This window comes from Neolamprologus brichardi, chromosome 11, assembly GCF_056152115.1.
Source record: "Neolamprologus brichardi isolate AB-2024 chromosome 11, ASM5615211v1, whole genome shotgun sequence".
Lineage (NCBI taxonomy): Eukaryota > Metazoa > Chordata > Actinopteri > Cichliformes > Cichlidae > Neolamprologus > Neolamprologus brichardi.
Genome location: NC_142114.1, coordinates 11,079,257 through 11,221,399, shown reverse-complemented (window position 1 = coordinate 11,221,399; position 142,143 = coordinate 11,079,257). Strand labels below are relative to the sequence as shown.

The 142,143-nt window shown below is 40.9% G+C and overlaps 8 protein-coding genes across 18 annotated transcripts in view; 3 read left to right on the top strand and 5 right to left on the bottom strand.

The window, feature by feature from the left end:
* Window positions 1-5,476: 5,476 nt before the first annotated feature.
* Window positions 5,477-22,255, bottom strand: fbxl4 (F-box and leucine-rich repeat protein 4). Of its 6 annotated transcripts, none has more exons than XM_035909516.2 (9): window positions 21,928-22,019; window positions 19,044-19,487; window positions 17,233-17,566; window positions 15,842-16,086; window positions 15,380-15,593; window positions 13,512-13,583; window positions 10,807-10,931; window positions 10,232-10,419; window positions 5,477-9,501 (listed from the first exon to the last, which is right to left on the bottom strand). In XM_035909516.2, exons 1-9 carry the CDS (start codon window positions 21,978-21,980, stop codon window positions 9,338-9,340), a joined length of 1,839 nt encoding a protein of 612 aa, XP_035765409.2. In that variant the 5' UTR covers window positions 21,981-22,019; the 3' UTR covers window positions 5,477-9,337. The 6 variants fall into 6 exon arrangements, with proteins under 6 accessions (XP_035765409.2, XP_006794868.2, XP_006794867.2 ...); XM_006794805.3 differs by lacking the exon at window positions 21,928-22,019 and adding an exon at window positions 22,026-22,255 and having other exon boundaries at window positions 5,478-9,501; window positions 19,044-19,674; XM_006794804.3 differs by having other exon boundaries at window positions 5,478-9,501; window positions 19,044-19,674; window positions 21,928-22,014.
* Window positions 22,256-48,930: 26,675 nt separating this feature from the next.
* On the bottom strand, window positions 48,931-66,871 carry faxcb (failed axon connections homolog, metaxin like GST domain containing b). Of its 2 annotated transcripts, XM_006794808.3 has the most exons (7): window positions 66,466-66,871; window positions 64,009-64,130; window positions 59,918-60,053; window positions 59,247-59,443; window positions 54,910-55,127; window positions 52,478-52,594; window positions 48,931-52,064 (listed from the first exon to the last, which is right to left on the bottom strand). In XM_006794808.3, the coding sequence occupies exons 1-7, from the start codon at window positions 66,499-66,501 to the stop codon at window positions 51,745-51,747; spliced, it is 1,146 nt and encodes a 381-aa protein (XP_006794871.1). In that variant the 5' UTR covers window positions 66,502-66,871; the 3' UTR covers window positions 48,931-51,744. The 2 variants fall into 2 exon arrangements, with proteins under 2 accessions (XP_006794871.1, XP_006794870.1); XM_006794807.3 differs by lacking the exon at window positions 66,466-66,871 and having other exon boundaries at window positions 64,009-64,490.
* A 151-nt stretch (window positions 66,872-67,022) lies between these two features.
* On the bottom strand, window positions 67,023-76,874 carry coq3 (coenzyme Q3 methyltransferase). The gene is made up of 6 exons (XM_006794809.3): window positions 76,330-76,874; window positions 73,773-73,910; window positions 71,900-71,999; window positions 70,012-70,263; window positions 69,137-69,296; window positions 67,023-68,819 (listed from the first exon to the last, which is right to left on the bottom strand). The coding sequence occupies exons 1-6, from the start codon at window positions 76,521-76,523 to the stop codon at window positions 68,647-68,649; spliced, it is 1,017 nt and encodes a 338-aa protein (XP_006794872.1). The 5' UTR covers window positions 76,524-76,874; the 3' UTR covers window positions 67,023-68,646.
* A 1,689-nt stretch (window positions 76,875-78,563) lies between these two features.
* pnisr (PNN-interacting serine/arginine-rich protein) lies at window positions 78,564-84,814 on the bottom strand. Of its 3 annotated transcripts, none has more exons than XM_006794810.2 (12): window positions 84,727-84,814; window positions 84,136-84,244; window positions 83,837-84,013; window positions 83,495-83,730; window positions 82,970-83,135; window positions 82,462-82,652; window positions 82,204-82,344; window positions 81,855-81,954; window positions 81,202-81,255; window positions 80,595-80,789; window positions 79,424-80,516; window positions 78,564-78,904 (listed from the first exon to the last, which is right to left on the bottom strand). In XM_006794810.2, the coding sequence occupies exons 2-12, from the start codon at window positions 84,221-84,223 to the stop codon at window positions 78,871-78,873; spliced, it is 2,475 nt and encodes an 824-aa protein (XP_006794873.1). In that variant the 5' UTR covers window positions 84,224-84,244; window positions 84,727-84,814; the 3' UTR covers window positions 78,564-78,870. The 3 variants fall into 3 exon arrangements, with proteins under 3 accessions (XP_006794873.1, XP_035765412.1, XP_006794874.1); XM_035909519.2 differs by having other exon boundaries at window positions 80,598-80,789; XM_006794811.2 differs by having other exon boundaries at window positions 79,424-80,513; window positions 80,598-80,789.
* Window positions 84,815-88,357: 3,543 nt separating this feature from the next.
* usp45 (ubiquitin specific peptidase 45) lies at window positions 88,358-122,580 on the bottom strand. 2 transcript variants are annotated; one of them, XM_006794813.3, is made up of 18 exons: window positions 122,282-122,580; window positions 121,067-121,177; window positions 120,692-120,861; window positions 119,511-119,611; window positions 118,209-118,309; window positions 110,269-110,417; window positions 107,466-107,561; window positions 107,124-107,254; window positions 99,305-99,392; window positions 96,115-96,196; window positions 95,564-95,655; window positions 94,793-94,849; window positions 94,439-94,570; window positions 92,588-93,254; window positions 91,969-92,066; window positions 91,773-91,859; window positions 91,459-91,603; window positions 88,358-90,280 (listed from the first exon to the last, which is right to left on the bottom strand). In XM_006794813.3, exons 2-18 carry the CDS (start codon window positions 121,167-121,169, stop codon window positions 90,150-90,152), a joined length of 2,430 nt encoding a protein of 809 aa, XP_006794876.1. In that variant the 5' UTR covers window positions 121,170-121,177; window positions 122,282-122,580; the 3' UTR covers window positions 88,358-90,149. The 2 variants fall into 2 exon arrangements, with proteins under 2 accessions (XP_006794876.1, XP_006794877.1); XM_006794814.3 differs by having other exon boundaries at window positions 110,269-110,414.
* Window positions 122,581-122,823: 243 nt separating this feature from the next.
* Window positions 122,824-125,472, top strand: tstd3 (thiosulfate sulfurtransferase like domain containing 3). Of its 2 annotated transcripts, XM_087847745.1 has the most exons (5): window positions 122,824-123,093; window positions 123,184-123,345; window positions 123,758-123,917; window positions 124,309-124,407; window positions 125,052-125,472. In XM_087847745.1, the coding sequence occupies exons 1-4, from the start codon at window positions 122,955-122,957 to the stop codon at window positions 124,367-124,369; spliced, it is 522 nt and encodes a 173-aa protein (XP_087703871.1). In that variant the 5' UTR covers window positions 122,824-122,954; the 3' UTR covers window positions 124,370-124,407; window positions 125,052-125,472. The 2 variants fall into 2 exon arrangements, with proteins under 2 accessions (XP_087703871.1, XP_087703869.1); XM_087847743.1 differs by lacking the exon at window positions 125,052-125,472 and having other exon boundaries at window positions 124,309-124,840.
* Window positions 125,473-127,930: 2,458 nt separating this feature from the next.
* zgc:172323 (uncharacterized) lies at window positions 127,931-131,939 on the top strand. The gene is made up of 11 exons (XM_006794815.3): window positions 127,931-128,289; window positions 128,435-128,594; window positions 128,739-128,888; window positions 129,288-129,407; window positions 129,509-129,604; window positions 129,699-129,833; window positions 129,920-130,030; window positions 130,113-130,223; window positions 130,369-130,493; window positions 130,574-131,437; window positions 131,616-131,939. The coding sequence occupies exons 1-11, from the start codon at window positions 127,931-127,933 to the stop codon at window positions 131,707-131,709; spliced, it is 2,325 nt and encodes a 774-aa protein (XP_006794878.2). The 3' UTR covers window positions 131,710-131,939.
* A 5,892-nt stretch (window positions 131,940-137,831) lies between these two features.
* The window catches only part of prdm13 (PR domain containing 13), a 6,645-nt gene continuing 2,333 nt past the window's right edge, over window positions 137,832-142,143 (top strand). The window contains exons 1-4 of the mRNA XM_006794816.3: window positions 137,832-138,088; window positions 139,553-139,684; window positions 139,802-139,922; window positions 141,801-142,143. The exon at window positions 141,801-142,143 is cut by the window's right edge and continues 2,333 nt beyond it. Coding sequence (XP_006794879.2) covers window positions 137,921-138,088; window positions 139,553-139,684; window positions 139,802-139,922; window positions 141,801-142,143 — 764 coding nt within the window. The 5' untranslated portion in view covers window positions 137,832-137,920. The remainder of the gene's footprint in view (window positions 138,089-139,552; window positions 139,685-139,801; window positions 139,923-141,800) is intronic.

The following is a 142,143-nucleotide window of genomic DNA, read 5'->3' as shown; positions in this document are numbered from 1 at the left end:
AATATGCAGATATCCTCTGATTCAAGGTGGGTGTCATTTTAATCAACGCTAATGTGCTTAATTTAACCTATACGAGACGATGATGATGTAATACCAGCTTGCCAGAGAGCGCGTCTTCACGCGTTGTTTTGATGTGGGAAGAAACACCATCATCACCACCCCCACTCACCGTTTGACCTGCCATTTGGACGCCTGGTATGAAATGACCTCGGCATTTTAAGCCCCCTCTGCCACTCGCTGATCTCTGAAGTAGACTTTTGTGAAGCCCTGTAATAAAAATAAATAAATAACATTTTTAAAAAGGAAAAAAAGTGCGCCCCTGTGCCCTTCATCCGCTCTCTAGCAGATGCAATTAATAGCGCGTCGCGTTAATTACACCTTCCTTTTTATTTAGGTGACTTGAAATTTCCCATTAGGCTCACAGGCAAGGAGGGAAAGCTGCTGTGCTGATGCTGTGGCGCTGACTGAACCGAGCAGAGGAAGAGAAGCGGCAGGGTTGGGGGGGGGGGGGCACATGGTCGATGCTCTAGCGCCATCTTGCGACACCAGCAGGAGCCTCGGGAGGAGGTCGGGTCAAGTTTTTCTTTCACGACAGAAACGTGGAATAGAAGGCTTCTCTGTTCTTTGGGGATATTATGTTGGGATACTGTTGGGGTATTTTTTTAAGTTCATATTCTTATGCCAATTAATGCAAGGTAAAAATAAATAAATAAAAAAGATTTCACTAAGCTGACAGATGAAAGTCAGGTTCATTGTTCATCCCTTTAACTGTCCGACCAGATGGAAGACATTACTTTTCATTCATAAAAACAAAACAAAAATGGGAAAAATTCAATGTGCAGAAAGGTTAAAAGTTGAAAAGATGTTACAGTTTATTAATTCCATAAAATCAGGCTTTAATGTTAGCGTCCCCCACGAAAGGAGGGAGTTTGTCCAACTACAATTCATAATTACAATTCAATCTAATTAAAAGCGCAGTGGAGCAGTTTTCCACTGGTTATATCTTTGCCATTCATGGCTGGCCAGTCTCTGTGTGGGGTTGACCAAAGTGCAAGTGATTCTTCAAGCCTCCACCAAGCTCCACATTCCTGCCCAGATTCGTGCTCACTGTGGGCCCCCCGCGTTAAAACTACAAGCTGATTGTGAAAGACTCTTTTACACAAGTATGAGTCAGGTTGTCATGTCTCACCTCCATTAGATAAGCCTCGTCTGTATGTAAACTTACCTCGACAGCATTGGAGGGTTTTGTTCTCTTCTAGTGACAGAAGCAGCCAGTGTCTCCAGCGGTGGGTAATAAAGTAGGGGTGTAGAGTGTGAGATTTAAGGAGCATCGCTGACTCAGCACGCTCAGCCCTGCCACTAGATGAGCATGTGTAATTAGTGGTTTTACTAACTTGCTAACTGGGGGGCTGTTAGGTGTAAGTGTGATTCGACAAATGTGGATACTTATCAAAAAAGTGATACACGATCTCACTCAGATCACAGAAATCTAGCTCAACACTGTGTGTGTAACTACGCAATGTTTCAGTGTGAATTTCAGGGGTCTAATTGATTTTGAACACGAAGGTTTTAGCCATCTATCCCCTCCACAGTGATCTTCACTTAATGCGTTTGTACGAAGCATCAAACATCAGGGTCCATCTCTGAGTCCTGTGAGGACCAATCAGCCCAACAATCGCTCACTTATCTGTCAGTCTCTCTTTACTCACACCTCCTCCTCCACGCACACACAGAAACACACACTGATAACAGTGATACAAGCTCACGAGCTGAACATAATTCCACCATTTGACATTGTTGTTGTTTCGGTTTCACTCAGATGCATCGCAGCTAATTACACTTTGCACACTTAAGCACACAAACGCGCGTGTGCGTTCATTTGTAAACGAGTTATTGTTTAATTATAACTTCACATGAACTTTGCTGATCAACGGGGCGAGTCGTGTCTCCCCTTCAGCGCATAATTATTCGGGCTATAATTGCTCGGCCTGTTTGTGAAACATGCTCATCCTTCAGCACGGCCATCGCACACATCCTGTGCCAGACCCGCGCTGTGAAGGCCCGGTGTAAGAACAGGAAGCTTTAGGTGGACAAATAAAGCTTTTATATCCGCTGTAAATGCATCATTGGCCACATAAAAAAAAAATTTAACAGTGCAATTACATTTGTATAATCACAGAATTATTTCCAAAAAAACCCCAAAAATTACGAGGGTCAATATTATTAGTCCCCTTTTTACTGAGCCATAGCACAAACCACTGCTGTGCAATGATGTACTTCACCTCTGTATTGCTCTAAGCAGTAAAAGCAATTTAAAACTGAGGGTTATCTTCCAATTTACACACAATATAAAAACTTCAGTGGAGAAAACATCATGCCAAATACAAAAGACATCTGTTTAGACTTGAGAAAAAGAATTGTGGATGCTCACAAAGCGGGAGATGGATATACAAAGTTATCAAAAAGCCGCCAAGTGTCAAGAACTGGACTGAGATGTATCATCAAGGAATTCAAAGAGAGCCACACAGTACAGAACAAGCCTGGCAGAAATAGGAAGCGAAAAAACTTCAAAGACTCTGTAAAGCAAACTAGTGAGAGATGTGTCTGAAGAACCCAGAACAACTGCCAAGACATGAATGAATTACTTAGCAAAGTCAGGACTGTTGACGTAAAGAAGACCATCACTAGAATTCTGCATATAAGTGGACTGTGACGTGGACAAGAGAAAGAAGATACATTCAAGCCAGACTGATGTACGCCAAGGACAACCTGGAGAAAGATTATGCTTAATGGAACTGTGTCCTTTGGTCAGATGAGACGAAACTAGAGCTCTCTGGACACAGACACGCTGATTATGTTTGGCGACAGAAGGAAAAGACATACAACTCAAAGAACATTGTTCACAGTGAAACATGGTGGTGGGAGTGTTATGCTGTAGGGATGCTTCAATACACCTGGAACTGGGAATCTCATCAAGGTGGAAGGGAGCACGAAGAAGCATATGTGAAGATTTTGAAAAAGAAAACCTCATGCAGGCAGCAGCAAAACTGGTTCTCGATGGATGTCTTGACAATGAGCCAAGACATACATCGCTCCTGCAGAACTACCTCCAGAGGACCAAAGTAAACGTTACTGGCTGGCCTTGGATGTTTTACTTAGAGCTTGTTCCTCTGCTGCCACAATTAGTGCCTCTGTGCTGTCTTTTAGTCCAGCCACTGGTAGTATTTAGACATTTATATTATATTATATTATATTATATTATATTATATTGTAACCTATCCCCACAAACTGCATGTCTTTGGACGGTGGGAGGAAGCCGGAGTACCCAGAGGGAACCCACGCAAACACGGGGAGAACATGCAGTTTGTGGGGATAGGTTAATTGGTTAATCCAAATTGCCCATAGGTGTGAATGCGGGAGTGAATATGAGTGCGAATGGTTGTCTGTTCCTGTGTGTTAGCCCTGCGACAGACTGGCGACCTGTCCAGGGTGTACCCCGCCTCTCGCCCTATGACAGCTGGGATAGGCTCCAGCGCTCCCCGTGACCCTGAAAAGGATAAGCGGAAGCGAATGGATGGATATTATATTATATTATTATTTTATTTAATAAAGACAGATACTCACACAGGAACAGTCTAAAATTAAAGTAAGTGGATTACAGTTGTAGTTCAAAACTGAAAATATTGAAAGAGTAAGACTAAACTGTCTACTCTCTAAATTCACACACACTTTGACTTCTTTCTCTGTTTATTGTGGGGAAAACAAAAAAAAAAAAGCCGTGACTAAGGCCAGCATTTGCAGGCAACCCTCTGTTTTAATAATGTAGATGTCACTTTAATACATTTCTAATCATCTGTGCCACCAGGTCAAAGTTGGTGTGAAATCTGCAGGATGGCTGTTTGGTTCAAAACAAGAAAAACTGTGTTGTTCATTTCGAACGAGGAGACCCGAGATAATGCTGATGGGTCACACTATGATTAGAGGGATAAGAAGGGAAAAAAACACTTCAGGCTCCTAAAAATTCTTCAAAGGAAACAATCTCAGCAAGGAAATTCTCTCCTTGTAACTCACGTCCAACACTGAGGCCATAGCCTGCGATGAGAGGCCAGATTTCTTTATTTTATTTTAGTCCTAGAAAATCAATTTTCTGAAAGGAGACCAAAAAAAAAAAAAAGAGGGACTTGATGTAACAGGATTGAGTGAGTTCATTTTGAGAAACAAGCACCGCATCTCTTCAGCCAACATCAGATCGGATCTCTGAAGAGTCACTGTGTGGTGGCACTTTGTTTACAATAATTAGGGCGAGGTATCACAGTTTGGCAACATGTACAAATAAAAACAGCTATCCTCGTGGATGCACAGACGGCTAAAGAAACAGTGTACCCCTGTAGCTTCAAAACACCACCCTGTTGAGTTTAGTGCTTGGAATAGATTTAAGAAACTGAGTGCTGACATTCAATATCCTTAAAAACATAACAAAAGTAATAAGCTTCAGACACAACGGTGAGGACTGCCAGGGATGTCTTTATTATTAGAGTCCAAGGAGGGAAACTAGAGAAGCAGCACCAAGCCACATAATGATGGGTATCACGGTGAGGTCTCCCTCAGGCAGGTCTGAGGCCTGTCGAATCCCAGCCTGAGGAGGGCTCAGAGGAGGTAGACCACAGAGAAGACTGTTTCTGCTGTCAGCTTTGTCCAGGTATGCTCTTGTGTCACTCACACCATCTGGAGATAAGGGGGAGGGGGGGGGGCAAAAAGGCACAGAGAGACCTTGTGACACCACTCCCTAACCCCCCTCCCATTTACTTTTTAAACGCTGGATTTATTATTCAGGAACAATATTTCCATCCATATATTCCCCCTGCAGATTCATCAAGCTATGTCTGTAGGCACTTGAAAGACAAATAAAAAGCTGAACTAATTGCTGTGGAACCCCCCCTGGATATATCAGGCTCGTAGAGGAGCGTGACAGCAAGAAATCAAGCTGTAGTGCAGAGCGGAAAGCCTCCATGAATCACGTTTGCATCCACGCTCGCGCGCAACACGCACGGCGGCGGCGGCGACGATGTTAGTGGCTGAGGAATAATCATTGGGGAGGCAGTCCAAATTAATACTTCAGCCGAGGCCGCCTCGTTCTCCGTCATTAGGGCACATTACAGGGCCACAATATACATCATTAAACTAGGCATAAACAATTCATTAAAAGGCCGTTAAGAAGACAAGCTAATGTCACTTCTCCCTGTGGTATTAATAGACTGTAAAATGGCAGAGGGTTAAGGCAAAAAGGATCATTCCGCAACGACTATCCAGTCACTCATCCTGACTAATGGCTCTGCTAGTTGTTGTGGATTCAGTAGACGAGCCTACTCCCCCCCCCCCCCACGCCTCCAACCCCAAATCACACTTAGACGACTCTCTCCTTAAGAAGCCCCAACATGATACAGCGGCGCAATTTCCATTTGTTTCGGCGGCAGTGGCGTGCTGTTCAATGAAGCTGAAGAATAAGAGAAAATAGAATATGAGCGAGTTAATGCCTTCGCAGCCACTTTGTTCTACAGTCAGACTGCTTACATCTCTGCTCCTACAGGATCAAAAATGAGCCACACACACTCAGTCATCAGCCTTCGGTTTATTTAAAACCTGGTGAAAGTGAAGCACCGCATTTCATCGCGACAGAGACACACAATCTCTTTACACAACAGTGGCTTTCACGCTGCAGCGGAGGGAGCGCCGCTGCAGGTCCTCCCAGTTCATGGCACAAAGGTTGATCACATATCCAGAGTGGGAGAAGAGAGACTGCATATTCATTAGAGGAAGAAAAAAAGAAGCATAGGGCCACCTCAGAAAAATACACCAAACTGCATCACTGGTCAAACAGTGATGATCTGAGAGTGGTGCTCACTTTTTAAATAGTTTTGCCTTTGCAAATTAATGCTGTTGCAGATAGTTGCTGTACAAAGTATAACAGTGACAGTGTTTTTATTGTGGTGCAGTAGTTATTACTGACATAATTACATAATTACATGATAGCAGGTCTTCGAAATGAGAGCTTTACCTGGATAAATAACAATTTAAAAAAACATCAAAATGTATTAAAAATGTGGGTGGGCCAGGCAAAACTGATGCATTAGTGAAAGGGCTGGTGTGCCATACTGTTACCACACCTGTTTAAAACAAAACTGGGAATAAACCAAGTATTAATTTCCAACTCTTATGCAGCAATTTAACCATACCCACACCAATAACAAGACTGGAAGATCGATATGTGATTGACTTCTGCGCAGCCAGGACTGCTCTGGGTTTAGCCTAGCTCAGCACAGAGACTGAAAGCACTAACAGTGTAGGAAGTCATTTTTAAGGTGTTTAGAAAGGTAATGACTGTAGCTGCAGAACGGAAATGTCGCTGCCATATTTATTTCTTAAAGCTTAAACAACTGGCAGATGGGAAAATATGTACATTCTCTAACATCGATCACTGAGCAAATCTAAATTTCAGTCTTTTTTACGTTTCTGGAGTATTTTGGGTTACCGGGGGCAGGTTGCTGATTGGTCTGTAGGCCCGCACGATTTGAGGTTTAGTGGACTAGCATTGCACAAACTAAGGTAAACTAAACTAAGGTAAAGACGTGCATTCACTCTTACTGCTAAGTCAGGCTAAAGGCATGTTTTCAGTCTTTATGCTGAGCCAGGCTAAAAACACATTTCCACTTCATGTTAGGCTAGGGTAAAGGCATACTTTCAATCTTAGTGCTAAGCTAGGCAAAATACCAAAAAGCCCAAGAAACAGTTTCCCAAATTGTATATTACCATTTAAACATCCACCAATAATGAGTATAAATAACATTTTCATTGCCCAGGGAAATATAAGTAAAACAATTTTTGCATATATAGCTCTATATTTTGCAATAATTAACATGGCTGATATAAAGTATATGGCACAGAAACTGGTCAAATATAGGTGTGAGACTGATGATGACCAGATTAATGTGTTATTACTTTGGTTGAAGGGCATTAAAAAAAAAAAAAAAAGCGAAGCACTTCACCACAATCTAAACCACTTGGACACAACATTCAAACAGGAGCATAAGGCACAAATATTGACGAGTAGCATGTGCTTCAACTAAAAATTCAAGTTTGTTTCAAACACAAAAATGCTCTTCAAGCACTTCTCCCACACTGCAGCCTTGGCTTCATATATTACAAAAAATAAATAATCAGCAGCAGTACATTTTTCATACAATTACTGCAACATTCAACACTCAATAAGCTCTGATTAACGTCTCTGTTACGCCAGCGCAAACTGACGATTTGTGTCACGTGTGTTTGTTGTGAGCAACACCAAAGCCCGGTAACCTTAAAGCTAACTGAAGTCTGGTGTTACTTTCTGTAAAGATGTCCTTTGTGCTGGTTTCTGGAGTAAAACATGTTTTTAAAAAAGTGACATTTAATGAACATGAGATTATATATAGCCCCTGAGTTTGAGGACAAATACTGAGGTCACATATCGTACTAACACTTGTTACACGTTAACATTATGTCCTCGGCTTAATTTACAGCACTCCTTCTCAGCGGTGGAATTTGATCGGAGTGGGTTATGTAGTCGGCTGTAGTCAGACAGCAGTGACAGAACTCAACAGGAACGACAACAGAAACAGCACTAACATTATGACACTGCAGAGAGCCTATCTTGCACTTTCAAAGAAGGTGTTCTGCATTTGCAGCTAATTTTAATGCCTGGGCCCAGCTCTCCAAGTTTCATGAAACTCTGCTTGTGTAAACTTGCTGACAGAAAAACAGCACTGAAAACACTCCTCCACCTGAGCTCTCACCTCGGCAGAGGAGCCAGTGACTTTTAAACTTGGGGAAACAAAACTTTAGCCTAAAGGCCCCAATTTGCCTACGCTAAAATGTTTACACAACCTATGAGGTCTGAACAAAAGCAATTATCAAGCAGCCTGATTATTAACACTTTCTATTTCATTTAGTCCACTGAATTGTCTGATGTACTGTATACAGCCAAACACATTAAGCTGCTTCAGCTGCAGATGACTTTCTCTACAGTATTCCAACAAAGGCCTCTAGTTCCACACATGCATATAGCATAAATTTAGTTAATAACTACCCCTGTATTTCTTACTTGTTAACACTCGGACTTAATATAGAATATTACTACATTCATCTGAAGTGTCTGATATGTGGTGACACATTAACAGCTGCGCAGGCAATACAGTTGGAAATTCTTTCATATTATCCTAGTGAAAATATTAACTGCTGGACCAAAAGCGCCTAACTGAGAGTTGGAGAGGAAAAGATTTTTAGATTTGTTTCATGTCATCTTAAATAACATCTTCATTACTTCTCTGCGTTTTTATTTCAAAAGAGTCAGTGTGCATATCTTTTGAATTTGATGCCTTTAGGTGTTTTCTGTACTCCTGCAATTTTAGAGCATGTGGAAATGAAAACAATTTTTTTCCCCCATTGATGGAAACACGCCATCGCTAAATCTCTAGTGCATGTACATTTAATGATGAGATCCTTGTATATGATCCTGCGGTTTGTAGCAACACATATTAACTTGTGATAGTCTCATTAAAGTAAAAAAATAAAAGAATAACACTAACCACAGTGCATTGCATCTAGTGCAGCTGTTTTCACCTTTAAAGCCCCTTTGAACACAACACCATCCACTATGATTCAATGAAAGTGAGTGAATGGTGATAAACACCACCGGAAAGACCTTCATGTACAAACCAGCCCGTTCATATTCCACAATCAAACAAGGCACTGACCAAGGCCCTGATATGTAGCTAATATTATTATGTGAAGTCCAGTAATAGGTATGAATGCTTTGTGGTCCATTTGTTTTCCTAAAAAGATGCTTAAAAGAAGTTTTCTCTCAAATGTTGCTTTTTTCATGTGTGATTTCTAGTGGTAAGGCATATTTCCTTGCCGTGTGTTATCTGGCAATACATACTGTAAGTGCTGATTCATATTGTGGGAACATGTGGCAGCTTCACTGCAACAACCCTGATTTAAAAAACAAACAAAACCCCCACCCAAAAATACAAGTGTCTTATGTTGTATAATCCTGCTCCTACAAATCTGTAGTCATTTAGGTTCACTAAATCAGTAAAGCCAGTAAAATCCTCCTCACCCAGTCCCACCACTTTTTATACTGACCGCTAAAAGAAGATCTCGTCCGTGATACAAGCAGAGGCAGGTCTGCAATCTCCTCCGCATCTGACCTGCCTCTGAATCACTCTGGGGCAGTATGTGCTGACCAGTACCTCCCTCCACTTGCTACATCTCAGTAGTGGGAAATGAGCCAATGCTGGGGTCACTGAGTGAAGCTTTTCTTGATGGCCACATTGGGGAAGAGGCCAGAGAGCTCCTGGACAATTCGCATGTCTATCTGTGAGCAGAAGGAGACGTCCAGGAGGACAAGCTGAGGACACGACTGGAGGAGTTTCTTCAGCGAGGCGGCGCTCACTGACCGTGTACCTGTCCGGCAGACGTATCACAACAGGGACACGCAGAAAATGAAAAACGCTTCACAAAAAACGCATAAAAAATAAAACAAAACACAGAGCTGTGAAATAAAAACAATTATATTTTTATGTCTGGCTATTTCTTAAAAAGGAAACTGTGTGTGTATTTTCTTTGTAAATGAAGTAAAAGTTCCTCTCTGCCTGTTCACACAGATCATAGAGTCCAGACCAAAATCATTTGCACACCTTCCAGCAAGTCAACCACTGAAGCACATCTGAAATAACTAAAGAACTGACACATCAGCATAGCCTGAATAACACTGAAGCTACTGTGCTGTCAAAAACACCAACTTATGCAACTGGAACTAGAGTGTTACTGCTATGGTGTGCTGCTGTAACTTTGCTTACTGAGCATTACTGTATAGCAATATTAAGCTGATTATTTGAGTTTGTGTTCGAGGTTAACTTGAAGGTTTTTTTTCACGCCTCAAATGCTATACTGGGAGCTGCTGTGAATATGATAAGTGAACGATGAGCTAAATCAAAAATGCAGTTGCCCAACTGACAAAGTCTCTTATAAAAAAAAAAAAGTTAAGTTGTGGCTATGCTGCTCTGATGGGGAGCTTTATACACCAATGTGATGAAACATAAGTCATGACCGAATAACCACAAACTTGACACTCATTAACAAATGATTAATAAGGCAAACGTTTGTTTCCACATATGTGTGAGAGAGATCTTACCCAGAATGTCGAGATGCCTCAGACAGGGGCAGCTGGCTGCCAGCTCCTCTATGTCTGAGTCGCAGACGGTGCGGTTGGCAGTGAGGAAGAGCTTGCGCAGGCGTGGAAGGCTGCGGGCGAGGTGTTGGAAACATCCCGTACTGCTCTGCAGCGTGGGACACCAGCCCAGGTCCAGTTCCTCCAACATCCTGAGCAACAACAGAGCCAACAAGTAAACTGGGGTGACGTAAGAACAAATTTGGATATTCACAGAGAAACCATGCAGTGTCTCTAACGTGTTAGTGATTTAACAAAAACAAAGCAATCACAGAGGAAACTAACACCATTTCATGTCCTGGACAATTTTACAACCAAAGATGTTATATGAGAAGAATCCTGAACTGAAAGCTATGAAAACTCCCCACCAAGCAAAAAGATGGTGGCAGGAGCAAAGAGGGGGGAGGAGCTTCCTGAAATCTTATTTTGGGGCGAAATTAGCACTTAAAAAAAAAAAAAAAAAAGCTGTTATGAATGGTTATTTTGCACATGCCTTGAGTCCGCAGGTGTTATAAACAACAGTAGCTTCAAGTGACTACCTGCACCCTGAGACGAGCTCAGTCAGGCCTCGATCGGTCAGGTTTCTGCAACGCCACAGGTCCAGAGAGCACAGCGAGCGACAGCGAGTGGCCAGCATACTGGCTACAACATCATAGTCTTCGATCTGCAAGTGAGACAGGAGCATTTACTCTCTATACAATATGCAGCATTTGCAGCTCACAAGCAAGTTCCCAGAGGGACATTTGGACGATTCAGACCCGCTTTAATGTGCAACACCACCCTCGTCGTATGCTGCAGTCGATTCAGATGTTATGATTTGTACACGTCGGTGTGAGCGATGTACGGGCAGAGGTTCTGTGATCTGTGCTCATCTACAACACTGTCACAGTCCCAGGCTTTTAAAAATGTGCCTTTAGGATATCGTAAAGGAAGATGATTCTGTCAGGATGAGCCAGTCAATAGTCTATCTTAATATATTCTGAACAAACTTTTGAAATGCTGCGATAATAAAAAGCTGATTAGCGGCATCACCCGGCTTGTGGCTCGTAACCTCGCTTCCTCGAGAGAGCAAAAGAACAAAGCACTAACGCGGAATACTTTCACCGTAAAAAACAAAAACAAAATAGTCTTTCAGGATCTGATTTATGTTTGCGAGGCTGTTATTGTTCTTTGGTGTCAGGTAATTCTGGCCATATTTCATTGTTTCATCCAAAGATGAAAGCAAAGAAATGCAATTTAACAACTAAAAACAGCCCGAGCAGATACCTCAGCTACAAAAATGACAGCAAGAACATTTCTCAGAGTTAGCAGTGATGGATATTTAAACTCTGGCAGAGAGAGTCACTGCCTTTATGCATTTCTCTTGCCAAATGTTGCATAACTTTCTGATGATGACAGTTATGCCTTGAGAAAGACCACAAGAGGATTTTCTCATGTATTATATCAATATTTCCATCAAAGTCATTCAACTTTTTTTAGGGAGTTAAACACACACAGATGCCCCATCATTATCATCATAATACACTAAACATTTATTAAAATGCCTCATTAATAATTCTAAATGATGTTAACAATAAAACATATTGTACTTTAATATCATCACACATATCTGTCCACAACAGTTGCTGTATACCATTCCCCTCATATTCAATGAGCCAAACCTCATTAAAGGAGTAACAGGAGAATGACACCTCTCTCGCAGAAGTCTACAACTACCAACCAATTATCTTATCTTAGCACAGTAAGCACACTGTAAACAGCTGCAATTGATTCCAATATTTAGGCCCCTGCACAAAGATTAGCCAATGACCCAATGCCAACCACCGGCTGTTAGTGAAAAATGTGTATTCCCAGACGGTTTTCAAGTGGTTGTTGGCGTTTGCTCCCACTGGGTGAAATTGGTTCTAAAGAGGTACACGGTGCTGCACTGAAAACTTCTTTGGCCTCCAGCAAGTTGCCATGGTTGCCTGTAGTTTGCACAGACAAAGCTTAATGTCACTCCTGTCTAACCATGGAGCAGTAGTGAAACTTGGTTTTGGTCTTAAGGCCTCGCACGTTTTTCCAGATCTCATTACCGTTCTATGATTAGCGTTTGCAAATGGGTGTCTTCCATGCAAACACTAAGGTGAGCAATCGCAAGGAGTGCATGGTGCAGCACCCCCTTTGCATCTGAATTCACTTGGCAACAGCCAGAAACCTCCAGTAATCACTCACTAACCAGTCAGGGTATACATATTTATCACTAGCCACTAGAGTATCCCAAATGGTGTCTAGGCCTGTGTGACTACAGCATTATGCAACAGTCACACTAAGAAAAACAGTGGTTGGGGTATGACCAAAATTATTGTGACCTTGTGCAATGACCTTGCAATCCTGTCACAGACAGGGACCAGGTCTTGACCACTCCCAGTCAGTTGCCATCTTCAAAGAGACTTTGGCGTGGCAAGACGGTGATAAGAGTGATTTGCCTATCAGTCTGTCAGCTTACTACTGAACTGGGTCAAGTTGGCAATTACATGCAATCATTTTGTGTTAATACAGTGATTAACTTGTGACAAACTGTCAACAATTGCAAATGTGTTGCAGTGTACATACACAGAAATCAATATTAACTACTTACAGAGTCGAGCGAGAATCTCGGAAATTCAACAGAAGCAATTCCTCCAAAAATAGAGACCTTGCTGCTTCAGGACAGCGATTTAACTGCAACGTGATATACTGTAGGTGCTTAGCAACCTTGACTTTAGGAATATAACCAGAACTCAAACAATTGGCCACCAGCTGAATTGATTCATTATAGCAAATTGGCATGTTACAGATGAGTTGCGCTTATCTGCACAGACTGGCTCACACGCTGACTGCATTTTCAAACTGTTTGCGTTTATAAATTAAACATAATTTACTTGAAAGTGAGTTTGAATCAGGCCACCATTGTTTGCAGACAGGATGCCTTCCACCAGACAACCTGTGCGATCACACAAGTGGGTACTGCAACTACTTGTAATCAGTTTCTAATGCAAAAAAACATTAAATTCAAAAATTCAATTATATAAGCACAGATTTTTCCCAGTTACGATAAGATTGCTGTCCTACTTTTACTCCAGTGTGACTAAGCCATTTGCCAGGGATCACAGGGCTCTCTTTCATCTTCCTATCTGGCATCTTTTAGACAAGCTTCCAAAATGAAAGGTAATAGTTAAGATTGTAGCTTTCTTTGAAACTTCATATGTGTGCACATTCTCACCCTCACACAGCTCCCCAGGTTGAGGTGTCTTAGCTCTATGCAGAAAGTCAGAATGCTTAAGATGGCTGTTTGCTGTGGAGGAAAGGAGAGACAGAGACAGAGGTGCACAGGTGAAAACCAGGTAGGTAGAAAGAGCAAAAGAGATTTAAAACACCGATAGCATCTTACCTGAGTGTAAATCTATATATAAGATAATTTAAAACAACATAGGTTTTAGTAGCGGTAACAAATCCAGTCATGTCACCTAAAGTTCCCGTTTAAGTAACTTCCTGTCTGTTACCTGGCACACCCAGCACTTTCAGGATTAAAAGGTTTTTAATAAAGCACAGGAGACAATTTTTCCATCTCCTTGTGGAGCGAAAAAAGTGAAAACGGAGCCTCTCGAGCAGCACTACAACTAGTATATGGAGATATCAGAATTCAGTGCTGCAACTGCCAACACATGCACCTCAGCGGTAGGAGAATGTGTCAGACATGAAAGTGAAAGCCTCTTGTCTGCGTGTGCGCGCGTGTGCTCGACTCGGTGTAAGGCATTTTTATAAGTGCCTCTCTCCCGTAAGCTAGCCATTTAATTAGAGCAGTGACAAGGTAATGACAGCTGAGATGTCAGGGCCTCAAACAGACACACGGCTCGCTCTGTCTGTCCGGGTGTAAACAACCTGCAGCACGCTGCCTGGCTCCACCGCAGAAACTCTACACCGTCTGTTGCCCACAACGTCACTCTGAAACATGACAAACACTAGAGAAACGCTGAGGTGCACCACCAAAACAAGGCACAGTGATATTACACATCAGACATGCCTGAGCTTGAATACATGCGATCTATATTCAACACCCTGTAGAATCAGAGTTTACTCAGTTCATCTTAAATCTTTCTTAAGGAGAAATCATTCGTTTTTTCATTAAATGCACATTTTTGGGAAGTTTTGTTCAAACTTATACTATATGCATGTTTCAAGTGAAACAAAGGAGGTCATCAGATGATTAACTAAACACAAAAAAATAAGATTAAAACATCTTTAAAACAAAATGATCATTTTTTTTATATTAGTTCAGTTACACAGGTGGACCTCAGACTTTATAAATGAGGAAAATGTGGTTTTAATTGCTTACAGATCCCCTATCACAGAAAAGTCATAAGTCATCAGTATGTTAACGCTGTAAAACCTGAGTTTCTGAAGGGGGGGGGGGAGGCCAGTGGAGGCCCTTGGTAACAGTTCATGTAGCCTAGCAATGAAAGAGGTTATGACATGAGCTAAATCGGTTTGCACCAAGGCTTAGTGTAAGATAAAGGATTCATTTGAACTGTGAATCATGCAAAACTACTCTAATACAGTCCAAGAATAAAAGTACAGAGTTGGCGATGAGCAGGTCCCCTTTAAGAAGATAAAAGCTGCCTCTGGCTGCTCTTTTATCTCAAGGGGTGGTCACAGTGGGCAGCTCCTCATGTTTGATTTGCCAGACGCCCTTTCTGATGCAAACCCAAAAGTGATTTTCTGCTTTATTAGATACAATTGATCAAATTCTGTTGCTTAAATATCAGAAAAGTGACTAAATTCTCTGACCTTTCCACCGTGTGGAATCCACCTCTTGAAAATCTCTGACATTCTATATATTCAAAATACGAAAGATAATTCATTTTTTAAAAATCTTTTTGTAATTTTTTTGTAACAGCTCAGTATCAATGGTGAATAAAACATTTTATACATTTAGAAAAAGGAGCAGTCTGCAAATTATAAACAGCCAGGGTATCGGATATATCATTAACCAAACAACAATTTGACCTGCTCTATATTTAAACAAGACAGATCGAAGTCCACACGAATCACTCTGATTAGTTTCGCAGAGACACTGTTTGCAGCGCATACCTCTATCTTTGTTCGGTAAAGCACCAGCCTGCGGAGGCGTGTAAGTTTTGAGATGTGCGTGAAGGCCTGTGGGGGGAGACGATCACAGGAGGACAGGTTGAGCTCCTGGAGTCCAGGACAAGTCTGGGAGATGACCTCGAGACAGGCTTCGTTCAGGAAGTGGCAGCATGACATTTCCAGGCAGACCAGGCTGAGACCACAGGCCTTCATGAAACTAAGGCAGGAGATTGAGAGAAATGAGTGACAAGAGGCCAAAAACAAAAACGAACAAAAAAGCCATCAATTCCCCAGTAGTCCTTCATCCTCTTCTTAATTTATTTTTCAATCAGTTACAGAAGAATGTGTAAACTGATTTTCTTTGTTTCAGTTTGCTCCTCCTTGAAAAAGTGCTTTTACTTCTATTGCTATTTTCCAAGGTCATTTCCCTGTTTGCTGCCATTCGTGGCCCGCTGATAGTCTGACCTGCTGAAGCCCGTCAGGGTAAGGGCTCCACGGTTGCCGGTCCAGGACAGGTTGAGCCTCTGGAGGAGGGTGCAGCGGCTCTGCAGGTGTCCCAGGGAGGCGTCACTCAGCCGGGCCCAGTAAGGCTGCAGACTCAGCTGGGTGTACTGTAGCGGGTCACAGCAGTGCTGGTGCAGCAGCTTACAGCTCTGGGCCAGACGGCAGAGGTCTGGCAGGGTCAGGTGGCTCAGTATCAGCTGGATGAGCTGTGGACGGGAGTCAGGGGAGAGGGGTTAAGTTGGGAGACGAGGAGAGGAGAGGAGAAATGGTAAGATACGAGGAGGGTGAGAGACAAGACATGTTTGGTCTTGTAAGAAAACATAAGCAGAAAATAACACATAATAGAGAACATTAAAGAATAGTGGAACCTAGCAGAGAAGAGAAAATAGTTCAGTGTAGAGTGGAGAATGTTAATTGCGTCCCCTCTGTCAGGCAGATCTAAATAGTGGTTATCTGGGAGACACAGCACCGATAGCAGGATCAGCGGTGAGCCGGCTTGTTTTGCACCGCATTCGTGTGTCTCTCAAAGAGAAAGAATGGTTGTGCGTGTGTGTGTCACAGTGGATTAACAATACACTGTGTTCAAGCTGGTATCAGCTGACAGATAATAGCTATATTGTGTTTCTGAAACAAACACACAGCGGTTGTGAAGACTGCTGTTAATGGCAGTGGTTTGGATAGGAGATAAGAGAACAACTATCAAGAATACTGCTGGTGTTTTGAAGCTCGCCTCAGACAACGTGATACATCTGTATGGCATGAAAATGACTGTCTGTGAGTGCGAGATCAAGAAAGTGCCAGAATGGTTCAACCCGCAGTGTTCGTGTGTGACACGTTTTTTTTTATTTTTAAATACAACAACAACAAAAAAGTGCACGTGTGCACACATGCTGAGCACATATAATAAGGAAAAAACTTGATGTGCATAAAGAAAGCTTTAAATCACTTCAAATAATCAGCGTTGCAAATGTTTTGTGTGCAGAGAAATGACTGCAGCACCTTCAACCTATATGTAAGACTCCTGCATGCTACTGGAACATCTTCAAAAAAGAAATTTTACATATTGCAACTTTCAGGCAGTAATTGTACAAGTAATAAGGGCGGCAGCTGAGGAGTCAGGTTGGATCTCTGTGCTTGTCAAAATAGGAAGAGTGTGATAGGAAATGGTTAAACCTAATATTTATTAAAGAGGTACTGATCGAAAATACTCCTGTCTGTACCATTAAGCAAACAGGATCACATCTGAAAAATAAAATTAAAAATGCAGTTTTATTTCACTGTGCGTATCTAAACTTTCAACCCAGGCTTGGATGATGCAAGCCTTCTGATTTGTTATTAAGGACTGTAATCACCTCATATGGCAGTTTGTCAAAGTAGCCATTTCCTGTCCTCTGATGCTTGCCATCTCCTTGCCTGAAAGGACCTCCCACATCAGACAGCTCCTCTTCGCTGTCGCTCAGGTCACTGATGTCGATGATGGGCATTTTATAGAGAGCCAGCATGGGCCTCTCTTTTACCCCACGCAGGATAACAGCATCCAGTTCAGTGTAATAGTCCAGCAAAGAGCTGTTCACCTCTAGACGCAACAGGTTGGTTGGGAAACCGATATGCTTTATTTTAGGGGAAAACTGGCGAGCCTGTGGAGTCAGCACCTTGGTGGGCTCACCAGACCACAACACCTCCCACCTGGACAACACAAAACATGCGCAAATATAAAAATAACATTCTTTAACCTATATAATGCTATTAAGACTACTTTGCGCTACTCTAGGTACTCGTTGAAAGCAGCAGGAAAATACAGTCCTAACAATGTTCTTAAGCCTGTGTGTGGCATTGTGCACAACAGTGTTTGCCTCTTTATCTTAACATATTTCTAATAAGCAGAGACAGACGGATTTGACCATATATGTTGTTGGATATGCCCCCATATGAAAACTGTCTTTATTACAGTCATTTTTTTTTTTTAAGCTGTGCAGTGTAACTTGTAAATGATGTTTTTACATAGCTTATCAAGCATAGCAGTTTTCCCTCTGTTGTTTGCAGTACTATCAGTACTTTATGTAACACATGTTCACAGGTTGTGAAACACATTGGAAAGTTACTAAATAACAACTCCATCACTGTCTGTTTTCAATATAAATCAAACATACAAATCAGGCATATATAGTATTATAAAGACTAATGATATAGTGATATCAAAACTTTACACTCTCTAAAAATCTGTATCAGGTCCAAAACTCCAGTGTTGATCATGCACTCTTAAATAATGGGACTACTTTGAATGGCTTTTAGCAGCTGACCACATCCATAATCCATCAGAATTGTAAACCCTGACTTCTGTCTCACTTCTTTTTTTGCTGGCTCCCTGTGTGTCTCAGTGGACATACAAATAATCCTTACAAGCCAGAGGTTGAGGCTTCAGAGTAAAAGCTGATACGCTCTCTATGGTGTCAATGACAATGTACCCCATTTAGTAATCTTTGCTCTACACGTTTTTAAAAAAATGTTTTCAATGAAAGGGGCAGCCAATCAGAGAAAAGCAGGCTTGTGGAGGAGGGGATTCTATGACTGGTTTCGGACAGTAATGAACTGAGAGACTTTACCAAGAGCAGGACCAAGCCAACATAAGGCAACACCTAACACGAGGCAATAAACACCAAGCAAAAGCTACTGTAAAAAGTGAATAAAGATCCAGGCAAATCTTAAGACTTTATACAATTTTATCAGTTTAGTTTTTTCTAATCAAGGTAGCCTAAATCATTTATCTGCAAGCAAACATGGCTAAATATGATTCAGTGCTCTCCTATACATAATACTGCATCTTCAAGTCGGAACTAAGAAATTAAAAAAGCTCAGTCTCTGCATATATGCAACTCCACTGTGCAGTGTGATTCCCTTGACAATTAGCAGTTAGTGCTATAGCAGGTAGATTGTTGAAGAAATCATCTAATCTTTGTGATAACGAATTGTAATAAGCTAATCCCATTGCATCCTCTGCCAGGTTTCTGGTAGTTTTCTGGTGGAAATTCTGGCCAAGCAGTACTTTACTCCATGAAATGCCAACTGGATTTTATCTGAAGCCTTGTTATGTAATCGAAAACTGTGCAATTTACTGGTATTGTAAAGTTTTAGAAATGGCATAGTGTGGAGGAACTATTGTTACCTGACATCAGTAGGCGGGTTCTGGGTGAAAGGATTATGAGAGCAGGCCAGGATCTGGACGATGGCTCCAGGGTAATAGGTCTCAAACACCTCCACTGCTGTCGGGTAGACAGGCTCCTCAAAGCCTAGCTCAATGTAATCCTTACTGTAGAAGCCTTTAGGAGTGCGACGAAAAGGCAGCGGAGCACTGGCACACTGTTCCCACCACGTCCCATAAGTTCTGAATACAGCTGTCTGGGTGAAGTCCCCTGAGCTAGGGTAGACGTTAGGCACCCCTGCCAGGTTCCACATGGTGTAAGACATGCTATTCTCACTGCCATAGTGGGAGCTGAAGTCCAAAACCTCTTTGGCGTACTGCTCCACCTCCACACTGACTGGCAGTACCGCTCTCTGGCCAGATTCCACAGCCCGTCGACTGGTCAGAGCCTCGCCTCGAGTTCCACTCCTGGAGCGCCGCCGCAGACAGATATAGTAAAACATGCTCAACAGGGTTAACATAGGGAACTCTGGGACTGATGGGGGCAGTGGGGAGAAACGGAGTAGGAGGATAACCCTCCACCTACGGGTAGAACATTATCTCAAGCGCTGGGGATGAACAAAGCGCAGGCTAGAAGGCTGGCTGCATGCATGACCTGTGGGTTAGGCAGAGACAAACAAGAGTGAGAAGAGCAAGACAGCAGGTCTAAGACACCACAGAGGGACCAATTTCTGCTTGGTCCCGATATAAACTTGATCATTTTGGATATCTGAATCCTAAATTTAAATGAAAATAGCAAGAAGCAATAATACATTTTTGGCTGAATATAAATTGAAGGATTGTAAAACCAAAACAAAACGAAAAAACGTTCCATGTGGAGAAAGTTCTACTTTATGTTGTGCGTGATTATACTAATAAATAATCAATACATTCAATACATTTCTTTAGGGTTGTCATAAAAAAGACCTGCTTTCAACACAAGGTTTTTACATAACAGGACAAAAGATAAAATCATCCACCCTGTAGCGGGTCTTAAAATCAGATAAATGCAAGGTCAGAAGAACAACATCACATGACATATGACACATCCCTATTCATTTAACAAAAATTAAGCCAAAAACACAGAAGCAGTGTGTGAAAGACTAAGCACATGCCCGGTTTCAGCAGCTTTTAGAGCCCTAATCATCACCCATCCACCGCCATGCATTACGGGCAAATATCTCCATATTAGCTCGTCTGTTTAAAGGACACTGTTCTAGAAGTCTTGTGCTTTGTTCAGATGTAACTTTGCAAATCTAAGCTGAGCTGCCATGTGTTGTTTTTTTTAGAAAGAAGAGATTTTCTCCTGAAATCCTTCTAAACAAGCCATACTTGTACCGTCTCCAAGCACAGCCTGACCTTGGGATGCATCTGCTGGGAGATACACTCCAGGGAAAATTGGCAAATTGTTCAAATTCAAATTGTTTGGAAATGGTCTTTTAACCCTTCCCAGATTGATGGACAGCAACAGTTGTTTCTCCAAGCTCACTGCTGATGTCTTTCCTCTCTAGCATTGTGTTAACACACACCTGGCTTGTCTGTAACAGTAACCTCCCAGAGCTTCTGCTTTTTCATTTGTTAAACAAATAATGATGCTGTGCAATATGTAAAATGTTGTTGGTTATCTGAGGTTATATTTGTTTAAAAGGTAAGACTTACTTCTTCTTATCATGACTGTACATGTATATACTTATTTTTACATTTTGATGCTTTCTTGTAGACAAATGATTCAAGTTTTACACATTGACAAATTACAGCAAGAAGCTGGATCTAATTTCTAGCGGTTTCTTCACTATTTTAACCACTTTGACACTTTCTGAGAAGAAGACTTGCTTATTTAATGAATACTTATTCTGCAAACAAACCAAGCACTTCTGCAGCTGCCAATCTTCGAAAGGTAGCCTTGTACCGCTGCTTGCGTGTGGCATTTCTTCATAACTACATGCGGTAGTTTGTGGTTAAATGAAACACGGCAAGACATTTATCAAAGCAAAATGCAAACTGTAGAGGTTAAATCCATGTTAACGCTTGACACCATCAGAAATCTCTAGCACTGACTACAATATTCAGGCTTCAAGACATCCTGGTACTTAATGGTGCCTGGTAGCCACAAATCAAGAGTGGCTACATGATACCAGAAACTTCTGGGTCTGGTGCCTGACACTCCTGCCTCACAGGTTTTCAGTATCACAGATTGACCCAGCTGTAGGCTGCAGTGAGCAGTACACGTTTGCCAGGGACATCCTGTGCTTATGTGTAAACAAACAAGTAGTCCTACAAGCAATAACAGGACACGAGTCCCTACCAACCCTATATTAACCGCCTTTAACATTAAAAAACAATTACATAAAAGCCAGTGATGTTTAGACATAACAACCACGTTTTGATAAAACTAAAACATTAGCTTTAACTGTACACATGAAATACTAATACTACTGTAAAAATAATACAGTTCTGACAATAATGTGGCCTTATTAATACTGTACGGGAAGAGAAAAGGAAGTGTAGCGTTTTCTGTCTTGCAAATGTAACATTTGATATTTCATTATGCATTTGAAGCTAGCTAAACTAGCCCTCCAACCTTGCTACCTTTGAAGGCATTTCGACATTACATTAGGTAAACGAATTCTGACATACATAAGCGTACTTTAAGCCAGCTGCCACGAAGAAACTGTCTTTTCCCAAGTCCTTGTTCAATAAACTGAGCAGTCTCCCACAGCTAGTGCTGTCAGTGTTAGCTAACGATAAATAGTTAGTGTTAGGTAGGCAGCTAGCTAGCAGACACAGGCTAAGCTGTCAAAACATGAACTGTTAGCGTCCGTAATGGTTGCTGTGCAAAAACCGAGCGATCAAAGAGGACAAAATTTACAGTGAACGTAGATCAATGAATCCACTGACGAGGAAAAACTCTCTTCCTTCCATAGCCGTTCACAAAGATTTCAACAATCAAACATTCTTGACGTTTACCTTGTGTTGCCTTCAAGTAACAGTCGGCCAATACATTAACTCAGAAAGCGCACAGCACAGTCAGCAACATAATCTGGGTAACCCTTCATCTTTGTGTGTTTTAAGTATTAGAGAAGTGTCAGTATTATTACTACCACTACACGAGTTATTTCTACAAAACACAATGCACTGGGGCGAGGCTCTAGGGGGAAAGTAATGCATTTTGGAAGACCGCTGCTTTTTTCTCTCTATCATTGCACCAGTGCGGCACTAAATAACTGACTGTGTTCGTGAACAAATGCGAAACATGGCCAATTTTGGCTGTTTTTGTCAAAACGTGTGATTAAACAGGACGCGGAAACCTAAAAGTTAGAAGTTACGTATGAACTTTAAATGTCACACTTTAAATGTACAACAAATTATCAACATCCGGTCGGCTTCTTTTAAAGCAAAGGATTATGGGAAAAGTAGTTCTTTGGTTCAAAACAGACGCTCAAAACATTCACCCCAGTTTCATGGTTTTTAATACATTTATAGATAATCCAGCTTAATGTGTATTAAAACATACCATTAAAACAATGGAGGAGTGTAATAAGATTTCATTCAAGGCCATTCACAAACAACATAGATGTACACTATATACACACACCCAAAAATAAAAGGTAGAGTTCGGTCAGCAATGGTGAAAATAATTCTTCAGCTTAGTCAACCTCGGAGATAAAAAACAATTAAAACAACTGAAAATTATTATTTTTTTAAATAAAACACACACCAAAGGAGAACCAGTCATGTAAACAAAGAAAGATATATGGTATAAGGTAAGAGCTAATTAAAAAACAAGGATCAAGATAAAAATGTATTCAACTTTTTAGACATATTTCAGCGTCCTAAAATACTAGCGTAATGTAAGAAAACAGTCAAAGAGGGAGTACAGCCTTTCGCTCAAACACAAGCAAACACAAGCAAACGTGAATAATAACTCTTTCTCGTTGAAGGACCCATTTATTAGCAGGTGCTTGAGCAAAGGGGGTCAGAGGAGTTTAGGGAACACTGCTTGTTGCTCTGCTGCATCCAGAATATTGTTCCGCCATTGGCGTGTGGCATTGGTGGCAAGGGGTTCAGTACTGGGAATGAGGTCACCCTGTACTGTCCTATTGACAGCAGGAAGTGGTGCAGCACCACGGCAAAGAATGCGGTGTCTCTGCACGCTGACTCTTCTCCTGGTCCCGTCAGGATGTGATTCAAGCCTCTTTGGGCAGTGATGTTTCCAAGAAGTTCATTACTCTTGGCAGTATTAGTGCTTAGAGAGTAATGGAGCAGATTGATTTCTGATTTGCTCCATTAGAGCAGAAATGAGCTTAGTCATTTCTGCTCTGATGGAGCATGTGAAAATAGCACTGGAGAGCTGGTCTGCTTTAGCTAGGACTACTTAGAAAGCCATTTTACTGAACTGCTTGGGGAGAAGTGCTTAAAGGTGGCAACCAGGAACCTTCATCATCACTATCATCACCACCAAAAATCTCCTGCTGGTGCTTTATCTTTCTCCTGGAGCACTCTTGATCCTGCCGGGTGGTCTTGTAATTTAAAAGCACTTGAAAGCACCCGTGAAACTTTTAAAAATAAATAAATTAAAGGTACGGGAAAACATTTCTATACACCAGATAAACCTTTAAACATTTTGCCAATTTTCTCACATCTTCTCTTGGTTTTGTAATGCCACTTTATTTTTTAACAAGTAGCTGATAATGTAGACATAGTGTACTCAAAAGGAAACAAAAAATAAAAAGCTAGCATGCCCACTGCATTTTCAAGAGTCGTAACTCTAATGAATGTACGCTACAATTTGCACAAATACTGAATATTATATTTTGGGGCTGCCAGTCAAACTGAATGTTTTTCACATGCTAAAAGTCTCTTGTCTACAAAAGAGAAGTCTATCCTCCACCATCTCCTCATCACTCTTCAACCATAACAGACAGCAAACTTCAGCTGCACAGTTTGTTATACGACAAAACACATCAAGTGATCACACAAAAAGAAAGAAAACTCAGTGTTTGCTGCTTGGTGTAGCGTCCTCATGGCAGTAAGTTCTTGGACTGCTTCAAGTGAAGTGTCCAGGAAGGACGAGTGATTTTCAAAAAAAAAAAAAAAAGACATGGTGCATGAGATGATGAAAGCGTCGTCTCGAAGAAAAAGATGAAAATGTTTTCGCATTGCTTGGCAAACACTCCAAAGGCTATAAATACAAAGAAGAGTGAAGTCACAGTGGTGCTCTACAAAGGTTAAAGCAATTTGTGCTGAGCTACTGGTGGTTTAAGAAGTGTTTTATTTTCCCTGGGCACAACAGCACACAGATCACACGTTTCATAAATCTGAAACTCAGCCATCTTCTTCAACTCGTGAAGCCCTCCTGCTGTAGATCGTTTGCTGGTTTTAAAACCAGCAGAGTAACTAGACAAACAGTGATGTTGAAGGAAAAAAGCAAAAACAAAACATATTCACAGTTTGAAGACTCTCGATGGAAATCTGTAACAGACATTAAGGTTGAAATTATTGCTTCGTTATTGCATTAATATTAACTGTGGGGAAATACATTACATAAAACCTAAAATAAATGTAGGTGCAACATTTTATGTTTGGTTTATGTAAGCGGACAGACACTTAAAATTAGTTGCTTCTGATGTTCTTTCCTTCCCTACCTTCTATGTTATCCTATGCATTGCTTTGAAGAGTTACTTTCCTCCTGTATATTTGCTTCCTTTGTTTTCACTCATTGGTTTCACCAGTGGTCTTTCTGCAAGTGCCTTGCTTTACTGCAAATTCTGATATCAATCCAATAACAAGGGTCACTATTGCAGATTCCAATACCAATACTTATACTATAGAGGCAGCTTATACAGGAGACAGCAGCATGATTTATGAGCTGAGTCAACATCAATTTGCAAATTATGAACACATTTTAATGACCACTAAATCACTGTGATTTTTACTTTGCACAATAATTAGTTGATAAAAACAAATCACATATTTCAGCTTTTCGTGTATTTAGAAACTGGGTCTTTTGGAGAGCTGGAATGCAAATGTGTTCATCTCTAAAGCACTTTGGGTCAGCTTCTGTTGTTTAAATGTGCTATAGGCTATAAATAAAAAAAACACGGCAGTCACACAAAGGTTCAGTTCACCTCTACATTCTATCCTGTGTGTACATGGTCTGCCTGTGTCTCCACGTCTGTAGTGGGATCATCTCTTTGCTCTTCATTTGGCTACCTCTCAGTTCTTGTGCTGCTTTTGGGAACTCTCTTTTGGACTTTGGGTACAATGTTTTTTGGGTCACCCCCAAAAAACATTTTAATTTATTGTCTCTGCTTGTCCCTGCTTCCTGCATTTGATTGCTCTCTTGTACATTGCTTCCTTGATATTGCACATAAGAGAACATGTATTAATCATATTGAGACCATGACACAATTCAGTGTTTGGCATCACCTCTCATGAAACTTTAGTGATATTCCAAAATACATGCACACTCTCCAGCCTGTATCCCCTGATAACTAAGAGCCTAATAGATCTTGCGTATGATGGCGGTCGCACTTTGGCTGGCATTTTGCATCGTTGAATGACTTGTCCAGTTGCTCAGTCTCTGCAGCACACCGAGGCTCTATTGTCAAAACCAAAAGACCAGAGTCCCTCAACACACCCGCAGGCGACCAATCATGAGTCCAGCTCTCATTAGCAGGCATCCATTGTGGGTGACAAGAGGAGATAATTACCTTTGACCACAAGAGCTCTCTTGTTCTCTCCCTCTGTCATAGAGACTGTGTCATAGAGTGTTATGGAGACTTTACAGATAAAAATATACCCCATCCTGCTAAATCTGTCACTTTTTTGTAAAAATAGGAGACTTGTCTATGGCTTGCAAGAAAGGTCCTTTGATTGTGATACTAATAGTTCTTGACCGTGATGAACAGTTTCACTTTGACATCACTGCATTATATCTGCTGATGCTTGGACATGTTACTACAAGATCAGATTAACTTTCACAGCATGACATGTTTCTTAGCAAATCCTGTACTGGGTTTTCATCACTTTATCTTGATTGATCTCTGTCTAAAAGAAGACTGTAACACAGAAGCACATCAGAGACAAGGATGCACCCCCCCCCCCCCCCCCCCACACACACACACACACACACATACATATAAAGACTACCCAGCCAGATTTAGAGTTAACAAGAAAGGATGATGTGAATAGGGGGCTACTGGGCATGCTCTGTGATTGACAGGCCAAGCTGCTGTCAGCTCCTCCAGGCAAGCATCAGCGAGCAGCAGTCCTGCTACTGTCAGAGCTCTGTTCTGGTCCACTGTGCCACACATACATATGCACATGGCCGAGCACCCACAAATGCAAATCAGGTTGGACACACACATGTACACACACACACACACACACAATCTATTATTTTCCCTTGTGTCACTCACACGCACATCCATGCACTGATACACTTTCTGTCCCTCTGCTGTGCCCCAGCTGTCAAAAGCCAGTTAAATAACGAGAGTGCTGCTCTCTTGCCTCTTTGCATAGAAGCAGAGAAGCTGGTTATTGCTTGTATGGAACAGAGTATGTGTGTGTTTCTTCCCAGCTGCAGTGTGGTCACCCCACATGGGGAACAGTCTCATGAGGCTGTAAGAGTAACCGAGCATGCCTGCTCATCCCTGTTTAGATTGGATACAGGGAGAAGCGGTCTTGCACTGTGACTAGCCTCTTATTTTTAATTCACTTCCCTGGAATGAAATGTAATATTGTGCACTCTGGGACTAATCCTAGAGTAAGGCAGACGTAGAAGAAGATTTATAAACGGATCACAAGTTACAGCATCATTTGCATCAGAAAGATCTGTTTTTGTGCCATGAGCTCTAGATGGCTGGACATGTATCACTTATATATATTTAATCGACAGGTCAACATGTTTCAGGCATTACAGCCGGTAAAATGGTGTGGCTGAAGGACTGTGGAAACTGAGAAGCTGTATAGGATTGACAAGAGAAAGCAGGTTAGTGTGAAAGGTGCAGTGCAGTCGTTAGCAGGTTAAGATTTACATTGCTGTTAGTTGATATAGAGGTGGTGGCAGATTTGAGCGCAAACTAAACATGGAAATACCAGAAATAAAAAAAAAGCGTCTTCCACTTTATATTGCAGTAGCTGGCCACAATGTTGCTCTGAATGAAAAACTAATGTGAGCATGTTAACAGGTTAATGAGGTGTGGTTTAATGTGTGCAACTAATCTGATGATGGTTCTAGATGAATAGTTAAACACAGTTTATCCTGCTACTCACATGGTTGTGTGTGTCATGGCAGTCCAAGATGGATGTAGCCACCAGGACATCACCCACTGGTGAATGTGATTGGTGGTTCTTACAGAAGAAATTCCAGGGACGCTACAGTCTCATGTGGCGTGACTTGTCAGTCACAATGTTGGCCAGCTTTACTGTTCTTTTGATTCTAATATGGACCATAATTAACAACATGGACATGAATGTTTAATTCATTAGGACTTGAGTTTGCATAGAGCCTATGGTCTATTTTACTCTATTTTACTTATTACTATTGAATTAAATGGAATTTCAATGCATTTTATCTGAAATTACAATTAAATTATATTTACTTACAAATGCTTATCCATAGATACTCAATAATAGTAGAAGTAATAATAATAATGTAGTAATAAGCACATTTACAGCATAAATGTATAAATAAATAAATCTTCTTCCTTGTAAAGTATCTTACGTTACACACTACTTACCATTTTTACAGTGTAGTCTGTTTCTTCGGTCCTCTAAAATACCTGACATTACTTAAAGTAGCATAAAGTATAATTATTTCTTCTTTGTTGTTAAAATGTGAAATTATTACACCTTTGCTGAGAGCCATAAAGTGCTACCAAATGATAAATAGTTTACAGTGTCGTTAAAATACATTGAAATTTGCAATGCATTTTTTTGTTTGTTTTTAATTCTTTTCCTGTGCTTAAGTTTTAATCTGGTAAAAAAAAATTATAACACCTTCTGTTAAGTATTTATAACTGATTGACATTAACAGTAATTACATGAAATTTTAACTGTGTTTTATTTATACATGACATGATAAAGCTTCAAGCATACTAAAGTATATTTAATAACAATTTAGTCAACTCCATTAAGAGTCCATTATGACAAAAAACTCAGAGAAATCTATATCTATGTCACAGGATGTAACTGTATGATTTGAGATTTTAGACGATATTAATCATCAGTCACTCCGCCCCTCACTCTTCACACAGCTACACCCATAGATTTTTCTGTTGCCTCGAGGCCACACACAGGTATAAAACTCCAAGACATATCTAATTTCCCTGTTACACTCATTAGATGAAATATTTTAATATATTCTATCCACCTTGGTTTTCTTGTTACTTATCCGGACTTTCATCCTACAAGAGAGTGCAGTTTCTGAATAATCATACTGATATTTCATTCAGTAAGCACCAACGCTGTGTGTGAGTTAGGCTCTGAGTTGATGAAACCCACTTAACAGCCTGTCAAACCTGATTGTGGGATCCATTCACCCTCGCTGCCCTTGTCACCACCATCCACTGGAGCAAACCAGTTTATTAAGTTTCCTTTCTTCCTTTTAGACACTAAAACGCGCGTGAGCATCAGTATATACCAAAACTATCTGTCATTATGATTTTAAATCTTACAGCATTCCCATCATTCACTTACTGTTCTCTTCATTTAACTTTTCGCACAGCTCTGACCTCCAATCATAGTCTGTCACATGACATTCAGCTAAACTCTGATAACTTTGCCTACCAAGATGCTTTGAACATTTTCCACTGATTGCAAAACTTCTCTTAATGACAAAATCTGCAAATATAATTACTGCTGCAAGAAAACCCAGCCAGAGATAGCGGACAGAAGCTGTCATCTGCTATTGTTTTCTAGTCCTTGTCCTCCAACTGAACTTCACCGACCGACAGTTTAATTGGTTTCAGGGAATCGAGTGTGAAGAGGAGTCATGACCTTGATCTTTCTCCCCGATAAATGACTTTTTCTTTTTCTTTTTTACGAACTATACATGCAAATATGCAGAGTATGTGTGTTAGAGAGTTGAGAGGGAAGTAAACAGATACATATTGTCTCATTTTATTGTGTGTTTAGTGGCTGATTAGAGGCCTAATTAAATACAGTGTTAGTGAGCTCAGAGGCAAACAGAGGAGACACTGACCCTGCGACTTCTAATGCACCCTGGGGATCAGCTGAACAAAGAGAGTAGATGCACATGGGAGGACAGAGAACATGCATTCAGAGACTTTGAACAAACAAGCATCACCAGACCTTTATCACCTGAACCTGTCCTTAATTCACTCTTCAACCCGCACCATAAATATTAATAGGAGGGCAGCAGGAAAGGAAGCAGAACTAAACATTAGATCATGGTGATGTTGTTTGCTTCAGTTCAGACCTGAGGGGTACAAAAGCACAATATTCAATATATAGGCACGAGGACCAATGTCACAACCTTGACATATACCCACAACTGACAACGCACCTGCACTGATTTAAAAACAGTGTGAGATTTAGCAGAAATATCTGTAACGCTATCAGCAGCCAATCTCACTATCAGTTTCTTTCCATCTGATGCACTGATACAGCAAATGTTCACTTCAGAATAATATGATTATGTGAAAACGCTGCACGTTCTTCGCCCTTTGGTTGAACAACCCTGTGTTGTATACATTTTACATATATGTACTGTTTGGAAAACATACAAAACAGCACAATCAGATGACTTACACAATCCAAACCTGTTGTTTGTTTCTGTTATTTAGTTTATTATTTAAGTTTATTTATTTATTTCATTTTAAAAGTTATATCTCAGGTAAGCCTGAAAACTGCAAATTGGATTATTTATAATATTGCAATTCTCACTAGTTGACAATAAGATTATTATATGTTACTGCATTTCTTTTTTCTTTTTCTTTTCTTTTTTTGCTGGATGTAATTTGGTTTGTCTGTTTGTCATTGTAAACCGAATTACATAAAAAGTTATGAATGAATTCATATACAAATTTCAGGAAACCAGAAATCCAGGATTCACAAGGTAGGATTTTTTTAATGTTGCAAGATGGGGGGGGGGGGGGGGGGGGGGGGGGGTGGCAGGGGGGAATTGGACCCTTTCCATTATATTTTCATGAATATATATCAGATTGAAATAGGAAAACACAGAGAGACATCTTGACGTTCTCTAGAAAATGATCCAAACTAATAGAGATCCATGTATTCTTTTCATTATAGGAATTCAGTTCATACATAACGTTTAATGATTTTTTCCCATTTCTCTGAGGTATGTATTTGAGGATCTAGGAAATGCACTTCCAAAAACAATGCTCAGAACTGAAGGAACATGTGGAGGCCAATATAATCAAGACTACATTTCCCACAGTGCAATTCAATACCACATTTTCACTGACTTACCTGCTACTGGTAAGATCTCTTTCTTTTCTTTTCTTTTTTTTATTCTTTCCTCCTGATTTTAGTTTGATCTTAATGCAATTAAACAACCCCAGTTACATCATTAAAGCTGCTTTCTAAAACTTCAGACAGTTCTTTAAGGAGTCACATGAGACATGGTCATATCCACAGGCTTAGTGCTGTGAAGGTTTTTTTTTTTTAATTATTATTTTTGTTGAAAAACATGTTTCATTAATTTTTGGGACTAAAAATATCTGGTTCTCTGGATTAACACTTAATAGGTGCAAGGCTTGGTATGTAAACCTTTTCAAATGCGAGATTAGCTACACCTTCTACAAACACAATCAAAGAGCATTACAATTTGTCCCAACAGGTGCTAAAGCTTGGCTAAAGGGTTTCACTTTAAAGCATTTGAATCTTCATACGGTTCATCGCTGTTGATAAGCCTAGGCTAACAGACTATGTCATGTTTTTTGTCAATGTTTGCATCAAAGAGTACTTGAACTTATTTCCAAAACATCATTTTGCTTTTCTCCAAAGGATTCAAGTCCTGTTTTTGAAGAGAATCCAGCAGCTTGGGGTCTGCATTTTGTAACATCGGAGCAGAGGTGGTCAAAGCTTGTAGGCACTGCAGAATTTTCCTGCGCTCTGCTAAAACGACTGACAAAACAGTATCTCTCAGCAGAAATAAATAGATAAGAAGAGAACATACATGTGTCAATTTTTGCCAAGGTAGTTTTTCTTATGTGCTGCTGTTGAGCAACATAACAGAAAATAAGAATCATTCCTCAAGTTAACTGATGATAATGCTAGTTGGAGCTGCAGGACAATGTTATGTGCATTAACATTTTTTCCAGTATGCGCCCAGTCACTTTTGCTTGTTTTTTTTTCAGTGAATACAGACTAGCTTTAACAAACTTGTGACCATTTAGTTAACTGATTGTACCAACAATGTTTTACTAGTTTGCTTTTTTTTTGGGGGGGGGGGGGGGGGGGGGGGTCCTTGAAGTGCCACTTAAGGCGCTTGACTTGGTGCATGACAGCTATGAAGGGCTTGCATAGTCATTAGCAGCAGAGAAAGTGTATGGGGCAGTGAACGTAATGTACTAGTAACATAACATATGACACTTCTTGTGGAGAAAGTTTAACAGCTTACACTATGTTAAACACACACACAAAACCCCAACAATTTATTTAACTGTGATGTATAGAGAGAGTGAGAGGAGGGGGTAAAGAGAGAAAAAACATAGGATATAAATATGTAAAATTTATTTATTTCTGTACAGATATATGGTGCTTATCCCTTCTCTAGTGCTGTTTTGTTGTGGTATTACAGACCTTATGTTTGGGGGGTTTACTTTTTTTTCTTTTACATGCATTAGGAATATGTGTTGAGTTCACAGTTGAGCACCTCTCCATGCTCTGACGGTATTCTGCTTCTTTGCAATGATATTTCGCTTCAGAAATGCATGACCTCTTTGAGCATTCTCAGGACTCATAGGATTAGGATTGATTACACACCTAATCACACACCTAATGTGTTTCTCAGTAAATGTTAACATTTTGGGGAATAGCTACACAATTAGATAATTAAAAGTAAATTTGGTATAACGTTTTTTTGACCAGAGTTCTGTTGAATTTAATTTTAGGAATCTACATTATCCAGGCCACAGATGAAGCCATTATCCAACGATCTATTGAGGAAACAACCATGGGAATCTACGTCATAAAGTCGAGAGATGCCAGTGACAGCCCTGAGGACACTGGGATAGTCCTTGAAGGCCAGAGAGTCTTGCAGAATTTAGATAACTATGCCCTAGCAGCTGCAATGCTGTTTGGACTAATGTTCACTTTGAATCTAACCTACCCACCGGAACTTACAGTGGCTTGCAAAAGTATTCGGCCCCCTTGAACTTTCCCACATTACAGCCACAATCATGAATCAATTTTATTGGAATTCCATGTGAAAGACCAACACAAAGTGGTGTACACGTGAGAAGTGGAACGAAAATCATACATGATTTTTTACAAATAAATAACTGAAAAGTGGGGTGTGCGTAATTATTCAGCCCCCTTTGGTCTGAGTGCAGTCAATTGCCCATAGACACTGCCTGATGAGTGCTAATGACTAAATAGAGTGCACCTGTGTGTAATCTAATGTCAGTACAAATACAGCTGCTCTGTGACGGCCTCAGAGGTTGTCTAAGAGAATATTGGGAGCAACAACACCATGAAGTCCAAAGAACATACCAGACAGGTCAGGGATAAAGTTATTGAGAAATTTAAAGCAGGCTTAGGCTACAAAAAGATTTCCCAAGCCATGAACATCCTACGGAGCACTGTTCAAGTGATCATTCAGAAATAGAAGGAGTATGGCACAACTGTAAACCTACCAAGACAAGGCCGTCCACCTAAACTCACAGGCCCAACAAGGAGAGCGCTGATCAGAAATGCAGCCAAGAGGCCCATGGTGACTCTGGACGAGCTGCAGAGATCTACAGCTCAGGTGGGGGAACTATTAGTCGTGCACTGCACAAAGTTGGCCTTTATGGAAGAGTGGCAAGAAGAAAGCCATTGTTAACAGAAAACCATAAGAAGTCCCATTTGCAGTTTGCCACAAGCCATGTGGGGGACACAGCAAACATGTGGAAGAAGGTGCTCTGGTCAGATGAGACCAAAATGGAACTTTTTGGCCAAAATGCAAAACGCTATGTGTGGCGTAAAACTAACACTGCACATCACTCTGAACACACCATCCCCACTGTCAAATATGGTGGTGGCAGCATCATGCCCTGGGGGTGCTTCTCTTCAGCAGGGACAGGGAAGCTGGTCAGAGTTGATGGGAAGATGGATGGAGCCAAATACAGGGCAATCTTGGAAGAAAACCTCTTGGAGTCTGCAAAAGACTTGAGACTGGGGCGGAGGTTCACCTTCCAGCAGGACAACGACCCTAAACATAAAGCCAGGGCAACAAGAGAGTAGTTTAAAACAAAACATATCCATGTGTTAGAATGGCCCAGTCAAAGTCCAGATCTAAATCCAATCGAGAATCTGTGGCAAGATCTGAAAACTGCTGTTCACAAACACTGTCCATCTAATCTGACTGAGCTGGAGCTGTTTTGCAAAGAAGAATGGGCAAGACTTTCAGTCTCTAGATGTGCAAAGCTGGTAGAGACATACCCTAAAAGACTGGCATCTGTAATTGCAGCAAAAGGTGGTTCTACAAAGTATTGACTCAGGGGGTGAATAATTACGCACACCCCACTTTTCAGTTATTTATTTGTAAAAAATGTTTGGAATCATGTATGATTCCAAACATTTTTGGAGCGGGACAGACGGAACAACTGACGGAAAAAGTGTGTGCAGTTTTTAAATTGTGTTGATAGGCCACGTAAAACCAGAGTTATGATAAAATTATATGCAATGTTTGGTTTTCTTCCTGAATACTGTCTTGTTTATATTTACTGCGGGAAGAAACGGTAAAAATGGCGTTTTATAAGGAAAACGCTTGAAAGCGCTCTCCGCCTGTGAGCAAAAACAAAACCAAATAAAACCCCACACTTTCCTATTGGTGGAAAAATGTACCATGTCGACCAATCAAAAAATGATATGGCAACATGGCATTTAGTTGTTTAGGAAGGGGGAAGTTTTAGGAGTGACGGAGGTGTTTTGAGATGTGAGAGATTTGCGACGTTTAGCACAAATCTTGTGTAGTTAGTGTGTAGTGTAGTCAATAGTTTTGTTGTGTGTGTCAGAACTAAATGTTACAGGAGTGATACATCTCCTGTTGTCAGGCCTGCAGGTATCAGGCTGTTGTTCTCCTTTATCTCATAGTGGACAGAAATTATTTTTTGGAGTGGCACAAATAATTTGTGTGGCATCAAATTTCATGCAGAACAGCTGATTGTTCTGTAAATAGTTTGAAATGTTTATTTAAAAAAACGCCTTGGCTGCATTTTTAGGTAAACAGCAGCAAAAAAAATTTCATTGTTTGCAAAACTCAGTTACTTTTTTGAAGAAGTAACTATATAATTAATTGCCCAACACTGGTAATCATATACTGTATTTTGCAGACAGAGTTACAGGACTCTCTCCCAGACCACAGACTCATACTCATAATACAAGTCAGAGCTTTATTTATTTTTTATTTAAAAAAAAAAAAGATAGTTGTGTTTTCAAAATTGGAGTTCAAGTTATTTTTACTTCCAATAGTGTTAACATACTACACAGGTCATGAACAAGATTTTTATTTTTAAATTTTCATTGTAAGTGGGCTAAAGCAGTTAATTAAAAGTAGCCTAACATAAATGTAAATGCTGTAATTTGATTATTTTAATAAACCATGTAACTTGGATGGATTCGATGCTGGTTTGACTACAGTGCACATGTCTGCTGTTGCTTACAGTGCTCAGGGACTTTGTGTGTTTGCTCAGACATATGAAAAATTAGAGGGAACATTGATCCAGAGTGATCTGCCAATCTTCAGGCATGTTGTCATCAACCTTCGGGACTGTCTTGTCGGAAATTGACAGTCTCCCGCTCCTTTGTTTGAAGTGATTTTCAGTACGACTGGCCGCAAACTCTCTACACCGCTTGCGAACATTTTTGACATCCATGCACAACTGTCCATACACGTCTCTCAACTGGCAACAAATTTTCAAGTGGTCCTTTTGCATTCAAAAACAGAATAACTGCGCGCGCTTCGCACTTGGCAGTAGCGTTCAATGGGAGCTCCATTTTCATAGGGCTGCCAAGCCAAGATTGAGCATCCCAGCGAAGCCGCGCATGCTTGTTTGGGAATGGAGGAAGCACCAATCACAACAGTGTGGCCAACAGCCGTACGAACAGTTTCTATACGTCCATACACTGGTTTGGACGCTTTGGGAGACCTTACTTTTGGGATTGCCCTCATATATAAAATAAACTTAGCAGAGAATATTCTTGTTAATCTAACCTTTACATTTTACATAAACAGTTAGTGGCCAATAAACAAGTGGTTTCTATAAATATTTGACAGAAATGAAAAGCATAACCACAACATAAAAAATCATGTTCATTGCAAAATAAATTGTGTGTAGTTACAATAACATAAAAAAGACTATGGTTGACAAAGTATAACTTAATTGCGTGCAACCGATGTACATATTTTTTTAATGTTAATCCAACAGGTTATTTTTTTCAGTGTAGATGGGCCCTATAGTTTCTGTTTTACATTAACATGCAACATGCAGACCGCTGCACACGCATGATGTCCTAGACACCTTATCAAAACAGATGAGATTAAACTTTCATTTTACCTGAGGGTGCCTTTGTAGATACAATCAGAGATGTGGTAATACATGTAACATACTAACAATGTCAAGTGGGAATGATATAAATATTTAGCTAAAACCAGAGGTTTAATTATAAATGAGGAAGGACATTTGAGAGAAAACAGTATGGATTATGCAGCCTGAGGATGTGTGAAGGAACAACCACAAAACACCAATATTGTACATGGCAGGTGAAACGAATGGGAAGCTGTGGTAAAATAACCGTTTAAAGCCAAAGCTGTACAGATTGCAGCTCACTGCACTCTAACAGGTGTAATGAGGATACAGAAGGTATGAAAAGACCTAGGTACTGTACACAATGCACATGTCAATCTGGTGAAAATAAAGTACATGTAGAGGAAAGGCGATCAGTACCACACAGTCCACAGAAGCAGTGAGAGTGCAAAGTATATCGGCACTGTCACCTACTGACGCGGTCATTATCACTAATCTGAGGGAGGAAATCGTCTAAAATAAGCTAAAATATCACTCCATTGGCCACACCTTTGATTTCCATTTAGCTCATGTTGCTCCTGAGGCCCTTGAAGGCTATTTTTCATGCAGACCCCCTCCTTTGGTGCTCCCCCCCCCCACCCCCACACCACCCCTTTTTTATTCCCCAGCCCTCTCATCCCCTCTCCACCCCATTGCCGCCAACAATACCCCTCTCACCACACCGCCCCACTCTCAACAGGCTTCTGTGGAATTTATTCAAATATTTTGACATTTCGCCTCCCCTCACTTCCCGAGCAGAAATGATTTGTGACAGCTGGAGATGGGTTCGGTCGGAGGAGCTTCCTCTAACACCCTGCCTTCTTTTTTTTTTTCCTTCTCTGTCCTTCTTTGTAGAAGGGCAGATTTTTCTCTTTCGACTCCCCATCTTTTTTTCCCCTTCTTTATTCACCACTGCTCCTGTTAGCTGGCACAGGCCTTGAAAGCCTCTCACCCAGTTTTTTTTTTTCATGTGACTTCATAGCGTGATAGACAAACTGGGTGATATTCCTCTATTTGTTGACATTTTGTGTTTGCTGTCTCTTTTTGTGCCTTTTGCTCAGTGCCCACCTACTGTTTGATCCTGGGCTGACACCATGTATTGGTAACATGGAGGGTAATCCTTCTATGAAACGCCTTTCATCTGACTCCTCTGACGATCGAGTGCTACAAAATCCTCGCTTGTGTTGCCTATAAACAAATATAAATAACACAATTTTTCTATAGTGTGATCACCTGCATGGTGTTGCGCAAGCTGGACAGTAAGGGAATGACACCAGCACTTTCAAGGTGCCTTATTTTCCCACATGCATTTCAATAGCTGATAAACTGATAGAACATCAACATGAGGAAGCGGTGCATCAGGCAGTGCTGCCTGTGACAGCAGAGTGCGGACTACAGCACGGTGCACTGACAACAAAGACTCCATTTGAATAATGCTGCTCATTAGCTGGGGGACAGGGCCTTTTTCTGTTGGCGCCTGTCCCTGGTCACTTTGCACCACTGCGATAGACAAACACGCACACACACTCAACACCAAGGCTGTCATCCATCACCACGCTGGGAGAAAGGTAGGCGACGCTCAAGACAAATGCATTTTTCGTTTTTTTGTTGTTTTTTTTCCTCTGCAATGATTAGACATTTTCTCTTGTGGAGCATCACAGCATCCACACAGAGTGAAGAAAGTGATGCCAGCTCTCTTGTACTGTACATGGCGCAGACTGAAGGAAGCTATTGAAGAAAGATCTGAGATTCCAGCGGAGACTCGAGCTGTTGGAAATCCTTTATCAGCTCCAGTGTCAGACTACTGAAGAATAATAAACTTCCTGACTGACCACATACAAAAAAACCCAACAACGAATCGTCATTATAATCTGGCATCTGCATAAAATTAATAAGTTTCTGTCTAAATTATACTAAATTAAGTAGTTTTTCTGTGTTTCGTTAATCTGTACATGTCCTAAAATTTTACCTCCATCTACTACAATCTACCGCCCCCAAAAAAATAAAAATAAAAAATTGCCATGAATGAGAATCAAAGTCCAGTATCCAGGACTAAAGTTGGATATGCTTTTGCAAAGCAAGTGAAAACATGAAGCTAGCGTCAAAGACACGTCAATCCCCACAGACTCAAGTGAAAATGCCTAGAGCAAAAATAAACATATTTGGTTTCTGTATGATAGGAGCTTATTGTTATTCATTATGAACAGCTTGGCTAATTTGACTGACAAGTGGATGCTGTTTGGGGTTTTTTTGTTGTTGTTGTTGTTGTTTTTTAAAGTAGTGAATTACTGATGGACCTTGCTGAAAAGCTAGCTCGCAACCACCATTAGCATTTATGGTTAACACCCTAAGCTAGCTCTGCCTGTACTGGGGTTAAGCTATCTTAAACTGCCAGCTTAAATAAGACAAAATCTTTAAAAAAAAAAATAAACAAAAGAAAGCACAAAAGCAGGAAGCCAAAAAGAAAAGAAAAAAAAAAGCAAAATAGTGTTAATAATGAGTGATTATTTTCGTCATTAGCTAATGCTAGCTGCATTTATAAACCATACCAGAAACTCTGTAAACATGGTTGAGGGGTCCAATCTAATAACACCAGTTAGTAAAGGTGAGGCTCAGCGGACAGCTGTGTGGGCGTAATGAGTTATAAAAAAAAACCCCAAAACATCAATCTACCATACAGTTGTTATGAAGTTAAATGGATTCATACTCATTTAGTGCTTTTCTACTCTGAGCATTCATGCATTTTCTGCTGCAAGCCTCATTCACCCAATCACACACACACACACACATTCATACAAGTGTTTTTTTTTCTCTACCTAAGGGCCTTGTGTAACATTCGCACACAGACTAAAGCTGATGGATGCATTGGGGGCAATTAGAGATTCAGTATCTAGCCCAAGGATACTTGGACATACAGACGGGAGTAGCCGGGGACCTGATCCACCAAATGTCCGCTTAGTAGATAACCCGCTCTACCTACCCACTTTCTGCCCAAAGGTGGAAACAATCCAAAGATAAACAAAGCATATTTTTGTACCAGGCTGTAACCATCTATGTCTTGGAGTCAGCCTGAAATTGCCATTCCAGGAACTGTAGTTTCACCGTTTGATTAATTTTACAACCCTGGAGGTTGTTGCTTGCTCCAAATGCTGACTTTGTGGTTCTTTTTACAAGGAAACACTCCCTTTTGTTTTTATAAGAGCACTTGTATCAGTCATTTCAAAAAGTAGCACCAGACAGCTGATATCAATGTTTAGCTGCTCTTTTTAGGACATCTTTATTTGGACAGAGCCAGGCTGGACTAAGCTAACTGCCTGCTGGTGGTGGATTCATAACAGCATTTTCCTCATTATGATATGTTTTTCTTTAACTTGACCTTTTTGAATGATTGCACTACCTCAGATGAAAATATATACAGCATGCACCATAGGCATCAACTGAGTATCGGGAAATCCATCTTCAAGTACGAGCACATCTCTGGTAGAATTTAATTAGACAGTGGTTTATCCTTTATGCAAATAAAAAAAGATGAAACCAAAGTAATTTGACTTTTAAAAAAAGAATATTGTGATTGTTTGAACAGACCTGTGGAAAATCCAACTGTAGCTCTATAAAAGAAAAAGAATCAGTCATCTGCCAAGGACAGCCGGAGCTAATAAGTGTGTAACATGATAGAAAAGAAAATTAGTTCATAGCTGTCATCTTCTTGATGAAGAGGCAATCAAAATCAAAGTGAATCACTCTGTGAGGAGGATTGTGTTTTGGAATTCAAACGGGCAATGCTTCAATATGACAAATCAGCCGGTGTGGTGCATGTTGATTGATTCCGTCCATGAAAACCTAATAGATTTAGCCCTCTGTGAATTTGGCTCTCATTAACCTCGCAGCGTTTTCATACGAGAATGTATTGGAGCCATTTTATCCACCACTCAAAGGCAATTCAGTGGGTGATAAATCCTTTGGCTTATCTGGCTGCAGGTGACAGCACAGCAGAGCACTGAGGCTGACGGGGGCACAAACACACTCTCACAGAAATGCATTCGCACATATTCACACTCCACAGACACACGCAAACACACATTCTGTTGTGACGCACACACATTTTCTCATAGGGGTCGCCATGGTGACCCATGTGCGGAAAAACCCTGTGATCCAACCGGAACCGAAGACATGCTCCTCAACCCGAGCGGCCAGCCGCAGCACAAAAATCTTCCTCTCAGCTCCCAGAAAAGAAGAGGAGGAGGAGGAGGAAGAAGAAGAAGGGTACAAAAAAAAAACTGAATTCAATTACACAGTCGAAACCCACTCCTTGCCCTCCGGGAGTGATATCAGCACCATTTAAAAGTCTGATTACTCACAAAACCAATAACATTTTGACTCCTTGGTAATGGACCAGTAGATTAGAAAATTTAGATTACATTTAACTGCCTGTAGATTCTCATTAAAACGCCACCAACTAGTTAGAAACAATAGGTAATTAAGAGTGTAATGAAGCGCAGTAGCGTTAGCGCACGTCTGCACGTATGCTACTCTTGTGGGACCCAGCCTTACTTTGCACTTATCCTGCAGCAAAGCCATACGAGCGTCTCATTTGGGCAATACGACATATTTAATTAGATTAATGAATTTCGGTGCTGTCTCCATGGGGTTGGTTGCGCTCCTTGCAGTGACAGTATAACAACGCATTATATATTGGGGGAGGCTTGCAAGCTGCAGGCAGGCCGGTTTTAGGTTGGTCCCCTGACAGAGGCGCAGTTTGTGACAGTTTGGGTGGAACCTGTCTCAGGTTTACTCCTGCAAAATTGTCAAATGCAAATAATCATAAGCAAATGTGCTGCAAGATTAAGCACAAACTCTTATCCAAAACTCCAGATTTGATTTAGTAAAGTGAGGCGTATTGAATTAAACATGATTGATTGCAACAAAAACAGAAGAAAAACTGAAAAACACAGGCAAGAGAACTAAGGGTGATAAATGGGTTAGTGTTTGGCTTAAAGCTAGTCTCTGTTGCTCTGGCCAGTCAAAAGTAAATGCTTCGACACAAAGTAAAGACTAAAGGAAATGAAACGGGCCGTGGGTCTCTGAGGCTGCAGCCTTGTTTGAAATACTTGGAGACTGTTTTCAGCCTGCTGTTACAGTCAGTTGAAGAAAGTTTTTTATTTTATAATGAAATGGTAAATAACTCGGAAATACATTTAGCACGAAGTTCATAGCACCAATGTGATACTACCTTAATGTGTTAGCTTAAACAGTGTTCCAATTGGGCTTACAGGCAGTTTTTAGGCTGAGATAATTTGCTACAAGAAGATGAGAAAAGGTTTTGCTGAGTGTAACATGAATAGGTGTTACTGGAGTTGAACTCACCTCTTACGACACTGCTGCTATGACACTTCTCTCTTCCACGTCAGCATTTCTGTGCCTGTGTTGAGTGTCTTACCTCGCACAAACCTTTTGGGTGGCAGCGACAGTCGATAACTCTGTTTTAACAAGCAGCTTATCTCACTGAACGTCGCCTGTTTTTGAGCATATAGTCTGCTTTAGTGATTATTGGCGTAAACGGGGCCTTTTAATAGCTCTGCTGTGTTGAGATATATTTAATTAATGAATCATCCTGACTGTGCTGTTTACAAAAGTTGATTTACTTATTGATTACTGAAAAAACTCATCATTCGTAAGTCATTTTTCTTATTAGGTTACATGTTGTGAATTTTTATGTAATTACTTACACACACACACACACACACACACACACACACACACACACACACACACAGACATACTGTATGTGTAATAATGAATATATACCGATCATGATTTTATTGTGTTTGTGTTTTATTGTAAATTTGTATGCTTTGGCAGTGTGATTATGTAAAGTTTAATGTCAAAACACCACAGATACTAGTAATAAGAGAGGTTACAATCCATGTGAACAATAATACAGTGAGCAATATCATAAAATCTGACTTAAAATTTAAGGGGAAAAGCAAACAAAAAAGGCAAAAATTGCATTGTTGATTTCAATAAACAGATTAGACTTTTGTTGAAAAAAATGCACATGTCCAGATGGGGTTGATAGAATTGACTGCAAATAAAGGACAGCCACTGGAACTAATCACCTTTCTCAGTTTTAGAAAAGTTAAATGTAGTCTACTACAAGGCCCTGATTGATCCACTCTGTGGGAGGAATAATTGCTAGTTATTAAGTTACTGATGCTGGCTACTCTGGACAGAGTATGATAGTTATTCAGAAAAAGAATGGATCAATAGAAGTTACAGCTGTTTACAGCTGTCGTTTAATAGCTGTTGCACCATCAATCCAGCCGTACTATACCAGCTGTGACAGTGCAGTATGCGCTGTTGCCCCATGGGCTGGCAAATTAATAACAAGGAGTTAGTAGTTTATAGTAAATATTTTTATCAAACTAAGTATTAGCTATAACTGTGTTTTAGGTTAAGGAGCTCTGGTTTCTGATTTTTCTTTAGCTGTAACTTTAGCTTTGACTATTTGCATTATTTTTGTTTGATTCAGTTTTTAGAACATTACAAACATTTTAACTGGCACTATGAAGAAGTCACATATTACTCCAGTTTTGGATTCTCTTCATTGGTTACCAGGAAATTTTAGGTTCCATTTTAAAATCTTAGTTTTAACTTTTAGAAGTCTATGTGGTGAAGCTCCCCAGTATATCTCTGACCTGTTGAAACCTCATGCTTCTTCCCGAGCACTTCCCGAGGTCTTCAGGTCAGAGGTTTCTGTTGGTCCCACGCACTAGGTTCAAAACATGTGGGGATCAAACTTTTCAGGCACTGGCAAGGCAACACTCTTCTGTCGTCTTTACACTCCATTGACTCTTTTAAAAAGACATGTCTATACACTTTGTGAAGACAATGTAGACCTGTATGGACCATAGACTGTAATGGGGCTTAGTAACCGTGATATTATCTATTGGTTAGGGAAGTTTCTGAAACCTGGAACTGAGCGTTTTCCCTGTGGGTATCTTGCTGTTTTAAAATTAAATGTGATCTATGATAGTAACCATTAGGAGTCTCCCTCTGCTGGCTATTATCAGAATAAGCACATGTTTAAAGCACTTTCACTTCACTGCATGGCTGCAGCCATCTTTAAGATACAGTCCCTGTTTGCACAGCATCACACTGAACCATAAAAACACAATTCATAACTGATGAATAGATAGCATTCAAAGCTTTAACCTATTTAGTCAAATGTGTCCTCATCAGAGCCAAACAACACAGTTTATATTAACTGTACACTTTTGCACCTTTGCCTATGGACTGCGAAGCCATGCTTGCTATCATTTTTCTTTTGTAGTATTGCACTGCCCTCTATGGGACTGCATCCAAACTGCACACAGTTTTGTGTGTTTCGGGCATATCTCCTGCCCAACTGTTTTCAGCACATTATGGATCTATATTTCAGCACAGAGGGCATTACATTTTGCCGAGAAGCTTTTAATAACAATTTCTCGAGCTCAGCTTTATTCAGTGTCTACTGTAAATGGCTTGCTGTATTTTAACTTTTTGCGCTGATTTTAGAGACAGGCACAGATGTTCCACTCTCTATGTGTATAGACACAGCTTGTATGTGAATCACTAGGGGAATATGTCTAGAAAGCGCATACGCATTTGCACACCTCCAACCTGGTAGAGTGTTTGTGCTTGTAAGTACTTGAATAATTGAGCCAGATTCAAACACACCATCTCTCTGAAAGGAGTCATGGAGGAGGAGGAGGAGGAAGAAGAGAGAAGGAGAGCAGATGGCCCAGTGCAGATAGACTCAGAGACTGGGAGCGAGGAGTGTTCTCTGAAGGACAAGGTCTTGTATTGTTGTGGCTGCGAGGGCAGCTCTGTCACACGTCGTACCAGGGGTCCCCAAAGAGCCAGGGTCTTATGGTGTCAGTGTCCCCCCAGTCCTCATCCCCCAGCCCTGGCCTATTGTGATTCTTGTTTTTTAATTTCTCAAACGCAATCAAGTGTGACACAAACTGTTTACCTAGCGTGTCTGCCACAACCAAGAAGAGAAAAGGAGAGGAGAGAGAGAGAAAAAACAGGCACACAAGCCAGGATCTCGGCACAAAAATAATCCTCCATAATACCAGAGAGTTTAAAGAGGCTTTGCCAACACCTCCCTGAATCCCCCCCTCCACCTCTCTTTGCTCTTATGAAAAAAGGAGGGGGGAGATAAAAAGAAAAAGGCAAGGAAAAAAAACACATCAGAAGAAAGCTGTTAAATTCGCCCCTCAGTCTCGTTTGGGATTGCTAATTATTGTTTTTAGAGCACAACAATTGGGGTATTAGGGCATAAGCGGCTGGAGATAACATCCAGAGGAAGGCGAGGGGAGGGAAAGGGGAGAAAAGGGAAGAGGTGCACGGGGGGAGACAGATAATGGCTCGACAGAAGGGGAGCTATGATAGGGTCTGGTCCATGGCAGTGTCTCTCTGTACTGCGACACACCACAATATCGGGGGACTCGCTGACTCGCTCTGTCTCCAAGGATCTTGAAAAGTGAAGAAAACTTGGCAAGGAAAAGTTTCCAATGTTTGACAGATTATGAATTTGGCTGAGATCAGAAGAAAGGGAATGAGAACAAAGTCACCTCATCACACCACAACAAACAATGTTAATATAACCAAAATATTCAGGAAAAGAAATGTAAAAATACTGCTATAACAGATATGCCTTAAGAAATATATAAAACCCCTTGTGGAATTATCATCAAACACAACATTTATCATCATCTTTATGGGAATTTTGTGACTTTTAGCTCTTTGTTTCAGTTTCTGGCCCAAATGTGACGCAACCAATGAACAGCAGAGTGGTACATTTAACAGATAAAAAGACATATTTTTCTCTTAGAGGACTAAGAAAGCACAATCTAAAGCAAAGGAGAGACAAAAGATTTTGAAAGTCAGCTGTGGACTTTTATCGTCTTTCCATGACTTTTGGTGAAAAAAAAAACCCTCGCAGTTTCTGTCATGTGTTACATTTTCATGTTACGAATGGGTCAGTTTTGGTGTTGGAGGTCTGCAAATGAAAAACTAGCAGATTTTGTGACATCACCACCAATATATAAGAGAAGAATCTAATTTTTAAAGCAATGATAACTTTAAATTAGAGGTGATCCAAACACCGATCCTTGTGGAACATCAAACATGAAATTATAGACAGAGGGGACATGGTATGGCAACATAATATGTTTAATGATGTTGTTTATATTACATGACTTGACTTGATTCAGGTTTGTTTAGGAGTGAGTGGTTTGTGGTGCTTAACTGCTGACACTGATGGGCAAAGATAGATGGCACACTATCGTATTACAAAATAATTTTATTTCAATGAAGAAAAGAAACTTTAGAGTACCAAAAAATTACCTGGAGATGGCGTATGCCCCAGAGGAGAGAGAAAAAAACTGGACAACACATTCATACACACGCACACACACACACACACACACGCACACACACACACACACACACACACACACGCACACACACACACACACACACACACACGCACACACACACACATACGCACACACACACACACACACACACTTTGGCTTTTATCCTGTGAATGAGCAGGCCAGCCAAAGTCATCTGGAAGCCTGCACATGCCAATGAATAAATAAAGCCGTAATTAGTAAAGAAAACAGCGCCACCTGTTGGTGTCCCACCCCTGTGAACTCGGACCATTATAGGGAGCTGTGGGAAACACCTGAGCCTACAAAGGCTGTGTGTTAAAGAGTTGGCACACGCTCAGAACGTGCGTGGGCGTATCAGAGGAAGTTTTTTTTCATGTGGGCCACCCGTGTAACCATGTGTGTTTCAGGCCTTCCATTTGTAAAGAGGCTTACTGAGCATATGTGTTGGTATTGTGAGAGAGTGCATGTGTTTGTGTGTTCACTTGTGCTCGCTTGCGTATGTGAAGGGGTCCAACTGCATGTCCTGGGGCCCACCTGGCAGCATTGTGCAGATTCCGGGGCCTGAGCAGCTGGCCTGGGGGCTGGTGGGGGTGTTCGGTGCGGGAGCAGTAGAGGAGGTTTAAGAGGGGCGTGGGGAGGTCTTCCATGGCCCTTCTCCCACCAGACCCAGGCAGTAGCAGGCAGATGGGCAGGCCACAGTCACTGCCAGAGGGCCAGAGGGGCCACGGGGCCAAGGGACAGGGCCAGCCAAGCCCAACAGAGCTCACACGCATGGAAAAAACATCTAAAAGACCCCCTCACAACAAATAAAAAACAGAACAAAAACAGCTAACCTACAATAACAGACTTAATACATGTAAATTGGAAGACTTAATTTATTAATGGATCCACATCCATGAGCAAATAGTAAATTTGTACTAGTTAGTTTTTATATATAACTATATAAGCAAAGTACTAGATAATGATCACCATAGTTATTGCAGTCTATCCTAAGAAAATACAGCAAATGTGTCAGAAATTCAACCAGTCATTGTTTTCAGAACCTGTCTGGAGCTAAAAGGGTGAATGACCAAAAACTGATCATTTATCATTATTGACCATCAGAGAAAATGTTGCTCTCTTCCATACTTTTAATGTTGCTCAAATGAGGCTGCTGTAAGTGTACACGTCTTACACACCGATGTTCATAAAGACTATTATGAAGTCTCTTTTAAACCTTCCACAGCTGCTTCAACACATGCTGAAGACAAAAACCAAGCCTAAACCAGCACAATGCAGAGGACGGTTTTAAACATGGGGCCGGGTGATTTCAAAGGCTATCCTGTGTGAGTGTGTTTGTGTGGGACTGATACGCAGATTGTAGTGAACTTGTACTATAGGTTGATTCTGGTGGTGGTGGTGTGGTAGGTAGCCACCGGCTCTGGTAGTCCAGAGAGCCACAGATGCTCCACTGTTTGTGTGTTGACTCTCTGTAATTTGTTTGCTCTAATTTGTTTTGCTGTGCCAAGGGAGTTCCGATTTTAATTTTGCTCTGTGTGTGTTTACCCCTCTTTGTGGATCGCTGATCTGTTAAGCACAGAGCGAGGGAGAGACAGTCAGTGCGGAGGGTGGGCTGTTCGCAGAGCCAAATTAAAAAAGGAGCAGTGCAGATTGTTTTAAGCTCTGGCAGCCCCTTCAGGCCCAAAGGCCTCGCTCGCAGCCTGCACCTGCTCCGTCCCCGGGGAACTTGGTTCCTGATCCGTGGCCCTAGCTTCTCCTCCCCGGGCCCCTAGCCCAGCCGCCTCATCCCCTCCTTTTCTCTCCTCTCCACTCCACTCTGACTTCTTGCTTTCTTTCTCTCTCCTCTCCTTCTACCCCTGTCTTTTCCAATTTTTCCCCTCCAAAAAAAAACAAAAAACAAAAACAAAACTCCTGATGCTACTTTTCTCTTTCCTCCTCCTTCTCCTCCCCAGTGACTTCCCACTATCCCTTCACTCCTCAGTCCTGGCCTCTTCACCTCTTCTCTCCTCTCCACCACCTGCTCCTCTAGTTCTTTCTCATTCCTCCTTTCCCTTTACTTGCTCCTGGTTACTTCCTCTTCGCCCTGGCTCAACTCTCTCTTTTCACCTAATGATCTTTTTTTCCCTCCTCCTGCTCCTCTCCTCTCGTCTTGCCTACAGAGTCATGGCACACTCTTAATCAGCCCCCCTCTGCACATGAGTGATTGTGGCTGGTTTAGCATGATTGAAAACACACCACCACACACACGATATGCAGTCAGGGATACGACAGCCACGCACATTAATGCACAGTGTGCGTGTCAATAAAGCTGCGTCATGACTTCGGCCCCTTCCCGTTAAGCTGAGATGCACAAGGAAGCAGAGTGAACACGAAACCAGGGTGTGGTTAAAATTGTCACAGCTAGTCTTTATTGAAATCATCCAGTCACTCCAGTTTGTATGACTGCCACAGGTAGTTTGATCAGTCAGTCAGCTCTACATACAGTATGATACACTTTGTCACACATACAATATTTACATGACACCAGCAGCAAACGCTATGACGTGGTTCCAATAACAAGACATCTAGTTTTAATATGGCTTGATTAATGCAGTCCAACTGTACTGTAATATCATGCCCAGACTGGATGAGGCGACTGAGAAGCACACAACCAAGACCGGTGCGGATCAGGTCGGAATGCAAACCACAGGACGACATGATTGAAGAAGGTTGTTTGTACAACCTGAGTCTCAGTTCATCTCTGGCCTTTGGGCAGCTACCCAGGATTGTTCTCCCAAAACAATAAAAAACAAAACAAAACATAAAAGTCATCTCCTCAGATGATACATAGACATGCAGACAGTTTTGGTTTTCCCTGGCCAGGTTTTGAGATATCCACTTTTACTTCGTAAGGATGGAAATGGATGGATTTTTTTCTTTATTTAAAGTGAACTGCCGCTCTCACTTCCACTTCATAGTTTTAAAAATAAACCTTGTGTATCTTCTACAGTGCCTCCCTCAGTCCGGCCTCTGTCTGAAACAAGCTCTTTTACCTCTCACACATTAAAAACAAATTTCTTCTGATTGGGTGCCTCTCACAAACAACAGGTTTGAACAGCTGGTGGGTCGGCTTCTGTTCCCACTGCCAAAGCTATTAGGGATAACCCCTCATTGATCGCAGTGAGAGCCAAGAGTGGAAAAAATGTCTAAAACGGAGCATTAAGAGCAGTCTGAACTTTGAGCTTTTGGCTCACAGAGATTACCGACATAAACTCATTATTAGAAAGGTGGACGTTTAATATTAATCCAGTAAGCTAACAGTATATTATATATATCTCTATACACTTGCTCATTAGAGAGATTTAGAGCATTGTTGTTCAACTGGCATTCCTGGCTGTCTGATTTAACTACAGTACTCACTCAAATTTATCAGTGGTTTGGTCTCCAACTTCTGAAGGAAATTTTAGCTCTTTACTTGCTAAATAAGCTCAATTATGATCACCAGCAAGTTACCGTCATTATTAGTGTCATATGGTGCTAAGCAGTTTGTCTAGAGCTAAAAAGCTGCCAGCTGCTTCTAAGAATGACACTAATGAGAGCAGTGAGACTTAGCAAAAAGCAGTTAAGTTGCAGCCTGCGCAACCAAAACAATCACCAGAGAGGTGCTGTGTCTCTTTGTAGATCTGAGGGAAAAATGCAACACGACTCTGTTTGCATTAGAAAAATAAATGGATCCTATTCTGAAAAAAAAAAAAAAAAGAAGAAGTTACCAAGAGCTTTAAATAATTCTGCAGAAATGTCTGATAGTTGCTCAAAAAAAAAAAAAAAGACTCAATTTTTTGGTGACAGGTAAAATATGTTCAAAAATGTTTCGAAAACATGCAAAATTCAAAGGTCATCTTATTAGCTTTAGTATTTAACATTAAAAGAAGATTAATTTGAATGATTTACAAGTCAATTGATTTTTGTGACAGACATCCGAAGGCTGGGTTCACACTCCAAGCTCCTATGCAGAAATTCTGGTTAATTCCTCCGATGAGTTTGTTTGGCACTTTTTTTTTTTGCATTCTTCTCTTAGCCAATATCAGAAAAACAGTGAGACACATGTGTAACAGTGTCCCGTGCATCGTACTTTTACACAGAAGCGACAAGAGGCCGAAAAAATCCATTTACCATTTCACTTTTAAGTTGATGTGCAGAAGAAGCCGGCTAATCAGAGAGGACAAAGAGAAAGATCGTGGCTTTTTGTGGTACAGTAACTCCTAGCTTCATATAGAGGCGTGGAGGCAGTGTTGGAGCCCGGAGTGGTTGGATTCTGATTTTCACTGAATAAAAAACTCTGTATTTCAGGGCTCCATATGAAAGAATTGAAAAAAAGAAAGCAGATTTCTGTGATTTGTGCTTTTGTGAAGAAACACGAGTGGTATTTAAGCAAAGGAATCTGATTTGGGCCTTTTTTGCCAGCATGTGAATATAACCTATGAAACCTGTTTGCACTGTAAGATTCTAGGCTAATAAGTGTTTAAGTTAACCATCTCATATCTCATATTTTGTTCCTTTACTTTTTATTTATTCCACTTTTTGTCACATAAAAACTAATTAATCTGACAACTCTGACCATCTATCCAGCAAATTGAATGAAGATTTTTTTTAATAAGTGGAGTGAAATAAGAAAAGAGACATCTCCGAGCCTGGAGAATTCAAAACAAAACTATCTGCACGGTTTAGTGCCACTCGTGAGGAGAAAAAAAAGTTTATAATCAGGGTTTGTAGACCCTTTAATGCAAGTCACACTTACTTTTTATGTACCATAGTCAGTTTTTAAAGCCATCACATTTTCATTACGAGCACTTCCAGCGAGCTTAACGTGACAGACAAAAACGAACGCTCCCCCCGGCCCAGACACTTTGGTCCACATTTTAATCAAGATTTTCCACCAAGCTATAGTCGCTTCCTTTTCATTTGGTATTCTGACTCAGTCCAGTCTGCAAACACTTTATCAGCTGCTTCACTGATGACATTCACACCCGGTAACATTCGCATATGCGCAGCCGACATGAGCAGCACAGTCCACTGCAGCTTGATCTTTATCAGCGTCATTCAGTCTCCATTCTGTGCCTTCACAGCTGACTCCTCCGACTGAAATGAGGTGAAAATTAAATTTCCACTAGTGCAAATTAAGATCTCTCTTTGAGAGCAATAAGAAAAAGAAATAACATTAAATATATGTATATATTTAACAAAAAATAAATTACTGTAGAAAGAATAATATCAAGTGGCACTGATAATAAATTATATCATAACAAAAAAATGTCGCAAAGGAGTTTCACCCATTTGTTTCAATGTTCTGAGCGCTGAGGGTGAGTTGTTGCTGCGCTAAGTTGTAGTATGCAGTATCTTTCTCTCTCTCACACACACACACACACGCACACACACACAAGCGCGCGCTACGTATGAATGGGAGATTTAGCAAAGAAGTGGAAATTTCTTGTGTTAAATGTACTGCACGTCCTTAGGCTGGAGTGACCTTGATGTAGAAGGCAACAGGCGGACTGCTGACTCCATCTAGTGGTCAAATACAAGAACGGCAGCTCTTCGATAAGACCACAAGAAGTTTAGAAGAAACTACAAAAAAACAAACAAATAAAAAAAAAAAAAAACCCGACAACAACAACAACAACAACAAAAAAAAAAAAAACAACTCTCCAAGTTCAAGAATAACAAAGTGCAGGCAGATAATTACTTACTGGGCAGAAAATAAGATGAAGCTTGCAGAAGAAACAGGCACAAATCTTACTTCCTGATTTCTGTTCAACAGGCCTATACAGTAAGTGTATCTGGGGTTTTAGACAAAATAATTGAATTACTTTTTTTTCACCACATACAGAAGCAAGAGGGAGCATGAGGAAAATGACTTTAGGGTCAACTTAATGCACGGACTGATGCTCAATGTCATCTGTGTTTACTCCTCAGCACACGGATGGCTAACAGCAGAGACATGGCAGCTGTTCCTTTTTCAATCTCCACCTGTTTCAGTGGTTTTGTGCGTTATGACACACGGCAGAGTGGTGATTAGTTGCATCATTTCATAGCAAGTGAAGTGCCACCTGTCATGTCTGTAGCACTCTTCTGTTGCCAACGCGCTCTTCATGAGATGGTTCCTTTGTGTTTTAACCTTTCGCGCTAGCTTCTGCATCTTAGGATGAGACAAATAAGGCAAAGAGGAACTGTCACAGGGACAGTTCTGACGTAACGGGAGGGAACTGACTGTACAGTTGCATGTTTTGTAAGGTTTATTTTGCATCGTCTGCATACAAACGCCCAGTCTGCCCATTGGAAAGTTGTAACATGCTGGGCATTACAGGTGGAGGAGCTGGAATAGTTCTTTCAGCTGTGTGTGAGCTGCTGCTTGGACACATCGTTCCAGCCAGATTTATTTAAGCAAAACCACACAGCAGCCTGTAGCACCGACTGTTCCAGCCTTCGGTCAGTCTCAGTCTGCCTAGGTCAAACTTCCAGGTCTGGCATTGACTCCTCTTTAAACTGAGCATCATTGTCAGACCCTGTGCCCACGTCCGAATCAAAAAGCGAGCGGTCAGAGTCGGGGGAATGTGTGTGCGTGCGTCCGGCTGAGTGGCTGCTGCCATCGCTGTCGTCCAGCGTGTCAGTCCTGGAGAAGAGGCCGAAGTCCAGCAGGCCCGTGGGGGTGCCCCCGCTGCTGCTCTCGCTGTCTCCGTCGTAGTAAAAATCCTCCACCTCAACAAACCACTCGGGCCAGAACCTCCTCCGCATCCGCTCGCAGAACATAGCCAAGTTGATCAGCTCTCCTGTGGAGACATGTAAATCTTTTTGAAGACAGAGAAGAAACCAGCAGGTGGTATCACAGATGCTTACTGCCTTTGTTAGTCTTTTTTTGGGGTCAGGTTTTGTTCCCACAATCACCTTGATCACAAATTATGGATTAAAACACAGAATCAAGCTCTGATGCTGTTCCCTGAAAAGATAAAAAGACTTCAGTGTTCCCTGTGTGAGACTTTAAAGCTGCTCTCTGAGCTTGTGTAAGCAGCACTGCACTGCAGCAGAACAGCACTGCCATCTAGTGGACTACACATAAAAATGCACCAGTGAAAACATCTCACAAGTATGCTTAAATATTGCAAGGACAAGGTAATATACAAAAACTTGTGATAAAATACAGCATGTATGTGTTGATTTGCAATTACTGAATAGATCATCTGACCTTTGATAAGTTGCTCTGGTCGTGTTCCAGGTAAAGTCCACATGGCTTGAGCTAGATGCCCAAACACTGTAGCATCTAATGTTGACATCTTAGACCCCATGAAGTATTTCTTATCTCCTGCAAGACAGAAAACAAACAGCAATTTCAAGCAACGATAAAGGGAATATACGAGAACTTCCACAGCACTGTGCAGCTAAAGATGGTTAAATTAAAACTATTAGTAACATTAATAAGCAGCGATGAAGCAACAAGTTGGCCAGCTGATACTGTCCCTGTTCACCAGTACTGGCATGTTGGCTGTTAGTCATCTGCTGTGGCATGTTAATGCAGAGCTGAGAAGACTTTAACAAATCAGATTTTACAGTGATGATTTACCTGCTGCTAATCAATAACAGAAACAAAGTAACCAAACACACACACACACACACAATAGATATCAAAAACCAAATTAAAGTTCTCCTTTTTCAACTCTGCAACTCATTCCATCTGTGTTGTTGAAAGGTTTCTTGCTACAGATGATTTTCATTCCACTTGTACTGGCAGAAGGTGTTTGTAAACCAACGGTTTTTGCTTTACTTTGAGCTTTTTTGATGCACTAACTCTTCACGAACTACCTTTAGCTCACTTTTTGAGATGTTTATCATTAAGACCTTTGCACACTGAGCGTGCTGGGAAAAAAATGTTATAAAAATGTTATATTCCGAATTCTTGGGATATGAGCTGGTCATGTAATGTTTATACATATAGGATGTCATTGGGGCAGTTTAAGCTCTTGTTAGCAGAGTCAGTATCACATCTGAGGAGACAGAGAAATCATTTCAAAGAGCCAGAGCAGTGTCTAGCTGTGTGCCTGAGGTAAAATAGTATTATTTTACCAAGTCAATATCCATCTTAATGTATGAAATATCAGTACAAATTTGATGCATCAGGTGTGTGAAGGGCTTTATTTTAAGATTACAATACAAAATGATCTATCACTAGCACTAAATCTTAGTTCACGGTTGTTTTTGGATAGTTTTTTTTCCCCACCTAAACACATTTCGCGAGCACATTTTGAACTGCTGCAGAGAGAGTGCTAACACTGACTAGAAAGACAGAGCATATTTCTCCCATACTGCCTTCTCTTCATCGGCTCCTTGTTAAATCCAGAAACAAATTTAAAAACCTCCTCACGTACAAGGTGTTGACACCCTCGATTATTACAACATTCCTTTGTGATAAAGCTTATAGTCCTCCCCTAGTTACACTGCGATAGGCCTGAACTTCAGACTTCCCATGATGCACTTGGTGTTTCTTCTTCACTCACCTCCTTCCTTTAGACTCTGTATGTTTATACACCACTCTGCATTTAGCCATCAGTTATTATTCATCTCTGCCTCTCTTCCACAGTGTGTCTTTTGTCTTGTCTCCCTCCCCTCACCCCTAACTTGTCCTGGTTCTGCTGGATGTTTTTTCCCCCCAACTCTGCCAAGTGCTTGCTCAAAAGGGGTTGTCTGATTGTTGGGGTTTTCTCTTTATTATCGTTGGGTCTTTACTTTAATATAAAACGCCTTGAAACTTGTGATTTAGTGTTATATAAATAAAACTGAAATGAACTTGTTTTTACTTTTGTTTTTAAATTTGTTCAATTTATTCATACATTTTTCAAATAAGTGGAAATACTCTGTGATCTTTGAGTACCCCGGGCAGCTGCTGAGATCTCTCCTGGTTGGGAATCCCTGCTCTTATACACATCATCATCAATGCCATTAGAGATGTTTTTAATGTAACCTGTAAACACTTCCAGTAATGCAGAGGGAAACCAAAACACTACAGGAAGGCTGGTTAATGAAAGGTTGCTAAGTATTTGTGTGCTTTTCTTGCCCTTCAGAGAGCAAACTTCAAAGTAAACTCATTTCATTTTGAAGTTGGGAAATCAGCTCTTCTGGTTAAAATGCCAGATTTTAGATGAACACTTCTGGTACTTGTGCGTAACAAACATTAAAAGACGGAAGCCAGATGGTTGTGGAGTGTACCAATGTTTTCACTCGGGAATGACTTTTCCATTTTATACAAGCTGTTGTTCGCTGTAATGACACAAGCAGATCGATGCAAAGCACTATTCTAAACACACTTATATTGCATCCCTCCCGCTAACATCCAGAGCTTTCTCTATTTTCATTTATTACTGTCTGTACCTCAATAAAATTCAAGTGCAAAAACGCAGATAAATGACATTTTGTTCTGATAAATATAAACCAATTAAGAGGAGCTCTTGAATATTTTGAGAAATATCAGCTAACAGTAAAAAATTCATGTATTTTCATTACAGCCAATGGAAAAAAGAAATAACACTAGCTCCATTATCAGCTTGCATAACAGCATTAGCGTATCGCTCTATAACCACAGTCCTGATGAGGTTAGTCTTAGTTCTACTGAACAGGCATCCGTACCCAGTAGAGTGGCCAGTGTCCTCATGTCCTTCTCCATCAGTGTGTAGACCTCCTCCTTGGAGAAGCGTCCGATGCCGTGGCCGTACATCTCCCGCCGCACCATGCCACCATTCAGGTGGCTCAGCATCCATTTCAGCGTGTCACTCAGAGGCCCACTCATCGCCAGCAGCTTCTGTGTTTCCTCCAGGTTATCCACCCACTGGCAGTAAGCTATTGTCCTGAAGGAAAACACAATGTAGACAACACTGTGTTACGATTACACTGGCTGGCAAAAAGCTACTCCTCTAAATCAAAAGTGAGCCTCGGCTACACCTACAGTCTGTCAGTTTCTTACACTCTTCCTGTACTTACTTAGCTCAAGATCAAAAAGTTTTCCAAATGTTGGTCTTAAATCATCGTGGTCTTTTCAAAAAAGAACAAACTGCATTTTAAACTGAGTCTTTGAGCCATCGGTTCATTTGTATCATTTATAGTTGAACATACAAAATGATTTCTACACAGCCAAAAAACCTTATCCCACTCAGCATACAATCCATGTACCAAGAACATGCTAGAACAGTGGTCCCCAACCCCCGGGCCTCGGACCGGTACCGGTCCGTGAGTCGTTTGGTACCAGGCCGCGAGAGTTGAGGCTCAGGTGTGAAATGTATGGTTTTCAGGAGTTTTATCGGTTTTCAGCGTTATTTTGTTATCGTTTTTATCATTAACTCAGTTTTCCTGGGTCTTTTCATGTGTGTTATGAATAAATCTTCTTTTTTTTTTTCAGTACCGGTACTAGTTTTATTTTGTTGTATTTATCCGTGACACCTTAAAGGCCGGTCCGTGAAAATATTGTCGGGCATAAACCGGTCCGTGGCGCAAAAAAGGTTGGGGACTGCTGTGCCAAAAGGTATAACACCATCAATATTAGCACACATGTTTAAACATAAAATTATCACATACAAAAGGTTAGGGATATAACAGTTCTCCAAAAGCATGTTTTTGTTCATACTGCTGTTTTTAAAGGGGATAAATAAAGGAAAAACAAGAAAAACAGCTTTAATGCCTTAATGCTTAAATCTTATTTAGTTAGTTCACTGACTGCATGTCTGTGTTCACTTTGGCATTTTCCCCCTGCTTTGCAGAAACATTGTCATGTTGTGTTGTATTAAAGATCTATAAATCATTAGATCAGTTTCAAATAAAACCAAAAACTACACTAATGCAAGAAAGAAGAGCCATGTTTATTCATCTCTCCAGTCTAATGCTGTATTTTTAAAACTGAATATGGTGGCAAACCAGAATTTTACAAAGGACCAACAGTAATATTTTACTCTATGATGCTGAGTCAAAGTGAATTAGAGTGGGATTCCAATAAAAGTGTTTACTGAAAGGTTCGGCCACTGCATCGTAAAGCTTTATGTCTAATGACAATTAGCCTCAACTTAATCAATAAAAGTGCTCCACCCATTCACTTGCTGCCAGAACACAACATCATATATTCAGCCCTTCAAACTGTCGGCCTGAGGGTTGAAAGAAATGCCTGGAATCCGTTCCTGTCGCTCATGATAAAATATAGACGCCTACTGCTGCAAAGCATCGGCAATTTACAGTTACTCATGAAAAGAAAGCAATGCTGCAGAAATGGCAGCATACAGTGTATCTCTATATTAAGATTTTTCTCACACTGTGGTCCAACAATTCCTGTTTATTTACAAGCAAACAAGCCCAACTCAAACCCTCAAAATCCTTTGTGAAACCACTAAAGGACAAATGTTTCACATGAATTCACTCCATAAAACAAAGACAATAAAAAACAGCAACTCTGGTATTTCATACATTTGTTGCTTCTGTTCTGCATAAGTTGTCTGTGTATCCAGATACTACGATTAAGCTGTTACATTCTTACACACTTGGACTTTTCACACTGTAGGACTTTTTTGGGGTAACCCATCTGTTTATGATCTGAAAAGAGTCTGAAGAAGTGAAGAAATTGTGCTTGGTGCTTTTTTTTGGCTCAACAACAGAGCTTTTACCCCTCAGTTCATCTAAAGGCCAGCGCCTGGCCTCTGTCATTTTTCTGCTGTATGTGACTGGTTGCTCAATAGAAACTGAATTAAAGAATCTGGGACTATCCATTGGCCAAATGCTACTTCCTGTTATATTATCTGATGTCCAAAGTGTCTGGATTCTTTAAAAAAACAAACAAACAAACAAACAAATCAGAAGAGGAGCAAGCATAAATACAGTAATGTTTTTTTAATCCCCAGGTAATTTCAAATGCAACCTTTGCAAATGTTTCTGTGCAGTTTGCCACAAAATGCATTTTCAAGATAAAGCTGCAGTTGCAGTATTTCCCAGGGAGAGAAAAAAATGCTAATGGTGATCCTGACAGATGGAGAAGGATGCAAGAAAGAGTGGAAGATGGATTGATGAAGGATGACTGTTTTCAAAAGTTCTGGCTGCTCAATACAAGAAATTTTTCATATAGGAAATTGAAATCTTACATGTAATGTCCTCATTCATTTTAGAGTTTTATAATCAGATACATGTCTGATGCTGTACTAAATTACATTTTTTTGAAACCTCTTGTCAAACAAACTGAGTGTTATTCAAGGGTTGCATGGGAATACCTGGCAGTTTAGTGCAGGCTAAACAGTACACGGACTGGTTACACCGAGGGTAGCAGGGATCATTTTGGTATATTTAAGGTAATGATGCCGATTAGATTCACTCTGTGAACTATGGCTTTTATACTAGCTTTATAGTGTCTAGGAGTTGGGGCCATTTAGCCATAAAGCTTATGAAACATCTACTTATACAGTATTTTAGTGAACTTTGCTGGCTAAATTCACAAAGAGCAGTGAATATCAGAGCAGCAGCCCAAGTCAGCCAATCACAGTCTGCACACAAAGAAAAGTCCAATGCAGCTCACGAAACAAATCATTTTACTGCGTGACTTATTTCTAACTCATTCTTTTCACCATAGATGTGTTACAGCCCATCTTAGAGTTCCTCCTCCTGCCGAATCCCCCTTTAATCCGCAGTTATACCTGCTGTGTTTGCAAACAGTTGGACATTTAAATATCCAGCATAAGGTTAATCTCAAGTTAAAGTTGTATTTATGCCCAGTTTTTACTCTTGAAATTCCTCTTTGACATTCACTGGATCACAGCTGCTAACACTAGTTGTCTGAGTATGTCTACTTTAAAGTATAGTTGAGTGATCCTTTTCTGGTATTACAGAGTTATTAGAAGATTTGTATTTTTAAAAAGCACAGCAAAATAAATGAGTATATAATAGTATAACCAGCTTTGAGAACATTTTCTGCTCTATAACCATGCCACTATGAATCAGGAAGGCAACTCTGTGTGTGCACGATCTAACCAAATCTATCTCTAGGCTGTGTCTCAGTACACAAAGAGCAGCACGCTGTCATGCTGCCCTTCCCTGAAATAAATAATTCAATCAATAGGTCTATATGTGGGTCCAAACCTGGTGCAGGGTGCATGGAGAAGCAGAGGAAGAGGAGCAGGGAGGTGACACAAGGAGACAAGACGGGAGGGAGCGTGAATGTGGATTACATGAATGACCTCTGCTGCTTTTAGAGAAATTGAGCAGATTCAGTTTATAACACAAAGCCAGCAAATTGTTCCATCCTTTGTTCCTTTTTTATAAGTGAACTAAAACCAATGAGTAGTTCAAATTGTGTTCTAAAATTATTATATAGAGAGCAATAGGCCATACCACATGGATCAAACCGAGTTAGTGTGTGTATGTGTGTGCGCCTTTTTGAGGGGGATGGATAGAGAAAGAGAGATAGAGCTTTTAGGTAATGGAAAACACTCGTCTTGGTGTAGATGGAGTGTGGAAAACGATTTCCTAGCAGCATGTCTCTACCCCAGTGATCCTGGAGTGACTCACTGCTGCAAAGGATGGCAGATATCACAGCCTGGGCTGAAAAGATGCACAACCAATGCACAAATAATCTTACTTTTTTGTTTTTTGAATAAATCCACAGTGTGTCTTTTTTCTCTTGCTGCTAAAATAAATTGGACCTTTTTTCCCGGGAGGATCAGTGTAGGTGGTTCCTCATATGGTTTAGCACTGAGCACATTAAAGTGTGCATTTAAATATGAATATGAATGCATGCACACAAAATTACATAATCAACTCAGCACCACATAATTTCACCCCTCAAGTGCAATAATTAAATCAAACTGTAGAAACAGAGAACTGCTTTCTGTCTTTAAAATGATCTGAAAGTGGCTTTTCCATTTAAAGTGCCTGAAGTCATAGCTCTTAAAAGCCTTTCAAAGGCACGGCTACAGCACTGTATACCTATACGACTTACTTACCAGTAGAGGTGTTCCTCAACCATTTTGGTGACAGCGCGGGACACAGCTATCTCCTGCGGGGTGAGGTTCTTGTTGAGGTTCACACCCAGCTTCTCCTCCAGGAAGTCCACTATAAACTCTGACCCCGACACCTGTTCGTGGTTGTACTCGATCCAGGGCATCTTACCTTGCGGAGATAGCCTCCCATCAAAGTAGTTCTGCAAAGGGAAACAACTTTGCATATAATTTCCTGAGCTGTGTGTACATTTTATTAACAAAACAAAGAGACTGTAGACCTATGTGAAAATGGAGACTTATTTGTGACATGAAACCACACAATCATTGACTAACAAGCTGTAAATCACAAGTCATCATCCATAATAAGCATGTGGTCTTCCTCATTGCATCCATTTTTTGCAACCAAGATGGTCATTAACAACTAAAATCTTAAGATCTTCAACTCTGTCACGTCCAACAGCTACAACAGCTTTCATTGTTTTTGTCCTTATATGGAAGCTGTTGACAAATGGGACCCCATTTCTAAGCTGCCATTAGCTTGTGCTGCCCAGTGTTGATGCTGATGGAAGAGAGGCATTAAGGCTGTGCAACAGAAGTAGCTATTAATGGCTGAAGAGAAAAACAACTTAAACTCTTCAGAGGCAGAAACACCCCCCTCCCCTCTCTGTTATCACCTGGTAGGGCAGATCCGCCATCCGCAGGTACGTCTCTATTTTGAGGCAGAAGGGCGAGAGGCTGGGCACACCATTCTTTGGCCTGGAAAACTGATGGAGGATGATGGCGTCTTTGGAGTCCAACTCCTGCTCCTTCCTACATAGAAACCAAAGATGGAGAAAACTCAATGAATAAATGTTGTAACTGTAAATATTATACCTCTTTAAAGACCATTCTTAAACTCGCTAACATACATTGTCTCATTTTGTACATTTTGTTCCAGTGTTAACGTTAACAGCATACTTTCATCCATTCTGTGTGGATGAAAGTATGCTTTGGTGTCTCGAGCCTTGCCAACTATGCATAGATACCAAGAGGAAAAACTGCCTAAAAATGTTTAATTTTAAGCCAGCGAAGCCGAAATCAACCGGTTTTTCCACCTGTTTTCAGAGTCGATTGGTGCAGTGGGGCCAGTGAGATAAATTCCAAACAAAACTCAGCATCTGAACAGAAAACAGGACTTTGACTTCAGCTTCAGGCTCTGGCCGACCTCCCTGTGAGGAGTAGGTCACACCTGCAGTTTTTTTTCTAGCACGGTGACACACTATTCGTGCCGAGTTCTGTTTTCTTTGCGAGTTTTAAAAATTTTTTTATTATTATGTTAAACAATTCCAACGAATTCCAATCCAACTTTATTTATAGAGCACTTCAGAAAAACAACATAGCTGACCAAAGTGATTTCCTGTTAAAAGACAACATCAAGATTTAAACAAACATATTAAACAAAAAGGAAAAAATAATATAAATCACAGTAAAACATGGAAAACTATAAATAAAATAAACAATAACATATACAAGAAATAAAACTAACAATAAATGAAAATAAGTATTAAAAGGAACCAAAAAAAACACTTTCTTTATTCACACTGAGGTCACTAACTTTTACATAATGAGTCTGTACTTCAAGTGACTTTAAGTGTTTTGAGATATACTGGCATCACTAGCTGTTATTATACTCCATTAAAACTCTTTAAGTGATTGTCAAGACTAGAAATTTTATTTCCACTTTGATAGATCGTTCTGTGAAACAAGGAGCAGCTGAGCTACCGAAGGTTTAAAATCCACAAAGTTGTATTTCTGCTCCACTGTATTAGCTGAGGGGTAATAAGAGCTTCGGTTATAAGTCAGAATATTGACTAAATGAGTCATCTCTCCTCCCACTGTACTGTAGGCCTGCTGTCTAAAGACACTTAAGATAATAATAAGCTAGAATGCAATTGTGCAGGGAGGATGTTGGTGGTATTCCTACACTGCTATTACCGTGCTAAAATTGTAGTTGAGGAGTGTCTCAATGCTATCTAATATGGCAATTTGAGTTAAGACCTTTTTTGCAACCAGAGAAATAAAACTACACCTAACACATCAGCACAGGGAAAAAAACTAAATCTAATCTAATTTTACTACACCGCTTTCCTAATCACGTTACACATTCATCTGGGCATCTATTTCTATTCCTGAAGAAGCTTTTAGGCATCATCTCAGGTACACACACACAGACCCCATCTGCTCCGTTTAGCATCTCTTTTATCACTGACCACTGCTCCCTATATTTGAATAAATTTATGTAACTGCAAAGCGGTCTGACAACACTTACTCCACTTTTAACTATCCTTTTTTAGAGTTAGGTTTGTGGAAATTATATTATAGATTATGGTTGCTTTTGTTTTGAGTTCTATCCTATTTTACAATCACATTACAACATGATGTCATTTTTTTAATTATTCGGAGGGGGGGACTTATTTCTGTACATTAAGACAAAAATAAGTAAAAAAAATTTTTTACCCAGGCCACTTTTAGAGTGACAGAAAAAAATGATAAAGCAATATTTTGCATGGCACTATTGTATCAATAAAGGGACACCAAATATTTATATTTTATTAAATAAATTAAAATACTCTGGAAAGACTACAATAAGAGAGCTCATATCATGTAGCACCAGCATTAGATAAGGTTAGCGGAGCAAATTCACATGAAATCAGCTGAACTTTTGCAATATAAAACAACTCAATAAATACATCGTTAAAAAACAAAACAAAAAACCATCCAATACTGGACACAGTTAGCTTGACGATGCTACCTCCTACTTCAAAGCAAGCGAATCACTCAGTCACATGAATTCATTTGTAACAACAGATATTTGACTGTGAACAATTTATCACTGTAACAATTGATCACAGTTAATTGCCGTATTATCAGAAACAGATTCCATGTAATTGGCAACTTGACCCCATTCCAGGCTGGATGTTATCTAAACAAAAACTAAATAAAAATCTGTTTTTACAGGATAGTACACAGTTTATATTTTATTATATTCTAAAAAAATAATATGTTCATTTCTAATTTAATATCAGCAACATGTTTCAAAAACCCCAAGTCAACAAAAGATTGTTTTAAACAACAACAACACACAGCTGGCTGAGTGTTTCACAACTTATGAGATTAAACTGTCATTGATGCTCCATCCTAAAATATAAAGAAAAGGGCAATCCCTCAATCTACTATCAGTCCATATTTCAGTGCCAGCATCTGTGGTTGTGTGCATTGTGTGCTTTGAGGCAACATATGCTGCCATCCAAACAAGCTTTTTATTTTCTTTCAAGGAAGGCCTTGCTTATTTTCAGTAAACCACATTCTGCAGAAAATATAAATTCATGTTTGCATGACGACAAATTCTTATTTTTTTCATAACGTTTGTAGTTAGGGCTTAGTTATGCAGGCATAGGCTAAGGCTGCAGTGGGGACTTCCCATGATGCACTAAACACATCTACTACACTCACCTTTTTTCACTCCCCATGTTTTTGTTTTTTTTAAATAAATCTAGTGCATGCCATTAACTTTTGTCTAGTCTCTCCCATAGCTTGTGGTTTGACCTGTCTGCAGCTGAGATCACAGCAAATATTTTTGATTTTCCTAAGCTTTGTTCTGCTGGAGATTCCTTCCTGTTTAAAGGGAGCTCTTCCTCTCTATTGTCACAGTGGTGGCTAGGAGTTATTGTTTACATGGTTGTCACAATATGGGTGTTGTGATGCTAAATAAATAAACTTGAGCTGACTGTGGTGCTGAAACCTCGCAGGTCTCACTGGTAGCTGTCCACAGTTACATGGTGCTGAAAATATTCTAAATCTGCAGAGAAACTGATATCATATTATTACGTCTGATCTACGCATGCCGTCCTTCTTCCATGCACATTGTGGTGCTTCGTCTCTCAGAGGAACCACTTAAAGAACCTCTCAAAGATCTCTCAGCTGGGAAAAGGAGAACAAAAGCCGACTAGTCGTAGCAGCAGCTCTGCCAACAATACATCACATGGCACGGACATCTGACGCCGGCAGGCTGCGGGACCAGCCTCAGCGGCCTGCACGTGATTCAGAGTTTCTGCACGAAATGTACGGTTCACGCAGCTTGTGGATCGAGGAGGGGGGAGTGAAAGCAGAAACTACCAGGCCACTGTAACAGGATGTGCTTACTTCCTGGCACTGGCCTGGCCGAAAAATAAATAAATAATCCATCCATTCACAGCCAGGCGGTCTGTGCTCTGACAATAGTCCCGTGTTAATCTCTCTTACAGTGACCGCTTACTGATCACCAGCTTTCATTGTAGAAAACAACTGTAAATGATGCGGACAGCTGCTGTGTCTCAGCTCATTAAAGGTCAGGGTGATTCCGCAGCGTCCGAGGAGCGCTTCGTTTAGACACGCTCAGGTGCCGATGTGTTCTGCACGGGAACTGGCACACGAGCGGACGCGTGACTCGCTTATTAATTATTTTTTTTAAGTCTCCACCTAGTGTCGTGTCCTTTGAAGGAGAAAACGAGGGACGGCAACCTCAGCAAGAGCCTCTTCCCGCGAGAGCTGCAGAGGAACCACATCCCCGTGTACACACTCCTGTATCCATAATGCTTTATGCGGTGTCACTCATCAGTCACTGTCAGCGGGGGTGGGTGCGATCAAAACGTGAGCCCCGGGAGGCAAAAGAAATACTAAACAAACAAACAAACAGAAACCTGGTGATAAGGATGATAAAGAGCGCAGGAATGTTGTGCGTCCCTACCTGATGGCGAGCAGCTCATGCAGTAGGTAGGCTGCAGCAGCCAGCAGGGCCCCCCCGGTGATGTACAGGGTCTTCTTCCACCAGGAGTCCGAGCCCAAAACCGACATGATGCCTCCGTAATCCTGCAGAGGAAAGGCGATGATATAGCCATACAACGACTGCTGCTGCTCGGAGCCGCACAGCCCGATGGGCAGGCTGTGATTCCGCCCCAGTTCAACAACACACGGCCGGGAAGAGGCGAAACCAGCAGCCCAGTACATCCTCTTCCCTCGGTTACAGCCGCCCCGCGTCCTCCCTACTGCAGTCCCCGTTAGGCTTCATCGAGACCCCCGGCGCTGTGTCTACGGCATGGCGGCGGTGTGGCTAACATTGATCCAGGAAAGCGGAAAAGGTAAATATCTGGAACATCACTCCCTGAGATGAGGCTCAGCAGCCAGCTCGCTTTCCTTCGCAGGATCTGCACAGCATTATCGCGCGAATAACAATGGCAACACCGCGACTTCCGGTCCCTAATTTCAAAATAAATGTCAGTGTCCACACTGTTCCAATTACATTTTTTGCACCTAATATTTTACTTGCAAAATAACCTTTTCTGCTCTTAATAACCGTACACAGTGGCTGTTAGTTATTGCTAGTTTTCCATCACATATCATGTGAATGAAATTCTATCGTAAATCTGAACATGATATAAACTAAATTATTCATTTTTGTTCATGAAATGTTTTTGTGATGGCATGCCACACATGGTAAGCTCCACACCTCACCACCAGTTGATTCACCTTAGTTTAATTTACAGTCACTACTTTAAAATATTCTACTTATTGTTCAATATTGTTTCTTTATTAAATGTATTTATTTTTCCATCACACCTTCCAATGTTTATATGGCGTGCACACATATTAACCTTGCAAGGTCAAAGTTCTATTTTATGTTATATTAATACATCTTTCTTTGTTTGAGTTACCTGGGGGTTGGCTTCTCCTCCTGTCGGGCAAAAGGTGTGGCAAAGGGCTGGGAGACCTGAAGTACCACTGACAGCCTAATTGGATAGCACCACATGCTTAGTTGCCTGGGGGGTGTTTCATGTTTGTTTAATTGTTTTGTATTAGTTGGTTATATGGCAGCCATCTTGTTTTCCCCCGTGTGTGTCATTTGGTTTAGCTAAACCAGTATTTAAGTTCCCCCGTGTGTCCTTTCAGCAGGTCAGTTTATCTTATGTTTGTTTGAGGCCTTGTTAATTATTATCTTGAGTTTAGTCTATTGAGTTGACCTCTTTTATTGGTCTGTCTGTTTAAGTTTTGGCTTTGTTAAATATATTTTCATATTTTTGGGTCAATAAAACCCCTTTTTTGAATTAAACCACCTGTGTCCTTTATGCTTTACTGCTTGGTCCCTGACAGTTTTAATATTTTAAAAGTAGTCAAATCATTATCTGATTTGTCTGACCAAATAAATAGATTTAATTTATTATTAGCAAAAACAAATTAAAGTAGCTGGGACCAAAGATTATTTGGCTGTTTTGCTTCCAAATAATGGCAAAAGCTTAAAGCAGGCCCATCATGTATTCCCTTATTTTCTGTTTATATGGCAGATCCTCATATGACCAAAGTTTCGAAGAACTAATGGGTGCTTCCTTTTTTCTTAAGGGACAGACTAAGATAAACATGAATTAATCTGAACTGTGAATTGTGCAAAGCTACATCTACATGTCTATATTCTATGCAGTTTAGATCAAGGTGGAGGGCTGTTCCAGTTTTTTTTGCATCTCTCAAAGAGCTTTAGTCAGATACACTTGGTTTGCAAAAAGATGTTGTCCAATCCCCACCATAGAAACAAGAGTTTATGAGAAAGAGAAGCAATTGATCTAATTAAGTTCTGCATAGAGCTGGTAAAAAAAGTTATGTGATTAACATCTGTAGAACTTAATAACTTTCACAGTATATATTACGTGTGGTGGAGTGTACATTTTGATCATCAGATCAAGGTAAACAGAGGGCTAGAAACGCAAAAAAAAAAATTACCCAGTCCTTTTATTTTTGTGGCAAAGTTGGGCAACTTCCGTTGTTGTCTAATCAAATGCTGGTTACTTCATGCAGCCGGCCTATTGTCTTTCTCCGGTGGAGGATCGGAGCCACCCCGCCCTGACGAGCCCCCTGCGTTCACTGAACGCAGAGACTCACTGACCACCACAAAAACAAACTATTGGCCAACAGCAGCCAAACATGATGATAAGCCCTTCTGCTCCGCTTCAGCTACTACAGACTGCTGATTCCATGAAGTGCAGTGTGTTTGTGCAATCACACTGAAGCACATTACGCAAACGAGAAAAGTAAGACACGGATTGCAAATCCACTATGCCACCTGTGCTGTGACCGCGGTGTGCTGTCGGTATAGACTCTACTTACGGTCTAACTGTATAACTTGGTGGTAAATGCACTAATAGGAAGGAGTACTCACTCTGGAGCAACTTTGGAAGTGGAAGAAGACGTTCATCCTGACGCTTTAATCCAGCAGGTGAGTTGGAGATCTGTTTGTCGAGCATGCCGAGAACAGGATGTAGACAACTTGGACAAAAGAACATCCAGTAGTTACGTGTCCGCCGGTATCATCCTGGTGCCAATTACCTGCCTGCTGCTGTCTGACCCCGTCAGGTCAGTGAAGGAGGGTGAGTGCTTACCGCAGCCATGGCTACGGCAAGTTAAACGCGCGGCCTCGTGGCTCTCGGGAGCGCGCATTACAGCAGGAGCGTGTATTGGTGTTTACTGCTGAACCAGCCTGGGAATATGACACAGCAGGCACTGCTGGAGCAAGGCATTTAGTAAACACACACATAGATATACTGTCGGCAGATAGAGGAAACGACTTTGACATCAGGAAGCATCTTTATGACACTTTTTTTAATGGCACTTTTGGCCAGATCGCTCTTGAAAAAGACATTTTTGATGTTAATGACACTCTTTACCTAGATAAATATAGGACACATAAAAGTCACTTTGCCAAAAACCGACTGCAGCTTCTTACCTTGTGACAGGACTGTTTTATTTCTGGCTCAAAATGGCTTGATAGCATTCTTAAGAGATATGCTTGTCATGGGTTTGACAGATTGTGGGTTGACAAGTCATTTAAAACAGTTTAAATATAGACAATCATTTTGGGGCAAATTCCTGAAATCATTTTTCTGGCACAACACAGACTTAAAGCACAGCGCAGAGTCTCTAACACAGCAGCACAAGAACAGACTCTAGGCATCAGATAGAGGGTTGAGTCTACAAAGGGAACAAAGTTGAACAGTGTGCAAAGGTGCCCCAGAGACTATCCAACATATAGTAATAGGATGTAAGAAGCAAGCTGGAACTGCATAGATGTAGAGGCACAACCAAGTGGCTGTGATAGTGTACAGGAACATCTGTGCTGCATATGGACTAGAAGTCCCCAAGTCCTCAATCACAAAAGGTGGTTGAGAACAACAGGAGTAAGGTCATGTGGGACTTCCACTTCCACATAGAAGCTGCTGGCAAACCAAACAGTATTGTAGTGGTTGTTGACAAGGAACAGAAGACCGCAGTTGTCATAGATGTTGTAATCCTACCGGACAGCAACATTGGGAAAAAGGAGCACAAGAAAATGGAGAACCAGGTGCTGAAGAAACATCTGGAGCAGATGTGGAAGGTAAAGTCCAAAGTGGTCCTAGTGGTAATAGAAGCATAAAGGAGCTGGAAAATTAGTTTGAGCAGATTCCAGGCACAACATCAAAGGTCTCCATCCAGGAGAGTGCAGTCCAAGGACCAGCTAAGATACTGCACAGAGCACTCTAACTTTCAGGCCTCTGGTAGAGGACCTGAACATGAGGAGCACACACATACCACCCCCCCAGAGGGTGAGTTCTTTTTAAAATATGTATATACAAAGAGCTTTTTTTTTTTTAAACCAGTGAAATGTCAACATATCTGAAATTGAAATAGGTGTAGTGTTCAGTCCTCACAGTGTGCTCTTTTAGCTTCTGCACATGTTCTACAGTCATATTTCTGGTCTCTTTAAGACCATCATGCAAGCATGACTTATTCTCTGCACGAGGGAGATCTGTATTATGTAATACTTCCACATGAGACCAGACCCCTTATAATCCCACAGGAAATGGTTGCCCCTCCCCTCTGTGGACACAAAATATAAATTAATATTAACATCTAAAAACCTGAAATCATGTTTGTTTGTTTTTTGTTAGCATTCAAAATAAATCACATTTTTCACTCTCATGCTTTCATTCTTGAGAAATCAAACTGATGTGATGTCAGTTTTAATGGAGGATGTTGCAAACCTTTAACTATTCACCCTCAAACACTACAATGACGCAGGACAGCATATGCTGAAAATGATTACACAATTAAAGGATGCACCGTTGCTTTACACAGCTTATCAAACACTAGACATGTATTCAGCACTCATGCAGCACAGCACAGCATCAATGGGTCTGCCAAATGCAGCACATCTCTAATTCTATCTGCAGGCAGTTTGTCCCTTTCCTTGAATAAACTCAGTCTCATGTGCTGCGTCACAGCTGGCCGACAGGATGTCAGGGCCGCTCGCGTCTGAGTTATTATTTCTCATTTTTGGATTTCTTCTCAAGTGGCGTGGCGTGGCTCAGCTGCTACTTTCTATGGTGTGGTCCTCTGGGTGGAGGCTGCTGTCCTCAGCCTGTTTTCTCAGTTTGACGGCATGGAGGGCGTAGTTGATGGCAGTGCTGTCGGTCCAGCTCCAGGCTCCCGACAGGGGGTTGTACAGCATTCCTTTGACAGACTGCACCGAGAAACCATCTAACAAAGAAGGAAGACACTGATGTCAACACAAAAGGCAAAATTAGATTTTTAATTTTGCACTACTTCTGAACACGAATTATAAAATGAGCTTTGCAGACAATTTATGGACACAGAAATCCTCAAAATTTACTGCTGTTTAAAAAAAACTTTTACATCTTGCAGCGACCTTTTGTAATATGGTATATTTACTTAGTTCCACATTTGCCCACTTAATTATTTAAAAATAAAAAAAAATTTAAAAAAACAACTGCATTTTTAGTCTGTTTTCTATGATCAGTGGGAGCTTCTTTTTTTCTCCCTCCAAAGGGACTTACGAGACTCCAGGAGGCGTTCCAGGTCTACTGGGCTGACAAACTTCTCCCAGTCGTGGGTCCCGTCGGGCACGATGCGCAGCAGCTGCTCCGCTACAACAATGCCCAGCACGTAGGACAGGTTGGTTTTATTTATAGTCGTGATGAAGAGTGAGCCACCTGGCTGCACACAGGGAGCAAAAATGGAAAGGTTTGATTCATGAAATATAAATTAAATAGACTGCGTTACTTCTGGAAACACATTTCATGACACCTCTGCAGGTGATATACAAGGGAGGAGCTCTTCTACGAGAGGCAGCAGGGTATTTATAGAATGGATTTAAGGCTTTCAGAGGACAAAATCCAGCGCGCGCAACATGGAAGGATGCCAAACCTCAAAGTTCAACGAGCCCAAGAAAATAGGTTGAACAGGAGGGGAGAGAAAAAATAAATAAAAGCATGAGCATCAAAAAAATATATGTATGCGTGGTCAAGAAAAGTACATATAAATGTTTGTTTTTTTTAATGAAAGTGCAGAAGAAAGATTTAGACCAGAGAGAGAGAGAAAGAAGTCCAGTCATGACTTAACCACCTGCATTAAGCTTTTTCCCCCCCTGTCAGCTACTTTTGGCCCACTAAACTAGGAGATTCTGACCCCCAGGCTGCAGTATGGACCACAGCTTTCACTAAATCTCTTCAATGATAAGTACAAGGCACACACAGAAAAACACAGCAGGCCATCCACAGACCCCGGTCCGGCCCGGTGCTGACTCAGTCACCCATAACTGTCTAATTCAAAGAGTGGGAACCTCTACCTGATATGCAAACACAAGTGCAGTATTAATACACAAATATCTAAGTCAAGGTATTAAAAAACAAAACAAAACAACAAACAGCACCTTTAGCACTTGGCAGCAGCAGAAGGCGAACGTTTCCAGGTCAGCCAGATGTTCTACAACCTCAGACGCCACCACGGCGTCAAAGTGTCCCGCTCCTTCATCCTCTCCTCCTGAGAGCTCTTCCAGGGTGCACACCTGGTAGGACACCCGCTCACATAGGTCCGGGTCAAAGGACGAATGCAGCTGGGCGGTGCCAATGCTGTTTTCCACTGGATCTATACCCAAAACTTTAGCTCCCAGACGACCCAGGGGCTGGAGGAGGATGAGGAGCAGAGAACTGCACGTCAAACTTTTTTTTAATTTTTTTTTTTAAGCAGAGCCAAATACGATTCACTTAAAAGAAGAACAGACAGTACAAAACCATATTAAAAATGATAAAAGTAGACAAAGCACACATTTTAAATGAATAATATATTAGTTGCATTAGCTTTGAGGAATAAGAATACGATTTTTCATTGTCCTCTTTGGATGACAAATACAACATTATACATCAATCATATTAACCATGCTAAATACTTCAAAAATAGGTCACTGTTCAACCACAACAGCTAACAATATGAGCAACATTTGTCTTGCATTATAAAAATATATATATCTGTATCACAATAACTCATATATTTTACTTAGTCTTAGTAGAAAAACTTGACTCTTACACACAAATAATGTTGCACTAACAAACTTGAAATGTTACTGCTTTGTTATCTAACCTGTCTTCTTCAGGATGCTGTGCTCATTTGACTGTGAAGTCACTGATTATGTGTTGGAACTCACATTTCAACACGCCTTATGTTTATCTACAGTAATATATTCACTGGGGGGTAATAGGCACAGATTTGCATGAACTATTAAATTGTGGAATACAAAATTTAATGAGAGAAAGAAAATTTCCTGACTTCCATCATTCACTTCATCCACACTCACCCATAACCTGTCCATCTTCATATGAAGAAGAACTAGTAAATGGGGACTGTTGTTTTACATGCAGGTAAATACAGCACAGTGTAGGTCGAATGAGAGTTATTTGAATTCAATGTTAGGCTTTTATAATATATCTAAAACATGTCAATTAATACAAGAGATTTTGTGGTTGTTGAGTAATAAATAAATAAACAACTCATGAAATTTAAAACAATATCAATCATGGCAGCAATGCATCATTTCATCTCCACAAGACGCTGTGCTGGCACTGTAAAGAGAGTGGGAAAAAACAGCAGCGATATGCAGGAACATGCACTAAATAAGGGTTTGGTGTGAATGGTGCCCTCCTGTGGACAAAAGCTAAACATCCAAGTCTGACTGAAGAGCTTTTTTGCCCAGGGGCCTGATATCCATCCTTCCGCCGCTGATCCCGTGTGATGGTAGGACTGTTAGCTAAGAGACGGTCAGACACACAATAACAGTCACAGCCTTAACAGGCGCTCTTATCATGTGTGTCTGTGTCTCAATAAGACAACCTGTGTGACAGAGCTGTATAAGAACAGGACCTGATTTTGTCTTCAGAGATCACACAGCACAGCTGGTGAGTCCTCAGCTCACATCAACGCTTCGTCCCGGTCATGCAGCTATCAGCGCTAACAAACAGATAAACAACTGTAAACGACCGACTGTCCGATCCACCACGCCGTGACCAGTCAGATCAAAGCAGAACGAGCACCGGGCTGACGTTGAAATGTTTATCCGGGCTCTGCTGCGTATGCATGTGAGAAGCCTGGCACTGAAGCACATCGAAGGCACATATTTACGCTGCACGAGGGAAGAAAAGACTCAATGTGACGTGAAAGGTAGCAATTGAAACAATTGCGCCCAGACAGATAATATGTAGCAGGAAAGACGCTTTTCTTTGGCGCTGTTGTTTGCTCTGAGTCTGCAGCTTTCGGACGCTTTTTACCTCTGTGAGCAGGCCTCCTCCACAACCGACGTCCAGGATCTTCAGTCCTGCGAGTGGCTTCCCGGGATGGCGCGCTCTGTGCACATTCAGCAGGTTATCCCTGTGCAAGGTAAAAATATATAAAAATATATCCCGTTCCCAAGTCTTCAAGATATTTCAGAATACTCTACAACAGACCTAACGCTTAAAAGTAAAAGAACAGTGGGCACATATGAAATTGTGAACCTCCAAAGTCTATGAGAAGCCGCTTAGCATGAGGAAGTGTAGGGGTAGCTCCATGCTGTATTACACCATCTTCTCTCAAATCGCTCCGAGCAACAGTGTCAGCCAGCAAACAAGCATCCTCACTTCCTTCCTTAATATGCAGTCCGACAGCCTCCTGCCTGAGGCCCGAAACATGGGAATAGGCTGAGACCTGACTGCACATCATGCTCGTCATTAAAGCTCTGCTAAGGTGCCAAAATATACTTACATCCATCTAACTACCTCCTCGCACTACCACCACCCAGACAGAGCCAGACAAAAGCTACTGCTGAACTATCAGCACATGATAAACCATTACTGTTAGCATGAACTCAGTGATTATTTTCATAAAATTTACTTTGACTTAATGAACCAAAAACCTCAAAAAGAAATTCAGTCTCAAACCTGAAGTATTTCTGAGTGTTTTCCAACTTTATATTTTAGAAACTGTGGGTAAACATTTTGTCAAACAGGTAAATTTGCATACACAATGAATAAAAAGTCAAATAATGACCTCTACATTTTTTCCCCTATCATACTGTGTTCCCTCACTTTGGTGATGCTGGTAGAGTAAGCCATCTATCACATGGATCCAAATATCTCCGTGTTCAACTTCGTTGAGATCAGCTGACTGTGAAAACTGTAGCATATGGTTCGCATCATTTTCATAATAATCAAACCTTTCAGTGACCCACTCATGTCCTACAGAAGGTTACAACTGCCATCTTGGAAAAGACCACTCCCATCAGGACATAAATCTGTTTCTTCATTGTAATGATTTCCAGTGACCCCATCCTTTGATAAGAGGACAAGTATGATGGAAACTCGGAATTCCTCACAATAAAGGGCAGATTTTTTTTCCTTTAATTTGTCACCATTGCATGTATAGTTATGATTCACTGTATTGCTGTCAGTGTAACATTTTGAGGACAAAATAGAAGTAGACCATTTTGCTAATAACTAAGGCAAATCAAACACTAAACCCTGTTTTGTTAAAGACATTGCATTTGGTTACTACGCGGGGTATCTGCACAGATCCTGAGTCTGTGTACAACACCATGTATTACAGAACTAAAGCACACACTGAAACAATGAAGAAAATAAGGCACCATGGCAGGATGAACTATCAGTCGCAGAGCTCCAGCAGCAACAGTGGCAGCACTGCTGCTGTCTCTCATTTCAACTTGCCCTGAGGGTAAAATGTTATTGGGCAAATCATCCCCACTCAGACATCACTGACACTAGATCTGTCATACTGTCACCATAAGCACACATCATCATCACCACCACCACCACCACCAAGAAGATCCCAGGGTGGGGGAGGGGAACACAGCACTGGGCTCTTGGCTGGATGGCTGTCATGATTACAGCGAAGGGTCCCGAACAACAGATCTTATCAATCAAAACAGCCCCAGCCGACCCCCAAAACATGCACACGTGTAGAGCCAAAGCAGCTGAAACACTATTGGCTGAAAATGTACTGATCTTTGGAAGAACCCTGTCACTTTCAATTTCTCTTATTTTTTCTTGTATCCTGATACCACGAGGCCGCCCGGCTTTCCTTTGGGTTATTTTACGTTGACACCATCTGTTGGCGCCTCTGATGATGATTGACGGGCGGATTGTGTACCGTATAAAAGGCACCCTCAGGTCGTTCATGGCGTGAAGAGCTGCAAATTCTCCCTGTTCATCCCACCACTTGTTTGCCAACGACTGGAACTTCCTCAGTTCATCAGGGTCCACGGTGCTGTGAGAGGCTGACCGAACGCTGCATGTGGAAAAAAAACAAAAAACAGGCATTAAAGTGGAAACAACCAAGCCAAATAAACAAGGAACCAATAAAAGACTGTTATATAGTGTAAATAATAAATAATAAAAATCTCACTATACTTTTTGATTCAAAATTCTTCTCCAGAACCTGCAGCTGAGTAGCCCGACAGCTGTGTTGAGTGTGTGGAGTCGAGCTGTTTGCACACATATTCCAAAAAGTATACACAGCGCTTCACTTGTTCCACATTTTGTCATGTTAAAGCCTTATTCCAACATGGACTCGATTTTCACTTCATAATGAGTAAAAAGGTTTGCTTGAAATTCTTGCAATTTTATTAAAAATAGAAAAGAAATATGCCATGTAAGTATTCAAAGTCTTTGCTCAGTTTAATGCTACACGCTTTGCACACCTATCTTTGGGCAGTTTCTCTCATTCTTCTTTGCAGAAACTCTCAAGCTCCATCAGGTTGGACAGAGTGGGAGTTGGTACACAGCCATTTTCAGATCTCAAACTTCAATCATGTTCAAGTCCGGGCTCTGGCTAAAGTCACTCCTTTGTTATTTTGGCTGTGTGCTTAGTGTTGTTGTCCTGTTGGAAGATGAACCTTCGCCCCAGTCTGAGATCCACACTAAGGCTGACTAGTCTCCCAGTTCCTGCTGCCAAAAAACATCTCCCAGCATGATTCTACCACCACCAAGCTTCACTGTAGGGATGGTATTGGCCAGGTGATGAGCGATATCTTGTTTCCACCAGACATGATGTTTAGCATTCAGGTCAAAGAGCTCAATCTTTGTTTCAATTTCAAGAACTTTGTTTCTCATGGTCTGAGAGTCCTTCAAGTGACTTTTGGTAAACTCCAGGTGGGCTGTCTTGTGCCTTTTATTGAGAATTGGCTTCTGTCTGACCCTCTCCCATACAGGCCTGATTGGCGTAATGCTGGAGAAATGATTATCCTTCTGGAAGTTTCTCCTCTCTCCACGCTAGAGCTCTGTCAGACTGACAATCGCTTTCTTGGTCATCTGCCTGACTCAGGTAGAACTTCTCCTATTTACACTTGATGGTGATACTTTTGATGAAGAGTAATATTTCTGTAACCTTCTCCAGATTTGTGCCTCAATAAAATCCTGTGTCAGAGGTCTGCAGACAATTCTTTGCTTTGTTTGTGCTCCAACATGCACTGTTAACTATGGGGCCTTATTTAGACAGGTGGACTCCAATCAAGTTATAGAATCATCTGTCAGATGACCAGTGGAACCAGGATGTACATGATTTTGAGTGTCATAGCGGGGGCTTTGAATACATATATAAACATATTTGTTTGCTATTTTTAGTAAATTTAAAAGAATTTAAAGCAAACCTTTTATTAACCGTGTCATTATGGGCTATTGTGTGTATTTTTTAGGTAAATAATGAATTTAATCATTTTGGAATGAGGATGTAACATGATGAAACACCAGCAGTCGTGTACTTTCTGGATGCACTGTGTTGGGCTATGTACCAATATCAATATCATTGTGAGCTTGCTGCTTTTCTTATCCTATCCAGTATTTTGCGTTCTGCTGTGCTCATCATACTTTGGACATACTGAGTGCAGTAAAACTGAAAAAAATGAGTTAATCTAACAAGCAAAATACGTCCTTTTGTTACTGACATCAAACATATAGCTTCTGAAGATGCAAATTGCAAATTCTAAAAAAAAAGGTACTTGTGCTGGCATTTGACCCTCAGTACTCATTTCATTCAGTTCATCTTGCTAAAACCAAGTAAAGACGTGTAAAAAAAACCGTGTAAAACGGTTCGGTAATGATGCAGTCTCTGGTGACGTGCAAATTTTTACAAATGCTGAATTGTGCCGAATTTTGTTTTTTAGTTCATGCATAAGTCACACGCTCAAAATGCTATCGCTTGAGTAAAAGAAAAACGCAGCATTTTTAGTGTTCTAAAACATTTGGTGAAAGTGTTCAGCCACAGGACACATGAAGACACTGAAAATCGTGTCTGTAAGCAATGAATCGGTTTGTGCAGAGATAATCTGCTTGGAAGCCTTTCTAATATGTTATCATCCACAAAGATACTCAACTTTAAGATACTTTGACTATAAGGCAGTGCATTGGAGGAGCATCACACATTTCAAGAATCAGTCCAGTTCATTTAACAAAATGACAAACCTGACTATCTTTCTGGATGCAAAATGATGCTTGTATTAAATTTCAGAGTAATAATTAGAATTATTTCCATAACATATTTAGTCTAAGCAGTAGCTGTATGCTGCTAAATTTCACTGGGTTTTACAGTTTTGTTTTGTTTTTTAAACTTGAATACTGATTTCTAGCCCTGCTTCCGGCCCCCTAAATATTCTTATACAATGTGGCACTGTAAAGGAAGGTGTCACCACACGAGTGTGTCTGCTAAATACCAGTTATGACGGAACACAGCACGTCGCTCTATCTCCCGACAGGCGCTCCTCTGCAGCCACAGTGTCCGCTGTTTACACACCGCAGTCCAGCCGAACCCGCTTCGACCTGCGGCCCTCTGGGCCAGGCCGCAAACAGCGGTCGTTTTAAGGCAGTGCAGCCCTAACATGAGGCGGCGAAACTTGTTGGAGTACATGTCATAAAACCATCGAGGTACTAGCTGTGAAGTTCATAATAAACAGTCTTCTTCGTCTTTGGAGTTCAGCGTCGCTGGTTTTCCTTCTTCTTCTACGCTGAGATTTAAGCGCAGCTCTCACCGTCGCCGTTGCACTGCTGCCCTCCTCTGCCTTTGGAGATGAGCCCACTTCTCCACTCTAGTTTCTCGGGCCTCTCAGGTAAAACCAGCGAGATGCTCCCCTGTAAAGCCTGCTTCCAGATTACAGTTACTATTTTCAGTTTCGTCATCATTGACGTTGACTATCTTTTTCAATTATTCCCCACTTCCTCTTGAGCTGCTAAGGACCCAGTGCCTCTGCCACTCTTCATTTATTTATATTTTATATATTTAATTTTATGCTATGCCAGTTTTCTTTTTTGACTGCTTGTGTCTGCTCTATGGTATTCGAAAAAAATAAATATGAGCAGTGATGCCAAGTTCTTCCTTAATTGTTTAAAAATTAAAAAGTCCCAGTTGAGACCTGACCAACTGGACAATGTAGAGTCTAATGACTTTGGTTAAGTTTCATTTGTCCAATACACTTTTTTACCCAGTAATCACTTGCTGGTTAATAGGATCCATCAGTAAAGAAATCGGATATTGCAAATCACTCACTAAAAATCAGTGTTTGCACAGTAGGAAATGGAAGTTCGACAGCTTTCTGTTTGTTCCCAGTTTTTTAATTTATGTTTTAAAATGGATTTGTGGGAGTCATACTCTCAGTTGTAATGCCTGATCAAACATTTAACTATAGTTTCATTTTTTTTTAAAAAGTGCCAATCATCTCTGTACAAACAGAAAAAAAGTTTACTCATTGCGGAAAAACCAAAACTGATAACTTCACTGGCCAATCATATGTTACTGATGACTATTTTTTTACTACTAGGGTGTAATTTGTGATAACTTGTATTATGTTCACATGTGGAACAAAACAGTAAGATCACCTATGACAAGAGCGTTTCTGGCACAGTGGAAACAGCTGAATGGTTTGAGGGACGTGAGATGAAGATTTTTGTGTTGACTGTTGTCTCCAAATTCTAAATGTGATTAAGCATTTAACCTGCACAGGCTTCCAGTACTCATGTGGTACAGTAACCTGTGCTCCCCATTTGTCAGCACTTGGACTCAGTGTTGGGATGCATTACATTGAGTTTTTTTTTTTTCCAAGGCCAAATCCAAGCATCACCTTTCAGAAAACTGTCTGGATATGCTCATGTTATATTTTTATGTTCCAGGATTAAACAAAAAAAAAAAAAAGGATGAAAAAAAGATCAGAAACAATGGTGTACCAAACACTGGGCATGATTTTCAGGCTGACCTGCAGCTGAGAGCCTTTAACGATGTGTTATGTAAGAAGTGAAACTACTGAAGTGTTAATATTATTTTATATTGAATAACTGTTTTTCAGTATGAACAAACAAGCAATTCGATGCTTTAAACAGAAACCATTATCCTAACTACAGCATCAAAAATATTTTTTTCCTAAAGTAAAAGTTCTTATACAAAACAACCTTTTAGATTTTTAAGAGTTACAGTTTGATGTTGTAGATCTAAATTGATTTGATTAAAATAACTTATTTAATCACTTAAATATTGCTGCATTGCTTTATCTATAACAAAACAGCAATAAACATGTAGATTTAGTTTAAAAAGTGACACTCTAAAACGTATATAAAATATGGTAAGGAATACAAAGTGCACCATTAGCAGTACCTAGTGGAACAGAAGTAGCATAACTTGTAAATACTTATGGACAAAGCAACCGTTCTTCAGAAAACTGAGAAAATGTTTTAAGTTACGTTCTACCATTCATTCTATCAATGCACAGTTTTTGCATCACATGATTAACACTACTTCCATGCAGCAGCACTGACAGCTGAACACATGCAGCCTTAAAGTGGAAATTATTGTAATCTCAGGGAAATAGCAGGATCCTGCTTTGTATGGTTAAGTTTAATGCAATTGTAACGCGCATCATTAAATACTGTGTTAGTAAATACTGAATTAAGGTCAGAGAGGTAGTGAGGCAAGACAAGAAACAGTTTATTAGACATCTTACAATAATTGGAGAAAAAGTTAATCTTTTTTTAAAATATACACAGTTTCACTTGAGTTTTTTAGTGTGTAATTAAACTGTGCATGATAATGGAAACTCCTACCATTCAAACTTGTTCTTCAGGCACACTTTAAAAAGAACATATTTACAGTAAAAGAAAAGTATGAGGGGGTTTTCACCTACACAACTGCCTCTATAATGAGACAAGCCTGTTCAACTCATGGAATTTAAAATGGCAAAGTGCACAGATCAGGGCAGTGACTGTGCTCCTCAGCGTCTGCTACGACGGGAGGGAGACGTCGACCTGAAAGAAAGTTATGAACACGACATTATTCCTGCACTAATGACACTGATTGCAGTGCACAACAGAACAAAACACGTTTCACCAAAAATACTGTCAAGACTATAAATACGTCAGAAAACTTCCATAAAAACTAATGTTATACAAATTCTACAGATGCAAATTAAACTGCAGAACATGGCGAAAAGACAAATTTGTTTGTTTGGCTCAATTTGACATTTTCGCCGTCTATTTTGGCCAGGAACCAGACAAATCAGGCAGATGTTCTAGGGAAGCGGTACTTGCTAGTATTCAGTAATGGCATATTTGCATTTGACATAGAAAACCGTTGTGAAAGATTTAAGCCTTTAATTCATGAGACCTGACTTTACACAGTCAGGCACGTGTAGCTGTATTAAACATTAAATTTTCATAACAGCCAACATTTTCCTCTCAGCTACTAAAACAGATCAAAGACTCGAGAGAAATCACAATGAAAACAGTATTATACAGTATTTTGAAAGAGAAAAAAACGAATACTACCTTGATCGCGACTTAGACTTGTGTTTGCGGCTTGCCTTCTTACCAGACTTGTGAGATTTTTCCGTCGATCTTGAGCGACTACGTTTGGATTTCTTATATTTTTTTTCCTTGCTAACTTCAGGGGAGGGGGATCTACTTGAGTCAGAGTCTGAGTGCCTCTTGCTAGCTTTGGCCGAGCCCTTCTTGCTGGCTTTACTATCATGTCGCGAGTGCTTGTCAGTTTGAGAATCGGTTCCTAACTCGCTCTCTTTCCTTTTCTTCGATTTGCCATTCTCTTCACTAACTACAGAGCTCCCTTTTTCCTTCTCCTTTTCCTTCTCTTTGGTCTTTGGCTTTTCCTTCTTTTTATCCACCTCTTTGTCTCTATCTTTATCCTTCTTTTTCTTGTCTTTCTCATGACTACGACTCCTTTCCCTCCTCCTCTCTCTGTCTTTGCTAGAGGCCTTTTGTTTATGTTTGCTGCTGCGACTATGACTGCTGTCCCTGTGTTCCCGGCTCCTTTTCCTCTCTCTATCCCTGTCCCTGCTGCGACTGCGACTTCCTCTGGCCCTCTCTCTGGCCCTGTCTCTGGACCTAGATCTACTCCTTCGACTCCTGCGCTCCCTGGAATCACTGCGATCTTTCTTGTGGCGGCCTGATCGCTCTGCACTGCTCCTCCTCCTGTCCCTGCCCTTCTCACTGCGATCACTACGATGCCTGTGTGAGCTGTGGCTGCGGCTGCGCTGCCGGGTTTTGTGGGATGAGGAGCGACTACGTCTCCTTTTCCTTCGCGGGGAGGAAGATCGAGAGGAGCTACGGGAAGATGCTGAGGAAGATGAGGAGGAGGAGGAAGATCGACTGCTGCTGTGGCTGGAGGTGGAGCGGGAGCTGCTGCTGTGACCATTGGCGGGAGAATCGCTGCCGCCTCTCCCTGAGCGTTCCTTCCCTCTGCCTGAATGCTTTCCCTCACTACCCTCCCTCTCACTACGGGACCTGCGCCTGTCTGCCAAGGGCTCTGCCTCCCTCTCTTTCATGTCCTGTTTGTGTGGATATTCTGACTGACTCTCATCATATTCCCCCCTTTCTTTACTTAATCTCTCCTTTGCCATCTCTTCTGTACAAACAGAAAACAAAGACTCAGGTTAAAAGTGAACTAGTAACACACATTGCACAAATGTCATTTAATATTTACCACGTGCTAGCAGCGCCTCCTGAGCTTGTTTCTCTTGCAGCAGCTGCATCTCCCGCTCTTTGCGGCGGAACGCGTCCTGCTTCTCCCGGATGCGGTGACGTAATTCTTCCTCATCTGTGTCTGAGGATTCGGATCCTCGGACGCTACGGCCATCCTCATCCTCGCTCTCATCTGAACCATAGTCACCGAGCCCGCCTGCCACAACAGAGCCCCCAGGTTGTTGAGTGTTGGAAACTGTTAAGATCCGCTCTCAAATCAGGTTCCACTTATGAAACCACTCAATCCAAACTCAAGGTCCCCATGAAAGGCACTTAATCTTGTTTAACTTTATACTTCACACCAGTAAACCTCTTATTAACAAAGAGTATACATACAGCTCTTAAACACGTTCAACAGTCTGTAATGTCTTTGAGAGCATGCTTCTAATTTCAAAGCACAGATCTAAAAAGCAAGTCAGATGCCACTTTTGCCTTAAATAGTAGCAGTGAAATATTGGGTGTCACGCTTTGTGCCAACAGCTTTTCCCACGTTCCGACTAATAACCCCGACTATAAACCAAAGAAATTTCCCTTCCCTCCCCACCAGTGACAGAAAAAGGGATACTCACTGAGACCGGTCAGAGAAGCCAGTGCACTTGACTGTGCCAGCTGTTTTGCAGGAGCTTTGATTCACATCAACAACAGGAACAACATGTTAAAACACATACTGCCATTTTCTCAAAGGCAAGAGTCGCTAGAGAAAGGGATGGGGGCCACAGATAAAGCACTATTCACAAGAGCTGCCATTGGTAACAAGAGAAAAAAAATATAAAATAAAACAAAAGAAATGGAGAAAAGAGAGAGGGTTAACAAACAAACTTCTGTCACACATCCAAGTCAAACAGTCGGACAGGAGCGAAAGAACCAATCTGTACTAATGCACAGTCACTTCACTGGAGGAAGTCTCTTGTATCTACAGGTGAGTCAGCGCTGAGACTTTATTCAGTCTTACAGCCATTCAGCAGCACCTCCAATACCATGACAGGTTTTCAAATACTGTCGGTGACAAACACTGCTCTGCTGTGTCCTGATGCATTAGCAGAGAATGGTTGGAAATGCATATCAGACAGACATACTCTGATGTATGCTGCTCAGTCACCCTCACTTACAGGGTGTTACGGAGTAATTTTAAGAGGCACGTAACGAATTCTGTCCAGATTTAAACATAATGTTTTTGTGACAAGCAGAGATAATGCAAAAAGAGGAAAATATAAGACCAGACCTCGAGTGGCTTTCCTGTGAGTATCTCTAGCCACATGCAGGATCTCTTCATTTGTGACCTCAAGAAGGATCTCTGTCAGGAGTGTTTTTGTCATCACCATCTAAAACAAGGAAAAATTAACAAACATCTCAATATTTTATCAATTTCAACAATTAGATTAAAATCAAGCGCTCAAAAAGGAGTCAACTGGACATTTTTGGTTTGTAAACACATTTCACCTCTACACATCAGAAAAGAAGTCCAGTTGCCTCCGTTTTGAACACTAAAAACTGCCATGACCCGGACTGAGAACCTACACAATCACACTCAAATCCGACAACTTGAATGTAATTTGAAAGTTCAAACTGACCAGCTGGAATTCCTTTTCCTCCTCAGTCATTTCAGGTTCACTGTCTTCTGCAGGGGGCGAGGGACTCCGCGCAGAAAATGCTTTCTTTAGTGAAATCTTTTCTTCGTTGTCATTATCATCATTGCCCTCATCATCACTGTCCTGATGCAAACAGAAGAGAAGAATGAGTTTCAATCAAGAAAACATAGCCAATCATTGTTACAGATAAAGAGGGAAAACAAAACTATTTGCAGTATGGGTCTTAAACGAGTTCCTTACAAATTTACTCTTGCGGGGCAGACGTGGGCCATCACCACCCTCATCGGCCTCATGGCCTTTAACGTCATCTTTTGCCATTTCTGCACGCTCCTTCTCCATCCGCTCACGCTCCAGCTTCTTTTGCTTCTCCCTGTCCATCTTTTCAAGACCTTCTCTGATCCATGCAGGTAGTGTGCGTCTCTTTACAGCATCTGGAGATCAAACGCGTTATCCACATATATTTTACAAACGATTAAACTATTCCAGTACAAATCCATGTACACAAAGAAGATGTTGTATTGATATGGTGCATCGGTTTCTACAGCTATCACCTATTTAAATTTGACTCTTTTTTTTTAAACAAACAATGAAACCAACACAGGTGGAATAAGGACTTCGATTATTTAAACATATAGTCATCTACTGATATTTATCTCATAACCTCAATACCATTTTCTTGAAATGTTTCTAGAAAGTTCAGGAATTTAAATAGATAACTAAAAAAAAAAATTCAGACATCAGGACTCACCTAATGGTGCTGCTGGGGCCTCAGGTTTGACAGGGAGCTGGATAGGGGATCTTGGCCTGTCTCGAAACCCAGGCGGTCTGGCATCTCGTCTGTTCTGAGGAGGACCCTGCCAGTATGGGGAGTGGAAGCCTGCTGGTGTCGGAGCAAATGATGAGGCAGCTCCATGCTGTTGAGAGACAGCACAAACTCAAAATTAAAGTCAGTTCTAAGTACTAAAGGTCCTCTGTTTTGGCAGTCACTAGGTGTGGGGTTGCTGTTGTCTTTCCCCACTCCTTACTGAGCTAAAGGGTATACTTGGGTTAAAAGGGGAAAAGAAAAAAAAACTCAACAAATAAAGTAATAACAAACCATGCTGGATCCTCAACAAGCCAACACTTCCTCTGCACAGCATCAAGAAAGCAAACGACTGATACGCCTAGATGCTCGGACCCGGCAGAGTGTCTATGGATTGCTCCTTCTCGTGCTACTTGGCTGTCACACTAAAACCAAAACGCTTCAACAGTTTCTACCGTAGCATCTGCATACCTGATAATCAAACTGGTTCATGGCCATGGGGGCCATGGCGTAGCTGTCGGGCTGTGCCCCATACCCATGGCTGTTCTGGGGGTAAACCCCATGGTGGGCTTCAGAGTTGAATTCCACGCTGTCCTGGCTGTTGCTGTCCTCGCTGGGGTTCACCACATCCATTGGTCCTGACCCTGGAGGGATCCAGGCCTGGTCAGGGGGTGGAGGAGGAGGGGGCTGGCCATGCATTCCCCATTCTGTTAAACACAAAATACTTAAACAAGCCACAAGAGAAATCTCCACAGTTTTTTGTTTTGGTTTTTTCCAGGGGGAGCACCATGGCTCAAAGGCTTAATTGTGTACCTGGTTGCCACATTCTGCCAAATGCTGGGTCACCCTGAAAGTTGCTGTGATTATTCTGTCCAACAGATTCAAGGCCTGGGATGTCCTGACCATTGGGCTGGATGTTCTGCTGCTCTCCTCCTGTAGACTCTTTTTGGGCTATCCATGCTTGCGCCAGGGCTGCCCAGTCCACTTGACCTGGAAAAAGTGCATTAAGACTAGTTGCCAGTACAGTTTTTGAATCCATTGTAAAATATTTAGATTTTTTTTATTGAGGGAGCAAAAATGCCATTTGTGGTGCATGAGCATCACTCACTAACCTGGATCATGCTGATGCTGAAAAGATTGCATCCACTGCTGCTGGCTAAGAGGCCATTGCGGCCAGGGCTGTCCTCCCTGGTCCCACATTGCTCCTTTCACGATTTACACCTGAAACACCCAGATCAGCTACATTTAATTGTATTGTGCACCCTCAACATGGAGAGGTGTGTCAGTGTAGAATTACACTTGCCAAATGACAATGGAATTGCAAGCTGCAATAAAGTGCTAACGCTACTTCAAACTGACCGGCTAGCTGTACGTTGGGAGACACCTCCCTCTTAACGTTAGGATGCTACCTAATGTGAGACATTGTGTCGTTACTTACATACGATACTGAAATTAATTCGGGAATTGTGCTTTGGTTCTTTTTTGTTTTTTTAATTTTTTTTTTTTTTTTAGCTAAGAAAGCTTAGCCATGCTAACGTGAGCTAATATTAGCTAGGCTAGGCTGAGTCTGAAAACCAGCAGTTAGCACCACATTTTTTTCAACGACCAAGCAAAGGTTCACTCATTTAAATTAGGCCATAATGGGAAAGAAGAGTGGATGAAATTTACACTGAAGCTGTGCTTTGAGTTTACAGAATTCCCACCTTTGCCTGACGGGTTCGTTCCGGCGATGCGGTCGCAAATCAAAATGGCTGTACATGCGAGCTGCTCGGAGGAAGTACGAAAGAAGAACTGCTGCCTTCAAACTAAATAGGAAAGTTACAAATCATTCAGTATCCATGGTTAGTATAAGTTTGCTGGAAGATTATTTGAAAAGTCGAAGAGATACTCAATCTAGTCTCTGACTGTATGTGCAATACAGTGCTTGTGAACTTAGTGCGTGTTAGGACATTCATTTGTCCTATGTCAAAAAAGTTGAATTTGTTGTTCTAATTTGAGCTATTAAATACATTTAATGAATTTTAATTTTTTGTAGCTATAATGGGTGCATTTCCTAACCTCAAATAATAATTTTGTTGTCTAAACTTGAATAAATGGGATTAAACTGAAAATGAAACGGAAGAAAAAAGTCTTTCCACTTGAAAGCTTTTCTGTACGAGCAGCAAGTGAAGGCAGCACGCCAAAGGCTTCAGATGGTGATGTCAGTGTGATTTTAGCACCCATTTATAGCTTGGGTAGTTTTCATGTAACTGGAATGCCGAGATGCCTTTCAACGTACACCGTCATAGAGGGTATAGAGAATGTGCCGCAATGTGCATTCAGAAACACAGCCATTTGGATTTGAAACAACAAATCTACCCAGGGCCTTCCTGTTTGTAGGGACCCTTCTAAGCATGTAATGAATCGCCGTTTTTTTTGTTTTCGACTGCTCGTTTCTCTGCAGTTCTTCTTCTTCTTGTTATTATCAAGCTCCCTGACAAAACTCAGCTGAGTGAGCGAACTTCCAAAATTAGAATAGAAAAAAATAAAACAGCCTATAATAAAAATAAAGAAAGGGAATTGAAAGAAAGCAAACTGTGTGACGTCAATAGTTAATTTTCTTTCAAAAGAAAGGTGGGAAGAGCACAACTAACAGATTAAGGATGGTTTAGATATCAGCAGTTGTTATAGATAGTGTAAGTAGTTCATAGTGATGGATGTGTTCATGTATCTTTTTCTCCTTGTACCATGTACACCAGCACCTGTTTTTATTACTAAATAACCCAACATATCTGAACGACCATCACGGTTCGTTATTCATTTTGATAATATGAAGTCAAACACTCAAACATATCAGATCATCTCTATTATTTACAATCATTATGGTGACTTTGGTGATCTGGTTGGATCTTTGATGTGCCTCAGCACCAAAACGGCTGGAAAACAGTATAAGGCTGTAAGCAGGTTAGCCTAATATCAGTCCTGTATGCTTCATTCCTGTGGAGGTTATGTCTGTGTAGCAGCTCATGAGGCTTAGAGGTAATCTGACAAAGACTAGAACTGAAGATGTTTCTTGCACATTTATATTTTAATAGTTTCCAAAGTATAGATCATCAGTTATTATTATCATTTTAACTAGTTTTTAAAAAAACTGCAGAAAATAATTCATTTGTAATGAATGAATATTTTGCACAAAAAGCAGCCACAGCCATTTAACATCAGAGGCTTCTTAGCTTGAAATTTCCCCCCCAATAACACATTTAAAATGAAACGCTTCATTGTCAAACACTTGATTTGTATGCAGCCACAGATTGTGCATGTCACATTTCAATATTTTATTATTGTTCAACATGCTGGGTCGAAATTTGGTTCTTCCTAATTTGTGTTCTCTTTTTGAGTATTTTTCACCTTTATTACTTCTTAAGTACAGGAGATACCCACATTAAATTTGCACAGCTGTAAAACGCTGTTACAAATGGCAAGCAAATCAATTTTACACCCAAACCAAGTGGCAGAGGTTTTGTTTCACAAAGCTTTTTAATAACCAACTTTTAGCATCAGTATCATGGGGAGTATCATAGGTTTAATAGCAAACAGCACCAGTTGAAGGTTTATAATATTGAGTAACATAAGAATGAAGCAATGTTGGTGTTCACATAAAAAAAAAATAACTCAGACATATTTATATTCTGAAAATTCTTCCATTCATTTTCTCCTGCTTAACCATTTCAAGGTCACAGTTGGGCTGGAACCTATCCCAGCTACACACCCAGACAGATCCAGCCCATGACTGGTCTGATGCAGAGCAGAGACAGCCATTCAAGCTCACACCTACAGCCAAGTTAGAATCACCTGTTAACCCCAATCATGTCTTTGGACTGTGGGAGGAAGTTTGAGCACCTGGTGAGAACCCAGGCATTAAATGGAGAGCATGCAGACTCCACACAGGAGATTCAAACCCATGACCTTGTTGATGTGATGTTATGGTGCCATCAAATTCACCAGTTTTTCCAAAATTCCCACAATTGGAGCACACACAGGATGCTTAGTTCTTTCCATAAAGTCTCAGTTGGATTCAGGTCAGGTGATTGGCTGCGTCATTGAGTTTCCCTGATGGTGTGTTTGGGATCATCATCTTGCTACCCCCCCTTTGAAACACTTGCTGATTCAGTTTTTTCTGTACCTTTCTTTGCATTCAATACTTTTTCCCCTGTGTGAATTGTTACCAACATCTGGTAAGACTTTCATGTCAATAGTACCTTTAGAAATGTTTTTTCTTTTTAACTAAAATCGGTGATGCTTTCAATACTTATTTTACCTGCTGTGTCCATTTGGGAATCCAGCCATTTGCTGAGCATAAACAGGTGCTCGTGTCATTCTGGAGGTTCAAGCTGCATAATTTAGACTTATTTATTGGCATGAATAAATTAAGCCATAATCAGCAGGACTCCAGCATTACACAGACTGGATGGAGCCCACTTTTTTTCCTAAAACAGAACTGAAGCACTTTATGAGAACATGTCGTGTGTTCGAAGAGGTCATGTGCAGGTGTTATTTAATACTATCGTGTACTCTGTTGGTATAGGTTGATGCATTTGTCCTGTGAAGAACAAAGCCTGAGGCGTGTGCAGTCCAAGTGTGTGAATGCTTCCATGTGAAAACGTGTTGAGCGTGTTATACATTAGCGAGTGCATGTGCAGCGTGGTGTGCAGCTGGGCCAGGCTGACAGTGAGAGCAGTAAAAGTTTAACCTCCACTGCTGGTAGACGAGCTCCACAGCAGCACCTTATTAGTTTCTTAAAACTGTCTCATGCAGAGGGAGGGCGCTTTTCATTACACGAGATTAAATCACATCAAATGCCTCAGCAGCATGTCCTCCAGCCAAAAGCCCCCCTTTAAAAATAGACAAACGCACTTCAGAAAAGATTTACTCGTCTTGTTTGGTGGCGGTTTGACAACATGTTCTATGTTCCAGCCGCACGGCCGGGATGTCACAGCGTGTGGGAGTGAGAGAACGCGCGGGGCGAATGTCTTTGGACGTTGCCCTTTTTCCTGATTCCACACCCACCTCCTTTTCACCAGCTCCCGACATGTTCTGAAGCAGTGCTGCTTTGCACCCGTCACGGCCGATAACGGGCGAAGACTGGCTGAACGTGGCACCGTGGGATCCGCAGTGACAGCCGAGATAGGAAGAGGGAGACTGTCGACGACATCTTGCTTGGAGTAAAAAAAAAAAAAAACAACCCAAAAAACAAAACCCAGCATGACACCAATTTAGCAGCAGAAAACATTAAATCTATTGTGATTTCTTTTCTACTACTAGAGCTGTTGCACAAGAAAAGCTTAAAGAAACAAAAAAGAATATCGTTGAATATACTGTTCATAAATTAGGTTTATTTTTTATACATTATGTTTTATGTTCATTCCATAAGCAAATTTAAATATTTTTCTGGGAGCAAGAATTTGACTTGAGGAGGATAACCCTGCACGCCTGGAGCACCATGAGTTTTGTATTGTCTTATATGTACAATTACATACACTCAGTATTGTTTTTGCTTACAGTAAGCAATACTGTACATAAATAACCCACGCATATCCCTCTTTATATGATTGCAAGTTGTCTTCTCACCATGCACGGGTTTCTTAACCGTGAAGAGAGGCACAGATTTTGTATTTTTTCTGTCGCAGGCGAACATAATTTATAAACTCGGATGCATACGTTGATCTCTTTTCTGTCTAATCGTTTGGCAAAGCAGGAGAAATAAAAGTAGTTGAATCTAAAATATTTTCATAGAAAAACAAAAAACAGGTCATTTGTCATGGACATTTGAAGAATAGGCAATACATTCATTAGAACATCAACCCATGCACATTACAGAAAGAAGTTTTTCTTATTAGCCTTTTTTTAAGCCTTTAAACTGTTTTCTAACATGTTTCTCTCATTTTTTTTCTTCTTTTATGCTCAAGCTTATTCATGGCATTAGAGAATGAAGAGCAAGTCTGTTGTGGTGCTGACTGTTTGTCTGACACTTTCGTGTGTTCGGGTGGAGCTGAAATACAATGAAGGCAGAAGAAGTGCTTTGTTGATGCGATAAACATCAAGTGCGCCTGCCTGCGGGGGGAGAACTACACCGATGACCTTGAGGGAGAGTATGTTAAAGAAACTCGGCTCAAACTTGCCGCAGAAATAAAAAAACCAAACTTGTCTTTGGCAAATTCAATTCACTGATAGTCAGACATTTATACATTCTGATTTTAAGAAAACAATCCTTTTGAAAAAGGCCGAAGTAGAATAATGTTGTGCTACTTCTTTAAAGGTGCTGTGTGGCAACTTCAGTCAGTATGTTAAGCCAGTGTGTATCCTGCATCAACAGAGCCAAGGCTGATTTTTCAGACTGGATGTCTCAAATGTACAAACACAGATTCCAGCGAACTCCACAGAATGCTGCTTCTCGGCTCCTCCTCGTCTATATTCGTCTTTACTGTCACAAATGATCACGCTCTCACTGAAGCCATTGCCTCACAATTCAAATATTTTGTGCGGAGCATTTACATTCATAACACAACCAGACTACCAAGTCTGATTTAAGCTGGCGATCATTTACTGATGTGAAAATGGTACACAGCACCTTCAAACTACATTCACCGGTCTCTCGCTCACTCACCCACACAAATACACGCAACTGACACCAACTCATAGGCGCCGGGTACAGGTTAGCATGCAGTAAAATCCTGCCACTTCCAGTTAGTTATAGTAGTAAACTATCATGCATTTTACATCTCAGGCACGTGACTGTGGCTGAGACAGACCGTAACATTTGAACAGCTCAGGTTCAATAACACTCTGGTTTTCACCTAGCCTCTTTTTAAAGAGCAGGCTTTTCATAGTAATGATGATATTAATAATAATAAAAAACAGAACATGAATGAAAATCTCTAAGCCACAAAATAAAATCCTTTTATCCTTTATACATCTACAATATTTAAAGGTGCCAATTTAAGTAATACAAAGGTGTATACAGTGAAATCCTTCCCTTTTCTTGCCTCCAAAACACCCAAAGATACAGTAAGAGGAGTTTACAGGCTTCTGCAAAAACAACACAAAGCAAAAGGAGGTTTTCTAGAGATAAATACTTTCTTCTGTCATGTTAGAGGATTTCCTCATAGAAGAGCAGATATGCCTGAGAGTTGAGTACCCTTGACTCTGGTACCATCTGAACTGTGGTATCGCTGACATACACCCACTGGCCCTGGGAGCTGCTGCAGGTGTCCCTGGCACCTGGGAAAAAACAAAAACAAAACCCACAGTGTCAACATCGTGAGGCACAAAGGCTCCTCCTGGAGTCGGGGGGTGGAAATACAAGGAGATACTGGGTTACTGGGAGTAAATATTGGGACAAGCTGTCACTTCATGCTTCCATAGCAACAAAGCTAAAATAATGCTAGCCAGTCAGGAGTGCTGAAACTAGCTCAAAGTGGACTCATTGTGCTCTTCTTATTTTCTATATGTTACAATGGATGAAACTTTATATAACCCTCAAAATGTCACAAGGGGCATTTTAAACTCTGTTCTGAGAGCTTACAACACTCGATTTATGGTAACTAAGTGACCAGTGCCATCAAGTAAGCAGACAGAAAGCCTCAAATAACAAGGTCACAGATTACAACAGGCTAAGTCACTGCTGTTACCTGCGTGTTATAGCAGCAAGACTGCATAAATATAAAAAACCTGAATACTTTTTAAAGTCTTTAATTAAAACACATTTTTAAAAATTTTTAAAAATAATGTCTGTTGCCAGACATTATTGCCAACATGTCTGGCAATCTTATTGCCAGACATGTTGGCAATAAGATTAATTTTTTTACCAACTACTCTCACAAGAAAAAAAGCAAAGCATGATTATATATACAAAATAATACTTTCAAGCTTAGCTGAGTTAAAATGAAATTATTGTAGTAAGTTACTTTAATACTTTTACATTGAGCAGCTAGAGCAGAAAGAAGAAATGTTGAGGAAGACAAAACTTTCATTTAATAGAGATGTCACAAGGCCTTAAGATAAGAAATTGCTCGATTCACCAGTCTGTCAGCATTCATTGTAAAGATGTGAGACCTGTGTGTCATCGCCAACTAAAAGCTCCTATTGTAAAACATCATTTCTTAACAAAATATTTTGGAAGCAGCAAGGAAAACTTCTTCCTTGAGGTTTTCAGCTATTTTTCAGCTTTTCTGCAAACCTGGACACAATATAAAAAGAGAATGAAAGAGGGAAAGAGAAAAACATGGCTCCAAAGGACACAAAAAACTTCCATTCAACCTGCTCTTTGTGGAGGACATCTTTGAGGTTACAGGGGAGTCAGGGTTTTATTGCCAAAACACTGACTAAGCTTACAAAAACACAGAAACAAAATAACAGATAGAAGGTCTTGAAAGAGCTCAGGAGAGCTGGCCCCTGACCTGACAGGTTCTTGTGCTGTTGTTCTGTTTTCCTCTGTGGAGCGCGCACTTTTACATATGCAGTGTAGTGGCCTCCACGCATTGAGCCACTGTGTTCGACAATCCCGTACAGGCTGTAGAGGACACGCTCACCGGCTGCCAGGTTCTAGTGGAAAAAAAAGAAAGAAAGGTTAGCAAAAAGTAAAACTGAACTTTAAAAAAAAAAACTACTACCAACCAAGGACTTTCATTACAAGCGGAACCAATAAAGTGATGTAGTCACGGAAAAAATCTGAAGGTGCAGGAAAGTTTTCAGAAAATTTCAACTGTAAAACCTTGCAGGACGCAGAGCAGAAAGGAGCCAGATCCAGGATCAGAGGAAAGTCAACATGGCGGTTCACCTTACGGAGGTTCATCCCTGCCTTAAAGGAGAGAAAAAACAAACAAAAACACACACATACACACCAATCAACAATTGCTCTCAAACTTACTGATGATTTTGCTGAAGAAAACAGAGTTATGGCTGCCTACCTGGTGGAAGCGTTTAAGGTGCAATGTGATGACAGGAGGCAGTGAGGATATGAGCATCTGCTTCCTAGCGCTGGTGTAAACCTTCTCCACTTTCTTATCTATGCAAACACAAAAACACAGTAATGTCAGCTTCAACTATTAACTACTTGAGTAATTTAGACAAACACAGAAGCAAGCCAAAATAATATCAGCCACTCAGTATGGGCAGTATGGATTCCTGGACGTCTGTTCAAACTTGAGCGGTCGTTTTAGAGCAGCAGTCTGATATGTGAAGACATGCAGCCTCTCATGAGAGTGAGGCCTCAGATCCAAGGCCTGAGATTTTAGCTCTGTGTATGTTATGACTCACACTACAAAGAAGTGGACCGCTACAGGATTGGACTGACAATTTTCTGTGTATGTTTTTATTCTTTTCCCCCCACAACGACAAAAATACCAACTCCACACAACCAACTGTAAAGAATGTGAAGAATACTCCGATGGAAGATTTTGCATGTAGCGTATAGACAACCTGTGGTCTGGGATTCAAATGTACAATAATCTGGAAATAATTTAAAATATGCTGGTTCCTCATCCTCAAAGCATTGTACTCTGCTTCCAGATGTTTGTCTTCTTTTACCTGCTGAGCTGCTCTTGCGCAGCTGCTTCATCCTACGTTCAGTGCAGCTCTCACAGAGCAGCCTGTTGTTGCCCATCAACAGCTCCACAGAGGTGAACTGGTGAAGGCAGGACTGGATGGAGCACTCCTTGGAACTGGGTGTGTAACTGTGGGACAGAGCCTGGAAGGCCCCCTGGTGGTGCTGATGGTGGAGATTGTCTCGGCTCTGTGTTTCTCCGTGCTCCTCTGGAGAACAGTGTGCAGATGGAGAGCAGTCCCCAGAGCTGAAGCTCAGGTTGACTTTAGAGACGGCGCTAACTAGCTGTTCCACAGCGCCGCCTTGCCTTGTGGAAGACGATGAAGAAGGAGATGAGGCGGAGACAGGTGTAGGGGACGGAGTGAGGGTGGAGGTGGATGATGGGGTAGACATGTGCCTGTGGCTGTGGCTCTGGTTGGAGGAACGTGGCGTCCACTCGCTCTCAGAGGCCTCGCTGTCGGCGTCATTGCTGCTGTCTTGAGCACCCGAGTCTCTCTCGCTGCCGTCCGACAGGCTGCCGGCAGCCGCCATCTTACAAACTGAGACGCAGTGGCTTGATCCACCTGCAACGCCTTCATCCTCTGGTCGGTCCCCACTAAAGCCTGCTCCTTTCTCCTCCACAGAGCTGGAAGACCTCCTGCTCTGTTGCTTCTGTGGAAAGTGAGAACATGTACATTATCATTATCATGCACACTGAAGACTGATCTTTCTGCAGGATACTGCATTTTTATTTTAAATTCTCATTCATTTAAATTTTCTCATATCTGTACACAAGCATTCTAAGAGTCTTTCTAAAGGAACTCCCACAAAAGCCAAAAACCACAACACCTTCCCATGAATACTGAAGGCAAGTCCATCTAATGCATAATCATGCATTAGAAAAACAGAAACCAATGTCAGAGAAACCAAATACCTACAGTAGTTTTCATATAAAGGAAAGAGAAAAAACAGGAAAGAAAAAAGATCATAACAAGGACAACCAGAAGCACTCTGAGAGAGAACACCTCAGCCAAGGCAGCTCACTCTCTGGGCAGTATTTACTTTTCAGAGAACAGTATTGCATTTTCTTTATATTCAGTTTGTTCCCTTTGTTCTTTTTAAAGGTACTTTGAGAAGTTTGTAGTTTGGTTTTGTTATTTATCCTGGTGAACCCCATTTTAATATACTTGATGATGAGTACAATTATTCTTTAGTTTTCTTTATTTATGTGGACATTGTTTCAATCTTTACTTAGAAAAAAAAAACTTTATTATTTTCTTTTCCTAAAAAAACAAAACAAACAAAAAACCCAAAACAATTAATGCCGTGTATTTGAATTGTTATAACTGTTACTGTAATGCATATAAGGTCAGAAGAAAATCAACTATACTCAAAATGTATTAAATAGCTGTAGCTCTTTAAATAGCATTATTAATCACTTTGACCCTGAGATCAATTTATTGACCTTGAAGGAGGTCAATAAATTGTAATATTTTTATAGTACTTTCTATATGTTGACAATACACACCATACTTGTAAGAATCATAGTTCCTAAGTTCTACAGCTTTTTGTCAATTTGCAGATAATAAATCAATAAGTTGGTCTTGCAGATCTTGGTGGTTGCCATTCATGGTCAAATTTCAATGGATTGTTAACACGTATCTACACCCAGGAAAAGTTTTAGGAGAATTCATTCAAAACTGTCCATACGATTGCATTTGTAGACAGAACAACATGCACACAAACACTACCAAAAACATAGCCTTCTTGGCAGCGGTAGGATTTATAATAATAATAATAATAATAATGATGATGCTCAAGAAAAGGAGCAGAATAGACCTGTACAACAGTCTCACCTGTCCGCTCAGCTTCCTGGTATTTCTGTTGACAGAGTGTGTTGCAGAAGGAACCTGCTCACTGTGAGCTGTGTGGCTCTCCTGCTCCCGGGGGCCCTTCCCCAGCCTACCAGGGTTGGAAGGTTTTGATATCTGAGCACAACAAAAACATGGAGGTGCAAAGAAAAAAAAAGTTTCAACAAGGACATTGAACTGATTTCAGCAGATGAGGTTGGCCATTAAAAAAGACATAAAACAGAGAAAATGCACCACTAACCCAGCAATCTGTGAGATAACTACCAGCTCAAACTGTCTCAGAGAGTTAATTTGTATCCTTTAAATTATCCACAATGAATGTAATTTACAGCAGCTCACCCTCTCCTCTATAATGGGCAAAGAGATGTCAATGAAGGCTTCCTTTACTGTGGATATCTGAAAGAGAAATAACTGCAAGTCAGTGTCATGATATAAACTTTTAATCTCTTCAACAGTTAAAATCATAGTTCTGCTGCAGTCTAAGAGAAGATGACTGAAAATGCTTTCATTTCTTCTCCTCTTTCTTAGCTCCACACCTGCCGCTCTCCATCTTCAATGATACTCTTTAGTTTGCATAGAGGCATGTGCTTTGTTAACCACCCTAAGCTTCCACAATTTACTGTAAATGCCTGCTGTAAACCGTTGGTATTCGAGCTGGTCCTTGAAATGATTTATGTTTGTTTTTCCACTGACTTCCATTTGTTTCCTCTCGTTAATTCTGGAATGTTTCCTGGACGTCACAGCTGGTAAAGAAATCTTGTTGCTTAGTTTTGTTGTCTTTTCATTTCTGGTTAGAGATATTGATCTGGTTAGATCTGCCAATTTCTGACTAACTGAAAAATACCAGTGCTGCTTCTGTGACAATCATTCAAAGCAAAAAAAATCAAATAATTAAGGCATGAAATGTCTCACAATGAGTCCTAACTAGGTTACACAGCTATTAAAAAGCGACTCGTGTCGGAGCTGGTTGGTTTAAGAAATGCCAGCTTGTCAACCCTCATGTGCTTCATACGTTCTATTTCTACAGAGGGGGAAAAAAAACCCTACAGAGCAGTGTCTGATTGGTTCTTCCCGACTATTCAGGTCCTTTGCTTTATTTCACTTGCTTACGTGCTCGCACTCTTCGCACATGATTGTGTTTGTGAGCTCGCCGACAAAGATGCGGTCGACAAAGTTCATCTTCACACCTTCTTTCCCGTATGCTGATGGAGAAAAAGACAAAAGGTTTTCTTTTATTAGTTATGCATGAAAATTGTGATTATTGCCGTTACATGATTACCTTCAAAATTTTCAACACTATAATTTCCATTTTAAACACTATTAAGCATCACAATTTACAATCACTACTGAGAATTAATGAGATCAAAAAGTGCAAATAAAGGACTACTTTAACTGCTGAGACAAAGGAAGAACATGGGTCAAAAAAAAAACAAGTGACACAGATCATAATTAACTATTTAAATTTATTAGCTGCTGTATAAATAACTGATTATACACAATAAATTTTGGATACACAACTAGAAGGGTGAGCTAAAACATGAGCATGTTTATTCTTCTCTTCATGAAACTGTCCTCTGCTTCAGGAGTAAATTAACTGCATTTCCACCAAATGCCACAAGATGGAACTATTGATCTCTGCCGTGTGCCGCCTCCATACGAACCTTTGACTTGGCGTTTGGTCTCCTCGTCTGCTGTCTTCTCTGTAGGATTGTTGAACGCCTTTAAAATGCCCGCTTTCACCCTCTGCATATAACAAAACCAGAAAAATACTAGAAGTCACATTCGAGGTAATATTCATAAATCAAATTAATTATATAAATGATGCAAATAAAATGCATTTTTGGGGGATATTTCTTGAATTCTCTTTATTACATCCATTAGTGACATATCACAATCTCGCCTGCAGCTGAGCCTGACAGGTATACCCATTATAAGCATCATTAGTGTAAAATAATTATTGTGCTTGTCCAAAAATGTTATCATGTAAATCACTTAATTAAATGTGCATGTTTGTGTGTGTGTGTGTGTGTGTTGTTGTCTTATTGGAGGTGACATGGTCAGTGAGTGTGTTGTGAGAGAGCTGTGAAGAGGCACAGCCACAGTAAAGCACCAATCAATAGATAATTGGCCATGGTCCATGTCTGAGTCGAGACCAGTCGGCCCCCATTGTCCTGGGACCCACACACTGCACTGGCTATTTAGGTCAAAAAACCCTGTTAATCCCAGCCTGGCCAGTCTGCACCTCATTCAGAGAGCGTGGTCAAACCAGGATGTGGCTCTCCTACTAATTAATTACCAGCAACCCCCATGCCTCTCTATCTCTCTCCCCCAAAAGTAACAGCATGCACTGTCTCACACAGGATGGGCCAAAGGGAGGGGAATCTGGTCGGGAGGCGTGAAGAGAGTTGCTGGTACAAGTGTGCAGGGGTGGAAACTAAAATGAAGACAGGGCAAAGAAGGACAGTCCATGCCCTGGGAGGGTAATACCTCCCATCTCAGCTAATTGGTGATAATTGACTGGGTCTAAATTAGCATATTCAGATCTCTGATACTAATGGCCATTAAACACAAACACTTAGGGCCTCTAAAAGGTTGGCTACACACAGTGAACACAATATCGTGGCTCTCCCGCTCTCTTATACACACACACACACACAATGATGTGGATGTACTATCACTAATATTACATTTGTGTGTTCACACAAATAAGAAACAAATGGGTTTATTCCAGTTATGAATGAATCAATGTTTCATGAATTGATGTGTGCATCCTGTTTTTCTGTTTGAGAACACGCGATAATAATAATGCTTTGATTTTTACAAGAAACATTAGTAACTGGTATGACTTATGAGTTTTAAAAAAGGCATTCGCTAATGTAGGCCTAAAATGCCACTGAATCCCTGAATGTGCTGCATAAATGAGTTTCTGAGTCAATGAATAGCGGAGGCCATACCCCCCCCTCCCTCTTTACCTCCTTGATTGGATTGGGAGACGGGCTGATGAGTGTGTGTGCATGTGTGTTTGGGAGGAGGCTGTGGGCGACCCTCAAGCACAATGGGACGGCCCTGGAGCTCATTCAGCAGCTGTGGGTTTCCCAAGATCACACAATGATGCCGGTTATGCCACTTGCAAGTCCCCTAAGTGGCACAACTGTTACTGTTCACAAGTTTGAATGGGAACAGGGGAGCCGAGCCCGTGGCCCTTTCCTGGGCCCGGGGCTGACCACTAAACACACCCGCTAACTTCTCCTCCTTGGTTTCACACAGCCACTGGTGGGATCACAGGGGCCAGCTAAGCCCTCCAATGGGCTGTTGTGGGGTCTCCTAATTGCCCCATGAAGGGTTGTGGGGGCAGGGGTTCTCTGTGCTTGCCAAAAACATGGCACCATAAGGTTTGAACACAACTGCTGGCTAAAGACGACATGGGTTTATGTGAGCGAACAAAGCCACCCACAAAAACACAGATGAATGTCTTATGGTGATAGCCATCTAGGATAAGTTTTAAGATCTTTACTGAATTACAGCATAATGCATATGTGGAGCAATTGGTAGGACTAACAACAAGTAAGACAATGATTAGCTCCTCATGGCTTTTGAAATAAACACAGTGGCAATACCGCTGGAGCTAAAAATCAACCATCTGAATTATTCCGATGCATTTTTTAACTTAATTATTAGCATGTGAGATTGAACTATCATCACCAATTTACTAATGTGTATTTTTTTAAAGCAATCGAGCTGAATGTTTGAGCAAACCTCTGTGAGGTTGTACTTTGTGTTATCCATCCAATTTAGGTTTGGATATTTATATGTTGACATGAGGTGTGATCATGTTTGTCACTCTGCTCATACAAAAAATAAGTCAATACATAAAATCCATTAAATTTGTCTACTTTCCCCTTCAAGGTCGACTCCCTGATCACCACCTTTAGCTGTGCGGTTTGTTTTCAGTCATGGAAGTCCTATTCTGATCATTTCCACAAGTAAATATCAACTTCTGTTTCTAACTGACCTGATGTTTTTTCTCACTGGCAATAAGAGCTGAGTCTGTGGCCATGACCCAGAGACCAAACAGCACTCTTCACTGAAAGAGTCTGCAGCATCCAAGACTGAAGGCAGCAGCAGCATGACCAGAAGCAAGCTTATGTTTTTTTGTTTTTTTTTCTGACATTAAAAGGGTGTACCATAAATTCATCCAGCAGAGTCAGACAGAGCTTCCTTTGTAAGACTTTGATGTTTTTGAGACAAGAGTTTGGTGAAAACTTGAACCGCAGTGCCAGCAACTTTGATCCAGCACACACAAGTTTTGTGTGGCAAAAAGAACAAAATTCTCACTTCCCCAGAATTTAAATTTAGGTTAAAAGGTAAATTTTTGGACACACTGCAGGTGATTCAACACCCATCACAAAGCATAAATGTAAGAGGACAGAAAGGGACTTCCACAAAGTGAGCTAAAAACAGCAGATAATCTCGAAACAGAGGAGGCTGAAGGAATCTACGGGGCAGACGGAAATTAAATCTTGTTTTTGTATCACATATTTCCTAGTCAGCACAAAACTAACACTACCTAAGCACATTGAAACTAAAACACATAAATCTATTGCCTTAATGTTTGCTATAACCTTAATATGTATTCATGTTGTTCATATTTTCTGCAAATTTGTCTCATACAAAATGTTCTAAATGCACCTGAATGAAGACGACAAAAATAAACCACAAACACTTTGTGCTTGATTGAAGAACATAATGTAACAATAATAATAGTAATAATCGCCCAATTCTTATTCTGGGCTTAGAAAAATCATATGGATTATTGAAATACATGAAAGCCTATTATGTATGAAGGCGTACTTTAGTTTCTTCTACTCGTATGGAGTCCAGTAAGTAGTGCAGAAGCTCCTGGCTGTCTTGTTGTTGGTAGCCCTTGAAGCATGGAGCTCTGGAGAAAAACAGAAACATATTTTTTTTTAGAAAAAAAAAACACAACAAAAAAAACAAAAACAAAATAAACAAACGACAACAACAAAAAACCACCCAGAAAACAAAGTTAATACTAACTGAAGGATGGATGTTTGTGAAAACAGTGACAACATCAAACATGGGAGTGAATCTGACTCAAAAGATTCTGTTGTTTGTGCACAAAAACTGAACACGTTATCGAGTCTAGAAGAAAACCACTGAACACAAAGCAATTAGAATCCATGGCAAAACACGCAAAAAGAAGAAACCGTGCGTCAAGGTCTCTCAAGAGTTTTCACTGCTGGATCTGTGAAATCCTATCTGCCACTATAACTCCTCCTTTCACAATCCAGGTGGACGCAGTATAAAGCTTATACACTTAAAGGACCAACAAACAATTTGTTAAAGTTATTTTGGTGGACAGAATATTTTCTTCATACAGTCATGTTAGCAGAAACCCAAACAAGACATTTTGAATTGTCCCTAGATATGATTTAAAACCAGAACATCAATGACAGAGTAGCTCATTAGGCTCATGACCCAAGACAAATCACAGATTTTAAATGTTTGTGCAGAGCAGAAAGAAAACTGCAAGTCCACTTGTCGTTGGTTGGCTCTAATGCGCAATATAATGAGAATTAAAATCCACCGAGAAGTCGAGGACGCTTGCAAACAGTCATATCCAGGATCTTAGGTTAACAACTTCACTAAATGGCCTGAATAGAATATTGTTCAGTACATCATAATTGGGTGCTCATAAAACCACAAAAACAACCTTGAGCTTGAGCACAGGTTGGGTGAACTCACACACAGTGATCACATGTTTGATTATATTCTGACCAAAACTGTAGGAGGAGCAATTTTAGTGAATGTGAACAGACCACCAGATGAGCTCTAGCTCCATCTGAGTAACCCCATTACCAGGATGAACACCTATTTGCTACTAGCAAATAAACTGTGTGAAAGCAGGTCCCCCTCAGATAAAATTAAACATCTTCTTTTTGTGAAAGCAGTTGCTTATTACACTGAACTTCAATAAATTATAAATGCATTATACTTTATTATAAAAAAATTATACTGGATGGAAAAAAAAGATTTAAATAAGTCTTCTTAAATACCATTCTTCCATCCATAAAAAAGTAAAAAATAAATACAATGAAGCTCTCCAAGCAATATAAGAAGAGGTTCATAGGCAAGTCACCACTCCTCTATGTTGGATACTTCCACAAAATCAACTTTCTGCTGTGCACAAACCTTCTTGGTAAAGCGAATGGACACCATTAGAGTGGTTAGAGGGGAGGCTCTCCTTGGCTCCGACCCCTGGCTGTCCACGGTGAAGCAGATGTGAGGACAGATGCCAGGGGCAGATGGGTAGCCAAGGTTGGAGCTACTGCAACCTGTTGGGCCGAGGCAACCACATAACCAAAGGACAGGTTGGTTCAACAGGGATAACACATACTGAGAGGCCAGATTCCTGATTAGACAACATTAAGGGTGGTCAGAGGTGGGCAGTGCGTAGTAGTGGGTTAACTCCTTTCAGGCCATTGTGGATCTTTTGCTATGCTATGATCTTTGTATGTTAAGTTTCTTTGCTTGCCAAAATGTTGTGAATAGGAATGCTGCACACCTGTTCCTGTCTGATGAAAGCAGTTAATCCTATTATAACTATTAAAAAGGAATGCAGTGTGTCAAATATAAATTCTGACCAATACATTCCCCTAATGACATTCCTAATCCTACTTATGTGGGAAGATCACTCAGACCAAAACAGCTTTTTACACCCTTGCCACATTGCCCTGAACAAATGGATGTCCATAGCTAGGAGAGGAATGGCCAAGCACCTCTCTTCAACACAGGTCAGAACCTGTAAATCTGGAGGAGATCAAAGTTGCCCCACATACTCGCATCTTATCCTAATCTCTGTCTTTCATGCCTCTTTTTGTGCAAACAGAAGGCAACGTGCAGGGGTGAAGATGGTACAGAGAACATATGTTATTTACTGGCGAGCCTCCAAGAAGAGCAGCAAGTAAAGGAATGCCTCCATCTAGCTTTGTCAAATGAATTTGTTGATAAACTAAAAGAGAGAAATATGAAGACAAAACAGAGGGGAGAATGCGTGAGACAGAAAAAAAAAAAAGGGGGAAAAGAGAGAGGCAGTGAAAAAGAAAAAAATGAATGCGCATGGTTGGTATCAGTGGGAATGAGGAGGTCTGGAAGTTCATCCCAGTGGAGACAAAGCAGAAGGGCCCTGTAGCCCTGCTCTCAATCTGGCCAATACAAACAGCTGCGGTGCTAACACAATTAATAGCCGGATGAGTTAGTACCAGACACAAGGCCACACAAGCTCCCCCCAAGTCAAACACACACACACACACACACACACAACATGTTTAATATTATTAATCCTTTACTCTTAGACGGCTTTAAAACATTGCAGTTAAAAATAATAAACATTTGTTGTCACTCTGAGAACATTGTTACTTTAACTACTGACTTCACTAATGTGAAATTGAGAGACAAACCCCCCAAAAACATTCATTCTGACTACATGGATTGGTCTGCACCCTCACTGATGCTGACATACTAGTGCTGTATAAGAGAAAGAAAACTCATATATCATGACACAGTAACGTATTTAAAGGTTGATTCGTCAATGAGAAATGGCACAATGTTTGAAACTGTAACATAAAAAGATTTTATGCCTATTGAAACATTCCATAAAAACGCACAAAAATTCTAGTGCAAAAGAAAAAAAAAAAAAAAATCACTGAACCGCCATCAAAGATTGGCTTTGTACTTTTAATTCGTATTTTTCTGGTTTTGATCATGAAGCTCTCAACATCATTATTCGAAGGTGTCCTGTGTTCACAAACCAGATAGAGAGCAGCAGAGCAGAGGGAAAGGATGTAAAGTTTCAATGCCAGCTCTGAATATGTGCACATGTCAAAATTATTATTCTTATTTTTATACCAACTCTGAATCTGTCTCTCTTCTTTTAATGTGCTGTGTGCTGTATGTGCATGTGACCTGGATGCCAGCACTAGATGGAATCCATTGTTGTCATGTGCTATTTCTATCAGGGATGAAAGGCTTCTCACAAGGCTTATTTATGAACAATTTTTGAAAGATGTGAGTATGTGGACACAGTACACGGACAGAGAAGAGAGCCAGCATACTTTTCATTTTTTTGCACCACAAGAGTGTCCAGTGGCTGCCCTGAAAATGGAATCAGTCCTTGAAAGAAGCAGGTGTTGATGAATGCGCTCTGTGTGGCCTTTTTGTCCATATTGTGCATTACACATGTGTAGAGAATGTATCCAGATAAAGTGATGGACATTAATGATGAAAATTCTCAAAAAATTGTCATTTTTAATACGTAAGACATTTCAAGTCCAGGTCCAAAAAAAAAAAAAAACAGTTGTGTCTGTAATTATTTTTTTCCCCGGTTGTGCCACTGACTGGCTTTGTAGTACACTGGGTACAAGCTGGGACCCTCACTGGCACCAGATACAGAGTGTGGTGCTGGCCGTCCGACACACACTGCTTGGCACTGGTCTGAGCACAGACCAGACCCCGTGCTGTTGGCAGGAGGATGAGGAAGCAAGCTGTGGGGTACTCAGCTGGTTAAGGTCAAATCCATGTGAACACACGCACATTTAACACAAAAATGGGCTCGACTGTAGGATGAGCTGAGTAGAGTAGGTTGACTCATATGGCTGCTTCAGACTGTGTTTGTCATTATAATTCAGAAGATTAGTGCTGTTTATTCCAACCTTACTTTCAAAGCACAACAGCTCCAGCCTGCCTAAATCGAAGTCTGCTCTGCGTGGGAATACTGTAAAACACTGGATCAGCCATGGCTATAATCATTGACCCCTGCTAAGTAGGGTCCCGGTGCTGAAAAACCATTTAAACTGCGCTGATCACAGACTGAAGGCCCCATTATGCAGTGTGCTAACACAAACATACTGGGAAAGACTGATAAAGAAATGATAAAAGCGCTGTTAGCTCTTGCAGGCCAAGGGCAGACCCAATCCTCTTTAATTGAGAAGAACTTGCAGAGGATGGCAGGACATTTTCAGAGTACAGGTACTGTAAAGGTCGCTACAACAGAAAGAAAAATGTCCCAGTAAACAGGAGCAGTTCTTTCAGATCAAAGGCTTTAGGCCTGAGTAAATGTAGATAGGCTGCTGTGAGGAGTCGTCTAAAAACAGGTGATAGTGCAGGCTATCATCAGGCTCAGAATCATGTATGTTCTGTGGCGTATAATAAATTTAAAAAAGTTAAGTTGCCAATCACAACACTAACAAAAAACAACAACAAACAAACAAAAACAAAACCCAAAACAACCCCCCCCCTCCCCAAAAAAAAAAACCCCCAGACAAAACAAAACCCCTCATTAAAAATAAATATATATTGAACACTACATACAGCCTGAAAGGAATCTGCAGCAATTGTGACCAGAGACAAGTGACTACAAGCAAAATAACTACTGGCGATGGGAAGTGGGCGACACCCAAGAAAAATTTCTCTCAATTCCAGGTAATAGTACATACATTAGAGGCTCACCCAGACCACTGGAACCTGGCTATCCACAAACAACGGCTGTCAGCTTCAAAGTGATGTGTGACGGATGCATTACTTCAGTAGGCATCTTTCTTGATGAGTTTATGTTCTGGTTTGTTAGTTTTAAGTCTTCCTGATTACAACAAGACAATTTTGTCTTCATTAGAGTGAAAAATGAAGCTAAAGCAGGGAATGCTTTAGGGCAAGGCTACCTCATGGCAAATAAGTCTCTGCTGTATGAGTGTGCAGTGTCTCTCACTTTTTGAATCGGATAATTTGGCTTCAAGACATCAAGATGGCGATACCAAAAACAGTCAGCCCTGCTTCCTTGCCATAAACAAGGGGTTCACCAAAACGAATAGCTCTGCACATTTGGTTTGACGCAACCCTGAAGATGATTTATGTCTCTGGCTGGAGTAGAACCAGCAACTTTTCACCTGCCAAGTGAATGTGTTAACCACTACACCATGGGATGCAAAAAGTCTACATAAACTTCATACCTGTAAAAGGCTACAACATACAATAACTTGAATGCTTACATCTCTATCTATTAGATCATGTGAATTGAATTAACCTAAAAAAAAAGGTTATAAAAACAAAACATTGATGATGAAGTGCATCAAATATTATTGTCATTGGGAATAGACATGAACACTGTGATTGAGCAATAAAAATGTGTTTTTTAAAATAACATATCCCCTGTTTCCCACCTCTTTGCCATTTGAAGCATAAAAACAATGTATTAAATCTGTCATTTTACTGTACTACAATAAAGCTGTATGGAAAAAAGAATAAATTAATCATTTGATACAGTTTAAACAAAGAGTAGCATAAAGTGTGGTGAAGCTCAAAGTCAAATCTGTCTATTCAAATGTATTTTAGTGGAATAGATTAGTTCTACTTGAAATTAGACATGTATGAGTGCATAAGAGTGTGCAGTGCTTGCTGTCTGAATGCACAATTGCCTGCATGCGTTGCAGGGCGAGGTGGTGCCAGGTGAGGTGGCATCCCACAAAACACACACTACACAAACACACACAGAGGTCTGTCTGATAAAAGCTAGGTACCAGAATAACTGTAAAAGCCGCACCAGAGAACGATCCAGTCATCCAACGTCAAATGCTCTGGTCATCCACCTGCACTACTAAACAGTGTGAGGCCCCAGCCCCCCTCCATACACACAAACACGGTGGACCCAACCAGCAGGGTACCAAGCTCAACCAATAAGTCAGCCAACCAGACACCCACACTTTTCATGTAAGAGCAAGGTCTGCCTGTCACACAGTCTGTCAGACCTTGGATCAAATGCGACACAGGTGGCACAGCCATGTGGAGGCAAGCAGGAGAACTACAAATGGCTAGCTACAGTGGTACAGTGATTTGAATGCATGTTCCGTGTACGTCAAGGTTAGTGTGTGTGAAAAGCATTCAGCAGAGACCATGTGCTACTGGGGTCAGGCTGGTTAAAAGTGTGCACTGCTGCAGTAAAGGGATGAAAGCAGGTGGAAGCTGTGGCTCCTGCATGCAGTGGTGATGGAGAACACTAATTATGGTGAATTCTGATGGCTTCACTGACCCTGAAACCAAACATTGGCAGGAGTCTGAAGCTGGTGTATCATGATTGGTGATTTTAGGTCCGCAATTACACAACCAGAGTTCAAAATGTCTGAAAGGTTTGTCAATAAAATCTGTGTACTCAAAGTACAAATACTTTTTTACTGTGCATAAGTACTATTTTCAGATATATGCACTTTACTTGAGTTGTTTTTTTCTGACTACTTTTTGCTTTTACTCCCTACATTTTTAAAATATTTGTAAGTTTTTGATTATCTTGCACAAAGTATTTACATTAGGAGTGTTACAACATTCCTGAAAATAAGAAACCTGGCATTTATATGTATAGTATTTGTCCATACGCAATTTTGCTAAACATTGGAGACAAACATATATGACAAACAATTTCAACTCCTCAAAGTTATAGCAAGATGGAAGTGGTATGTCCCGATCGAATTTCCCAGATGTTTTTTTATGTAAAATGTTTATTTTGAAATAAATATCTGGTTGTGATTTTAATTTTAGGCAAAAAGAGAAAAGAAAACAAACAAAAAAAAAAACCCAAACCAAAACAAAAAACAAAACACACACACACACACAAAAAACCAAGAAAGAAACCAACAAACCGAACAGTAGGACCAGTGGAAACAGCTGGCCCAGTCTTGATGGCATTTTCCACCTCATAGTTGTTTTACTTGGCAAGGTAAGCTATTTAGACAAAATTACTTCTTATCTCTTTAATATACTGGGTCCACTTAAACCAGGGTTTGTTGAATTTCTCTCTTTAAAGCCGCAAAGACACAGTGAGCCTCACCACTATAAATATTTGGTAGACAGTATGGTCCAGTTCTTGTATTCCTTCCAATGCTTGGAGCCATTTTCTTGTCAGGGTTTTCTTAGCTGACATTAACATAATTCTCAGTAGATATTTATCTGCTGGATTAGTTATATTTGGGAGGCCTAAGTACATATATAAGAAATCAAAGGGAATTTGTGTGCAGAAAATCTTTTTCAAACATTTGTGGATATCTTGCCTAACCCTAATTTTTGGGCAGGGCCAGAATAGATGGTAGTGATTAGACTTCAGGCTGCCACATACTCTCCAGGACCCTCTACAGTGTAGGCAACAGAAAATAGATACACATTTTTTATTTTCCTTCTTTGTCTTCTGATTCAAGATGAGTATCATTAGAATGAAAAAAGTTAAGTGAAAGTGATTTCAATCTACTGAGATTATGTTATCATTACGTTAATATAGCACAAGGTTCAGTTAGCCTTGCATAAAAATAGAAGCATCCTCCACAGAGGTTTCTTACTTTAAGTGCATTTCTGAGCCTGTGCTTTTTTGCTTGAGTAAAGAAGTTGTATCAGTACTTCAACTTTTACTGCAGTATTTGTTAACAGTAGTATTTGTACTTCTACTTAAGTACAGAATGCCTTTGCTTTTGCCAACTCTGCTTGCTTCAGACTGAAAATATTCAAATCAACTAGCTTACATTACTTCTCATGTTCCCCACAGATGAGGGGACACATAAAGCAGAGGCTCTGGGTTCACAGGAAGTAGCAGGTGATATGAAAGGTTGTGCCTTACTTTTGGCAGAGTTGGTTGAAGAGGATTTTGGGATTGACACAGCCTTTCCCTGGATCCTTCATGTTGTGGAGGAAGGCAAACATGGCGGCAGTCAAGGGTTCTGGACTGGGCAGCACTACTGTTAGTGGACTCTGGAATAGGAAGAACACATGAAAGTAAAACATGTTGTTCTTATTTAAAGTAATTAGTATCTTGTTTATGAAATAAGGCCAGAAATACAGAAAGCATGAAAATACTTCAATTTTAACTACTACTAAGTTCTAACAGCATTCTAAAATTTCTGTAATTATGCATATTAAAATATGCATAATTCCCTTTATTAATGAGAATAATAAGATGTACCAGATTTGTCTCTGGAGGGGGGCAGATCCTCAATTTGTACCCCTTCTCCTTCACTTCTTGGATAAGGTCAATGAGCATGTGTGTCTGGGACAGGTTCTGTGAGGAAAACAGAATCATGTTAAGACTGTTAAGCATGGTCATCGTTTTCTAAAGGTGGGACTCGCTTATACAATATTAATGCAGTTTAACATTTTGCAATATCCTGAGTATTGCAATAACATCTATTGTGATTTGTAACCTTTTCCCAACTGCAAATTATGTCCTCAAAGTTAGACTTTGTCAGTATCTGTTTCATTCATGTTATGGTTTTGTTGCAAATAATTGTCAAGCACACCAACACTGTCACTAAAACCTGCCATAAATGTTGCCAGTAAGTCTGCTATCAGTCTGCAATTTAAATTTGGGTCAAGTTGGCAATTACTTGCAATCATTTATGACAATACAGCAATTAACTGTGATAACTCATTGAAACTCACATGTGAAATTCCCATTTAACCATTACATTTGGACTTAGCAACATTCCTGCTTTATATAACCAGTATACAACCATTTGGCAGCCAGTTGAATCCTATGGAGTTGTCGTCAGTGACAAAGACTCATTCAGACTGATGGCAACATGCAGGCAATCTGTCTGTATTTATTAATTATTATTTATTAATTATTAAACAGAAATTATTTTCACACTTTTGACAATCTTTCAGAGGGATTGCAGTCGGTCCAAGTCAGACTGGAACTGTTTGCGGAAACATTGCGGAAACATTGCGGAAACATTGCCTCTTGCAATCAAAAGTTGTTGTGAGGATCTAACACTCTCAAGGTCTAGTTTACCATTTACTCACCACAAGATGCAGAATGTGAAAAAAGGGCAATTTTTTAAAATGTAATGAAGATCCTATGTTGTAGTTGTGTGACTGAAGGTAGCTTTGTCAAACCAAGTGTGTCCAGTGTTGGATGGTTTTTCGGTTAATTTAAATTAGCTAACATTATCTCAGATGAGGTAAATGAGGTGAGCCCTCTTTTTTTCTAAGTATTAGAAATTATTTAATAAAATATTGATATTTGGTGTCTCTATATCCATACAAAATAACACAATACCAAGCTGTGTTGATTTTTCCCCCCCACCATATCTGACACTCTGTCTCTGATTTTAACTGGGGAACAATATTCATCGGGTGCATTAGATCAATTGGTTTTAACTAGAGAATATTGTACATTAAAGAAGTGGCTCCAACTGATCAAAACCACAGATTCTAAGATTTTTTTTCATAAGGCAAAGAAACAAGAAAAGCTATAATGTTTTAGAGATATAAAAATGTTTCTGCACTTAGCTTGTGGCAATATCATGTAGTCAACTAAAATAGCTGCGCCACAATGTTTTCTCCATTTTAGTATGATTTAGAAACTTGTGCCGAGTTTATCACTGAAAAAGGCAAAATTATCTATGATCTGTATGAATTAAATGCAGAGAAGATCCTTGGCGAGGAGATAGCTTGAAGCAGTCATTGTCCCTTCATGTTAGAGAAGCATCTTTTCCTCCCTTTTCAAGAGATATTTGTTTTGTCACATCCTGGCAATAAAGACTGTTGCTATGGAAAACACACAATGGAGCTCGCATTGTGAACACAGACACAGCTCATCCTCTGACAATTATGTGTTTTCACCAGAAAGATTGCAATTTTCAAGGAGACAATACAAACAGACAGGGAGAGGGAGGGAAAAGCATGTAAAGCGCGCTCACTCGAATTTCAATCAACGAGGGAGACCCTGAGGGTGATTAACAAAATGGCGGAAAAAAAACAGCTTCATTGTTGAAGAGGCATGTCAGTTTGCAGTCACCATGACATGACCAGGGAAAAACTGAGGAGGGCTCTATAGCTGTGCTGTGCTGTGAACGTGCTCTGCACCAACTGAGTGCCAGTTGTGTACAGTAAAGTCTGGAAATATTTGTACAGTGATACAAATTACATAATCTTGGCTTTGAATGCCAATATCACATTAACCACAGAGGAATTACAACTATTTTTTGTCCAGACTCATCCATTTTCAAGGTCTCCAATGTAAGGTCCAAAATCAAATGTCCATTTTAAATACGTTGAGTATCCTTTGAAAGCAATGACTCCCTGATGTTTAGAATCCGTGCACCTCCCTAAAGGAGGAGCTTGATACTTTGTGATGCTTTTCCAAGCCTTTATGTGGTCTCCAGTTGTTTGAGGGTCTTTCTGGCTTTCGAGTATTGCAAGTAAGTGATAGACTTGGCCATTGCAGTAGTTCACTTCATTACCTTCAAAAGTGTCTGGATTGCTTTCAGAATATGTTTTAACTTATCTTTGAGTTGCAAACACCAACCAGTCAACACTGTTGAAAGCGAGCTGACAATATAGTTGATACGGTCTTGTTTTACTGTCTTTCAGATGATAGTATGCTTCAGGTCACAGATCACTTGTTTGCATCTGGTGGTGAACCCTCTGTATTTTTTCCCTCCTTCACAGTGTTCTTCACTTGGCTGCATGTTCTCAAGCAGTTCTTCTTTACCATAGAAAGGATACTACGATCATCCACCACTCCTGTCTTCCACAGATGTCCAAGAGTTCGTGCACATTTACTATCTATGGCTTCTTTCTTTTTAAAGGATGCCACTGGGAGCTGTATGCCAAAAATGATGCTTCTGAATATTTTAGTGTTCTGTTAATGGCAACAGTTTCTCAGTTCTTGAGTTCTGACCCAATATTATAAAAAGAGTAAGATTCAAGTAAAAAAAAAAATCGTCAAGGACGAGTAACAGAAACAGAATAGCAATACCAACCTGCATAACAGCATTGAAGAAGCAGGTGTTACCAAGGTTATTGATTCCCTTAACAGGGACCAAAGCACTGCTGACTGAGCTCTTGCCTTTTGGTGGGTCAGCATAATCTGGTGGTTCTTCTCTGAGTTTTATGATCTTGGGTGATACTGCTGGAACACAAAGAGGTACAGTAAAAGGCTATAAGTTAGAGTTAAATGACAGGATTATAGTGTGCACATGGTTTTGAATTAAACCTTAATATTATTTTTCATAACAAGACTGAAGTCAAGATGCACCAAGTGAGGTGGGGGTCTTGAACAAATTTCCATTGTCCTGGAATACTGGCCAAAAAAAAAGAAAGAAAAAAAGAAAGACTTTGCCTTGCAACAAAACTGGGACTGGGAGTAGGGTATTGGGATGGCAGCTGGAAGGAGAGCTGGGTCATTTGGGAAAGCAGATGACAGCTGTAGAAGTTTCCGCTGGTTAGTGGTGGAGGAGTGGGGGCTGGGGTTGGAGAGATGGCTCTCCAGAGCCAGCTGTTACTCCTGATCACCAATGAAAACTAACCTTCCACAGAAAGTAAGACACAGATGGTCAGAATCTAACAGCGGCATACAGCTTGCTGGGGACAGACAGAGTTAGTACTGGAGCAGTGTGGGCTGATGGCGTGCCAGCAGCTAGCAATATAGCTAACACCATGATGGGTCAACAATAACACGTTACTGACACATGCTAGTCTTCTTCACTAGTTAACTTATTGTTCTTAACATGACATCTTACTTTTGGAGTTTATCATGGTAAAAAATCATGAATAAATAAAACACATAAATATGTGACAGTTGCAGCTTCTTCAGGTAAAACGCAGCTGTTGTTCGGAAACAAACGCCTATGTGGGAACACACCATAATCCTCTACAGATTGGCTTTTTTAATTTAGCAGCCTTAGGCACAGAAAGAGGTCTACACAGTGAACCAGCAGTAATGAGAATACCAATGTAGCCATTATCAACTCCCTAAAACGATCACTGTACACAGCTGAATACTGAAATGAGAAACAATGAATGTGTTCTGTTTGGTATTAAAGAAGAAAATAGACTATTTTAAATGCTAAACAATAACCAAGCCAGGAACGAGACACACAAGCAGTTAAAAAAAACATTACCTATTTGCAGTGAAGAATGAGAAGATATTTCAGTCAGAGTGCATTTCATTTGTCAAATGAATTCATGAATATTTTGAAAGATTTATCTATTTGTTTGTATGTCAGAAGAAAGCTTTTCTTTAATTTCTCTAATGATCTGGAAACTTGATGTTTATCATATTTTTGTCTATTTAGTCCTAGTACTTTGGAATTTTCATTAACAGGATCTGATTTTCTGCCTTAAACAGTAAAGGGCAAAAGCATCGAGCCACCGTTCATTTCTTTATATTTTGCTTCCCAGCAACCAGACTTTCTTGTAATCTTTTAAACTGGCCTTGAGCAATAGTTCTCCAGGCTTTCTGAAACTCTTCTGAAGCTCTTTTTTCACTCATTTTTTAGAGGAATGTTTTCTTGTTTTTGTTTATTTCTTTGTTAATCCACTTAAAAAGAAAAAAAATGCACCTAAATTAAGGATGAACCAGTGTTGTATCCATACACAACAGATAACTGTAATAGCAGCCTGTTGCAATACACAATTTGTTTCCTTTTCTTCACAATTCTGTGAATAATGCCAGAATCACAGTTTTGACAGGTATATAATAAACTTTTTGCACCAGCAAGGTGATTACCAAAGAGCTATTAGCTGAAAACTTGGTATAAAATATCTAGGAATGATGCACCTAAGAAGTCATAATAGCTCAAAAAGAAATATGATGCATCTGACCCTTCAGTTCTACTGTTCACTAAAGCCTCATCAGAAATGGTCTCACTGGAAGCGTTGCTGGCAGTTAGCCATTCTTAAGGAATGGAAACAGGGAGAAAAGGCTTAGGTAGGCAAAATTATACAAGAACTGGACTGAAAATCAGTGGCAACAGTTCTGATGGAGTGATGAATCAATATGTGAAATTATTAGTCAAAATTTTTTCAGTGTTGTTTCAGTGTGTTTCTTATTTAAAAAATATTGCTGAACAGAAGTTACAACAGTTGACGTAAAAAAAAAAAAAAAATTCAATGAGTTTCCTACTGCATAGAAAATATAACCTCTCTTCTGAGCTGATAATAAGACATTTCATTACAAAATGGCAAATGCTTGCAGGGACTGATGGAAGCACTTTCAGGTCCAAAGGCTGTTAAGAAATCCAATAATTGCCGAGAAACACAAGGAGAGTTTGGTCCATGAACACTTTATACATATAAGCGAGTCAAGAGAGCAAGCTAGCAGCGAGGTCACTAGCCTGAACCTGCTTGTCCAAACCGAGAAATTCAATACAACAGTAAACCTTTATAAGAACCTGCACCTTTGCTCTTGCCATTCTCTTCCTCAAAACAAAATGGCCCTGCATTTGCACATATTGAATTTATAGAATCACTCTTTGTGCATGTTTACTGAAAAAGCTATTCAACATACAGCGATAGGTAAGCCCACTCTTGGCCGCTACCAAGCAAGCTTTCCCTCCCCAAGGCCAAGGGCATTAATACGACTGTCCTGGTCACAGTCGGTGGAATGTGAGCCTTGGACTTTTATTTGTGGCTTTAAGAATTTGCATTTTATACTAAATCCAATTCCACTAAACAGTGTCTAAAGAAAAGGTCAACTTTTCTTTTACATAGATTTGAGAAGAAATACTACAACAACTCTGTCACAATGCACAGTGCATAGTTTTTTTTTTCATTGTATTTTCTTGCCTGGACCAATGCTGCTGCCTTAAATTATATTGCTTTAACAGAAAATATTTGGCGCTGATGAGAAATGAAGCAAGCGTATTTAAGCTTGTCCTCTAGATTTGGGATCAAGAAGGCAGGGGCGAGGTTCAGCTTGTCGGGACAACATGCTGCTGAGACGCTCCACCCAGTGGTGCTAAATGCATCTGGCTCTCTGTGCTGGCAACATCTGGAGGCCTATTTTCAATTTCAATATGCAGCCATAAGGGAGCTCCCATATGTCATCACATACAATGCATGGAAAACAAGTGGGGATGAGAAAAGGCCATGGCCTGATCGAAGGGGAAAAAAAGAAAGAAAAAAAATCTGTGTATTTTTGGAGTTTTGGTGTGAGACTGAGAAGGTGTGAAAAGAGACATTTACGCAAGTATGGACAATTGAGCAGAAGAGATAGTTGAGTGGGAGTAAGAGTGTGTAAATGAGCATGTCTACTTGTTGTGGTATTTGAGAGACACAAAAATCAACAAAGTGCAACTTGAGTGCGAGAGCCGAGACCTGCACTTGAGCTAAGAGAGAAGCAGAGGAATGAGGGAATGAAATGGATGGAATGGGGATGCCGATGGACACACACTGCATCTGGGACCGTCACCCAAGGTAAACAATGTTCAGGGAGCCATCTGGCTGAGACTGGAGGCGGAGGAGGGGGTGGGGGAGAGATGGGCAGAAGAGGGCAGTGTGGGGGGAGTAGAGGGTGGAGGGAAGGGTTGCGACGAGCACAAGCATATGGAAAAGCAGATTTTTCCTCTCCCCGCAGCAGTCAGCGCAGGCAAATGTCAGCATGAGCTGCATCCACGCTTGACTGTGCTGCACTCGGCACCACCACCTGGCTCTCCTTGCTCAGCCACCGAGTATGGGCAGCAGTGACACTGTGGAGCCTTTCCCCAGGGCAGAGGAAAGCATCGTGGTGCTCGAGCTCGCCCACATGCATGCATGTACATCAACACCTCCTGTACTCCCTGCTCTTTTTCACACAACGGAAATACAAAGAAACATGCTTACTTTGGCAGGGAATATCATTAAAAGTACTTGCAAAAGAGAAAGAGAAAAAAACCCGAACTGCCTTACATGTTCTACATTATCAAGCTGAAGCAAGGCTAACATCAGACTAAAGTTCAAGCTCACAAAACAAAACATAACCAGTTTTGTTAAAAATTTATATTTTCAACTTTATTTTTAGCAGCAGTGCACCACAAAGACTTTTTTTATATATCTAAGAGAAACTTAATCTAAATTTATACTGATATCATCAAGACAAAACACAGGAGTCGGCAAAAGTCTATTTTCAAAAGGCCTTTACTCTTCCTTCTTAATGCAGTTCACAGTTGGGCTGGGAGACTGTCAAATGCAAAGGCCAGTGGGCGTCATCCACGTTCACTTACAGTGCAGCAGTGCAGAGGGCCAAGGCCGGCTCACTTCATGCAGAGCAGCCAGTCAAGAGGAAGGCCAGGCAACACCAAATGTCTTATTAATTTGCTAATTTGTTGTGACTGCAGGGCATGAAAAGCCCGTTTCCTTGCCATCTGAGGCCAAGAGAACCCAGTGCCATGTTACTTACAGACACACACACATTTAAGCACACAGATTTTACTACCCACTATCTGGCCTACTTTCATGTGCGGTGGTGGGAATAAAGACAGAAGCACTCTTGATTACCTCCATGAAAGCACCACCAGGGGACAAGCATCTTACTGGCTACTGACTCGGCAAAGCTAAACTGACAGTAAACTAAGAATTATGGCTTACAAAATTAACAACCAGGGTGAGGAAATCAGGTGAATAAAAGTGCCGTAATCCAAATACAGAATATCTTTGACTTAAGCCACGGTCTCAAAACTGGAGGCTAGAAGTGCAATTCTGAGCATAGCAGAGACAAACAGCCCTGGTGCAAACAATATGTAAATATTCCTCATATAAACATGTGATAAATTTCCCACCATGACAGCAACCTATTTAGAAAAGGATTTAATGTGAGTGTGACCAACACCACACAACAATAAACTTTTTGCAAACAAAACTGTTTTGGCCTTTGAGAATTCTGAGTTGGAGAAAACCAAAATTATAAAAGGGAAAGGAGAGATAAATCCATGTTATTCCAGCAACATTCAGAGTCAGCCACTTAATGCAGCTTTGATGTGCTGACTCTTACCTAGGGGTACGTGTCTGTGTCAGCAGATATGAGAACATGAAACTTCTTACGATAGGAAAAGAAACAAAGGCAGAGCACAAATATAAGTTGTGCAACTACATTTGTCTGACACGACTTCCCTATTGGGAATGCAGAAAATGTTGGGCGTACACACAAGGCAACGTGGCTGGATATCAACTAAAACTGTGTGAACTGGTCTGGCGCTTTTTGAGAGAGTGACCGAAGCAACAACCTATGAGAGGGACGGATATCGCAATCTGACATCAGGTCAAAGTCCTTCATTTAGAATGTTTCTGGAAACATGCAACAAGGTTACCTTCACATCCAAAACTTCGTCTATAGCAAGCTGTCAACCACACAGCAATGACACAATCAATGAAGCACATTATATGTGGATAAGGCTTTACTGGTGCAAGTTCATGTGCACAGGGTGGGCTTTAATTAATGTTAAAATTAATGTTTAATACAAGGATGTTTATGATGATTTGGTTATGTTAAAATAAAGAAAAAAAATTGTAAAGCAACCCTGAATCATTTTCTAAGATATTTAAAGAAAATTGCTTGAATACATTAATACACACATGCAGTCCAGTGATACTGTATATTAACACTCAGATTTTCTTACAATTATAATGCAAAGAATGACTCGATTCACAACCAACATTTTAATTTGCTCCACAAAGACTCCCCAGCTGTGTTACATGCTGCATTCTAGCCTCCCTGAGGTCAATTCACTTTTTTACCCGGGACTCTGGCACTTGAGCTGAAGGCCTTGATGGTGAGAGACCACAGTTAATCGACTTTCTTTCTTCCCGAAGCTGTTGTTGTACAAAATTATTATAGATTTGGAAAAAAATCCTTGCTGGGGCTCTTTTGTGCTTAGGGACTATAGGAAAGAGAAAGAAAAAAACAGAGTACAACAGCAGCTTCTTGAGAAACCCTGGCCTCCACTGAAATGCAATTTCACAAGCTCCTCAACAAGCAACGACCATCTATTTTGCTGCAACAATGGCTGTCCGCTTCTATACCCATTTGGCCGACCGGTGTGGGACAATCAAGTGGCAAGAAAGGTGACAAAAAAGTGACACATAATTTAAAGAAGCAAAGCTGCATGAAAGCTGTTGGTAGCTACAGTCCAGCTCGGCAGATCAATCCCCACCAACAACGGACTGTGGCCTGGCACTGTGCACAAAAAAAGGCTATTCCACAGACATACCATATAGGTATATAAAACAAAACACGCAACACTGCTCACCTACAGTCTTTAAAAATGAACAACAATGTAAATTTGTCAACCCACCACATGTCTCACTTATGAATTCTCTGTACATTTCTTTTAGAGTCTGTGTGTAACACACACTATGTAGACACTTTTAAAACACTTCAAAGAATCTGAATTTTTCAGGTATGTAATGTACTTAGAGGAGAAAAGATATTCAGATTTATTGTGCCAGGAAGAGCTTGTGCTCTGTGCTGCAAAGAACACTTTGTGCCAGTGAGAATTCAGTTAAGTGTATTACTGAAACTTAAAGCCCTTTGTAGAGGCCAAGTGTATAGTATGAGCTGGAAGAAAATAGGGTATCTGCTTGACTTAAAAGTTATTTTTAACATTCGGCGTTATGTGTATCTGTGAATGTGTGTGCATGTCCACTGAGAGTTAACACGCTCCAGCTGTTAGGATCCAGTTGCTCTGACTTGTTGAGGACCCTGGCTCCCACTAGTGCAGCACACAGGCCCAGAGGTGGTGAGACATACAGCAACTTAACAGAGGAAGCTAGGGACAGAAACGGATAGCGATGGAAAGACAAAGAACGACAGATCACAGGGCTAAACCCTGCGCAGCTGCGCTTGTTCTTCAGGGAACCCAGCCGGGGAAGCAGCGCTCAAGCGCTTAATTCCACAAATATGTGCAGTCATGCAATGTGCAAGGTGGGGGCAAGGGAGGGAGTGAGGGGAGAGATAGCTGCAGAATCAATCTTGCAACTTCCACAGCTATGGCTTAGATTGGGGACCAGCTTGCCTGGGCCTCAGTGGCTGGCCTCTGGCCACTGGCAACTGGGCAGCATGCAGCGGGCGATGCAGAGACGGCCTGAGAGACTGAAAGTGATGATGCCCACCACCCTGATCAACTACAGTCTGCTAGGAGGTCTTTCAGCACGCCAGCACAAAGCAAGAGATGCACACTGAGCTGAAGGTGTAGGTACATGTAAGTATTGAGAATGGGAGTTGATGTCTATATGGATAACTGACTTGGTGTGGGGTGGGGGGCTCAGGTGGTCCAAGTGAGGGAAAAGGACAAGTCTGAAGGTAGTAAGTAATGCTGTAAATACTGCAACTAAAATCCAACTCTATTCTACGTCTAGTTCTTAGTATTTCTAGTAAGTTTTATTGCTTTTAATGACAAGTTTGCTGCTCTAATTCAATTTTAGACCGACAGAAGGGTAGAAAGAATATTCTTCAAGCACTTAGAAAGCATAGAAAAGCAAAACAAAACAAAACAAAAAATCAGACAACCATTTCACCCATTTCAATAGTGTGGGGTGTCTCTACATGAAGAACAGTAGGTCAAACTTCACATGACCATTGCCAGCAGGGGGAGCAGGTGTACTGCAGTCGACTGCTGGAATGTCAGCCCTTCACTTAGAAGAATAACTTTTCTGATAGGAGCCTGTCTTATTTGTGGATCTGGCCACAACGCAGCCACTAACTGGCTCGTATACTGTTATTGTGCTATTGCCTTCTACTCATAGACACAAAACATAGACTGAGCAGAATATTAAGCAAATTATGTAACATGAGATGTATTCAACTAAAGAAAGGATTACCAGTTTAAAGGAATAATAAATCTTGAGCTAAACTGTAATTTGGCCCTGCCAGAACTGCAGTAAGCATGTACGTTTTGTATAACTGAGGCTTAATTTGACAACAGTGGATGGCCAGAAAACACCTTACCTGATGTTGCCTTGACAGAGTGCTTTTGTAAAAAGTCCAGGCTCTGAGCCAAAGCCTTCTTGTTGCAATGAGTCGAGAGCTCTTCACTGCATTCGAAACACCTGTCACAAAGAGAGAGGTTAATAAGACCAGGTTCATTTTACTTTAGAAACGAATAAGACAGTATTTAACATCAGAATTACTTGGCTAGAGTGGAAAGCAGTTTAGAAATCATGATTAGGGATGGGAATTGATAAAAATTAATCAGTGGTGGGGTCATTACTCAAAGATATATTACACATATTACACAGAACACCTTTCTTAAAGTGTTCTTCTACTTAATTACACCCGGGTGAAAGGCATTTGTTAAACTACTCATTACGTTACTTTCATGTTACTCTGTAAAATGAGCTGAAACGCAACGTCTCATAATTACCATTTAACTACATAAACCTACAGGCTACAGCCCCACACACCAGCACAAATCCCTATCCTAATAAGAACACACGTGATCTTTCTCTTAGTATTGATGTATGAACACAAATCAAAGATGAAAACCAGCAAAGAGACTTTAAACTGATCGTCACAGTGATTTTACTGTAGAAACATGAACAGGTAGACACGGAGGCTGCAGCCTGACCGCTCAGGCTCTGTTACCTGTTGAATTTAAGCAGCGGCTTCACCGCGAATAACTGCTTACTTTATCACGGTGCTGTTCTGGTGTCAGCATTTACTCAGCTTTAACATCCCATCTAGCTTAGCACAGTGTCTGTGAAAGTGCTTGTAAAGAGCCGTAGTTGTGTTAACAATATAATGCAGTTGTTTCTGTCTTGGTGCAGTCTCCACTTCATTATCGTGCTCTCATCCTTTTATGCAATAAAAATAAAAGTAACGTCCGTATCCATGCTGTAAACTGTGACACTTTTTTCCTCCCCTGACACACAAACTGAAATCAGCTGATTGCAGCAAGAGCTCAAGATCTGATAAGCAGGATCGATAAGCAGGCAGACTAATGATTCCAAGGAATTGGACTACTGGGAGCTGGTTCTCGATTCCCATTCCTAATTATAATGGAGAAAAACAAATTTTATTTTATTATTTATGAGCCTAAAATGATGTAAAATAATTTACATATAAACAAACTGGTCTTAGAATTGTGGTAGCCAGGATGAAAAGACTGCAGGTGCCTGTTGTTTTCTATTTGAGCTCACATGCTGGCAGCATTCTAACACATGCCATCGCAAGGTGACAAACAGGGCACCATTGTGTGCAGCCTTGGCTTCTTTTCATGACAGTTCACAATTAACTTCCTGGGTTTCTCACCAGGCCTTCCATGTGCTCAAACTGATGGTGATGCAGTGTGACTCAGGGTGGAAAGCCTGTTGATGCTTCACAACATGCTGGATCCCTGACTGGTTACAGCCCTGTAAAAACAGAAATCTTTGTTGGCAACCATAAAATACACTCTGGGCTCACAACATTTAAGGTGCAACAAATCTTCAAGAGCACAGTAGGGTGAAAATCTTTATTCAGGGTCATGTTTAGACTTCCTCTTTTCTTGAAAGTTCCAACAGGCCTAACCACTTCATTATGGACATTTTCTTAATGCTTCACTAGCCGCGTACCCTAACCAACAAAACTGAATGCCTAACCCCAAGTCCAAACCTAACCATGACCTAATTGTAACCCTGAAACTAAAACCACATTTTAAGTCTCAAAAATGCCTTCAACCTCAAGGGGAGGGGCATTAACTGAGCATCAGAATGAAGAAGAATGATGATATAAGCGACTTTGGGCGTAGCTTGGCTGTTGGTGGTAGATGGGCTGAGTATTTTAGAAACTGCTGATCTATGATTTTCCCCACAAAGCCAAGGCAACAGTAACTCAAATAACCACTTGTTACAACAAAGGAATGCAGAAGAGCATCTCTGAACATAGAACACATCAAACCTCGAAGCAGCTGCGTTACAGCAGTAGAAGACTGTGTCTGCAGAAAAATGATGCCACAATTTACACGGGCTCACCAAAATTGAAAAACAACAAAAAAGTAAATAAATAATTTAAAAACAAATTGGTTTCTTGAGCATGACAATGAGTTCATTGTATTCAAATGGCCTCTACAGTTACCAGATCTAGATGCAACAGAGCAGGGCAGAATGTAAAATTAGCATTGTGGACATGCAAGCAGCAATTGATACTATCAAATCAACAACGACTAAAGTTTCCAAGTAATGTTTCCAGCACCTTGTTGAACCTATACTGTGGAGAATTATGGCAGTCCTAGAGGCAAAATGCAGTCCAACCCGGCACTATTAAGGCACGTTTAATAAAGTGTCCAGTGAGTGTACACATGAAAGTAAAGAAACAGTCAAGTTCATACACAAATAAGAATTAAAGAAACTTGAATATGATAATGACATTCTTACTCTGTTGTTTATTTCAATTTAGTTTAAACTCTGCTGCATCACATTTTGCTTTATTTACCATTTTTAAAAAAAACTTACCTGAAAACCACACTTTAGACACACCAGAATGTCCTGAGAGGCTGCTGGCTCGCCATCAATCATTGTCCTTTCCTTTAGGCACTCTGAGCATACCGACCACACACTCGAGAGGACTGATTTCTTTACTGAGTTCAGGTCCACTGCTCTACTCACATGCTGGCAAGTCAGTCCTGTTAACAGACAAGGTGTCTTGTAAGCAAGGATCCTTTTAATTGAAGATGAATTGCACTGATCCCATAAGAATAATGAATGAAACCTCACAGACTTTTCAACATTGACAAAAATACCCAAGAATAGTCTATAGGACTCTACCAAGTCAAAATTCACAGCCTTAACCGTAACAGTCCGGTGCCATGTACTGTTACGGTGACTTACCGCTGACTTCATCTGATGATTCCTCATCTCGAGGTTTTCTTGGTTTATTAGTCCGCTTAGTCATGTCGGCGGCTTTCAAGGAGAAGGGGTCCTTCAGCCGCATCTGGTGCTCTGAAAGCAAGAAGGGACAACACTGGTTTAGTTTTACACATTTAGGACACCCATAATTTTGTTTATCCAGGTACTACACAACTGCTATTATTATTTTCTTCACAACAGAATGAGGTACTTTCAAAATAGCAAAAAAAAAAAAAACCCAAAACCCTACAGTTTAGATCAGGCATTGTTAAATGCACACACACACACACACACACACACACACACACATTTATTGTGTTGTCATTGTACTACAGCACAGTCCTACAGAAATGTGCCAAATCAAAACTTTATGACAGCATGTGTTTACATTCAGATAGCTATGCATACATTGAATCGTCAAGCACTACTTTGCTTCCAACAATATTGAAAAAAAATTATATTAGGATAGAATAACTAATTATGTTTGCACAATTACACTCTTGCTTTCTCATATTTTATATATATTCAGTAAACTACTTTTCATTAAAGCAGCTGTTTTTCCCCTCCTTCATTTAAAAGCCCAAGCCAACGCTCTGACTCAACGAAATCCACTTTCAAGACAACAGCACTAAAACAACAACAACAACAACAAAAATTAATTTTTTTTTTTTGCCATACCAGAATAGCCTCTGCTGAAGATTATTTAAATAATTAAACGGTAAATGCAATAGGTGGTTTGGCTGTTATAAGTTGGTGTGTTTGACGCTACTCTCAAGCTGGTGTGTTCGGGACGATTAAATCAGGTGACTGATTTAACCAATCAAAAACTTTCCACTGCTTGTAGGTTTAAGCTGATTTTCCTGGTGGACTCCTTTTGAAAGAATTTTTACACCCTTTGCCTAACATGCTACTGACCTAAACGTTTTCTAAACTGCAAGAAATCTGGAAGCGAACGGTCACAATACCTACGGCTACATGATATGCCACTGCTAAATAAAGGCAGTAGGAGAAAATGAGAGTTTTTAAGACAGATAAGTCTATTAATGGACAACACCATGATTAAGAGGCCTTAACAACCCCGGCAGCCCGGTTTGGGTGAGAATAAGAGGCTCCTAACCCATTTATTAAGGAAATTTTCAAAATTAATTTATCTTTTTCATACTAGATTTAGCGAAAATGGAATATGTATTAACTCACCTCTTAAAGTTAGCTCCTATGTTGACTTTGTCAGCTAATATGAAGCCAACACTGAGATGTCAGCTCTTCCTGGGTTGCAAAAAAAGGCCAGCTACATTAGCTTGGTAGGATAAAAACTGAACTGGTGTGTTTTATCCAAAATTACACGCAGACATTATGGCTATTCAAAGAAAAAACGCGCAATACCGTCAACAGTTATCTCAATATATTTTTGTTTCCACCCTTGACTTTTAAAACATGTGTCAAGCTTTCGTTAGCATTTACAGGCAGCACTAGTTACATGTGACGCACTACGGCAGCTCAGGTTGGCCCAATGCTGCATTCAAGTTGAGTGGGAAAATCTCTTTTTTTACTAGAGGTAAATAAAAGCTTGTTTCCCATCTTTACGCGTTTCCCAGTTTCCCATGGCGGCGAATGCAACATAAATAATGTTTTTTGTTTTGACTTGATGCACTTGTTTGATCTAATTAGGGGACATGATGTCAATAGTTTGACATATTACTTCTGGGGAAAGAATTTTGGCCCATTAGGATATCCGTACATCTGCGCAAGCGCAGATAATTGTCGGCATTGTGACTTTTTCAGTTGTCCCACACAGATACCGCTTAAGTGAGGGTTTGTGTTGAAGAGCAGTGATAATTTAGAGTGCCGTATCTGGCTTTGATAATCACACATGGCCTTGAGAAGTTGTTGGAGACTTGCCGGTGTTGTCCCGCGGCTTTTGTGGAATAATACCGTCCAGTTTGAAGCTTGCGTCACGGGAGGACAAGGCTCTGTGTCCAGCAGTGTCAGCACTCGCCCCGGTTACAAAAGTGAGGTTTAACATGAGCGACTCACTGTCATGTTTTGAAGGAGCTCATATACTGCATTAAGTATATTGTCTGTCTTGTTTTTAAACGCAGAGTTGCTGTTCCGCACATTCAGTTCAACGCCAGCGAGCACAGTCGTGAGTTATGAGCAGCTGAAGGAGCTCCTGGTTGGGCGGAAAGCGGTAGTTATAGATGTGCGAGAGCCCTGGGAGCTCCGAGAATACGGCTTCATCCCCGGCTCCATTAACGTCCCCCGTGAGTACTGCTCTCTCTACCTGCAACATTGTTGTCCGGCTGGGCTGCCAGGGCTGTAGACTTGTATACTAGTGTAGTATACTGCAGTTTGTGTGGGTTGGGGGTAAATAACAATTCGTAAATGTCCAAAATGAACCAAACTTTTACACAGTTTTTATATTGTTCATAAAACAAACATCTGAAGGTGTGCTTTGTCCCCTTGACTTTATAATGGCAAGTTTAATTAGGTTTGAAATGTGCTCAATTTGACATACAATTCTAAATGGAGTAAAATGCAAGCAATATGGCACATATTATATGGTACGAAGGGGGGCATTATTCTAAAATATTACTACAATGCTTTCAACCAACTGTTCTCCAGAGCACCAAACCCATCATACTTCCTTAACCTTTGTGTTTTTTGACTTTACAGTGGCGCAAGTGAACACTGCACTCCAGCTGGGTCCAGAAGACTTCAAAGAAAAGTATGGTGGTGAATTACCCCACCAGACAGATAACGTTGTGTTTACTTGTTTGGCGGGAATCAGGAGCAAGACTGCGCTGAACACGGCCATCACACTGGGATACAAAGAGTGAGATATCTGTCCTTGGCTTATGTCTGTCACCATCACTGGTTTCCACCTCGTCGTTATATTTCTTACTAGAGTTGGCCATTTTCAGTCACGAGAAAAGTTATCAGTATTGTGGTTAAACTTAGACTTTTATAGTTACCATGAGACAGCATTTACTATAGTTGAGGTTATTGCCTTGTAGTTGCACAATGCTGTTCCTCCTTGGAAGGATACCACATGTCCCACATCACATTTTCTATGTCTATCTGTCAAGTATTAAAACGCTGTGATTGTCTGGTGATGGTAAAGTCAGATACAAATGCATGATTTTGTTTAAGTCTTAAATTATGAAAAGTCTGTGATTTCGTCAAAGCAAATGTTCACTTTTTTTCTCTTTTTTGTCTTGTTTCAGTGTTCGGCATTATTCTGGAGGATGGCAAGACTGGGTGAAGCATGAGCAGCATAATCAGTGATCATGGAGCTGGAAAGATATTTATATATTTATTTGAAGGTATTTTTGCAATTATTCGAGTTTAGAATGTGAAGTGATGGCGCAGCCTTGTAAAGGGCTTAAAAAAATCATCATGGCTCCTTATTTCAATGTTAAAATCTCAAAGAGGTGAAACCAGTTTGCTTAAATACACATCTGCCATACAATATTACTTGAAACCCCTCTTTAATTTCTCTCAGGCTTAACCTCCTTCTAAACCCTTTACAGCTTTTTGAAAAAAAGCTCAAAGAATATTCTGAAGTGCTAAAGATTAACTATGCAAATAAAGTCTTCCACTCCATAATGTGAACTATTTTATTATTTCCTGTTGACATATTATAAATATTAAATTGCTCAACAGGCAGTGCAGACTTTGCCAATACTTAATGCATTTATTAATAAATGTACTATTTAATAAAGTTATCAAAGCTAAATAAACTAATATTTAACTTGAGTCTGTGTGTGTTTATTATTATTATTTTTATTATTTATATATTGGGCAGGATTAGTAGATGACCTAAGAGGACATTCGTTTAAATAATTCCAGATATAAATAGGCATAGAGAGGCTTGCCGGGGTGACAGCTGCTGGGGAAGTACTACGATTTACTGTATTCAAGGTCCTTGTCTAATATCCTGTATGAATTTGTCACCAACTCTCCACAGGTTCCTTCATCATCCGTGATAATAAATGGGTTTGTTTTCAGCAGGGAAGAATGTTTCCACTACAGTTTGCTGACCACAGCCATGGACCTTGTTCCCTATTCTTTCTTTTACAGCTTGAGCTGAAAGTCCCTGCAGAATCAGCAAATTTTAATCTCACCGTCTTGTTTAATTTGGACAATATTGTTTTAAGTTACTTTAGTTTATCCTAAAATTCAGCTTAATCATTGTGAGTGACAGGAAACTGGCCTCTAGGTGACTTTTCAGATGCGTGAGTAAATTATCTAGAAGTGTTTATTGGTTTACTTTGGGGACATAATTGATAGCTTTAAAACATACCTGACATTGTTGTATCACCTCAGCACTTTACAGGGATTTTTGTTTCTTTTATATTTGAGCTTGATGTTGACAGGAATGACTTGTATATAAAAATAAACTGTTTTTGAGAATCAGAAGTTTTTGTGATGCAATAATATATTTACTTAAGATTTACATCTGTATCTATATAAATATTTAATTTTGATTGTATTAAGAGAGTTTCACCTCTCTGATACAGTTTTTAAATAAATAAGAAAATATTTATGAATTTTTACAAAATACATATGAAAAAATAGTTTTATGAACACGTAAACATATTTAATACCATATATTGATGCATATATATTGTATGAGCAGTTCCATGGGTAAATTTGTCAAGAATTTGTGAAAAATTCTATTAATTGACAGCAAAGCTTTGCATGGTATTCAAGACAGAATAATCTTTTCACAAAGTTGTCAAAAATGAAGTTTTCACAGGACTTAATAGCTCTGTGAAAAACTATGTACATCCATATGGTTACTGGTAATTGGTACTTTTATGCAATGCACTTGATCAAATGATCATCAGCATGTGTGAACATCTCCATAAAAAGAGAAGTTTTGGCAGTTTGCTGGTCTGGAGCATTCAATACCACAAGCTTTCCAGGAGTGGACATCCTAGCAAATCCCCACCTCAAGGTCAGACTGCGCTCAAAAACTGTAAAAAACCCAAGGGTAACATCTCAGACTCTACAGGCTCAGTTAGCATGTTAAAGTTCATGACAGTTAGAAAAACACGGAACAAGTATGACTTGCTTGCAGTGGTTGCCAGGAGAAGGATAACATGGAAGATTAGGTTTACAAAGTTACATCTGAAGAAACCACAAGATTTCTAGAACAATGTCCATTGAACAGATAACACCAAAATGGAGATGTTTGGCTATAATGATCCGTGCTACATTTTGTAAAAACTAAACACAATATATCAACACAAACACCTCAAACATGCTGCCAGCACGGTGGTGGATGGGTGATGATCTGGGCTTGTTTTGCAGATACAGGACCTGGGTACCTTACAGTCACTCAGTGGACAATGAACTCTGTATACCAAAGTACTGTAGAGTCAAATGTAAGGCCATCTGTTTGACATTTGAGGGACTGATAATGTCATACAGAAAACCACTACCTCGAGATACTCCATCTAGTAAAGGAGTATCTTAAGGTAGTCTTAACTTTATTTATTGACTAAATTTATTATTAAATAATACATTTATTCAATCAGTTTGCTGAACGTTCTCTGCTGCCACAAGGGTCTCTTTCATAGCAAATGCCACCACCCTCTAAATATAATATAATTATCTGGTAGAGCTATTTGTCATTTAACACCAATAATAATAATGATAATAACAAAGCATTTTTAGTTCAATATTATCATCCATTTTAATAAGTAATAATTAAATATTTAAATGAGTATCAGGCAAAAAAAAAAGTTATAATACCACATAATACCACACAATGATGTATAAGAGTTTGTGGTCTTAGTAAATGAAGTGAGGTTTTATAAATACTGTAACAGAAAGCATCATCATAGTGAACAACGGTTGGTGGAACATGAAACAAGCAGCTTAGTAGAGAGATGACTATTCACATGACTGAAATATTCCAGCTCTTCCCAAAAGTCCCATGCGGCTGCAAGATGTGAGGTCAGTAGGAGAGAATAGATGCTCACTTAATCCATCACGGCAGGTTTTCACATGGAACTGTGAATAAATCATCTCATAAGTTGGATTTTAATGTTCTAAGCGGACTAAACCAACATCGGCTTTATGCATATTTTGAGTTTTTTTGTGGTTTACCATGTAGCTGTGGTACCTTCTTTTTTATAATTGAGCTCATTGTAATATCGTCCAACCCCTGCCCATGTGATTCTGTAGGTGTCAGTGTAAACCATGAGCAGGGCTGACTGGCATTTATGCCCTTTTATTACTGTGTCATGTCATCCGTAAACTCCAGACTGTAATCTCCCCCCTCCTTTTCTTCCGCTTCCTCATTTTCCCGCTGAAGCAGTTAATTCCATTTTCTTTTTTCTGCATACTCCAGTTTTAATATGTTGAAAACAGAGCAGACTAATAAGTACTAATTTACGTCAAAATCTTGCCAGCTCTCTTTTGTTCCTCTGCAGCCACAGCCTCATCAGGTCACCCTCTAGCTTCTGCTCAGCATTCAATTAAAGTCCCTCGTCCCATCAGAGCACATCACATCAGAGATGCACCTACTGGCTGCAATGACTTACCGGACCCTGCCTCATTGCCTGCCTGCCTGTCTCCCTGCTTGTCCTCTGATGCCGGACATTAAGGTGGTGGATGTGTTGTAACCCAGGCAAAAACCCATTATGATTTGAATAAAATAAGGAGTCTGAGAGACTTGTGCCCACAGCCAGGATCCCAGCCCATTTCTGCTTCTCACAAGCTGCTGATACATATCTGAGAGGCAGGTCAAGCCTGCTTTAGTACGGAGGTTCAAGATTCCGCATGCGTCGGCTCATGACCTGGGCTGTTTTGAACAGAGCAGGAGCATGACTGTCAATGGGGAGTATAAAACCTCAGACTGTGCTGACAACCAGAGAGTGCAACAAAGGAAGGTTCAGGAGCAGTAAAGTGCAGCAAACCACTGACTATTTCCCTTCACAGAACCAAAGCCACATAGAAACCGCTACCATGAGCTTCAGCCCAGAGAGGATCTCGTCCTACCGCCGTCACTTTGAGGACAGCAGCAGCTCGTCCTACCAGATCAGGGTGTCGAGCCCATCCCCCACCAGGAGAGAGGCCCGTCGTGCCTCCGCCGGCTGCTTCTCCTCTAGAGCCGGGGCCAGCAGCATGCGTGTGGACTCAGTGGGACGAAGGACCATGTCTGCAGCACGCAGGTCTCGCATGGTAGGAGCAGGGTAAGCCATTGGATTTTTGTTTTACAGGCGAAGCCGTGAAAATAAATTCTTCTTCTACAGGCTCTCTTTAGGAATAATTTTAATCACTTAAAGGAACATATTTTGGTGCCTGTGGCTGTAGGTTAACTTGTATCAGTCATTTCAGTGTGAGTGCAGGCACCATGGTGTGCGTTGGGCCGAGTGGAGAGCCTCCCATAGACCTGGATGTGGCTGCAGCTGAAAACCAGGAATTCCTCAGCACCCGCACAAGCGAAAGACAGGAGATGATCGTCCTCAACGACAGACTGGCCGTATACATCGACAAGGTAAAACTCCCTTTTTCAACTCGATTTTACTTATTTTGATAGGCACAGCGAAAAGCAGATATCACACTGAACTCAAACATGTTGCACAGAAGTAATTCTCATCTTGTGGAGTGTGGTTTAGACTGAGTTTTCGTGTCCTTACAGGTGCGATCGCTCGAGCAGCAGAACAAGCTACTGGAAACTGAGATTGAGGCCTACCAGAACCGGTTTGAGAAGCCTGTGGGTCTGCGCCTGCTCTATGAGGAACAGCTGAAAGAGCTGAAGAAGATTGCTGAACAAATGAGAGTTCAGAGGGTGAGACAAGAAATCTCCTGGATCCTGCCTCTGCTCTTCCTTTGCTTAGACACTCAAGAGGGCATTAAGTTTACACCTCACCGATCTGTAGAAGATCCACCCAAACAACAATACAAGACGTCAACTTGGTGTTTTCAAAGTTCTTTACCTGGTAACAAGCTCATTTCTGGCAGGCAATTTGAGGGGGATCCTGACCGTGTTTGGGTGTCACAGACTACAGCTGTTGTCAGATGTGTTTTATGCACAGATGAGATGACTTGATAATGCGCTGGCAGGCACACACACAAGAATGAAGCTGAAATATAAATGCAAAAGGCTCAGCTAGATTTTGCGCACACCCTTGTGTTCACCTTCAAATCTAGCAGACAGGCGTGTTACTTATGCTTTCTTGGTTTTCAGGACATTTCCTTGGCGGCCAAAGACTCTGCAGCTGCTCAACTAAAGGCAATCAAAATCAAATATGAGGAGGCGGTGGAGCTGAGGAAGAAAGCCGAGTTAGACATTGAGGCCTTCCGTCCAGTGAGTGACATTAAATTAGCCACTGTCCTGGGTGTGAACGTCGCCTACACATTATTTCTCAGGGGCAGACGTACATGATAACACTTCTGTTTATTTTTCAGGATGTGGACAAAGCGACCTCCTCCCGCATTGCCTTGGAGAAGAAGCTGGAGCAGTTAGAGGTTGAAATTGAATTCCTCAAACGAATCCATCAGCAGGTGGGTGACATCTTTACGTAGGAATTAGCTATTCGAAGTTTGCCTTTTATTTTTAATGATTCCTAAAGGCCTCTCTCTCTTTTTTTTGGTTTAGGAAATTGATGAACTCATGAAACAGATCTACGCCGCTCACGTCTCAGCCCAGAGTGCGTTCACTCTGCCCGACTTGGCTGCTGCTTTGAAACAAATTCAAACCCAGTATGACGATATTGCAGCCAAAAATCTCCAGGTACAAAAATATCACACAAAACCACTTCCAGATGATGAAAAGTACACAGTTGAGTCTTCTATAACGCTATCATTCTCCACTGTTAGGAAATGGATTCGTGGTATAAAAACAAATTTGAAGATCTAACCAAGAAGACGTCGAGCCATGTTGATAAAGTTCGAAGCGTTAGAGAAGAAATAGCCGGTGCCAAAAAAGATGTGAGTATTACAAGTGAAAATTAATATGTAAGAACCGTTTATTAATATTGAGTTTCTATAATTGGGCTGAAACTGTCTCTAGATCCAAAGTAAAGAACGAGATTTGGATGCCATGCGGACCAGAAACGAGGCTCTTGAAGCTCAGATCCTTGAGACACAAGAGAAGTACAGAAAAGAACTGGAAGAACTGCAGGTAAATGTCAGCTCATGTTGTCCCAGGGTGCACACCTGATCCCACCAGAGTCAGTCATAAATACACACATGCTCTCACATTCATACATGCAAACACAAAGCCACTACAACAACACGTTCATTTTATAACCCTGATTTCCTGATAGGCTCGGATTGAGGCCCTGCAGCTCGAGCTGAAATCCACCAAGGAGAAAATTGCGCTGCACCTGCGTGAGTACCAGGAGCTTCTGAATATCAAGATGGCTCTGGAGATTGAGATCACAACTTACAGGTAAGTGAAAATGATTTTAGGGTTGTGTCTTTGAGTGAATATTAATAAATTTGGTAATTTTTTGTTTTTTTCCTCTGCAGAAAATTGATCGAGGGCGAGGACCTGCGGCTTTCTGGCATGATGCAAACCTTATCTCTCACTAGCTGTAGCATGAGCGCCATTGGTGCCGGGATGAGCATCAGTGGAGGAGGCATGGGAGGGGCAGGTGGAATGGGTGGTGGACTGATAGGACGTGGTGGTGGTGGAGACATTGGGGGCAGAGTAGGAATGGGTGGGGGCATGGATGCAGGAGGCATGGGAACAGGTCCAGGAATTGCAGGTATAAGTGGAAGAATGGGTGCTGAGGGTACCAGTGGTAAAAAAGGTCCTGCTGGTACATCAGCTGGGGCAGACTTTACTGGTAGTCATGGATTAGGAGCTGGGGGTGTAGGTGTAGGTACTGAAGCTAATGGTGGGGTTGTGGGCAAAGGCAATGGCAGCAGACCAATGGGCACTGGAGGAACAAGTGGTTCTGGTGCTGGAGGTGTGGGAAACCTGGGATTTGGTACTGGAGGCAAGAGTGACAGCAGCATAGGTGGGACTGGAATGGGTGGAGGTGGTAAAACTGGAGGTTCAGGTGGGATGGGTGGAACCGGCACTGGGTTTGGTGGAGGTAATGGTGGTTTAGTTGTAGGAAAGAGTGGTGGACTTGCTGGAGGAATAAGTGAAGAGGGTAGTATAGCCCGTGGAATGGGTGGTGGAGTTGGAGGCAGTGGAGGAAGTGGGGGTGTGGGTAGTGACGATGCTGCTCTGTCAGCTGCTAGTGGCATGGGGAAGACAGGTGGAGGAAAGGGTGGCATTAGTGGCACGGGGACTACATATGGCTCAGATGGACATGATAAGAACATCGAGGCCTATGCAGAGCAGGCTGTGGAGCTGACGGAGAGGAGGACGGTGCTCATTAGGTAAACGTACCATCAGGTGTTTTTGCAGTTCTTTCAAACAGGACAAGCACTCACACCCAGAAAGTACAACCAAACACTACCCTTCATTAACAAACAATGACTTAACCTGGTCTGTGACAGAGTCGGGTGTGGTTTAACATGTTTGCTTCAGTCACTGTGTCTCTCTGTCTCTCTACAGAACAGTCAAAAATGAGGATGATGTGCTGGAAATGGACCACCAAGAACAGACCTACACCATCACCGGAGCGGCCGATGAGTCGGACAACGAGTGAGCAACACGAATTCCCAAGTGACCTCCTCTCACCCTTAAACCTCCACGCCCCTCTGAGCTTTGCACTGACCAAGCCCCATGTCTGGACACTGACCTTTGCCCTTTTGCCCCAGACAAGAAGACCATGACTGACCCTTTTGCTTCAAATCAGGGGCTTTAACTATGCCTCACTAGACAACTCAACATATTCTCTAAACTTTTGTGACCCCCCGACCCCTTTTTTTTTCTAAATGCCGCAAATAAAGCTATCAGCATTGAATTACCTTGTTGCTCTTTTATTTCGTGTCCTTTTGAGGAGTTTATATGAGGATAGAGAACGTCATTCAGCAATAATTCAATGCTGGTTAAACCTCATGTTTTGCTTAGCACAAAGAAATGCTCCTTAGAATCCTGGCTTTGGATTGAAATGATGCAGAGTGAAAAAGGGAAAAGGAAGTCATGAGGGAACAGCAAAACAGAGAAAGAGAGGGGGAGAGGGACAGAGTCACCTGAGGGTCGAGATGGTTGCCCTGACACTTTCTGCAGGGCTGAGGAATCCGTCAGTCAAATGCGGTCCTGCAGCAGAGTGACGGCACACAGCCGTTTCCTGTCCTCATTCCATCCATTTCCACACCTTTTCCCACTGCTGCTGATCGGGAGAGATTGGATGTGGCCAGCAGATGCCAAACACGCTCAGTGTCCTGCTCAGGGGCAGAGAGTGAAGACATGCAACACACCAATCCTGAGACAGAAAGCGCAACAAAGACTGGAGCAGAACCGGTGGTCCGGTGCTGTCACGGCAGCAGTAACATTACTGTGCCATTATTGTTATAATTTGGCACATCTCAGGAAAGATAGCAAATAAATAAATAAAACAAATAATTATCGGTGGATGGAAACCCAGAAAGGCTTCCTCAGTTCAACGTAATAAGGCTTCAATGGAACTTTTAGTTGTTTGATGGAAGATTTTTTGATGTTTCATTGGCAGCTTTAGAGTGGATATATGTCAATAAACAATTATTATTATTTTTTCTGAGTAAATAACTTAAAAAGGAAAACCAGCAACAGTGATACACGTGGGATAAATATGAGTGAGTTAATTAAAAGATCAATAAATACATTTTAAAATAGCAAAAACAGTCAAAGCAAAACAAAGAAAAAGGGGAAAAAGAAGAGAGAAGAAAATGAGTAAATTAGACTTAGTCAAGTATTTTAGTGTGTAACCCCGTATTTCTTGCTGCACAAATTATTTATCTGAATAATATGCACTGATTTCATTTTAAACTCACGTCATTTTCACGAGCTCAGCCCACTCAAACACGCAGGAGAAATTAGTTTAAACCCGAAGCTGTCCATCGAAAATATGACGCTCGTGTGAGAATGAAACAGGAAAGCATTTATTATCGATAGCCTCACTTTTTTTTTTTAATGTGTGGAGCTCTCCATGGTGCTTCCGTCTTGACACTGAGAAAACTCACTGGGGGAAAAGTGAGTACATTTTTATTTAAATATAGATAAATAAATAAATAAATAAATATTCTGAATTCCACAGCATATAAAACTAACAGGCAAAATTAGCTCCTTTAAAATAAAAGTTTTTTTTTTTTAAAAAACCCTCAAAGACAGTGTACCTGATCATTGATATTATTTTTATTGCTTATGATTATTATTAGTTGCAGTTTCCTTTTAGAATGGAAAAGATACAAGACTGAATTAAGTGCTGTTTTTTAAAAAAAATTCTTTTAACGTTTAACTTGTCGCAGAAAATGTTAGAAAATATTGACCTCCTTGTTGAGATAATAACCGTGAAGTTTGCTAAAAATGTCTAACCATATTCAGCCATGCAGGCGAGTCAAGGTATCATGTCTTTAAGCATGCTCTTTGCCTTCATATTTGTTTGTCTCACATTGCCAGCTTGCAGAGACAAACCCGCCGAAGTGGGTCACTAACCTTCATCCTGGGAGAAAAATGCGTTTTTGCTCGGGGCGAGGGAAAGAGCTCCTCAGATTCACCGAGAAGGGCAAAAGTTGCGACTTTCTTTGAAGCCGGTGATTCTCTGTCACTTCGGCGCATATGCTTTGGGTGGCTAAATCCCAATTAGGGTCGGCTGACACGCTGCTCTATTCACGGGCGACCCTGCCTGCATACATTTGCCTAGGAATGAACTCCTCAAATAGATCTGCTGCTAAATGCGCCGGACAGCAGAGAAAATCGGCCTGAGTGACACTTTCTTTCTGAGGCGGTCGAGTGAGAAAAGGTATGAATTTATAAGGTACACCGAAACATATCAATTCACGGAACTTCACGCGCCTTTATCCGCGTCTTCTCACGCGAGACAAAGTGAGTTGAAGTCAGGGAAAAGTGGCCTTCCAAAAAAAAAAAAAACTTTGTTGAGACTTTGAATACCAAAACGCTGCAGCCCACTTTTGAGTAGGGATTTTTTGAATGCAATCACGCATGAACGACGCTGAATCGGATACCATTTATTCGGCTCCTCTCTAATGCGATTTTGAATATTAGTCTGGGTTAAAATCCCAATCATGTCATCTGGTGGGAGTCCCATACAAGCACAATTACTATTCAAACGCGTCTCAAATGTCCCACCCGCATCAAGGCAGCTGGTCTGCCCACGGTGCAGCTTGCATCTTTCCCCAGGTTTCTCAGAGTGTGAAACACCTTATAGATGAGCAGGGGAGGGTGTTTCTGCAAAAGCAAAGAAAAGCACGGAGAAGATGGACGGTCTGCTCTGAGAGCAGGCACGAATCTGAAAGGAATAATAATGATTGTTTTGCTGGGTGGGATTCGAAGGGGCCAGAGAGCCATACGCGCGAGGATTTCAGTTTTCTTTCTTTCTTTCGTCTTCTCCTTTTTTTTCTTGAATCAAAATTTAAGTGTGACCGACTGAATGCGAGAGGTGGGCTACACAAGATGTGCTGGCTTACACGCGGAGAAATAAATGGATTTAGAGGAAAACAAAGTCATTTCTAAAACGTGGGAATCTGTGAGAAATAGGCCACATTGCTAAGTGGGACAATGATTGGGCTCTCTCCCCCCTCCCTCCCCTGAATAGACCCAAAGAAAGTTTATGGGTCGACATAAAAAATGTGTTTTCTTCTGCACTCAGAGGGGTCTTCAATGGTTAGGCCATTGAAACCAGTCCAGGAGAGGTGGTGGTGAACCCTTGGCACCCCTGAAGTATAGTCAGGGCGCATGAATGGAGATCCCTGGTGGGGCATTGCTCTCCGTATTTACCGCGTTGCTTTGCAGACAGGTTGTTCCTCTATATTCATGGGTCATTAATGGCCAACCAGTTAAATCAGAGAGAGCCCCACCGTTTAGACAGTTTTAATCCAAAAAAGGCTGGCAAGAGGCAGGCAGAGAGGGCCATAAAAAAGAAGAGAAAAACCCGACTCCCACCTCTTCCGAGCACCAATTCTTCTCAGGTCGTTATTTAAGTTTATTAAAGAGAAGAAGAGTTCATTAAAAACAAAGAGCACTCGCAGAATCCGCAATAGTTTCTGAATAACCATCCAACTATGTAATTAATGTTTTTCTTAAAAAAAAAAATAGAAAAAAAAGAATAGGAGGAGGCACAATAAGGCCGCTCCAGCCATTTAATTTCATTTAATTTTCCATCCCATTTGCCTCCAACACTGCCGTCACTCTGACACCGAGCCTTTTGACCACTCTTCATGGCTTCAGAGCGCACAGCGGAGCCGGGATTCACCCTGGCGACTTTTTCCGCTAACAGAAAGGAAAGTCTTCCCCTGTTTTTTTCTTCTTTTTCTTTCCTCCTTTCATTCACCCCACCTCCTCCTCAGAGAATAATTAATTTCACTGTGGAGAAGTGCGGGCCTTTAAAGCAAAGCAGGGGTGGATGGGAACCAGTCGCAAATGGCGAGGCGTTAATAAATAACTCCCCGGCACAGCCGGGCGCAAAAACATTGACAAGATTGTTCGCGTGTAGTTCAGGACTGTGGAGGAGCGCAGGGAGGTGGGGGCGAAGGGGGATAATAGTACCTGAAATAGTTTATTTTCATTTTGTGTGAAATAGTTTATTTTCATTTTGTGTGAAATAGTTTATTTTCATTTTGTGGAGAGATAACTGACGGAAATGCACTAATGAAGTGCTTTTATTTCATTTTATTTTTTAAATTGTTATTATTATTATTATTATTATTATTATTATTATTATTTTTTTTTTTTTTTTTTTTTTTTTTTTTTTTTTTTTGGGGGGGGGGGGGGGGGGGGCTTGTCTCTTTATTTATCACCATCTTTTTGGTTCTAATGTCGCATACCCACAGTCTTTCCTCACTCTAATAGTAATAATCCCCTTCCAAGATAGTTTTAGTACCACATGTTTTACATTAATTGTGCGTGCGTGCGTGTGTGTGTGTGTGTGTGTAAGAGAGAGACACAGGGAGACGTGCACAGTGGACAGGTCAGAGGTCAACTTGTTCATGGTCTGAACTGATCACCCAGTTGTTGTTTTTTCAGTTCAGACTCATAGATAGCATCAAAAAGCATCCGTATCTTTAAACAACCTGCTGCGCGGAGCCTCATTGTGAATGTGATTCTAAGTCCGCCAGTACACAGACACTGTGTTCGCCAAACAAGTGGGTTTTGGTGGGCATCACGTAAGAGCTACAGATGCAAGAAAAATGTTGTTAGAAATAACAGTTTTGGAAAGAATATGGAAAGAATAATTAAAATATATTAACATCCATTCTCAAATGACTTAACATCGCAAAAAAAAGTACACTGTAGCCAGACCTGCCTGTGTGAACTCATGCAAAGTTTTGGAGATACATGGCTTTCATAGGGCAGCGATGTTGCCATGGTTATTTATTTATTTATTTATTTATTTATATATTTTAATCAATCAATTAATCATTCAATCAACCAACAGGTTCAATTACCATGTCAGCCCAGCCACAGGAAGCAGCCAGCAGAATCACCTTGAATCTAGCGTTTCTATTTCTAGCCTTTTTAATAAGAGAGACAGAGTGAGCATATTTTTTTCTTTTTGTCATAATAATAAAAATATTAACAACAATGACAATATATTTTTTGAGAATATATTTCTTCGTTAAAACAAACAGCCTTTTGTACAAACGATGCTCCGTGTTTACATATTACATACCGTGTTTACACACACACATGTTATTTTTATGAAGGTATAAATAAATATATTCTGCAATAATTCTATTATCTTCGTGTCCCTGAGCAACCAAAAAGGGAAAAAAAATCATTTGTTGTATCTTGAGCCAAGAGAGCCACAAACAAACAAAGTGTGAGCGTCGTGAAGATGATGATGATGGTTGTTTCTTTCTCTCTCCTCCTGCTGGTGGTTCTCTCTTTTCAGTACCTGCCTGATCTCAACCCGGCACACGCCGAGAGTCAATAGAAGTTAACAAGTCCTCTAAACTTTCCTGCGCCTTTTGTTAATCTAAGGACACAAAGGCGGAGGCAGAATAAAGCCCTTTGAAGTATGCAAAGCCTAAAGAATGCCAGCCAAGTAGATTTAAAGTAGCCACTGATTTCCAAAAACCTGCCTTGAAAGGGAAGAATGGAAAAGGGTGAGGATTTATGGAGAAATTATACAGTGGATTTGTCAGTTAAAATATCGGAACTGTCTGGAGGACAAAGCCACATGCTGAGGATTAATGGCCGCTCTGGACCTTTGATTCTGCACCCTCTTTTCTCTGGCCTTGACAAATTGGATTTCGGGGATGGGAAGGTCGCCTGGCCCTTTGTGTCTCTTGACCGTTTTGGAGCAATTCATTATACAGCGGGGTGAGGGAAAGTCTCCATGTGACCAGGCCGGCCCGTTTTCTCTCTCCACACAGCTGCTGGGTGAGCCCAACTCTCTCACACTCACTCACTTCCACATAGTCACCGCTGCTGCTACAAACTCAGGACCGCTCCCACCCCCCCACCTCCTCCTTCTCTCCCTCCTACCTTACAGCACAGCATCACCTCTTTGCTACAATCCCCCCAATCTGAAACACCCTCACACACTTGCATCCCCAGATACAGGAGTGGGTGGGTGGGTGCGTGGCTGGGGGTAGGGTGGGGGGTAAACTTACTCTGCTCCATCACTAGAAAAGCCGGAGAGCATAACGCCACCGCGTCACTTTGAGGGCGGACATCGGCCTGTCCTCATCATCTCCTCCTCTCGCTTCATCCCCCTTCCCTGCGCGCTCTCCATACTTCCGTCTCCATCAGTCTTCATGGTTCTGATCTCACCCCACGCCATGCAAGCCACCCGGGCGTCCACCACCGTCAGTGTGTTTGCGGACTGCAGCATCCCGGCCGGGCTCCGGATTGGACCGGTACCGGGCATCTTCAAACTTGGGAAGTACGTGTCGGACCGCAAGGAAGTAGGGCCCAAGAAAAAGGTAAGTTTAGAGCATTAAAAAAAAGAAGAAACGGGGAATAATTTTCTCTTTTTGGAAAGTTCTTGTTTTTAGTTGTTTTTATATATATATATATATATATATATATATATATATATATATATATAAATTTATATATATATATTTTATTAATAACGGTTTTATTTTGAAACTTTTGGCAGATATAAAGATTGATTTATTTTTGTAAGCTTGCCTTTATTCAAAATCATTTTCGTTATTCCAAGTTTGTATCGGAACTGCTTTATTTTTTTCGCTGATATAATATACATTTTACTATATTTATATAGTATATTTCACGCGTGATTAGAATTATGTATATTATCTGATGTTTTTAAACATAAGTAGCTCCAGCAACACTAGAAATTAGATGTATATATTTTTAAACTTGCTCTGTCAAACTCCATCGGGCCTTGAGTTAGGCTTTTAATTGGTTTGGCCTGTCAAGTTGGAAATAATTGAGTTCCATTAGCGGCTGACTTGTCAGTCTGTGCTTCTACTTAACCGGCCTAATGGGCGACCCGGGTCTGCTGTGTGGGATTTCAACCCCTCAGCCGCCTCACATTTTTCTGCCTGGCGGGCCTGTTATTCCGATGAGCCGTTTAATTTTAATCTAATCCGGCCAAAGAAAGATGCCACTGAGACAACATCCTAAAATAAATCAGCAAAAATAAAGGAAAATAAAATAAATGAAATAACATAAATAAATAACTAGATTGAAACAGTGAAACATGAATTAGTCCCACGTTATCAGCAATTAATTATTTAAATTAAGAGAAGTTTGGTGGTTAAATGATGCCTATTCAAAGACCAGCATTTTTGCACTTTTTAAGTCCTTCGGACTGGAAGTATGGGGGGGGGGGGGGGGGGGGGGGGGTGTCGAAGCCAATATATCTGCCTCCTTTTTTTTTTTTTTACACGCGCAGTAGTGAAGAGTTTGCGGCTCTGTGAGCATCTTTAACTGCGCCGTGTTATTGTTGAAGCTGTCATCGGGGGTGATTGATGTGTCTAAATGCGTGGCCCCGGGCTGCCGGCGATCATCAGGTGCAATCTCTGTGTCAAATGTCACGCTTCGATCTTTAATGTCCTTGAACAGTTTAGAAACGCTCTGACACTCCTCAAATTCGTTTCCCATATCAACTCAATTAGGCCCGTGTGTCATCCTCTTTAATGAATTATCAGCAGAGCGGAAAAAGACGCATTAAGCGCGTTTTAAGGAATATTATTAGTGGCCGCTGAACCCTTCAGGTAGCTCGACTTGGAAGACAGTCGTTTGTGGCAATTTCGTTTTTTGTAATGTGAAAAAAGATGAAAATAGCAAAACTGCATTTTTTTTTAAAATGAAGGCAGCGAACTTTCTTTTAAAAATGTTCCTTTTTCTGATGGTCAAAAATGGCCCTCACTGCTCACGTTTGTCTTCATCGTGTTTCTCTTTTTCCCCTGGCTCAGATCCGCTTGGTAAGGGGGGAGTTCGTAGATGAGTCAGGATGTCCTGTCCCGGACTGGATCGGATTAATCCGCGCCGCCAGGAACAGCCAAGAGCAGAACCTGGAGGCTTTGTCGGACCTGCCTGGCGGACAGGTGAATATTTTAAGCCCGTGACATCACAGTTAACGGCCTCGTGAAGTTTCTCATGAGCAAATTCCTTGCCCCTCTATATGGACTCTTAAGTTAACACTGCTTTTGTTTTTTCTTGAGATTTTCTACCGCGTGCTGAGAGAAATCCCCGCAGGAGAGGAGCTTAGTGTGTGGTACTCCAACTCTCTGGCCCAGTGGTACGACATCCCCACCACGGCCACTCCCACGCACGACGAGAAAGGTAAACGAGTCTGCAGAGAGTGGTGCTGCTAATGTGGACAGTTGAACGATTTTCAATCCAACGACAACCACAACAATAATAATAACAATATCATAAAAAATCAGTGACGTTTTTTTTCCTTCTAAGGACGCGTGTGTCGTTTTCACGTGAACACTACCTTCTGTGGCCATGGCCTCCGATTTACAGATCTGACACATCGACATGTTGAGGGTTTTAAATGACTGCCAATACCCCATAATGTGACTGCTTTATCGCTCAGAGATGGAAATCAATTGGATGTTTTTTCCTCTCTGCAGGCGGATTATTTATTCATTTGCAATGCATTCTTCATTTCGTGCGTTAAATAAAATATCGTGGTTAAGAAATCAAGTGAAGAATAGTATACTGGAATAAAAAGATTCGTGAAGGGAGAGAAAACTGCACTTTTAGCTGTATTTTGGGTGGTGTTTAATTATTAAAAACTAGTTCTTGTGGGCGGATGAAGACGATACAGTGGATAACAGGTCATCAACGCAAATCATTTTTTGGAGTAAAATGCTAGGATGAAATGATTCGATTTGCTAACATTAAAATACAGAACACAAGAGGATTTCAGTTTTGTGAAAGATAATTTCTCGATGGGTTAAGATTTTTCATCAGCCCGTCTTCGAATTTTTAATCAATTTGTGCGGGCCAAATTGGTGCAAAGTAGGCGTTTGCGCGTCGGGGATTAAACACTTAATCTTGGTTAAAAAAAAAAAGGAAAAGCTCAGAAGAATTTAATCGGTTTAAAAAAGATTATCCACCGATACTTCATTGGAAATTCCATCAACAGGCTATTATTTTATCTTGCACATTTAATTTCGAGCTGGAAGGGCCTCTTGAATACTTCCTAAAAGCACAGCGGCGAAGCTTTAAATGATATCAAACTTGATTCGAGATGTTTTTAAAGCTCTTACTCTGCCACAAAGTAGTTGCGGTTCATGAAACACAGAATAAAAAAGCAATTAAAAGCAGAAACTGACGCGCCTCGGCGACCATAGAGAAAGAAGAGGCTGGTGATTCAGTCGCGAGACTGGAGGTTAACAAATGTCATCGCGCCATTAATATTCATGTATTCAAAAGAAAATAAATTCAAAAACAAGTGCTTCACGGTAAATTAGGTGGGTGCGTTAAGGTATTGTGGGCTAATGAATGCTAACTTTTATGTGGGGTGTATATTGCCCTGATTCTCCGGCCCAACACACCGTGTGCGCTCCTGGACATACGCTCTCCTCCATTATGAGGCGTCAACAGATGGGCCGCCGCCATTGTTTCCGGGGACTTGCGATTTCAAGCAACAGCTGCTGTCACTTCCACGGGAAAGAGCACAGAGAGGAAAAGTCCCGCATTCAATGCGTCGTTTTCTGAGCGCCAGATTGGGCTGGGCGTTTGCCCTTTTGATGGTGATCATAAACAATGGCCCGTATGAGGATTACAAAATCATTACATCTATATTAGGCCTAACCTCAGAGAGCTGGACTGGGGGTCATTATGTGTCTATTACCATTTGGCACCAGATCTTAGAAACCGGATCATATCCATTAGGCTTGAATTTAAATTTCAGGTGCTGTGTAGCAGTGACTGATAAAAATCTGTCAGAGTAAATGGGATATTTAAATAGGTTTTAATGTTATAGGTTTTTTATGCGATAATGTAGTTGGGAATGGGAAACGTGTATTTTCTGATTTTTCAATCCTTTCAGCCCAAGCTTATGTTTGTTTGACTTTTGTGTGTGTGTGTGTGTGTGTGTGTGTGTGTGGTTACATGTACAGTTTTTTTTTTACAAGTTACAGTGGCTGTTTTTGCTAACGCTCCACATTAATGTCTCTGTTGTTGTCGTATGTGTTGTCTCTGTAGGTGAGGAGCGTTATATCTGCTGGTACTGTTGGAGGATATTCAAATACCCGAACACACTCAAGGCTCACGTTCACTTCCACTGCGCACTGAGCAACGGGCGAGGGTTTGTGAGCAGCGAACAGGCCAGGGGCACAGAGACCTTCAGCAGGTCACCAAAATCTGGAGACATTCCCAACAACTCCGCCTCACCGAGGAGCGCTCACAGTAACTCCTCCATCACAGACTCGGGTCGGCGGGCGGTGTCCTCGTCCCCGTTTTTGAACAAAACGGGACTGTCAAAGAAAAGCAGCTCCGAGGAGCAGGACAGGGCCCTCGACATGAGCGTCACTTCAGGCAGAAACCA

What these genes read in the sequence shown, in the direction of transcription:
- coq3 (XM_006794809.3), bottom strand. Translation starts at nt 76,523, where the DNA reads ATGTACTCCAACAAGTTTCGCCGCCTCATGTTAGGGCTGCACTGCCTT. An exon ending in CTGAGGGTGCCTTTTATACG is followed by an intron (nt 72,000 to 73,772) that starts GTACACAATCCG and finishes TACCTTGCACAG; the next exon opens with GGATAACCTGCTGAATGTGC. An exon ending in GGAACGCCTCCTGGAGTCTC is followed by an intron (nt 68,820 to 69,136) that starts GTAAGTCCCTTT and finishes CTTCTTTGTTAG; the next exon opens with ATGGTTTCTCGGTGCAGTCT.
- zgc:172323 (XM_006794815.3), top strand. Translation starts at nt 127,931, where the DNA reads ATGGGGAGTATAAAACCTCAGACTGTGCTGACAACCAGAGAGTGCAAC. An exon ending in AACAAATGAGAGTTCAGAGG is followed by an intron (nt 128,889 to 129,287) that starts GTGAGACAAGAA and finishes CTTGGTTTTCAG; the next exon opens with GACATTTCCTTGGCGGCCAA. An exon ending in AGGAGGACGGTGCTCATTAG is followed by an intron (nt 131,438 to 131,615) that starts GTAAACGTACCA and finishes GTCTCTCTACAG; the next exon opens with AACAGTCAAAAATGAGGATG.
- tstd3 (XM_087847745.1), top strand. Translation starts at nt 122,955, where the DNA reads ATGGCCTTGAGAAGTTGTTGGAGACTTGCCGGTGTTGTCCCGCGGCTT. An exon ending in CACTCGCCCCGGTTACAAAA is followed by an intron (nt 123,094 to 123,183) that starts GTGAGGTTTAAC and finishes TTTTAAACGCAG; the next exon opens with AGTTGCTGTTCCGCACATTC. An exon ending in ATCACACTGGGATACAAAGA is followed by an intron (nt 123,918 to 124,308) that starts GTGAGATATCTG and finishes GTCTTGTTTCAG; the next exon opens with TGTTCGGCATTATTCTGGAG.
- fbxl4 (XM_006794805.3), bottom strand. Translation starts at nt 19,540, where the DNA reads ATGTTAACCCTGTTGAGCATGTTTTACTATATCTGTCTGCGGCGGCGC. An exon ending in TTGACAAACTGCCATATGAG is followed by an intron (nt 16,087 to 17,232) that starts GTGATTACAGTC and finishes TCCCGTCCACAG; the next exon opens with CTCATCCAGCTGATACTGAG. An exon ending in ACCTGGGGAGCTGTGTGAGG is followed by an intron (nt 10,932 to 13,511) that starts GTGAGAATGTGC and finishes TCTCACTTGCAG; the next exon opens with ATCGAAGACTATGATGTTGT.
- faxcb (XM_006794807.3), bottom strand. Translation starts at nt 64,268, where the DNA reads ATGTACTGGGCTGCTGGTTTCGCCTCTTCCCGGCCGTGTGTTGTTGAA. An exon ending in GTTGAGGAACACCTCTACTG is followed by an intron (nt 55,128 to 59,246) that starts GTAAGTAAGTCG and finishes GTTTTCCTTCAG; the next exon opens with GACAATAGCTTACTGCCAGT. An exon ending in GACACTGGCCACTCTACTGG is followed by an intron (nt 52,595 to 54,909) that starts GTACGGATGCCT and finishes TCTGTCTTGCAG; the next exon opens with GAGATAAGAAATACTTCATG.
- pnisr (XM_006794810.2), bottom strand. Translation starts at nt 84,223, where the DNA reads ATGTGGGACCAGGGAGGACAGCCCTGGCCGCAATGGCCTCTTAGCCAG. An exon ending in TCACAGGAAAGCCACTCGAG is followed by an intron (nt 81,256 to 81,854) that starts GTCTGGTCTTAT and finishes TGTGAATCAAAG; the next exon opens with CTCCTGCAAAACAGCTGGCA. An exon ending in GGAGGCGCTGCTAGCACGTG is followed by an intron (nt 80,517 to 80,594) that starts GTAAATATTAAA and finishes CTGTTTGTACAG; the next exon opens with AAGAGATGGCAAAGGAGAGA.
- usp45 (XM_006794813.3), bottom strand. Translation starts at nt 121,169, where the DNA reads ATGCGGCTGAAGGACCCCTTCTCCTTGAAAGCCGCCGACATGACTAAG. An exon ending in ATCATCAGATGAAGTCAGCG is followed by an intron (nt 120,862 to 121,066) that starts GTAAGTCACCGT and finishes GTCTGTTAACAG; the next exon opens with GACTGACTTGCCAGCATGTG. An exon ending in ACAGCACAAGAACCTGTCAG is followed by an intron (nt 90,281 to 91,458) that starts GTCAGGGGCCAG and finishes GTTTTTTCCCAG; the next exon opens with GTGCCAGGGACACCTGCAGC.